Raw genomic sequence first — 123,141 nt, 5'->3', positions numbered from 1 at the left:
AAAACCTAAGGTTTGTAGCTTGCTGTGTGCTTAAGCATCGGAGCTTAAAAACCACCAGAGACCTCAACTATGTAAAATAAGATTGTTTTAAAACTATATAAATCAAGACTGTTCTGCAGCAATGGAGATGAGTTAATGTTACAGTCAGTAGTTATGAACTGCCATACTGTAACTAAATTAGCATTCCATGAAAATAAAACTGGGAATATGTAACTTGTATGTTGTACATGTGCACGTTTAGTTTTTTTTCTGTACAGATGACTTTTTCACTGCAGCTGAATAGGCAAAAAAAAAAGCCCCAAACAAAACACCAAGTGTTCTGGAAGTCATAGCGTTATATTCCTTTTAAGTGCATGCTACCTTCATGCATTTCTGGTGTGCTTCCAACTCTGATCACTTAAGGAGAAGAAAGAATATAGTGCTTGGTGTTCTTTAAGCAGAAAAATTGAATACTAGGTACTTTAAGATAGACTAGTGCAGTAATCTCATGATAGTGCCCAGAAATAATGAGGTATTTGGCTCTTTATTAGTCATAACACTATATGTTGTTCAGCAAGACTTTTATTAGTTGCAGTAAAAGTGAACTGTTCGGTTCCTGCAGTGTTCTTAGCATTTTCCATGACCTGGTTTGGAATACAGAGGGATCACAGTGCACAAACTGGGAAATGAAACTAAGGAAATATATTTTTGGAACGCCTCTAACTGCAATCCACCTGCTTAATGGATATTCAGCTAGGAGAGAGTAGAAGTAAAAGCTTCAAGAATGTCAGCTTCTTAGCACTAAACATTCTGCTCTACAGCTCTTCCCCTATTGCAGTGTATTATTCGCTAAAGAAGCTGCTAACATTCCAAGGTATGCATACTCATGATTTAATTTAAATGAAATTACTTCAAGCTTAATTTTTTTTTGTCCATCACAGTAGATCCCTATTATTTCTAGATAAGCCTGCATTGTCATGGAATCATAGAATGGCCTGGGTTTAAAAGGACCTCAAAGACTGTCCAGCTTCAACCCCCCTGCTGTGGGCAGGGTCACCAGCCACTATACCAGGCTGCCCAGGGCCACGTACAGCACTGCCTTGAATGCCTCTGGGGATGGGGCATCCACAGCTTCTCTGGGCAGCCTGTTCCAGTGCAACACCACCCTCTGAGTAATATTTGTCTTTCCCAGTAAGGTTACTAGCATCGCTGGGAGCAGGTGTTGTTTTTTTTTTCCTCTTAATGCTGAAACTGCAATAAATATGCAAGAAGACAGCAGACTAACTCTAAAGTTAAGCAATTTCATAAGCTTCTTGTACACAAAAAGATAGAAACTCACAAGTTCACATTTCAGTTTAAGTTGTACTCAATCAGCACTGCTTCTGCACAAGCCAATGCACGTGAACATCACTTGAGAATCCTTTGCTTCACCTATCAGTACCACCACGCAAACTATTTTAAACAGATACAGTACTTTGAATGAATTTTCAAGAAAGTGTGTTATACCTCACAAAATGCAATTCAGTAAAATAAAAGTCTATGGCTAAGGTTGGAAGAAGTTTAGAACGAGGCCAATCGTTTAAAACTGAAGTCTCTTGGAAAGACAATTGGTTAATTTTTAGAGTACCGAGTACAAAAATGGGTTTCTGACTCTTCACACATCAGGAAGCCCAGCTATAAAGATTTCTCCTTTTACTGTTTTTTGCAGAGGAGGACCAAGGCATTATAGGTAGCATCATTTCACCTCTTAAGAGATTTATAAGTGAGAAATTCAGAAACCAATGACTGGCAGCAGAGGCAGGTGGGGGGTAGCAGAATCCATTTTCAGAGGAAGGATTGTATTCTGGGGAGTAAGAGGTTTGGTAAAGACTTGAGGTGACAATAAAATAACAAAGATACTGACCTTTTTAAGCAAGCACAATTAAGGAAAGACTGCGTGTGATCATAAGTTCACTGCACAAGGAAGCTACATGAAGTTCAACTTTACCTAGCACTGTCCAGGTACAAACAAGATACTATAGATAAATGTAGAGCAGTGGTGTTAACTCAGTCATACCACTGTGCTAATTGCCTCCATGAAATCAGGAGTAAGACGCACATATCCTGATTAACTAACAAGTATATCATGCTCTCACTTCACATTTGAAAATTACACACATTTTGAAATAAAAGGAAGACAGCTGACAAAAAAAAAGATAGGTACATTTCAAATACTGGTGCTGAAACTTTCAGAGAAAAGCTTTAGGCAAGGAGTTCAAGCAGTATGGCAGGGACTATAATTTCTATCAATTCGGATAGATTTTTCTCTTACCAGTTAGACTCCATTCCAGTTCAACGACTCCAGCTGCCTCTCAAAGTGCCAACACTGCCACCAGTCAACTGAGTCAGGTGCCACATTCAGCCACCATCATGCTGAAAGCGTTAACTCCTCACACACTACCATAATTCCTAACTGGTGCACCACTGATTGCATTAAAATAAGCAGCTGAACGGGATGAGAGGCTACTTTTCAAAACGTGAAACTTCTGCACAGATGAAGTCTGAGATTTTATGAAAACAGAAGCAGATCTGCTGCTTAAAACCATGGGGCTAAGATTCAATTTATACTGAGTAAAAAATTGCCACAAATTTATTTAGTATATCATTATGAACAAATGTTAATGCTGAACTACGCCAATTCCTAAAGACTTTAAATAGAGGGAAGGAAATGCCAAAGCAACAAAGCACTCAAAGCCAGCACTAGGGAATTCACATTAAGTCTTAGAAACTTTGTTCATTTCTTTCTCCCTTCCACCAAATCTTTAAGAGGTAACTCATCAAAACATCTGCTGCTCTCTTAGTTCTACATCACATGTATGGCTAAGAAAAACTTAGTGTCAGGTGCCTGTTTTTAACTTAGCAAGTCATCAACAATCATACACTTTTACAGACGATGACTTGCAGTATTTTGTTCTTAAGTAAAATTCAGGTGCAGGTATGCTGAGTTCTAAGATAATTCCATGCTCTGAGGGAAAAGTATTTACTGCTCAATTTCCCTTTCTATAATTCAGGGGAGGAAGTAGATCCAGAGAACAGTATCTTCAAACCATACATTCAAACTCACAGACAAGAAGTACAGGAGCAACAGGGAGGTGTGGAGAGCCGAAACAGGGGAAAAGGAAGAGCAATGCATTGCATCCTGCCAAAGGGCTGCCCCAGCAGTAAGGTAAATTGAACTAATCTGCCACACAGAGGCTCAGAAATTGCTGAGCTATTGGAACTTGCTGGCTGTGTCCCCTGTTCCAGAGGACTGTGCAGAGCGATGCTATGCTGCCCATATCAAGTCCATGCCTGCCAGAAATTTCCCATATGTCAGAGTAATTACATTATGCAGGGTAGCTATTTAGATATTCCACTGAGAAAACAGGAATACTTCTCATTACACCAGCAGTACGTGAATTGACTGATGAGCAGGTACCATGCTTTTTGCTGTTGTTTCTATGTATCTCTTTGTGGAAGTATTATTCTCTCCAGACACACTTAAGCATTCTGACCCCATGGGACTCATGCTACATTTATGGTGATTTAATTATCAGTGACAATCTAGCATCCTAGAAATAAAGAATTCAAGAGGCAAAATGTAAGTCAAGGGAAGAATTCATGCAGATGTTCAAACATAATTGCTTTTGTAAGTTTGTAAACAGAACTAGAAAATATCAGTTGAATTGTATACGATCTCTACTGTTGTCAAAGAGAAAGGTCATTAAGAAGACATCAGTCCATTGAAAGCAATACATTCTGATTCCTGCATCTCATCTGAGATGCAACCACTTAAATTAAGGAGCAAAAATTGACATTTGATTATACATGATGGAAAATACACTGATAACAGCAGAGTGGCAAAGACTTCCGCTACAGCAAACGAAGGACAAGCACAAACACGACAGCCATAGGCACAGAAATAAAGGAAAAGAGCTGCTTACCTTCAGAAGGCCTCAGGTAGACAAGGACCTCTAAGGAAGATACCCTTGTCTTGACTGCCAAACCTTAAATGAGGTCTGGGAAGGGGTGGATCCTGGCTCCAGTCCTTCTGGTCACTCACACACATTGAATACACCTGAGCTCCCCTGGCTTGGCCCTGCCTTCCCACCAGGTGCTCAATCACTGCTTCAAGCCATGACTTAACATTTCCATTACACTCTGTAAACAAGTGTGACTTCAGGAAAAAGTCTAGAGTCTTTTCTTTGTTTCTCACTTATTCCGCATATCACTCAGGGACACTTGCAGCTGTTCGTCCCCAGTGCCATCTTGTAAATATCACCACTCAGAAAATACAACTTTGTCAACCAAACTTCAAGTATTGAGGTGCTACTTCCCACTCATTTTGGAGCCTGCAATGCCATCATCAACATGGGTAAATAAAAAGTCTGAATACTACCTGTACTCACGAGAACTATCTCTACAGCAAACTGTGCAGAGAAGCATCGTGCCCAGCAGGCAAACTCACGGCTCATCCCTGCCTACCAGTGGTTGCCATTGAATGTAATGCTCGCCCCCTTGGGCTTCTTATCAGTTAAATTATCAGTTCACTTGTAAGCTGGAAAGCACAACGTGGCACAGAACTTCTTTCTCCGCTGTCCTTGTAAAAGCTACAAGAGTGGTCCACGTTTCAGGCTCTGCTCAGCTGGTACAGTCAGCAGTAGTTAATTACTGTTTCTAAAATGCAGAACTCTGCGTTCCTGCAGCTACAAGTTACATCACTCTTTGGCTGCGCCATGACGGCTCACATGGGTTTGCACAGGTCAGGGAGTGACGAGGAGCAAGAGACACGAGGCATGGTTGCCATCACCCCACTGTCCCGAGCTCAGTCCGCTTTCTCTCCCTCTCCACACGGGGCGCAGCCGCAGCTCCCAACGCCGCTCAAGAGCTTACTGGAGCTCCTTACCTCTGGGAACCTCCCACTTCAGCCTTCCCACCCGAACAGCAGCTAGCACGAAGCCCGAGCCGCGTACACCCGAAATAACAATAACCATAAAACGCCTCAACATAGCGAGCAGCGCCCGGTTCTCCCCAGTCCCCGCACCTCTCCGCTCGGGTCGGGCCGGCATGAGGGCGGCGGCCGTGAGGCGGCACGCGCGCGCCCCGCCAAACCTTCCGGAAGCCGCCGCCGCCGCCGCCTCATCGCAGCCCCGCGCGCCCGGGATTCCAAAGCGCAGCTCCGATGCTGAGGGAGCGCAGGGCGGCTTGAGCTGTTGATCCTCTCCTCACCGCCTCTGCTGCTTCTAGAGCACTCAGTGAGTGTGCTGCTGCTCTCTCACGCTAGGACTTGCATCTGTGGTTTATTCAGGACAATTAACGGCACTGGTAAATCAGACACCTTCACTGGTTTTGGTTTGGCGTTTAATCAGCGACAAAAGCTATTTACTGCCACATAAACTCTGCAGCAGACGTTATCCTTTAATTAATCCCTGCAGCTGACCAAGGCTGATGACGCAGCCTGTTTCTCACACCGAGCAGTTATGCTTAGGAGCGTTTACTGCTGTTTTCTCTTTCATTTTGTCTGTAGGCAGTTGTCAGCTGGCCCAGCCAGGCAGGGAGCAGTGGCTGAGCAGCGTGGCACGGCATTATCCACAGCTCAGAAATGGGAGATGAGTGAAAGTTAAACCCTAACCTGGCTGCGGTGAAAATGGGAAGGGCTGTGGTGGCTGCAGCACTGACCCTGCTACCGACTCATTAAAAGATTGGAGGCAGCTGCTGATGAGAGCATTTGAAGCTGTGGGCACAGATCTAGAACAGTAGATCTCCCCTGTGAAGGGTTCTGCCGAATGTGTGTTGTTGCTGAGACTTATACGTTGCACTTAGAGAAGTGCAGTGCAGCTGAGAAGCACCAAGCTCTCCCTCTGACTAGAACAATTCAATGCCTTACAGTACCCACTAGAATATTTTGTAACACGGATAGTTTTCTTACAGTGCTGACACAGACTTCTGCTCTTTCCCCATAGCCCAACCCGTTCCACCATCAGAATCCGACATCAATTTTAAAACATAGCAAAAAAGAAGCAAAATGAGTTCTCAAAAATTTCTCTGGCAATTTGAGGACTAGAAACATAGCTGGAAACGGAGGTACAGTGTGTAACAATGAAAATGTTAATGGAGAGCATTGTGGAGGAGATGGGTTGAGGAAGAAACAATCTCCTAAATATTTGGGAGTTGGCAGAGATGAGTTCTACCTCATTGCTTCTCATGGATGACTGATAAAAAATCTTGTGGAATTACTTGTTTGGAAATGTGATATCAAAAAAGTCACTTTTGTATACCTACCCAGCTTCAAAAAGCTGTTGGAGTCAGTCAGTTCTCTGTGGACCTAGAGCAAATGTTTCATCAGTTGTGGATTCTATTTTAGGAGGCATCTACCAGCATGGGGCACAGACTTTGTAGCTAAGGTAGTATAAATGTGTTAGAACACACAGAGTACAGGAAGGGAGTTGCTTCTAAATCTTGTTGCAACAAACTTCCAGTTCAGAAAAAAAGTTTCAAAAGTAAATTCTGAAAAACAAAGCAACAAAAGAACCTTATTGAGTTTGGGAAATGGGAAAACAAAAAGAGACAAGCAGAAAAAGATGATGTCTCTCGTTCCTTTGCTTCTAATTTTTTCTCATCCTTTGAGAAAACCTTGACCTTGCACTAATGGAAGCTCCCAGCTGCTAGGGAACTTACATCTCCCGTGGCAGGTTTTAATTGTGGTGAGACTAAAGAGCAGTTCCACTGCAGTGCCTCTTTCTCTGAGTTGGTAAGTGGTAGCACAGTAAGGACTCAAATTATAACATGTTGTGTTTTCAGAGATGTGTTGAAAATGCCAACCCAATAATTACATTTTCTAAAGTAGTCCATGTGTGCTGTGTTACTGCTGGAGGCATTCCACATTTACTAAACGATGGGTTCCTGCAGTCTGACTTTCTGACATAATTAGGAAAAAAGTGAACTAGGTGGATTCTGTTAAAATAAAACTGTGGAAGCTAGACAGGCCAAAACTTTGCCTCCCAAGAGGAGAAGCAGTCAGGTGATACAGCGATACAGTTTTCAGCTTTTTGTAATGAGAGTTAATGAGGAGAGTAGGAAAATGAATACAGGGCATGGGAAAAGCGGGTCTCTGCAGGGATGAGTCCTGCAATCATTCAGTTTCCTTGGTCCCAGGAACAAGCATACAGGTAGCTTTACTCAAAACAGTAGTGCCCTGCTGTGTGTCATCCGCAGCTTGTTAGAAGAAAAAGAATAATAAAAAACTTGAAGTGAGATTTCAGAATTCATTGGGAGTTAAGGCAGATAACCAGGTTACTCAGTTCTAATTCAGGATGCTGCTTGGTCCCTCACCAAGTGCAATGTTTTCTAGACACTTAGTTGTAATGTTCTTGTATGCCTCTTAACTTTTCCTTTCTGAGCAGTTTGGTACTTTCTCTCACCTGAGCTAAAGCTGGATTCATAAAAAAGCACTACTGTTATCATATGAACTGTAATATAAAATAATGCATATAATAACATATACAGCAATTACCTACCTACAGTTACTTTAAAAATCTCTTGATTTTTCTAATGGATAGAGAAACAATACAAACAGAAGGGCTATTGTTATCCCCAAATTACATCACTTGATTATATCACACTTCTTTTCATTCTAAATGGAGAATATCCCTATTATTTCATGAGCATGACGGCATCCTGCCTATAGTGTCAAAGAAATGATAATGCACACTTACGGACATTTAGCCTACTGGAGAGCAGCCTTATTAGCTCTTTTTTTAGAATAGAGCCAATTAAGAAAAGTAAATGCAGGTCTCTAAGTTGCATCCTTTATAGTTTAATTCATCGACTGCACTACTGAGAAAAGTTTGTTGTCATTTTTCAGATGGAGTGGTTGGATCAGAGCAACTTGAAGAACAGGAGCAATCCATCAGTGACCTCGTCGTATTGACCCTAGGGGAGATAAAAGGAAGCACGGAGCTACTTGAGCAGTCTTCTGCGTCGCTGGACCCACACCAGCCCCACTGCAAAACCTCGTGTGAGCTGCGAACTAAAGGTAAAGTCTCTTTCGAGTACTACCAGCAGGGGGGATTGTCTCCAGCAGCTCCAGTAGCAGCAGCGCGATGAAGGAGCGGACAAAGGGGATACTGTTATTCATGCTTTGTTTGGTACAAACAATGCATTTTAATCTGCCTGCCAGAAATCAAGCCCGATTGAGTCATAACTGTTGTGAGCTTGGCTGCCTGAATTGTTCCTCATGTCTGAGCTAGCCTTTTCTTCCTGTTCCTGCCAATCTGATTTGCAATCCAAAGGGATCTGTAGTGTTAACATAAGTACATTGAATAGGTTTTGACTAATTCAGTCTCGGCTGAAAATGAGTGTGTATGTAATGGGATATTTCTGAGAAGAACCCTCTTGTATTGTGCACTTCTGAGTACAAGGTTTGTTTGAATGCTTCCATAGTCTTTATTGAACATCATAGCCATGTCTTTGAAGCACTGATCTAATAAAATCTAATGCTGAGGATAGGGAGCCAGTTAAATGTGAAACAAACACAATCTCTGTAGCCAACCCAGTCCCTCCAACAAAGATCAGGCTTTCAACCTCAGTTCTTTAAACAGTGGGAAAGAACTAATATCTAAAAAGTCCTTGTAGTTGTCAAGTGTCAAAATTAATAGACACCAATAAATGTTTTCTATAGTGGAAACAGAGGAAGGAAACAATCATGTTGATTTAGCTTTTTTAAAAACAAACACTGATCCTGTATGATCTAAGACATACCGCTTTTATTTTCAGTCCTTTCATAGCTCTTCTGTGATATGTTTGTGTCATGGTTTTGTGGTTTTTGTTGTGTTGTTGATATTCCACATCATGACATCATGTGGTGTGTTGGGAGTTGAAGAGCTAATGCTCTTGGGCTAGTGGACAAAAATCTTTAGTACACAAAATCTGTGTGTTCTTGCAAAATTCACTTTTCTTTCTTCCAAAACATATCAGTGTAACTGAAACTCTTCTGGTTAATTGTGGGTGCAGCTTCTGCCTTGGTGATATGAAGTGAAAGTGTGCAATGGAGGTCTACAAGAGCACATGCTGTCTGGATTTTGGTACTGTTCAGGCAGATATTGTTTACTGTCCTGATCTGCTTTGATAGGACTGGCAATTTTTGGGTCTGCACAGAGGTAGTTTTAGGTGCCTGACTAGTTCAGTCACTCAGAGTTCAGGCAGCTTGAAGGTTATGCAGCAGCTGAGTAAGAATTTTCAGGAACAGTTTTGGATGTTAACTTTTAATTGTCCTTTTTTATTTTTTTTTCTATTTGGCCCTCAAGTGAAGTGTGATTAAGATGGTACTAAAAGTGTTCCACACCAACAGTTTTGCCTTCAAAGGCATTTGCAGCTGTGACCTCAGAAACTATCTCTGTTTCTCCTATTTCTCCTCTATTGACAGGAGGGGGAAATCATGTTCTTTCTGATCATAAATAGGATCGTGCCAGAAAAAAGTGTGCATGAAGTCTCTCTGCCTGCAGACTGTCTGCCTGATCTGCCAGCCCTGAATTTTCACCTACCCATTTGATTTGAAATGAGGCAGACAGGATTTTTCTCTGAAATAAGCAGCTGTATCAATGACTCTCTCCTCTAAGGGCCACAAATAGAAATGAAGGGCTAGTTCTCTGTGCCTCAGTGCTCAGCCCTGAATCATGTGGCAGGCACTTCAAGTGAGTAATACATGAGATATTCTTGGATGGGTGTCACTACATCAGCCAGGGGCAAATGAAAGGTTCAGCTGATAACAAACCAGAAGAATTCCCTTTAGTCTGAGTTAGATTTGGAGTCTGCTTGTATCATGGAAGTGTGTTCTGGAAGCATAGTCAGAGTTGTCCAGAAAATCTGGCCAGTTCCCTTTTTCTGCAAGTCATATTTGGCTTTGATGTGCTGCAGGTACACCTATGTAGTTCAGTGTTATTCATACCCTTTATGTCAAAGGCTTATTTTATGTCTGAATGGTCTTGATCTTTGTTCACCAGCAGAAATGTGGGTACATACTAGGTTGGTGATTGTTTGACCTAACTATGCCAGAGTAAGCCACTGATCCCAGTTTGGCAACGACTTCAGTGTGTGTATAATTTTAAGCACATAAGTAATTCCAGTCAGGCAGGCTTGTGTTTAAGTGTGTTGCTGACTGGGGGATTTCTAGCTCCTATAGCTGTTCAGGTCTTGGCTCCCAGAAGTCTTCCTCCAAATTTAACAGCATTTCTGCTTTAGACTCTTGTGGTAGAAAGGTGGAAGCCTGCTTTGCTGTGTCATCACAGGCAGAAGATCTGCTTCAGCTACCATCCTGTGAGGATCTATCACTTACTGCATAGATAATTTGATGGGGATAAACACACTAGAGGTAACTTTGAGAGGCTAAGCAGTACGTTTTGCTCAAGCTGAAACACAGGTCAATGTAGATAGTTGGCAGAAATTTTACAGAAGCTTTTCTAAAATTGAGTGCTTTTTTCCACAAAGTTCAGAAGCTGATGGAGCCCAAACTGGGCAATGCAGAGATGTGTTAGAAATGTAAGGGTCCTTTCTGACCCAAACCTTTCTATGATTCTAAATGGAATTGCATTGTACTGCACACTAACCTAGATGAGTGAGGGAGTTCCTCCCTTCCTTGGGGCAGTGATGCATCAGATCATTTATTTTTAATCGCTTGTGCTAGGAAATGTCTGCAGGCCATCTTCCACCCTGTCCTCGACTGTGGAAGAATCAGCCTTACTAGGGAGAAATCAATGCATTGTGGTGCAGGCCTTCCTCTGTATTTTAACGGTATCTGTCCCTTGAAGAACAGATTGTCCAGCCTGGCCCAGGTCACAATGAGAGAAAGGCAAAGCTAACAGTACGCTTGCTTTTCCTAGGAGGCTGTGCTTTCACTGTTTACCAAACAAAGGTGCATTACACAAACTTATTTACAACTTCATTAAATATATATTTCATTGCTTCTTGTTTTCAAAACGTGCTTTGTCTGTACCGTTGAGGTTTTGGGACATGAGCCCCCTTTCACAGCAGTCTTGTTTGGCTCTAGGTTTCTGAACAACAGACCCTGTGTACTGCTGGAAAGAAAGAAATTACATAAAGCTCTTATTTATCTTCTGGAACTTCTAATTTACTCCAGCATGATCCTTTTATGGGTCAAGTTGTTTCACAATTGACAAAACAGAATTTCTTCTGCATCCTGCTTAAGCATTTTAGACTGGTAAGTCTCTGAAGTGAGACGTGGAATTACAAGGGTCATTGGTTGATTGGTAGAGGCAACTCCAAGCACGTAAAGAATTGTGTGGGCCTTTCAGTTGTCTGTAACTGCACAAGGCAACTTCAAATCAGTGGTGACCTGCCTAGATAAGCTCCTTAGAGCCTCTGACACCATCCTGCTGCTACATGCTAGCCTGCTTTGTCACTTTTTCCTAGCTCTAGGCCATATTTTCAGCACTTCCTCAGGAAGCAGGAAAAGCCTCACATAGTTGGGGAACATTGACAGCTGCAGTAGGTCTTCTCTGTTAGAAAATCCACAGCTGCTCCCAGATGCAGTCCATGTATCTCTTGCAAAGCAGCAAGAAGCGGGGTGCAGTTTATGGCAAGTTTTCACGGCTTCTGTAGGATAAATGGGAGCGTGTAGCTCTGTGGGTTGCACCAGGCAATACAGCCTGATACTGCCCCCTTCTTTCCTCCAAGCTGTGCAGTCCTGCAGTTAAGTCTTCTGTTCACTCTTTAGAGTTAGATCAGGGTGATCTGAAGGGAGGTGTGAAAGGGTCTGTGGCATGGCTGGGACTCTGCTCATGGGGAGAGGTCAAACTGACAGGTGACACCAGTTGCCTTCTGATACCTCAGAAAGGAGATCATGTTCTTCAGATCCAGAAAGAAGTAGTGTCTTCGCTGATTGCCTTGTCCCATTGCCAGGGTGAAGCTATAACTAGTGAATGGTTTAGTAATAGGAGTTGCAGAAGGGCCCCAGGAGTCCAAGCAGGTGGTGCAGCTGGCAATGACAGGCTCAGTCTGAGAGAACAGTATGTGTGCTGGAGATAGCCAGGGAGAACTCCTTTTAGCAGGAGCTGGTAGGCTCGCTGTCACATGGGCAATGTCTCAGCAGTGCAGCCTGAGCTCTGGGACGAACTTTTTCCGAACTTGCAGATTGAAGCTGACTGTACAGCGCACTGACTGCCTTTCCTGGGTGTCAGATGTGTTTGTTTGACAAATGTTAAGTGTTGTCCACAATGGGGACAGCACTTCTTACAGCTCTGTTTCCCTCCAAATGGGAGAACAAAACCCTCCAGAATTCCTAATCTGACAATGCATTTGAGATTGGCACAAAAATTAGGCAAAGCTTCAGTTTGAGTACTTGATATGAAATGCTCTCTTCTTGTTAATGCTATTTCTGTTACACCCTTCCTTCAGAGGGTGATTTAAGAGGACTCCATGATAGAAAGGCACTGCTGCTTGCTGACTCTGCTGTAGCTTCTGCAGCATTATGAATCCAGCTTAATTCCCCTGAGAAAAGAACTGACACGACCAATCCCCATGAACTCTTTACACTTGACAGGAACACAAGTGGAGAGGTTGATCCATAATAGTTAGAAATTGGTATTAAAAGCAGGCAGGCTTAGCCCAAACTGTTTTGCTCAGAGGCTGTCACTGCAGCTTATAATATACAACTTAATTACTAGAGAACATCATTTCTGCAAGTGAAAGCAGTTTCCAGAGCAGAAAAGCTGCTATAAATATAGTTCTAAATTCCACTCAAATAAGGTTAGGGGTTGAAATAGTATTTAAAAGAGCAAAGGAGAAAGCCATGTAGTGATGTCCTATTTTTGGTATCACTCCTCAGTAGTAAGGCCATTGTCACCCACCTGATCTCGTGTGCCATCCAGAAACAAGAAGTAAGGAACAAGACCGACATGGTTTACTTTAAAGTTCTCTTTATGACAGGAATCACTGTTCAACTTCAGCAATGGCATCTTTGGTTCAGGGTGTATGGAATTAGGTTTCTATAAACAGTCCTTCTATATATCCTGGAATACCGTGTTCACAAACAACTAAACTGCAGGAAACTGATCTCTGCCCTTACTCCTAACTCTTTAAACTGGATACAGGCTGCATAGTGTAGCACAGGCTCATTGGGTGGTTGTGAATGGTGTGTGGGATTTATTTGTTTTTTATTTTTGGTCGTTTTGGCTACTTGGTCTATATTAAAATTTTTGTCATGATAGTAACTGAAGTAGTATTACTGATGGAATGTTAGCACTGAATTTTCCTGGTCCTGTAAGGATTTTTCCAGACAGTATATTCCTGTCAGTGTTTAAAAGGCATTTGGATAATGCACTTAGTAAAATTCTTTAACTTTTGGTTAGTCCTGAAGTGGTCAGGCAATTGGACTTGATTTTTGTAGGTCCCTTTCAAGTGAACTATTTCAGTTCATCTGGCCGATAACTGGGAAAATGTGTCCCAGCACAGCAACTGTGGACTTCTACTTAGTTTTAATCAGAGAGAGGAAGTTTGTCATTTTTATATTGTACGTGCTGTGGGAATAGTGCTTTCATCACTCAGCTATAAATTAATGGTCATTCTCTGCCTCTGAACTGTTAACAGAAAAGTACTGTGACATTCCAGGTCTGGATTTGCTTTTTTTGTCCTTTTTTGGGCCGTGTGTGTGTTTTGCATTATCATTTATTTCATATTTTACCTCACAGTATGAGGTTTCTTCAGCACTTCGAGGCCTTACTATGTGGCAGATCTTTTTTCAGTGCATATTGGAGTGTTTTGTTTCTGCTCCGGTCAAGCTACTTAGGATCTTTAAATAAAAGAACGTAATACTAAAGTTCTAGCAGATAAACAAATCAGTGAGAAGTGGGAAAAAAAATGGTCGAGGTTACAAAGCTGAATCCATGGAATTATGGAGCACTGTGAAGTTGAATGTGACCATGGCTAACTGTGGGCACCAGGGCATAATGCGTGGCCCTGAGTTTTAGGCACCTGTACAATAAATGTGGTGTGGAGGTACTCAAACAAAGCAGCTCAAGCAGTAGAAGGAAGATGCTTTAGCACTGCGGTTACTTTTCAGTGTAAATTATCACAAAGTTTTGTACTCTTGACAGTAGTGTTGATGTGTGCTGCTTGAGACTGAGGACAGCCTCTTGCTTTCAGCTGTTTCATTGTATTCAAACCAAGGTTCTCTGGGGGGAGAGGGTGAAGGAGCAGGAACAAGTCAGTAATTGAAAGGTTCAGACACTTGTGGGACAGAGGACCTCTTGGTTCTGATTTCTGCCCTATTTCTGAGATACACAATATCTGTTATAATGGCTATCAAATACTTCTACTTATTTCTGCCAGACTGATTTTTTTCTAGATAAATGTTGATTAAAATGGAGAAAAAATGGAGTACTTAACCTTTTCCCATTCCTCCTCACCTCAGTTTGCTAATATGCACCTGCAGGTCATTAGGTGCAATTGAATAAATGAACCAGCAGATAGAAGGCAACGATGTAGGCATTTCCTATGCTAGAACGTGTTTAGATAGACTGTAACATAAAATAACGAGAAGTAATGTTTTATCTAAAGCTGGAGTGGGTGGGAACAGAGTGGAAGGCAGAACATTTTCTGATGGTGTCCCACAGAAGTCTGCAAGACGTGTATCTTTGAACTGGTGGTAACAATAGTCTGTCCTTTTATTTTTACGGCCTTGGATATAACATTTGGATTAGCAAGTGATTCTCACTGATGGGTTCAGTGCATTATAGGCTGTCATGCTGGTTACGTGTTGCCAAGCTCGTTGCATGTTGTCAGTTGGTGTGGTTTATTATTGCCAGATGAACCTTGTGAAACTTTGCTTGCCTTGGGCAGATGAAAAACTGTTGCTGTAAGTGGAGATATTTCATCTGAACGGGCATAATTTGTGTATGCGCCTGGTGCTTGCAGCTCTGCCATATTCAGAGCAGAATTGCATGCTATAAGGGTTCTGCAAATAGCCAGTGGCATTTTTTATGAAAAAAGTTAAATGCAGTTACTTGTTTAAAATCCATTCTCCTAGGAGACAGTGCAGCAGCTGTTAGCTTTTGTGTTTATTTAGATCATGAGGAAAGCATATGGCTCGTAAGAGATAAGCTCTACCTTTTCTGCAGCTCTGAGCTTTTGCCTTGAGTCGAAAAAGTTTTACTGATTTAGCTTAGGAGCGTACCTAAACAGGCTTAACACACAAGCTTCAGTAGTCAGACAGGTAGTTACTTCAGTTTAAGCCTAGCAAAATTAACACATGTAAGCAAGAAGCAGAAGGGGTCATGCAGCCTTTTGTACTTTTGAAGTACACTGATTTAAATTAGTGAATTCCTTTTTTAGTATGAGCATTGCATTGTCTGAGTCAAACACCATCAACTGAAGAAGGAAAATTGACAGTATGAGTGCCTTACAAATAGCACAGGGTGCCATATTAGAATGCAGTAGTGAGGTACTGGGAGTTAGAAGTTCCAGAGAGGCTGCTGTGCTTCTTCTCATAGTAATTCCCTATAGTAGAGAATGGGAGTAGAACTGAGTTCAATTTTGTCCAGCTAGATTGGGAGTACACGGCTTTCATAGGAACTCTACAGCTATAGGCTACAACAGCTTAATGCACATTAACTGGAAGCTATTTTCCTTCTGAAATTTAACTCTGAAGTAATGATTTTTCATACGCTTTACTACTAGAATTCCTATTACAGACCGTTGCCTTGTAAAAGCACTTCTGGAAAGCAGTCAGTAGGCTGTTCTCCTTAGAGCTGTAGTCATTCACTGCCTGTTTCAAAACAAGTCATGGCCTGAACGTTGCTCTCCAGCATCTGAGCTTTCTGCTTTCACGTATGTAAGCTACTGCGTGTGGTAACGTTGGGATGAAACAACGTAACTCCAAGTCACAAGGCTCTGCACACAGTAATTGGTTGGTGCACACACCCTCATCAGCTTTTCATATACTTTCCAAATAGGCATTTAATTTCTAGCACTGGAGTTCAGCCTGTAATCGCTAGTGCTGATAGTTGCAGTGGGGTTCGTGAGCTGTGTTTTTGTACAGACACAAGAAGGAAGCAGTGATACAGAACACCGACTGCAATGTGGTGTCTCCCCTTGCCCCAGCATAGCAGAAGTCACGGTTTCTTCATGGAAGCATTGTGTGTTGCTCTGAACAGCTATATTGCTGAGTGTTCACTGTCTCCTATTCTTAGCATAGGAACCATTAGTGACCAATATTGTGGTGCTTTTTTCTCTCTGTTTTTTTAAATTGATTGGTCCAGGTTTTAGCTTGCAGGCATTGTTAAACTGCCAATTAGAAAGCACAACAGAGGTTAGCTGGCAATTGTTAAATGCAGGAAGAATAACTGAAGGCACTTGATACTGTTTTTGGTGGGAAAAACTATGCTCTCGGAAATACTTCTGTCGTATATGCTGTTGTATTTACCTTCAACTTAGCATAATAACCTCAGCTTAATAAATTCTTACAGATAGTTTTTCTATTGCAGAAGAAAATGTAAGTGGACAGTGTACTCAAAGCAATTGGAAAAGATGGCTTGTGTGCATAGGAGTACAGTGCATACGTGCTTAGCCTTATCTATACTAGGTAAAGTTGTATGATAGAGGATTTAGTGTTTGGCTTTTTTTTTTTTTGTGCATTCCCATGATGCATACCCCAAGATTTCCTTAGCATGTGCAAAGGATGACAAGTGTCAGTACTTCATACAACTATATTTAATAAGTTATTACAGAAAAAAATAAAGTCCAAACTACAAAGTTTAAGCAGTTGTAAGCAATAGCAGCATTAAGCTCCATGTTTAGTCACAGTACTGCAGTTCCATACAAGCATTAGTCCAAGCCAAAAAGGAAGAAGCCTTGTTAGAACTACTAGCAAAAACAATCTAAGAGAACATGTAATAAAAGATACAGTACATTTAAAATTAGTTGAAAAACAAGTACAGAGATTAGCTGTGAATGCGCTAAAAGTTATGTCCATTACTTTGACAGTAAAAGTACAAATATCTAATACTTTATACCCCAACAGAACTACATCCAGGAAAAAAAAATAAGAGAAATAAACAAAATGACCTCTTATTAGCACCCTGGTTTTTCACTTACTGCTAAACTTTTTCTCACTTATATTTGAGTGTACCAGAATTATGTGAGCAATGTGATTTCTGACCGGCTACCCATTTGGGGTACAGAGAGTAGTGTCACTAACATGAATATAAAATACTCCGTGGTATGACCGAACACTATAGCAGCAGAGATAAGAAGTTTGTTTCTTTGTTTGTTTTTAAAAAAAGAAAAGGAAAGAAAGGAAAAGAAAAAGGGTTTAGCTGACATCATACAAAGTAGCGTAAAAGCAACTACGTACAAACCAGATTAAACAAAAGAGACATTTCTACACATCTGTGACTAATCTTTCACTCATACCTTGCAAGTAGAGATGTCACAATACTGAAATATTAACATGGGAGCTTTTCCCAGTTAAGCGCCATTTTTTTTTCTTTTTTCTTTTTTTTTTTTTAACTACTCTAACAGTGAAATCAGCAAAGTTATTGGCTAACTGCATATTTGCAATACGATTTGTTTTAGCCCATGCCTTGCTAGCAGGCTATAAAATACAAGCACGTAGGCAGAAATATAAGCATAAACTTTGTACCACTTAGCAGGAATTATTCATTCCCTTTTCATTCCTTAATCTCCCTTGTTTTCAATTTGCATACATTCCAACCAGTAGTACCTAATTTGAGTCTAAATTTTACTTCACTATTTGATCTAGTCTATACATTACTTACAGAACTGAACTGAACACACAGAGGATGCACAGTAGACCAACTCTGAACACGTTTCGTTCCACAAGTTATGGATGAGCCACTCTAATACTAGCGTAAGGTACTCTGAAGGGCCATTGATAACTCGTTGAAGTAGTTGCTCTGTCCAGAGAAGGTCACTGTGTTCCCTGTTTACGCAACACCAGTTGTAGTCTGGATTGGTTTAGGTGACAGAACAGTCACTGGCATTGGGAAGGGGTTTCTCCTGGCTGCATAGGAAAACAAAGGTGATGTAAATGGAGGTGAGCTGACGGGTGTTTTGACGTTGCAGTTGGTATTGCCAGTACAAAAGACAAAAAAAGGATGAAGACACAGGAGAGTCAGAGAAGAACAGAGTAAGACAAAGAAGCTGAACTAACGTTCAGACATGGTGGCAATATGGGTTACTGCACCGCTACCAGGAAATGGACATACGTTATTCCGCATTAACTAGGCAGCTGCCAATGCTGCGCAGTAGCTTCGTTAGAAAATGTCGTGGGTACCTACAGTCTGCTCCATGCTGCCACTGCTAAATGTATGCAAGAAGGAAGTTGTACAGGAAAAGATCATTTTCATTAAAAAAACAACAAACAGGGTGGCAAAGGTACAATGAAGAATATATATATATTTAAGGAGATTCAGTCAAAGACTATTAAAAGAGCTTTAAAAAGTTAATGACAAGAAACGTAATGGAGCATTATGCTGAATGGGCAGGGTCAAAAACCCATCGTTTCAATAGGTTTAGTTAGCTGTAACGGCAGTCGTATTTAATCAACACTGGTGGTGTATAAATCTAGACAGCGAACTGGTACTGTGACATCCCTATGATCTCCCTAAATCATTTTGATAAAGGAAAAGGCTTTTCAAAGTATCACATTTTTTCTGCTTCATTCTGTCATTTTATTGCCCAATTCTTCGTTACAATTTTCCAATCACTTTACATAACCAACCGTTTCATCATTGCCACACTATTGTAAACCACATCAGCAAGTTAATACATAAAGCTTTGCATTTCAAAAAACTAGACACTTTAGTAACAATATTACAAAGATTTTAGCTTCAAAAATAACTGAAAATGAAAAAAATAAACTTTTAAAGAATTAGCATCATAAAATTAATTTATTCCAAGTAAAAATACAAAATAATATTAATGACATTGACCAGATATGAAAGTCTCTCCCAGAAACAACTATATTAATGGTTGAGAAAGCACTCCTTAAAGAAAATACGAAATAAAAATGAAAAATATGTAAATATGTTTAATTTTTTTCTTAGCAAAAAATCTTTCTAAAAATAACAATGAAAATTTGTCTCAGTACAAAGGCTACATTACTATTGAAAAAATACCAGCATGAAGAAAAGGTACATATTTGACAGTAGAAAAATGATTTTAGTGAATCACAATGTCTAAAGTCTGCAATGAAAATAAATCTGCAATAAAGATTTATGCCTTTTTTCTTTTCATTTTCTTTTTTTTTTTTTATACAAACAGTACAAACAGTATTGCACATAACAACAAATAGTCGAGGTTAGGTTAGCCTTCAAAAAAATCGACTAGTTCAAGTCTCACATCAGAAAAGGCCACAATAGGACCTGTTGTACCCAGGGGCTTCTTCGTCAAGTTGCAGTTCAGAACTCCGTATTTTAAAAAATAACTTTTTTTCTTTTGAAGGACCCTCTTTTAGTAATAACATATTAACAACTCAGGGGCACATTCATTTACAAAACAAAAGGGAGCATGTTATAATTTAATAAACTAAAAAAAGTTCTCTTTAAAAAAATACAAACAGAAGAACTCTCACAATTCTGGTCAGTCGTGCATAATCACACTTGATTATAAATATACAAATTAAGGGAAAATATTTTTTCCACCTTCTATTCACAACTTTCAGCACCAAATGGAGTTTGCTTACACCTGTTTTTTATGATAGTTTTGTTTTTAGTTTTAACCCAACGCTACGCTGTACTGTACATCTTCCAGCTTTTCTTTCTCTCACTCTTTCTCTCTCTCTCTCTCTCTCTCTCTCACACACACTCTCTGGGGGTATGCTTGTACATGAAAGAGGGGTATTTCTTCAAAAAGGTTTACTTCTTTCACATAATTAGGTAGATTTCTGTAGGTTAGCTATGATCTTTAATATTACAGTTATAAAGCTCTAACTTCTTCATTTTCAAAAAAACTCAAATAAGCATGAAAAAAATAAAGTTACCCATCTGTTAAATCATTTTTTCTTGCAGAATTAAATTAATATATATTTTTCTGAATAAACTTACTTAGAAAATATCATTTTCTTTCCTATATTTCAAAATTGAGGTATTGCAAAAGATCATGTCAGTCAGAAAGCATGCCTTTTTCTTTAAAAAAAAAAATCATCAGCCGACTGTTGAAAACTGTCTAGATACAAAAAGTAGTGCATAACAAAATGTCTTGTACAGATGAAAAAAACAGAAAAGACACCTGGGCTGGGAAAAGCAATATCACAAAAATGCCCAGAAGTAACCTCTAAAGGGATAATAATAATTAGCATTTGAAACCAGTAAAAAACTATTTTTTCTTTTTTTTTTTCTTCAAAAACAGAAAAGTTCCTTTCAAAGCCAATACTCGCAACTAAACATTGGGAAAAACAGCTCACTAAATTAGACACAAACAAGGACATCACGACAAACAAAACCCAGAACATTTAAATCTACTCTGCGGTGTCATATCCAGTCAGATTGTCCCCAGAACTGCAAAAACAAAGCAAAAAAAAAAAAAAAGGAAAAAAAAATAGTGTACACATTCTCACAATCATTAGTATACCATGTGTGTTTATATTATATGCTATCTGCAGCCCCATAGTTCATGCTAAAAAAATGTCCACTGTGTTAGCAGGTCTTAATTGTGTTCAAGCTTCACAGGATACATCCAGGGATTAGAGAGATAACGCCACATCCACAGAGCAGACATCTCGTGTTACTTTGATACGCAGACATTTCTTTAGCACCACTTCTTTTTCTAGCTTTCTTCAGTGTGCCTAGTTTATTAGTTTGACTACATCTAATTGGTAGTGTATGTACGCTAATATGAGCTCTTTGGTTTTCTGGGCAAAGTCTGCAACTACATAACTGATGCAAGCGTTAGGAGAGATTGTAACTAAGAGCTCATTTCTGTTTATGTACCTGCTATGAACTGTCAAGAGTGTGTTAATGTTGGATACAGAGGCTTTAACAGTTAAGTTTGATCACAGTACTAGACAGAATCACCTTACTATATAAAATAAATTGCACGATATATAACAGAGCACCGCAAAGTACTTCATCTACCATCCACAAATTTGTTTTAAGAATATCCTACAGCTAGTTTTTATATTTGTTGAAGTATAGGTCATTCTGTAATGGGCTGATCCTAATTTCAGAAGCATTACACTTACTGAGGCATGCCTTCCTCCAGTCAGTAATCAATTTTGTTTTTTTGTTACTCAGTATTTTGTCACCTAAGTAGACTCGTAATTTGTGCATTGTGGGCAGGTTTTATATTTATTAGACATATATAAAATTTATTGCATGCAGCAACCTGATTAAGTAAACATGCAGTCAAAAAATATTGACCTTCCTTGGAAGCTTTTCCGTAAGCTATACTGATCTCCTTTCAGCAGCCATCACTATTTTAATCACATATTCATTTTTTAATTGATACCCTAGCCTGAATAGAGTAGTATGGTATTAGTAATACCATTTTAATAGCAGCAAAAGCTATTGCAGCATACATTTACATAACACTAACAGACCTAACAAAAAAAAAACAAAAAACAAAAAACAAAAAAAAGAAAGAAAAAACCCTCAGCAAAACAAAAGAAAAAAAGTCTGATCCAGCTCATGAGGTATCATCCTTACAAGTCAAAAATGGAGAGCAACTAAAGGTTTATTTTCTTTAAGGGTTATTACTACTCTAAATGACCCAAACTAACGATTGCTGAATATCTGTTGAAGTTTTTGCTACATCTGCCACCTACTTGTGAATATTACCTTTGGTAAGTCATCTGCTAGGGGCAAGTCTAAATTTCTGAAAATAAGTGCATGCTCCAGTTTAAAAATAAAAATAACTATAATTATAATAAAAAAATCTTCATCACATACACATCAACCCAGTGAAGGCTGATGAGAATGGCAGTCTACGTAATGTCACTAGTGACAAGTCTTGTGTAGGAAATTAAGGTACCAAGCAGATGTTTGTGTGAATCAAAGTGCAAAATCAGTACAGTTACACTCTGCCGGTTTGTATTATACTGGACACTGAGTTCAGTAATGTGACTGTAAATAATAATAATAGTAATAAAAAGACCCATCTCTTCATTAAAGTCGAGGACGAATGCACAAATTTCCAGAACACTAAGCCCTGAGGCAGCGCTCTTTTTCTCTCGGTTTTATCTACTCCAGTACTTGTTGCTGGGGGAGGCCTGGGCTTCAGCTCCAGCGGAACGGCACGTGGCGGGGCCGGTCACCTCCCTCCTTTACCAGTGGTTTGTGGAACTCTCGCCCAGCACGAGAGTGTATGCTTGCCCAGCAGTATTCACAGTAATACTGCAAACAGGTAACATTGGCACAAAAGAACGGAGCAAATTTTCCACCACAGCGAGTGCCTTGGCATTCATCACACATCTGATCATCCAGCACGTATGGCTTCACTTCCACCTGCATCAAAAGAGAGAAATAACTGTAGGTAGATGGCGTAGTTTTGTTAAGGATGAGTAGGAGGAACAACATTTTAGTTCTTTTGACTCTGCTGAAGGTTTCCAACTGATGCTGGATTAGCCCAAAGGGCTCGGCTGTTAGATTTTCATACCAAGCAGATTATGTGTCAGAAAAATGTCACCGAGGAGCACAGTACTTAGAAAACTATTCAACATTTCTTAGAAAAGTACTAAGGTGAAAGTACGGCAACAACGGCACCACCAAGGGTTCTACAGCTAGGAAGCTTGCAGGTATGTGAATACAGCTGTTTCGAGGGCAGAGCAAGAGTGTGGCTCATTTGAGGGAAAGTGGATTACTGATTAAAACAAACCTGTACTTCTAAACTTCAGAGTTGAGAGTCTGATGAGCTTCAGAGGTGGTGGGTTTTTTTGTGGCTGTTGGCTGCTTTTTGTGAGCTGTGAAAATGCAGGACCAGACTAACAGATGAAGAAATGATTCACATTAAATCAAATTAAAGGCACTGGTGTTAAACACTCTGCCTTACGCTTGCAAAAATCACTGTCTACAACGTTAATTTAGCTCTAGCAATGTGGTAAGATTTCACAGTTGTTGTAACTGTGGCCTTGCAATCAATTACAAATAGGCTGGAGCAGCTGACTATTGTCCTGGTCTCAGCTGTAAACATCCAAGGACAGGATTTTGTTGCCATCTGTAAAGCACCTGTGCCAAACACAGCAGCACTTTGGTGCACATCTAGGCACTTGCTGTAATACTACTACAGGAGCTGACAGCATGCATGTTCTCTCCTGCTTCTGTTCCTCTGAATCGTGGCATTGAAATTTAAGTAACATTTAAATTGACTGTTCTTCCGGGGAAGTCAGTGGTTTGTGTGTGTGCAATTCTTATGTCTCTGTGATGCTATTTATAGAGTGCTTAAGTTCAGTTTGCTACATTACAAAAAAAAAAAGACTTAAAGATGAGATATGCATACTTAGTAAATGATTTTGCTGCAAACATCTGTTTATGGCATGGAAAGTCTGACTGCAGTAACTGCTCTTAAATGAATTCAACATTAGACACGGAACAAAGCAGTAAGTTGAAGAACAAGAAACTTGCACAAAAATACTTACGGTGGATTTTACTTCAGTTTGTCAAATGCTTCAAATGCTACTTGTTTGAAGTAAAGCTCGTACAGTGACATTTATTGCTTACGAAACTGATAGAACAGGGTTGTTTTTTTTTAATTACACTGTGCTACTGGAATGACACTGAAGATGTCTTCGTATCAGATACCCTGCCATTGTCTCAAATGAAATTGGAAGAAAGCAGGTCCAATGTCCAGCATATCTCTAGATCTCCACCTGCTCACATTTCCAAAATGTGAATTGTGAAGGTCCGAAATAGATTCTCTAACTTCTTTTCTTGTTTCAGTTACTAACAAAATAGTTTTAGGAATGGGTGGTGTACAATTCAGGGATTTCAGACTATTGGGTATAACAATCTGAGGACAGAATTAAATGAACTCATGCTTCTTTAAGCTCACAGATAAACCTATGTTAAAATCAGGTAAAAAGATAATGAAGTAAGCTTAAATTCTCAACCAACCATCTGGGGTCTGGTTCACAAAAGCAACTACTAACTAGCATCATTTGTGGATGTGTCCTTAAGCTTAGCAAGAAAACAGGGTTTTCAAGCACAAGTGATACATAAACCTCAAAGGGTTTAACCCTCCACAATTCATTTTGTTAGTCTCTCAGTAGAAACTATAAGAATTCAGTGAACAAAAGAGAATTAGGAACAGCCTCATCTTAGATAAAATCACAGTGTGCAGCAGCATCACAAAAATAGTTTGAGGAGACATAACTATGACCTCATCTAATCTGACAACAACAAAACAACAGCCCAGATTTTTAAAGAGAAAACTAAAACCAGCTTGGACAGTGTGCTGCAGAAATCTGCTTTTAACTACATACTGCATATAATGGACATACTCGATACCCATCAAGCTGACTCTTAACAAGCAATTCATAGTAGATTAGGTAGAAAAACAGCCATTCCTACTGTTACACATACCAGCACTGCATGCTATGCATGCTTTTGAATAACTTTAAACACTAAGGCCTCAAAAGCTTGGGTGTTATTTGTACATGTAACGAAGAGAAAAAAATGGAATGCCTGAAGATGTAAGATCTGGAAATTAAGTAATGTTTTCTTTTAACGTCTTCAACTCAGAATTTAGTAGAGACATTAATTTCATCCTCTACTTAGAAAACCCTTCAGGACCCATAGACTGAGGAGAAATAAAAAAAGCAGCAACAACCTCCTTTTTTTCCTCTCCCATTTACTCATCAAACATTTTTGGCATCTCATTTAGGTTAAATAATACCAAGATTTTGAGGTCATCATTATCTATTATTCCTATGACAATAACTGCACTTTGGGAATTTTAAAGCGAGACACACATTGTGGAGAGAAAAAGTTGCCTAACTGCAGAAACGTAACAAGTGATCCAAGTAGGCAGAAGCTATCTTGATAGCCAGAAATGAACTCTGCTTATGCGTAACAAAGAAACATCTACAGCTAGCGAAAGAAGGCGGGTTAATTCTACAGTGTTTGACCTTCAGAATTCAAAGCAAATAAAGCTGTTTTCTGGTTTCATTGTTAAAATCGTTACTTGAGATGTTTAAATCTTTCAGTATGCTCTAAATAACTCAAAATAATATGCTGAAGAACAGAAGTTAGTGTGCTCTATCACAGTATTCATGTAAGGATGCTTTTAATCTCTGTACAGTTTTATAAGTAACAATCATTTCATACCATCTTACTTACCCGTTTATCAATGTCATTGTGTTGGAGCTGGACAAAGCGAGCACTGATAGCAGCAATATAGCTCTGCTGATTAGAGAAAGCCACTCTGCCAGCACCTTTTGGGTACTTCAACTCTGGGTCTGTATCAATGCCGGCATAGCAGACACCTCCATATAAACGGTCCATAATCATTGCCAATTCAACTGCAAGAAGGCAATTAAAAATATGGATTCAACATAAATAACAGTTCTGTTTGGTTTGCAGGATAAAAAGTAGCGGTATTTGCCTTAGCATGCTCCTGTTCCGGAGTCTAAAATAGAGACCAAACCTACACGTTGGCTTTGAACAGCTCAAAATAAGCGTGTAGAAATTATAGTAAAACATAAAGGAAAAAAACTGACTAAAAATGAAACTTGCTGTGATTGAGCTGTGGTAAAAAACACACCTAGTTAGAGCAGGCATCAGTTCAACTTCTCTAGAATCTATCACATAGCAAACTGAAACTGTGGTAGTGGAGATTAAGTACCCAGGATTTATCCCAACTCCAACAAGGCTTACTAACACGAGTTCAAACATAAGGCCACTTGAATATTCTCCTTTATTCAGAATCTGTTATTTTAGCCTACACGATAGCAGTCTGGAAAGGCATGAAGGAAGCACTTTGTGTTTGAAACAAACTTTGGTGAAACACCAGAAGCCATGCTTAAGTTGCTTTTAGTTCTGTCAGTATAGATGAACATACATTATGTTCATGTTGATAATAGATCCAAGAAATCACCCTCAGTAATTTGCAAGTCTTCTGAATCAATTTTGTGCTTATCGTTTCGGGAAGTTCTTCAAATCTACTTAGGCTCTAAGTTTCTTGCATATGCATGGGAACTTAACTGGTTAATCTTACATCACCCAAATAAACTTTTTCTACTACTTTTCTATGGTAACATCAAAGCTGCTAGGGCTCAGGCCAGATTTAGTTCTGTAACCATTTAGTTTTTTAATGCATGCCAACATTTAGGGTGAATTTTCATCTATTTTTCTAGAATATTAACTTGATTTTGGGTCCTTTCAAAACAACTCAAAAAGAAGTTATAAACATCACTCAGAAGACAGCGCAAGTGTATGGATAAGGGGACATACAGAAAGAAGATGAAGAGCTGAAGGAAATGGAGAGGCATGTAAGCTGTGCAGAGACGTATGGTTGCTGAGCCAGTTTCCCTCTATAGGCTGAGAGGGAAACAAATTTAACAGACAAAGGACAAACCCTCACAAAGCAAGGCACTGGGACTGCCAGCTCAATGATTTTATAATGCCAATGTGTGAAAACCCTCTGGTAGCAAGTTACAATTTAGATATCTGAGGTGAAAATGAATGTTTAAATATTTTTTTCAAATTCTCACAACGCTTGTTAACTACACATAGAATAGGGCCAATGATTAAACTAAGTATGCTTAAATGTGCATTTATATAAGCCAGTGGCACATTAAGGGAAGAGCAAATGTTAATTTGGCCATTTGTAATAACCCATTTCACCAAACTAGACCAAACTCATACTCCAAACTGTAAAGGGAAACTATCTCCACAACACAGAGAATAAAATATTCCTTTGCTTTCCTGCTGTTGGTAACTTTTTTAGGTAATGATCTCAGAAAGTAACAGTCTGGAATAAACAAGAACTTTTTAAAACATTTCACATTATTCCAGCAAGTTACTCTTGCCATAAGACAAAGAATATACATGATTCCAGGAGGAGGAAACCATGCAGTGTTCAGACACCTTCCATGAAACACCTGAATGAGGCCTTGGAAGTTGCAAACGGGAAAAAATGGAAACAGAACGGCTGCATTGGAGAATGTAACACTCTGTTTTCAAATAAACAATCTATGAAAGGCCAAATGACATAGTTTTGTGAAGAGCTATAATTAGAACTGAGATGATGTTTAATTGTTAGCATTTACATAATTATCCTCTCTTAAAATTATGCCTTATTTTAAGAAGTTGAGGAAAATGGAAGGTGCCAAGAAACCTGGCTAGAAAAATCTTTCTGAGAGCAACGACTGAGGATCTTGCATAGTGCTTCCCAGAAGAATTATGGATAAGACTGGGCTTGGAAGAAAGGGAAAGCAAGGAGTTACAGTTGTAGGGGGCTAGAAAAGAGCTGCCAAAGGAAAACAAGGACTACCAAGAAACCTGGTTCCCAAGTCTTTCTTTGGGACAATTGAGAGTCCTTGTCTACCACACTTCTGGAGAACTATGTTTAGGATTAAGACGAAGAGTTGATGTGCAGTTGACTTGGAGGGAGGCTGAAAAGGGACTGCTAAAGGAAAGTGAGGGCTGCCAGAAGATCTAGAAACGTTTTGACTCTCTACGGCTTTGATTTTGTCAGTTGCTCAATGAAAATATAAAGGTTAGGAAGGCAAAGAAAAAAAAAAAAGAGAATGTAGTGCTGTGAGCTGTACTAAAAAGACATCCTTCAGAACAAAGTGGGGGTTCGGATTATCAGTATTTCCCCTGGCCTAGGGCTTGGGAGCCTTAGCTCCCCAGCCTTAGCCTTGGGAGTCTATGGCTGTGGAAAAAAGGAGTGGGTCTGGAAAGCGGCCTTCAGTACAGCATGAGACTACAAGAGAACAGGACAGGGAGAAATCTTTCTTCTGAACAAATGCTGAGGCCTTATCTATAGCTCCACAGGAAAGTTAGAGTTAGGGTCAGAAAGAAGAAGAAATTATAGAGCTGGAATGCGTCTGAAAAGGAGCTTGGAGACGTTTGTGTTCCAAAAAAGGGTGGGGAAACTCATTTGCATCTCAGCAAGAAAATCAAGGATAGGATTAAGATGGTGTATATATACAGGAAAAAAAATAATCCAATTTCGGTATATCATGCAAATTTGAGGAAAACTGTTTCTATTTATTAGCCAAATTAGTAGGAGATAAAAAAATCAGGTTTTATATGTTGTGGACAAGAAGAAGCTGACTGAATTAGGAGGTGAGCTATGATCTTGAGAAAATACAGGGTATATTTCCTGCTCTTTTATATTTACTGTACATCTTTTCTTCTTTTAATGTTTTCCACTTAATCTGAAAACTCTATTACATGTCCAGCATTTTCCTTTCACTCACCAGCTCGGAGGGGCCGTGGAACTCCTCCAACAAAAATAGTTTTTCTTGGGTCCAAAGGCTGAGACCCATCCATCACAAAGTCACTGTCGCTTAAGTTCCAAGGTCGAATTTGCACCTGTAAAGGGAATTAGAGATTATTTTTAGTAGAGAAAGTTGACAACTCCAAATAAACAAAGAATTACTAAATCGTACTCTAGTTAATATAATTTTAACTTAGCAAAAGCAGTGAATCAGTGGCACAAGCACCAAAATTTCAAGAACACAGCTTAAGTGTTTGAGAGGAGGAGGACAATTATTAATTTCTCACCTCTAGAGGCCAGGCTTGAGTTAAATTCTTCATCATTGCAAACTCCTACCTCATTAGTTCCCTGCCCCCAACTGGCATTTATAACAAGCAGTCTGTGAAAGGGCTTCCAGAACATTTCATCACCTGTGTATAACTGCAGATGGAGTTTGGACTTCACATACAAGGAAACAGACTTTTTTAAGCACTGATAAATGGGAACAGATTAATTTCTGTGCTTGAATACAAAGAGAGTTTATTTTAAAAATGCAGTTGCTCACTTCTGTTAATCAGCAAGCAACACAGGTGAGAAGTCTTCAAACTATGCAGAAAGAAACCGCTCACAAGTGATTGGGACAAAGCTGTTTATATCTGCTTGTTCTTAAATTACATACACACACTGCTGTAATATGAGATTGCTCATTTATCTGTGTAAGCTTTTTAATAGCGTTTTAAGAAGGCAGCATATTTTTTATCTAATTCTATTTATTTGTAGTTTCCATATAATCTGCATGTATCCAGTGCCTCGAAAAAGACTGTGGCTTTGACCAGTAATAGCAGTGTTAATAGAAATGAGGTACTGTATGTCCTGCCATAGCTTTCTGCATTACTTGTGTTTACCCTTCAGTTTATATATGGTAAATCAGAGCTACCTAATATAGATAATATAGATATAACTTCTTGGTTATTGCATCCAGGGCAAATAATAATTAAGAAACATAATGGATTACAGGGGATATTTCAAACTACCTGGTTCCTCACGGAGGGATAGAAAAGGGGGTAGTTAAATTTTTCATTTCACTGTAAGGGTTTTTATTTTTTCTTTCAACTATAGAGGGAGAAACGCTGCATCTAATTCTTTTGTAACTAGCATGGTAAAAAAACACACATTCCTGTGAGACACCAGAACACCAGATACAAAAGTTAATAGAACGTGACATTCATCAGAAAGAGCCAAATGTTAAAACCATGTTACGCAGATACAGAACAGCAGCTCAATGCAACATCAAGGGCAGCAGCAGGAAACAGACATCAATTAACGATAAGTATTTATTTCTTTATTTAACTGAAAGGAGTAACAGCAGATGGGCTCACGGCCAGCATAGGTGTCAGGGCATAAGCTACTTACTGGTTTATCCTTAATGGTGGGACTTGACACACACAGGTAAAGTTTCCCATCTTCTTCCAGGCAGGCATCTATCAGAGCCTGCACGGAGCTTTCTTCCTGGAACAGCAGAAAGGCATAACCTTGGAAAGGATAAAGGTGGAAGAAAAGGAACAGATTAACTTACAGAACTTTTCATTTATTAATTATTTTTAAACAGCCCGCAAAAAGAATAAAATACATGAATAGCAAGTAACTCAGAGTTCTTAGTTAATTTCTAAGCAAAATCACCTCTGCTGTACTGTCAGTTGAGATTTTAAATCGCTTCTCCGGAACACATTTTTACGTCTTCGTGTTTTAAAACTGCAAAGTCTGAAGTTATGAAACACTGAGAACATTCAAAAACAGTCATTGCAAAGGAAGGTTATCACCCAAGGCAAGATTAGTGCTTACCTTTACAGATCACAAATATGCTGTTAATAAGACACTGTGACACACGGAGTCAAAAGTTAACTTTAGTGGAGTACATCGAGAAATAAGAACAATGTCACAAAGTACAAAGTAAATTTTTAAATAGCTGCTTGTTTAAACTCTGCAAGGATTGAAATGTTTCTATGTGCACGTACTTAATCTGGAAAACAAGAAGCAAAGCTTACTTGAAAACAACAACCCAGAGTGAAAAAAAACCAAACGCATTTGTTGTGTTTTATTACGAGTCAAAAGACTCGCTGTGTTACATTAAATGCAACAGTTCAAAAGGAAGAAGAAATTCCAGTCAAAATTACTCCACGCGATTCCAAATTCTAGGACTTGAAATTAGACAGTAAAACTAAGTGTGCGTGGCATTCAGCGCTCTTCTGCATGCAGCTACCTTCAGATAAAAAAATAAAGCTTTCTTCAGTTTCAAAGATTTGACCCAAGCAATGTTTTGCCACATCAGAAGGGAACTAACACAGCACATGCTACAAGCAAAACCATCTGAAGACTGGCAGCCAGGCTGCATACAGCTGCCCATTGAAAAGGCTTTTCTAATGTGCACGCTCTTGTTTTAATCAGCACAAATTGTTTTCATCACTGAACGTGAACATGTTGATTTTGACCTTTATAATTTGGCACCCGCATGTCTGACAGGCTACCTCTGCAAAAGATCTGCAGCAATTAGAAGCAGCTGGAGTTTAAGGAAAGACCGCAAGACCTTCTCTGCCTGAGAGACATCTAAGCACCCACCCAGTGGTACTCCACATTTACATTATGACAACTTCTGGTACAGCATTACACAGCCTATTTGCTACTAAAATAGTTGCAACTTACCCTAATTCTGCAGTATTGAGTGACTATTATTTGGTACATCTTTTGAAATATATACCACACAACTTTGATTTATTTGAAAAATGAATAAGACGCTGCAAAAGTGTTTTTCTCTGTAGAGCATCATCTGCCAAATCACCTCCTTCCCTATCGTCTCTCACTCTATGTGACTTCTGTATGAGTGGTTTCAGAGGCATAAAAGAAAAGCACTAGCAGCAGAACTTTGCGTATTTCAGACTTTTATGATCTTAAACCAGCAAAGTGTCTGAAGTTTCTTTAGCATGAAGTCAAAGTCAAAATTGGTAAAAGTGTTTTTTGGCTTAATCACTTTGCAAAAATGTGGAAAACAGCTTCAGACACTTCTTTCTCCTGTGGGACTTTTCCAAGGTTTTCTGGGTCATAGGAAAAGGTTACACCAGCAGTAGCTGGAAATGACCGTCATTTCTTTGGATACACATTGCACGATCATAAAAATCATGAGCTAGATGAAATTAATCAAGTTTTGGCTGCTTGACTACACAGACAGTCCAAATTAGTAGAAATTCTGTTTCCTAACCTGAGGCCAGCACCAGCTGTGAACTTCAGGATGTTAACAATTCGTGTTTCTGGACCTCTGTGACAGGAACACGTTGGCCTGCAAAGGCATCTCTGTAGGCAATCTGAAGTCAGTCAGGCAAGGAGAGCACAGCACTGTTTGGTTAATCTAGTGAGGCAAGCAGGTTGGACTAGCAAAGTACATACAGTGTTCAGCTTTACTTCAGAATTTGGTGATTGCACATCTGTTCCATTATCCAACGATTTTCCACACTCAGGATTAACAGAGGTTACAGAGATATTAAGAGTAACTAATATGGGCAAGAAGGATACCTGTCAAAACTGGAAGTATTTTTACTTTTCTATAAGTGTGCAATGACTGCGTCTCCACCGTACCACTCCCTGCATCTGACTCTTCACAGAAGCACACGCGTGCTTCCCTGGATGTAGGGAACATCTGAAGTGAACTGTGTAGCACAAGATGCACTCTAAACTCAGAACGCTTCATAAAACAATGAACTGGAAAAATACTCCTGCCCAAACTGATGCTGCAAAAGAATTCCTTCCTACCTGATAGACTTTAACAACAGTGAGGTTTTTTGCATAGGAAGAAAACGGCATTTTCAGTAACTTCCGTTGTAAGAGAGCAGCAATCTAATCTGTAACTTTGCAAATTAAATTAATATTCTAATTCAATATCTGTGCCTATTCTCTACCATATAAAAGTAGCTTCAAATAGATGTAATTTTTTCACAGAAGATAAATAGCACTTCAATTTTTTTTTCTGAATTAAAAAAAAAATAATTGTATTTAAATTGTACTCCAGTTGTATATACCGGAACTGTTGAATACACTTAAAAGCCCACAGTAAAGGAATATTAAGGATCAGTATGAACTAAATCACTGTATCAGTTAACGTGATGATAGAGGGTCATTGCTGAAAGTCACCACTAGAAATCTCACTAGAGGATGCTTTGAGCACGAATAAAACACAGTGCTAAATCCGAAGATGAAAGGACTATTAAAAATGAAACTCATTTTGGAAAAATAAAAATCCAAGGTGTTAAAAACCCACAGACTTTCTTTTAAACACTGCAGTGACATGACTGGATTTTCAAGACGACATCAAAGGCTTTAAATACTTAAGAAACCTTAAAATAGAAATGACTGTAATATCACTTAGCTACTGCAGAAGAGTGAAATTATGTATTAGTCAGGGCTGCAAAGATTTCTTTTAGGCAGTCTAATTTTAAACAGAAGTGTATGACGCTGTCAGCTGATTCTTTTCTCTAAAAAAGCAGAAGGTACATGTGCACCGTTCAGCACTGTACAGCTACACTGCTACTGGGTTTACAGTGGTTGTTTTTTTTCCATGAGTACTAGACTAAGTCTGAGTAATCTGATAAGCAAGGCATTCTCCATACACCACATTACAGTTGGGGTTTGGAGTCCTTTTTGTTTGCTTTTAATTAAAGTTATGTTCTCCATGTCCTCAGTTCCACAGCTGTTAAAAATAACTGAACGCTGAATCTATGTAGTAATTAAATGAAGGTTACATATCTAAATGGAAGACAAGATGCATATCGAGACAAGTCAACACAGCAAGCAGATCACATGGAAGGGTTTAATGAAAACAGATTCTGGATCAGAAGCCTCTGTGAAATGAACTGTGTATGTCTTCATCATTCTGATTTTACTATTAAATAGTCCACGTCACAGAGATTACTGACAGCAGAAGGTAAACATTTCACCTTCACTGCTAGTGATATTATCATACCCCAAATAGAAGAATTAGTCATTTCCTACATTATTGTAACTATTATGGGAAGTGTTTCCCCAAATCTCCTCCACATCTGCAATATGAATTAAAAAACAAAAAAAACCAAAACACAAAACCCCACAACCTGCACTGCAGCGCGTCCACTTGCTCCACGAGGACAAGGGAGAGGAGCCCCTGTGTTTCCTCCTCACTGCTGAATGGAGAGGACAGTATTTCAATAGCGACGCAGTGAATAAACACAGGTAGAGATTTACAGAGTCCATTCATCTCTGAAACGCATCAAGAAGCAGAAAGGATCTGCTGGTGGTCATCACTGCCTGCAGTTTCTCTACAGTTTATGGAAAACCATTATTACCCAGATAGCATCTCCATTTTCCCTGTAGTACAGATGCTTCTCCTCGCATTTTCTGAAGAAAAAGAAATTTGAAATGCATCCTTTAAAAAACAAAATCCACTAAACTCCTGGAGAGTATTCCAAAATGGAACTGAAGCCGTCCTTCTATGTGCCATTTTACTTCTACACTGTGTAAAGCATTGCAAGAGCAAATTTGTACGGTTGTCTCTTCTTTCAAAGGTCACCACCATTTTAAAACTTCAGATTTCAGAAAGCATAGCAGCTCTAAATCAGAATCGAAGGGTATGGAAAAAGGCTCTAGCACACAATTGGCTTTATTATAGTTATGATAGTAGTTACATGAATTAATTATATGGCAGACTAAATTTTTGATGAGGCAAGAGCTATCTCTGTGCAGTTGACTGGGCCGGCAGCATGAAGCAGCAGGCATCTGCATTCATCAACACAGAAAAAGCACAACTAAATTCAGAAGTGAATTTGTCAATTTCAGTTTCCAGAGGTGGTATTAAACCACAGCTGCTCTTGGTGAAGCAGTTCTTTTTCATCTCGCACAGGGCTCAGGTCTGTGCTGCTGCTTTAACTCTGAGCAGATGGCTGAAACCAGTCTCCAAGTCTGAAGGAAAGCACGGTTATTCCTGTTTGTCAGTAAGCCAATTTCAGGTTCTACTCTGAGCAATATTAATATATTTATCTAGAATTTTTCTTTAAGTCATATTCTGCTTGATTTCACTTTCCATTCCTTATCTCAGCAGGAGGTAAAATAAACTGATGACCTGCAACTTTCATGGCAGAAGACAGAGTCCCAAAAATCTAGACTGCTTTTTAGCTGGAGCCACTTATTTGTAGTTAGAAAAAAAAAAAACCTGGATTTTATAACAGTATCTTTTAAATTATATGGTTCTCTTAAGTTAGTTTATTTTTTAAGAAAAAAGGGAACTTGCTACAGCTATGAAGCACAATATACTGAGAAGTGCTATAAAGAGCTTCTCTGAAAGATCTTCAAACCAAAAGATGTAACATGACGTCACTGACACAGACCAAGATGCCAGCAAGATGTTCCTCCATCCGTGTGAGTCCAGCAGTCCTGCGTGCTCACACTTAGCTTGCACTTCACCACGACTTTGTAACTGTCTATAGAGGTACTGAAATTGCAAGACACTTTTTAAGACAGAATGCAAATGCTCGGCTTGATAGTTCAGAGGTGGGTGAAGCCAAGAAAGGCAACTGTTCAGACAGGCTATGTTCTCCATCCTTTACATTAAGGAATTTACCCTAAGAACAATATCTTTCATCCCTCCAACAGGAACATTCCTTAGGAAGCCAAAATCCTAGAGAAGTGCTACTGCTGTCTCACAGGGTCACTCCACACTACTGACTCTAGTCCAGATAGAACTGCTAGTCATTGGTCATCCAAAGGGAAAAAACATTACTACTGGTTAAGAATTTTCCTAACAAGCTTCTTGTAATTAAAACCACTGACTGTTCATGTCTGAAAACCATCCCTTCTGCTTCTGTTTTTCTGCACGCACACAGAACTGGCACCGTCATTTATCCACGAGGATGAGCTACGGGAAAAAATACCTGCAAAATCATAGTACTGCACTTGAGCCTTTGATGGTTTAAGGGCTTCACGTGGAATTTACTGCAAGAATTCTTCCTCGATCTGCTATCCAGATGGTTTCAGCTGTGGCATCTGCAAATCATTTGAAAACACCAAAGCTACAGATCTGGGGAGTGGTGCAAATGGACAACATAAAGGAGACTGTGCACGTACAGTGTATCAAACAGTCAGAGCAACTAATCTGCAGAGAAAAAGAGAAAAGTCACCACAGTTCAAATTCAGAGAATATTTTAGATCGTTTTATATTCCGCATCCCTCCAGTTTATAGCACTTACACATTTTTAGCAGTATTTGAGGAGACCATGCAGATTAATTCAGCACTTCGCCAAAAAGCTACTGAAAGAAAAATGTTTCCTTTTCTGTCACATCAGCAAGCAAAGAGGAATAACTCTTTGAGACCGGATAAAACAGCGTAAAGAATCAAGCAGTGCCAACTTCGAGTAAGAAGCATCTCTTCCTTGCAGCATTCAGAACATACTCTGTATGTTGGCATTCTCACTGATCTAATCTTACACATTTTGTGAAATTAGTGTTTTCAGACGGTTCTTTTTGTTTCAGTTTTACAGCTTAGCTAAAACAAAGAATTTATAAACATCAGAATTGCAATTAATTGGTATTCCAGTTCTTTCCAAACAAGTTACGCTGTCTGCAGTTTCCCATAACAAAAACTTTTCCGTTGCTGACACTTCAGCACTAGGTTTAATCATAAGAAGTCAGTTCGTCAATTTCTGCTGCAGTGAGTTGCCGGTTAATGACTGGTTTGGACGTGCACTCGCATGTGGTTGTTTCCAAGCTGTAGCTGCTCAAGGCTGACATCTCCATTGGCTGTACAGAAGAGATGCAGCTTGAGGACCTTAATGACAGGAAGTTTTCCAGAACTCATCTAGTCACACTGGCTGAACAAATTTCTCTCTCAAAGTTTCTACTCAGCAAGCACTTATCTGGGAGATCAGAATGGTATATCTTATAAAGAAATATCATAGGATGTACCAAAGCCTCTAAACCACTATGATTTCCACTTCAGTCCATGAAAACTGTGCACCCTGCGTTGTGATGTAGCACAGCAGTGTTTATACTGCAATGGTGTTACACACGTCACAGATCCCAAATCTAGGGCCATACTGCCACCAAACACAGCAGTGAGACATCTGAGAGAACAGCTCATGGCTCCTGAAGCCAGAAGGAAGCAGATGCACTCCCAAGCACCGTTTTCCAACACCCAATGAATTCCTATTTCCAGCCTTAACCTCTGACTTGGGAGAATAAAAGTAGGGGTCGTTACCTTTGAAAAATTGTTGATGCATGTTTTCAGATGATACAGAACTGATTTTAAATTACCGTATGATTTCCGTAGGGGTGGAATAGTGCTCATCAGTGCAGTGATTCTAAGAATAGGAGAGTATAGATACACTGCTGAGAGGAGTTTATAAGGCAGCACAGATCTGTAATTCATGAAACCATCGCAACTTACCAGGGGGTGCAGGAGGAGTAAAAATTATTTTTAGATGAGTAAACACACCGCAGTGCTCACAGTACAGAACCCCCTCCCCAGTGATCCCCTTCAACTTTCCTCAATAATTTGAAAGAAGGATTTGATGATCCCTATATTATTAGCAAAACAGAAGACACAGCTCAAGCAATTAGCAAAGCACAAACTCCTATTTATCAAGACCTCAATATCACTATTCAAAGAAACTGGTTTTATTCTGGAGCCCATAACACCAATTAACCCAATATGTTCCCATGCATAAAACAACAGAAAAGGCAGAAAAATAGAATTTGGATTTTATAGGAAAAAACAACTACTTTATGAAAGAAAGCAAAGCATCAGTAAGATTGGTGTGGTTTCAGAAGCAGTTTAAGAGAATCAGAGAAATACTTAGCTGCTTTCATTTGACAAACACAGGCTGGTGCTTTCTTAGGGTTAAGTAAGACTTACACTCCTATACTTTAATATGTCCACACTGCAAATAATACTTTCATCTTTCTCCATTCAGTTATTGCTGCCTTAAATCTTTTTAGTGCTTTAATCCTGGAAGGCTTTCAAGTAACAGCTAGAAAACCCTCCAAAGCCCCACATCCAGTGTCCCTTAGCGATCTAAAAGTTTGTTGGATCCAAAATCTATTTTTGACAACAAGTATGTATGTTCTAAAGAAGGATCAATGGTTATTTCTGGGACACTTCAATTAAGAAGGGCTTTACTGACCTTTGCTTTAGATAAAAATAAAGGTTGTGTGTCAATGTCAAATGCCTCTCCTCCCTCGTTACATCATTTATGCTGGGAAAGGTTGAGATCTGGTGTTCTGCACACACGCTGTCATGCAGTTGGCACAACAGTAACATTTACACACAAAAATATTTGGAAAAATAATAGCAACTTTACACATTAAGTGTTACAAACGTACATGTTTTCTGCTTTGAAAACTATTCAAAGTGAGAAAGGGAAATACCACCTTTTGAACTATTTCAGGAGAGAATACAAACTTCAGACTCGATCTGTATTGGCAGCTTTTATGGCTAAGTCTTTGCTAACACGATTTTTTTTATGGCTAAGTCTTTGCTAAGTCATCTTTCATTGTAAGTATGTATGAAAGAATAAGGGGCACATTTCTAGCAAAAATATTTATTCCAAACTCTTCATAACCTGCTTTCTACAATTCATGGAGGTGACACTGAAAGCAATTACAATTGCACACTGAATATTTACTGTGAATCCTTCAGTACTGTCACTGTCCTCTGTGAGCAGCATGCATATCTAGCCAAGCTGCACAATGTAACCCAATTACACTGATGCTTTCTTCCTAGGAATTTGAAGGAGAAAATACACTACAAGTAGCACTAATTTTTAAAATATTATTGGGCCTTTGACTTGACTTTGTTTAATAAACGTAACACGAAGAAAGTAGTGTTTAGGGTGTGTACAGAAAAAAACTGAATCTCAACTATACCATTTCCTCTCAGGGGAATTTTAGACATCTTCACTCTCTCCTGCAGTTTTCTTTCCAAGTTATTTCCACACTGAAATACGTTGTACATTGGTTTCCTGGTAGAGTACATGCTGGTGGTTTTAGGTTGGAGAACAGAGCTGCTTGACTACTACTGCAACCAGAGCCTGCCTCAGACCAATCAGATAAGAAGAAATTCACATGAGAGAGATTTTGGCTAGATACTGTGACCAGGCAGTCACTCAAAGAGAATCACTAACATTTTCTTTCCTATTTGGACCATGAAGTGATAATAAGAACTCAATTTTCAGTCTGCTTTGGAATCTTTTAGCCATTATCCAATGCAAAATTTCAGTATAAACAGTAGCTACATAAAATTACTTAGTATAACTTAATTTTATTAATATATTTAAAAATTAAATAGATATTTATCTGTAAGAGAATTCACAATCAGAACTCATTTTCTTCCCCATACCAACACTTTGTAGTTGCTACAAATAGTGAAAGTACGAAAATATAGGCCAGCCCTCCTGAGCAAGCCACGTGACAGGTAAGCTACTCAGCAGCTCAGTTTGACATGAACAGTATAATATACAGAGATGCTGATTTAAGTATACCATACATCACAGTAATATATATCATCCACAGAAATGACAGAGCGCACACTCCTAAGAGCGTACAACTCAGGGCTCCTATTTAGGAGACTGTGAAGTCAGTCTTCAAGCTCTACGTGCTTGTTTCACAAAACACAAAGCTTTCTCCTGAAGAAGATCTGTATCTCCTCTCCACCTTTGTCTTGTCCCTGAAATGGACAGGTAACGACTCATCTGCAGCTATTAAGAAGGTAAATAGAATATTTTTAGTATAATCTTTATGGGCAGCTCTCTTGTTATTAGCTGCCCAATATATTCAAAAACTGAAGTCAGAGTTAGTTACCTCTATTATCAACAGAAAAGAGAATGCCCAAAATATAACCTTGAAAACTCTAAAGATACGTTAAGATACTAAGCTGAATTCTGAATTGGGCTGCAGTTCTAAAAGAAACAGCATTTGGTGTTGAAGGCAACAGGAAAGCTGGGAGAGACTAATCCTGCACAGCCACCGCAGATGGGATTTGCCCTGCCTAGGTTTGATTGCTCAAAAATAACTGTATTTTGCCTCATCAGAATCTTGTTTACTCTTGGAAAAACAAACTGCGACTGGCATTGCTCTAGGGACAGACATTCTCTTACGTGAAGCAGCTTCTTGAATTTTCTCTGAGACGACTGCTGTGCCAGTTAGCAGACAAATATTTTACAACCATTATCGCTTCACCACCAAGACTCATCAAGCACGAGATAGGAAACAGCATGAAGATCTTTACAAAGGAAGGCTTAAAGAAAATTAACTGAAAATCTAAGAGCAACTCCTACGCTAAAAACAGCCTTACATGCAGTTAATATGTACTGCATGTTGCTGCCGCACACTTTGTGAACTGCATTGCTTTCGGATCACGCTTTCCAGCTGTGGGAAGGCACGGGGCCTCCAAATTACATACACAGCCTGAGAGATCAGTGGTTAAAGAAGTGACCTTGTGCACTTCCAATGTGGAAGCACACACACAGTTTGAAAAGAACTTTCATTGCTATTTGCCATACAACGCGTTTCTGGATAAGGAACTTAAGTTTCCATTCCAGAAAATACTACGATCTCCAGCTTCTGTTAGTAAGATATGAAAGCTGGACGGGCATTCTGTGCTGTACTTCAATAATATGACAATAGATTGTTTAGACCAAGATGACTAAAAAACAATAAATGACAGAATGATTGGGTTGGAAGGCATCCAGTTCCGAGCCCCTGCTGCTGGCTGTGTGCCACCCACCAGATCAGGGCACAGGGCCACAGCCCAGCAGCCACGAGCACCGCCAGGGATGGGGCAGCCGCAGCTTCTCTGAAATGCTGAAACTACTTTCTGTACAATAGACGACCGTACTCGGACGAACCAGATGCCAATTTGTGAGTCTACTTGATGAAGTTGAAATTCTGGCACCATACTTTATCCTTGTGACTATTCATTGCTGCTGCTCCTGCAGAAACTACCATCTATGCTGCACTGGCAATGGAATTAACCACACAAAGGGACCTCAGTCACACAGCAAAGGTCAGACGACTGCCAGTGAGTGTCCTGAACTAGTGTACCTTACAGATCATCAGGAATGCTCATACAGTCTCCCACACCAGCAGTTTTAAATGAAAGCAATCAATTCCTAATGTGTCTTAATGCCACTTTATATATAGTATTCTTGCTGCCATCTTGCTCATCCCTGTGTGCCCTGTGAGCAGCAGGTACAAGCTGTCTATTTTTAACCAAATAAAGAACTGAACAGAGAAAACACAAGAGGATCAGACTGTCGTACCATGTCTTAATTGACCTAAAACCAATGCATTCCTCCAATCCAGACACATCCTGCTGTCAGCTCTGTCCCACCTCATTTTCTTGCTCTATAATATTCTTTCCTCTTAAATGGAAAGAAACAAATTTTGGTATAATTTTTGTTGTTGTGAAATGTCACCGTTATCACAAAGGAAAAAAAAACAGTAAAAGCTCTTTTTGTTAAAAAAATTCTCTTAAAGCTAGCAATTTGTTAAAAAAAAAACCAAAAACAAAGGGAAAATGTTTTTGGAACACTTGACACCATCTGTTTAATAAAAGAAGCAGGAAAAAAATTGACTGTAGTTAGCATAACCATTGCTTGACTCAGCAGACCAGCAAACGAATTGGAAAGCCTTCACATTTTAATCAAATACAAATTGAATTACCTGGATTTTGCCAGAGTGAAATAAGCTGTCATGGTAATGTGTAACTGCATTTGATAACTTACTTTGTACATATTTAATTATTTCTCAACATCTCATAGGTATTCAGAAAATACTTAATCACATGCCACACTTAGTTCCCAAAACTCTGTGGTGAAAGCCAAGTAAACACATTAGGAACTGGGCATCTGCTTACTGAGACCAGCACTTGGCATTTATAAACTTTGCCAGTTCTGTTACTAACTCATCCAAGCAGATGCCAAAGGAAATCATCCAAAGACTTTTCAGGCAGCAGTAATGAATTGGCCTCATTCAGAAGCAAAGCATTAAAGTCACCTCATGTATGACACCAACATAAGAACACAGTGCTAAGCTTTACAATGCACTGCAGAGGTAAAAAGAAACGTTGAGGAAATAATACAGATGCTCAGAACTAGAAATAGCAGCCTCTTATCCACATTGTCAGCTGTTAGCAGCATCTCTTGCCCGAGTGCAATAATCTACACTTTCAGTGACAAAACAGCTGGGTGCCACCAGTGTTCTCTCTGCAGGCTGAATACTGAGCTTGCTATGGCTTCCTTTAAGGGCTGTTCGATCCACCAGATAATTCTGGTTTTGTTATGGTAATAACCAAAATTTAACCATTGATCAAGCCAGATCTCTTTCTCAAACACCTGTTCACTGTGTCATCACGTCAGGCAAGATTCAATATGGGTAACAAAGACCTAGAATACCTGCAAAACCATGAAAACCTGCATGATATGTACACAGCGTGCCCCAGGAGCATGATAAGCACATCCCTGTTGATCTGTAGTCCCCCCCGGTCCAAAACCACATTAATAAGCTTTGTGTAACTCACCGTGCTGGAGACTGCAGTTCAGTGTATGCCTCACAAAACTGATCTATTTCCATCAGGTCCAGCACCTGCTTGATATGCTTAAGCAAAGACAGTGACTGTACAGGGCCAGCAGCATCACCCTGCTCTGGATGCCAAATCCAGGAACACATTTTTTGTTCAAGCTCAGCACTGTGGGAATGTTTGTGTACCTCAGTTAGCCCTGAAAGCAGCTTATGTGACAATGCACCTAAGCTAATGAACCACACCAGTTAATAAATTAGCTAATATGGCTTGCCAGATCAAGACTGACCGCACATCTAAGGTCTGACTTACCCACCAAACTAACCAGATAAAGCTCCAGATAAAGAGAGGAGGGGAAAAAAAGGTCATTAGACTGTAGTTTTATTTTAATCTTTCAGATTTCATGCCAGATCAGCTTAGTCATGGCTAATAGCTCCTGCAGCCTTTTGTTCCAAGTCCTAAGGATATCAAGATAGTGCTCCTAATATAAAGCAACTGTATGGAATTCATCTGTTGCATCAAATGTTGTAAACATTTCACAGATACACTCCATTATGAATAAGGCATAGCATTTTTCTTGAAGAATCAACGTAGATGCTGAAAGTCTGTATCAGTATGCTCAGGACTGTAAGAGTGACATCACCTGCACGTACCTGAAGGCAGAAATCCCCCATGAAACTGCCCCAGTGTAAAACTCAGCTGACTATGCTGACCCAATGGGATGATATCTGCTCCAAGCCTGAATGCTTATCAAAGCAAACAAAAAACAGCTTTTGTTCTAAGTCTAGGCATAGTCCTTGGCCTGACCTACAGAAATAAGGGGGTAATAAAAAAGCCTACCCATCAAAAGGCCACTGAAGTCCATCTGGAGGAGACAGCCTATTTTCAGAAAGAACAGGGTTCAGTGCTACTGCCAGACAGGCACTTTCAAATAGGTGGGAGAAGCCTCGGAGATCAGTCTTAATAATGTGTGAACAAAGATTAGCATCCACATCACCCCACTGCATTCCCACAGTACAGTGTTCTTGCTCTCCTCTGAGACTGGTAGCACACAACAGACATCCTCTGTAATTTAATTTCTCTGTCTTGTTTTGTTTTTTGTTTCTTTAAATTATTTTGGACAGATTTTTCATTTGAAATAGTAACACTGAAATTGTCAGACATTTTACAGGTTAGTAGTAATGTGACATGGAAGAAAAGATGTGGAAAAAAAGGGAGAAAACATCCTAAATAATGAGTATTTGACAGCTGAATGTCACTGAATGTTGTGCAAAAGCATAACCTCAAACATCTCTTTTCATTGCATTGCATTTTTTTTTAAATAAGTGCCTGATAATAAATGATAACAGCCTAAAATAAAACCAGTAAAAACAAGTAAATACTGTGGTTTTATTCTAAAGGAGCTTCTATGGAAAAACAGAAATAGAGGCATTTTATTGTGGTGCTTCTCTGAATGATTTCATAATAACCTTGCAAGAAAAGTATTCTTTATATATATCTAGATTGGATGCAGTATTTATCTAGAATAGATGCAAAAGATTAAAAGAAAAACCAAAAACAAACATAACGCGTTCAAACTTTGCCTTTGGACTCCTGGTCTTTTATGCAGACACTGCCTACGTGGAACCACAGTAAGTCATGTACGTTTGACCAACCAAACTCAATACAACTCTTATGAGAATCTCAAAGACAGGAATGCAGGATGTCTGATGCTGCAGTCCTGATTGATAACTAAGAAGTTAGTTATAAATAAATCTGGAACAGTTGGGATTGACTGCTGTTTAGCACTTTCAGACAGACATTCAGGGCAACTGGCATGGGCTTCGAAAGCTGTTTCCTATATTAGAATCATGACAAAAATAGTAGCCAGCCTGCATTCCTTTGTCTTCTGCTAAAATAGATTTTACTCAAAAACATTTTCACAAGTTTGGTGAGGCATAACTAGACCACTGTCAGATACAGAACAAACTCAACAATGGAAGTGCCATGTTGATCTGGCTTAAATAGTTACTGAATTAATGAGAACAAAAAGTATAGAGGAGAAGATCAAGAGATACTGGGGGAGAGGAAAAACCTTGTTTTATTACTGCTCTTTATACTTTAAAGTGAAAGTGCAAAAAAGTTGTGTAATTTATTTGTGTATTTATTAATTCAGGAACAGATGTTGCATATAAACTCCTGACAGCAAGGCTGAGTTGCAAGAATGGGAAAGGAAAGACAAAGCATGTATGTTTTGTTGTTCTGTTTAAAAGCAAGGGCCCCAAATGCTCTTTACAGAAGAAGCATTTGTCATAGAGCTGCCCTGCTTCCAGCACTCAAGCTTCCACATAAACTGTTACTTGTCTGTTACAGTGAAAACTGTATCTATCAAATATGTTGCAGGATTAGCTAGTTCAGTGAACTAGTAGCAGAAGTAGCAGCCCACTCTTCTGCCAAAATAACCAGCGGCCTTAATGAGCAGTCAAGAACTTTGAGGTCCAGTGAAAACAGAAAACCTTAAGGTATAGATCAGAAATTTTGTGCCTAGTTTTATGGTACAGTTTTCGACCGTGCACGAACTCCCAAACTATATGCAAGAGGCAAGAGTGACTGAGCAGAGACAATATGGCATAATATAAGATCACAGCAGAAGGTACAATCAGAGCAACGGAGGTTAACCAAGCAACTCTCCCAGACAGTTCCCCCCCCCCCCCCCCCCAAAAAAAAAAGTCAGTATAGTAATTTGCTGATGGGTGTGAAATAGCCCCACCTGCTTAACTCTAAGCCACTCTGAAACATATCGATTCCGGCCTAGAAGCTCTGTGGCCACAGTGCATGACACCTGTCCAAGCTGAACACTCCTCCTTGCAGAATTCACTGCTGCAGCTCAGCAACAGCAAACCAATATGCAAACCTTTTGGTTCTGAGCAGGATCACAGCTTCCTGGGTCAGCGCACAAAGTCGGTTCATGCATCTCTACAAAATACCATGCACACCATCCACTTCCTGGCCCTGAGAAATCTTGCACTGTTATTCTTAAGGTTTCAGCAATATGCAAACCACAACAGAATTAGGAATAGGAAATTGCAAAAGCTTTCCTTCTAAACTAAGCCTCGCATCAATTAAACACTGAATTAAAGACTCCGGGTTTGTTGAAGTACACACACAAGGCAACATTTCATTCACTGATTTGGTTTTTTTCCATCACGATAGCTGCTGAAAATACACTTGTTGAAAGAGCAAATTCATCATCGATAATCAAATCCTTTCTTTTTAAATGGATTGCCACACTGTAGACAATTTCCTTTTACCAGAACAGCCTGCATAAATATATTTTAAGCTAATTACCTTTAGGTGGAAAATATGACTTGCTTTCAGCTTTGTGAGGCCAGTCCACCACAAGAGGTCCAAACCTACGAAAGCTGGCAGTGATCTCATCTACAAAAAACAAACGAGGCACCTTAGAGAAAGTCTGAAGACTGACAATGGCAAGGTAAACATTTTTCAAAATATTTTAGAAGTCTGTTTTCTGTACCTATCAAGAACAACACAAGCTGCAATGTTGTATATTGATAATGCCTACATGTTCTTTCAGTTCTGTGATAATGCGTGGCTGCTTAAATAACGAATTTTGCCTTCCACTAATACAAGTTTGCAGTAGGATTAAAAGCAAACATGATCTATCAAAAGTGAATATGCTTCAGCTGTGGTCTCCATCTAATTATAGCCACAAAGCAGTGTCAGATGCAAACACGGGGACTGACGGAGAAGCTCCACGTCAGCATGGCCACTCCTTGTAGCATGATCCAGAAAGCAGGCTGCATCAGGACATGCAACTGTGGGGACTTCACCTCCACAGTTCCCTTGGAAAATTGGCTTTGAATCACCATGTTTTTGGTTTTTTTTAAAGCATCAGTTTAAAAACACCATAGAGCAAACACCTGGAGCCATCCTCAGAACAATCCTATAGGACAATTTTATTTAAAGAAAACTACTTTTCCCTCAAACTTAAGCTATTCATATATATATGAATATATAAATATATTCACACACACACACAAAACCCCATATATTTATCTTTTTATTGCAGTTATGCATTTTAAAGGAAGTAACACTTTAGAATTATATCTAGTGCAATGCTGGATTGATCAGAGCAACAGAAAAAAAATCTTGAAGAGAGAAGGTATGATTTTCCAATTCTTTGGTTGCTATTTGAGATGCATCCAGATTACCTGACCCGCATGAGCCACAGTACACAGAACACACAAATCACGAGCCAAAAGAAGAAGATGTTACTAGAGTTAGTCTCTCATGGATGAGAGTAATAGTTCCCAAGCAGCCACAGTTCTTTCTTCCATGTATTTGGACTCCTAAGTGTCCCAGCAGTGGTCACATCAGTTGTACCTGTTGCCATGCTGCTTGCATTTGGACACTCAGATGACCCAGCAGTCCCTGTATCAACAACCAGTGATGTGTTGTGGGAGATGCACTTGAGCTGTCTGTGAAGCACTTGTTGGCAACCTACCTTATTTTTATTTCTTTTAACTGACATTGCACTTAGTTTATTCTTTAGATTTAGTAGATGATGAGATTCAAAGATTCCTCCCTTACAAGGCATCCTCAAATACCCTGTGTATGCCAACTGAAGCTACACAGAGATGGATTCCTGCTATAATATGAAACATACACCCCAAATTGTAATGTTTTGCTGTGAGTCTGAATGTGCATGGAAACATACACATGGAGCTAATATGGACAGTGGAAAAAAAACCTGACCGTCCCTACTAAGCTGGTTACTATTGCAACCATATTAAATACTCTGCCTTGGTGAACTGAATGCTGCATATATGCTGGATAGGAACCCGATTTATTTTGATAAGTACTGCATTAGCAAAGCCCATAAATCAACCACTTCTATTGATGAGGGAAATTGTGCAAAGGATTGACAGTACCCACTGTGTTTTCTTTTTCTTTTGTTTTACATATGTGAGAGTACATGCTGCTGGTGCAGACTAAGAGACCTGATATTATGCAGGCATTTCTGTCTTCCTCTCCTCTAATATGCAGTACAAGAGAACATCAAGGAAATTCTCTGGTGTTGTGGGGCAAAGTGGGGAGGTTGTTTTAAATAACACCTGGAAAGATGCATTTGTTTCCATGACAAAATGACTTTTTCTAAGTAACGATATGAAAGCCAATTCCCATTACCTCACCAATGTAACTTATTGACAGTACCTTCATCAATGTCAGGAGGAAGACCTCCAACGAACACCTTTCTAGAATAGCGCTCCACTCTTTCACCATTCTGACAGCGTGTTGGAGAGCTGAGCCCCGATGACAAAGACTGATCCCCGTGACTGTCGTCTAGGAAGCCATCTTCAAAAGGAAAGAGTGAAGAGCGACCTGCAACAGATTTCATAGTATCTATAGTTAAAGCTATTTCCTGGACAATGAAATAATTCAGTAAAAATTTACAATTTCCTTTTCTGAAATAGTGTCTTGCTTTTAAGAGAATTTCTGTTAAGAAGTCCATCTAAGCAATCAGTTGTTCAGATGATGTTCATTAGTGTTGCTTCTATTTTTTCCATAACTATATTATTCTTAGAAGATAATACACTTAATTTAGTTTAAAGCAGAAACTCTTGTGAATGGCTAGCAAATGGAAACCAGCAAGTTGTCCGAGGAAACTGTGTCGTAGCTACAGAAAGAGCCTTTCAACACTTCAAACCAATCCTTATTGATTTAAAACTTTCGGAGCAGATCTCAAATAAATGACTTTAAAATGCAGATCACTCGAGTCATGGGCAGGATGGCCTTCTTCAGAATGTTTTACTGGCAAATGATCCTGACTGTAAGGACTGCATTGCTTCCTGCTTGAGTGAGTGTCTGAGCAGGAGACAAACAGCAAAATAAACACAGAAAAGCTCTGCGTAGTGCATATTAGGTGTGTAGGCAAAGCAAGCAGCTTAGATAACAAGATAAAAACCTTTAAAAGACTTATTAAATAAAACACAATCACTTGCACTCAAAAAAACCAACAAAAAAAAACATTAGCAATGGCAGTCTGTCAGATTGTTACTCAGTGTTAAAACACCTTCAGTAAATGAACAAACAGAAAGCAACATAAATGACTGCTATTCAGTTGTTTGATGGAAAGTAAATTATTTGTGATCACCTAACTCAAATAACTTGTTGCTATTACTAAAGCATACACGCCTTATCTTAAGAACAGATTTATTAACCCAGATAATAAAAGTAAAGGTCTTCAAAATTCATAAAGGGTGTACATAAGCAGCACAGCAGAACACAGCACCTTTAGATTTTCCTACACTTGAGTTGGAAAATAAATCCTGTAAAGTGGGATAAATGGGAACCTCACCTCAACTCTGAAGAAACTACTTGTCCCCTCATATCGTGTAGGATAGCTCCCAGGGACAGAACTAAAACTACTTGCTACAAACAGTTTATAGAGGGGTTAACTATAAGTATAAATAACAGGAAAAATAGCTAAATTACAAGATAATTGATCACATGGAATTGACCTCCAGCAAGACCCAAAGAAGAGGAAGCTATAACAGCACAGGGAAGTAAAGGGAGGAAAGACAGGGGCAAGGAGGAAAACAAAGACACGCAGATTGACGCTAGTCAGAAAAAAATGCATGCACTGAATGATCAGTAATAGAGCCTTGAACGGTAAAGGCTACATTACAAAAAGCAGCAGCAAACCTACATACAGGGAACAAGATAAGCAACCAACAGGAAAGACGTTCTGACTGACACAAAACACGAGCTTCATTTTTTTAATTAAACACTGGGTACCAGAAAAGACTTGGTTAAGAAGAATAGACAGAACATAAGCAAAGAACACAGAAACAAAAACCCACAGAAGTAAAAATCCTTCTGTGCTTTTAAACACCAACATAGAAACGGCAAATGCCACAATTGGAGAAGGATTTAGAGATGCTACTCTTAAAGTCTAGCACAGCTGGCTGTCAGAAATAGCAGCTTTAGAGCACGAGCCAGAAAGGACTTGATTGATAGATATTCTGGTAATGCATGAAGAGGTCGTGCTTTCTAGCAGAAGAGAGAGCACATGAATGAGAGTAGTAATAGGTAAGGAGAGTAAAAATGTGTAAGAATACAAATTATTAACAGGCTAAATAATATTTTATTTCCCCCCACAAACATACGTCTTTAAAAAAAAAGATAGAAGCTTATGTATCAAACAAATCGAGATTTAGCTGTTCAACTGAAATACAGGTCCATTGAGAAAGCTGAATGAGAGCTATTTCTGATGGAAATCCTACAAAACACACAGTGGCTTAGAAAGCAAGGTGTCCTCTCTGATGGTCAGATGCTCGACAGTTCATAGACACTATCCTGAGCATAAGCGAATATGAGAGATGATCTAAAGCTTTATTGTGAAGTATGCATTTAAATGTATGAAGTAAATGTTCCATATAACAAAATGCACAGAGGAAATGGAGTAGGGAACAATTGTTCATTGTCTCTTCCAAGTGAGGGGAAACAAAATACATTAAACACAATCAGAACGTGGTAAGACTCAAAGAAAGCCAAACTGTGGAACCCCTTACCACGGGCTTTTCAGAAAGCTAAAAAGTTCACATCGTTTCTGAAAGAGGAAATGAGCAAGAACAGTGGAAAAACCCATCTTGGAGCATTAGCTATTGAAACATCACATCAGAACACATCCAGGGCAAATCTCTGTAGAGTATCATGGGAAAGCATTACTGAATGCCCTGTTTCGATATGCCTGCAGCCCTTCCCTGGCACCTCTGAGTTGTCAAGGCAGGAGGAAAGACTTTCTATAGCTACTTTTACACTCATATCTGAAAACCTAAAAATATAAAATAATTTGAAAAGAAGATGATCTTGTTTTCAGGATGCACAACAACTCAACAACCTGAAGTACGATATCTACAAAGAACACACGTATATATATGCTCCTCTCAAATCACAAAGGAAACAGAGGATCAAGCTGATAGGTTACACCAACCTCCAGTATATTTCTGACAACACCCTTCCCACTAAAGATGCTTAGTCACAGTGACAAAGTGAAAGACTAATTAAAACACTCCAGTGTAATAAACATGAAATGAGTCCCTGCACAGACTTGCCTCTGAGTTCTCTGCATATTATTACTGCAGTGCAAATGATAAAAATAATAAATATGACAACATTTGATAAACACCATATTTTTTAAGTAGACAGCTGCAGAATTGCATGGTTCTTCAGGTTAAGAAAGCTCAAAACAACATTATGCAATTCAATGTAGTAAAGAAGCAGGCATATCACAGAAGTTAATATTGTATGAGTAGGGCATGCCACAAAATCCCTGACACTGATGACAAGAGACGCGCACACACACACCTACTAGTTACATAGAAAAGACAAATGCACACAGGTAACAATTATTATGGAGAGAAACATGCATTTTAGTCAAGCAAAACTATCCTGAAAGCCCAGCACATCCAGAACCTGCTTGCCTTGTTTTGTCATCACCACAACCTCTACAAAGAAGCCCACACTGAATTTTACAGCCTACTCTGAATGTACCACAATTGCAATCGTCACATCACTTACATTTTGTTCTACAAGTCAACACACGTCACAGGAAGTTAACAGTGCTCAGAAGATTTCCACCTCCCTTCCTACTTTGCTGCCATTTAATCAGTCTGGAAACACTTGGCACAATCCTATGTACACACGCATGCAGAGCGCACAATATTTTATACTCTACATACTTTCCAGTTTGTTTCAGTACCAGGAGAGCACCAAAGAGAATAATTAGCATGCTTTAGATATCTGTTAATGATAGACTATCCTCTGGGAGGAAATCTAAGTTTTATAAATACTATTCTCTGTTTACCAATAAATTAAAAGCTAAACACCATCAACTCTGAATCAAATGAGCTCAAATTTTATGTTAGAAACAGTATCAGTACAGCCTACAATATCAACTCACACAAGTGCAAACTACAAGTTACTTATGGCTATCAGATGGTTTGTACAACTAGGTTTGGCTCCAAATTTGATGCAAATTCTACACTACGAAAAGGAGGAGGCCTTCCAAGCAATGTCCCATGCACAGCTGCCACAGAACACACATTAAGAAGAGATAAAGTGAAATGTGATGCCAAAGTACCCCAAACAGATGGCACTGTCCAATTCTAGCTGTTAAACGCCACGAACTTCACCATTACTTTCTCAGATAAGAAGTCAGTATCAGCTACAGCGCAGTACATAAAAAATAAGGTCCATTAGTATCTTCCTCGGTGAGCAGCGTGTTTACTCTTGTCGACGTTCATTAATCTCTCACAATAAACTTAAACACAGCACTGTACAACATCCGTATAATGCTTTCAAACTGTTCTTACTTTTGTAACCATTGCTCAAATGATGAAATACGGTTAAAACATGCTCATATTTTATGGTCTATTTTTTTTTTCTTCCCTCAGTGTTCACCGCTGAGGACAGTTATTAGTATTGGTATTCACGATGTTCTACCTAAGGTAATCTGATGAAGTTCTCAAGTACAATCTTCAACAAAAGTTCCATCCAAGAAAAAAGTAAACTTGAAATAATTCTGTAAGATAGCGGAACATTAAACTTCTACCAAAAAAAAGTCTGAAAGCAATCTTCATTTCTTAAATTTCACACATTTAAAATCATAAATATGTGTTCAGATTCTTTTGCATGACATTTACCCATTCTCCAGTTCAGCAGTAACAGCAATGTTCTGAGTTACCTGCTCAAATCATCACTGCTTTAAGTCGACAGAAAAAAAGGAGATGTTTTGCAAATGAAGGATATCAAATGGATTTATAAGTAAAAACTGATCAACCATATAATGTTAAAATTGGTAACGTTATCTTATCATATGATAACTAAATATTTATATCTCCCACTATTCAGCAAACAAAACATTTAGTAAATACTGTTACCTCTTCTCCGCCCATAGCTCCTGGCTGCATGTAAACACAGAAGAAAATTGTCGGTACAGCTGTCATTAGATTTAGCTCCAAAAGCAAAGAAAACGTAGCTTCCAAGTCTTCTTTTCCCCTCCCACCATAAAGAAGGAAAAGGCATTCAAAAGTGTGCAAAATGAAATTCAGACAACCCAAGACAAGAGAAAAAGTTTGAAGATGACACAGCCAGGGAAAAAAAAAAGAAAAGAAAAACAAAAAACCCCATACGTGCTGTGCAAGTTTTCTACATGTCAGGATTAATAAAAAAATCAGGCACATCAGACTTACAGTACTATAGATGATTAATTTAGGACCATGATTTTAAGAAGTAATAAACATCATCAACAGTAATCCTAATTAAAATAATTAATTTTGCATTTCATTAATTAGCTTGTGGTCAACGTTTTCCACTTCTGTTTCAAGTTAAATAATTAGCCATCTGCAAATGCTAAAATCCTACCAAAACCATATGAACTCCATAGCCAGAACGTTCGGACTAATAAAAACAGATTGACAAAACATCTTCATAAGAACCAAAATGAATACAGCATTTCAGTGTGATGCGCATCAAGGCAAATCTACAGCGTTGTACAAGCACGGAAGCCACAGAGCTATGAACAAAAATAAAAAGCACTATATAAATGGAAATGCAAAAAGGATCATTTTTTGAATTGAACTTCTAGAATACCAGAAAATAACCTGAAAAACAATGCCTTCCATAAATGGAAATGAATGCAACAAAATATATGCAGTCTTCTAAGGAAACCAAACATGCAGGCCATGGATCATATAAAGCTTTTTTCAACACAAAGTGAGTTTAGATAGTAGGTAGAAGAGTTGTTCTCGTCTCTCTTTTCAGTGAGAAACTGCCTGTATTCCTCCTCTCCCCCAACTCCATCTCTTGCTTCCACATTTAACACAATGCCTTCAGGTCCTGCCTTACAGGCCCAGGTTTTAGGAGTGATTCTTTTAGCTCTCCCAACACCCCTTTAGCCCCCATCATATCAAGCCTCCTCTCCCACCTTCTACATGCCAAGTATCTCCTACCTTCCCATTCTTCCCATATGTATATTTCCATCCACAAACACATGACCTGAGATGTCCAACCACGCACTCAACTTTCCACACCTTCCTCCTGGCCCCCACTCTGCTGAGTGGGCCCACAGCTGTCACCCCATGCATCCCAGGGCCCTGCCAGTGAAGTCTTCCACAAGCAGTTACTGCCTCAAGCCCTGAAGAAATGCAGCCTTGGAAAATACACAACTGCTTCATCTCTCCTCACCGTCCCAGCACTTAGGTGTCAGAAAAGCAATTACTCGACTGTTTCATTAGAGGAACCGCATAATAATAATCATTTGAGGCCTGTAATGAAGAAGAGTTTCAAAATTGCTTTTTCCAGGAAAAGCCGAGTTACTCAGCCAGGCAACTTAGGGATGTCAACACATCCATTCCTTTTTCATTTACACAGGATGCAAAATAAGGATGTGTAATTGAAGACAATTTAAAAATATCAATTTTGGTTATAACCAAGTTCAGAGCACAATAGAATTAACAGAAGTAATGGTTCATAGGATGAGTTTCATAACACCTCTGGTTTGAGTAAATATTTTGGAAAATAAAATTTAGAAGTTAATCTTGAATGAAGATATTTGGGAGCTAATAAGAAACCACTGTTGGTATTAAGAACGCCTTTGCAAAATGAGATGAAGAGCCACAGAACTCTGGAGACAATGTGGTTTGCATGGTGCATGACAAACTGAAGCACATCCACAGATGGCCCTCAAGGACTGAGCAAAAGGCAGTGACCCAAGAGCCCCTGCCTACAGCCTGGGGAAGGCAGCAGGCTGGACATCCACAGCACAGTAAGGTTGGCAAGAGAAGAAAAGGGACAAGGATGAGGGAAGTTACCGTGTTTAAAATTATTCTTGCTCATTTAACATTCATTCTGAAAACCAAGAACATAACCAACAGGACATTTCATACCACATACCAACAAGAAAACCCCCCTCACTCTTCTGTTCACTTCTTATGCTGGGAATAAGTTAGGGTTTGTCCTGTTGTTTACCTTGGAAGGTTCCAATATAAAAAAGGACACTGTGTATTTTTGTGTGATAAAAGCAAGTCATGTAAACAAATACCAGAATTGCACAAATGGTTTCTGAGAATTATTTTTAGTAAGGCAGGTGTTCTGCAATTCATTTGTGAGATGAAACCAAGAGAGAAAGCTATAGAAAATAAAGGATTGACTAAACCATTCTCATCGACTACTCATTACCTGGTGCACATTAGAGCACCAACAAAAATCACACAGCTCAGCTAGAACACCTATGAGAGCTGACATGCAATGCCCTACGAGCCAAGATCATCGATGCACCCAGATGAGCATTCTGTTTTCCACAGTGACACTACAAAGAGTGCATTAGACCAGCCACTGTATATTCTTCTCTTGTTTCATTGGCATTCAAAGCAAACAAGTTACAAAGGTTTTGAGGCACCCTCCTGCCTGCTTCTAATACCTTCTTAGAAGTACTTTGTTTACCATTTCTCTAATGCCTTTTTGAACCTGTTGATATTATCTGCTTCCCAAAGTTTCCGTGGCAGCAAGTTCCAGCAATACAGCAGCACTGTTTGTGGGTTTTGAATGAACCTACTAGAAGTTTTACCAAGTGTGCTAGCCCTAGTCCTGTAGGACATGACGAATGGCACTTCTACGTTCCCCTTATCTGCCACCTTTGTGATTTTTGTAAGGCTCTGTTGCATTCACCCTCCACACTCCCCTAACCAAACTCAAGTGTTTCAGCCTCTTCAGCCTCTTGGTAATTCAGTACAGCCACAGCAGAGACAGACTGTAAGAAAGAATTGTTCTAAGATACACAGAATATTATATTCTAATAGTTAGCAATTGAGTTAACATGAAATAAGGAAGGAGCACAGTTAACAAGAACCAAATAAATAAAAATCTAACCTCTCAAAAGGAATAAAGAAAACAGAAACAGAAGTGAAACCGATGTTCATTATTAGGCTAATTAACATTACCCAAAAGAGTAGGGAAGGTTTCCAAAACCCAAAGATACATGCTCTTACTGTTTTAATTTATTCCCATGTATGAGAGAAACATTAAGAATTTTACATGAAAAAATATTCATGCATTTGGGTTCTTAACTATTTACCACTGTGGTCTCAAATCACACTGCTAACTGATCTTGACCTACCCTTATGATGATGGTACTAGGCACTAGCCACAGCACAATTCAGCTGTACAATACCAGAAAAAAATCATCAGCACCTGGTGAAAATAAACACCAGTGATGTCTGTGTGGAAGTTCAACCTAGAAACATGTACCATTTGACCTGATTCAATTAAATGCTGACATAATACATCAGTACACAAAGACAACACTAACTTACATTTCAATATCCCTATGAACCAAGCCTTTAAAGTTAATAAAGGCTGGCAAAACCAGAACACCTTCCTTGACTAATATCTGTTATTTCCAGACATCATGAAATCATGAGCTTCAAATGTTGGAGAGGACATTCAGCTACAAGTTCAATTCCTATGACTTAGGAACTGATATTTACTAGTAACATGTTTATGTCACCATCTCTATCATAACAAAATTGTCCCAATAAAAACTAAATTAGTTTTTCACCTACATCAAGCAGATTAAAAGCATTCAGCAGCTTCATTATGGCCATATTAACAACGGGTGAGAAAGAGCCTTCTGGAGAACCTTTTCAAATGCATCAAAACCTCACTAAAAAAACTGGTAACTTAAACCTACAGGCAAGACAAAGTACTTCCAGTAGGCTCATAGAAGAGATAGTCTTGCCAAATCAATTTGTCAGCTTGTCTTTTAAATCAGCAATATAAAACTGACAAGCTGTGAAAGATCTTTTTCACAGATTTCAACAGAGGCTCACCACAAATTCTGCATTTCTTTTTAAAAAATTCTTTAAGTCAGTTTATTTGCTATAACATACATAACATTTATTTACATGTATTCTGACTTTTAAAGTGTCTACTATTCACCAACCTGTCTCAAATTACCACTGTGAAAAAAAAAATCATCATTGCAATTCCAACAAGACAAGCTAGAAGTTTCCATTGTTCACTTAGTCAATCCACCCTGTTCTGTCTGAATGCTGAAGGTTATTCAATAAACTGTAGTTAACACGTGAAAAAACAAATCTCTGAATAAGAGCTAGGCAAGGCAGGTTCTACTGAAAAACTGAGTTTCTGTACAGATGGAAGCCTATGAAAGCTCTCAGCTAAAGCTGAAACATTGAGTAACTTAAATTGAAGCAATCAAAGAAATAATATTATATACACAGAAATGTAGTTTAGAATTACTTCAACATTTTTAAGACCTAAAATAGGGGTCGAGATTGACAAGAAAATTTTGCATATAAGATGAGGCCAATGTTTAATGAAAACAGCATTAATTTAGTGAATATAAAATACTATGCATTGATGACATGTCCAGATTTTAACTACATAAGCAGCAAGCTGACAAACGAACACCATCTGACAAAACTCAGTTAAGTATGTGCACAAAAGTATGGAAAAATAAGAACTATATTTGAGATCAAACTATTCAACTGTGTTCACTGTATTAACTGTTGGCTTCCTTGCCATACATTTCTACTGTGCTTCATATGCTTACAAAGAAAGTTTTCTATATATTAAACTGTCATTCTCAGACTACTCTCCCCATTTTTTCAGGGGTAGTATTTAAAATTATTTTTACTTCTGCATGTTTCATTGTTGAAGAGCTGAATGATGACCAGCTTCTTTAAGAAAACAATTCTTTTTTCTACTTTCTTTGGCTGTAAAAGCTGTTCAAAAAGAACAAGATCTCCATCTTCCACTCCTTTTAAGGAGATCTTTGAAAGAAAAAAATACGGTGCAAGTAATTAAGATTTTGGAATTGAGATGAACTTTTATTCACTTGAGAGTGGTTCAAAAGATAGTTCTTAGTTTCCACTGATAGAGAGCTGGATGTGCAGACTGGTGTTGTGACAGTATAGTGGTATGACAGTCCCTTCTGGTCCACTTCTTTCCAATGACACACTGCAAATGATTGTTACAACAATCTCTCTGCTAAAGTGTATTAGCATATACATGCCATTAAATCCCACCTTCAGAATCACACAGTCCATATACAAGCTGAATTCAGGTAAAGCCCACACACTGGATCTCAAATACTTGATCAGAAATGAACTGCATTTGATACTTAAAACTTATTGTGGCAGAAAAAACCTACTGTTTAAACAGTTTAGGTCTTTCTTCCTCAAGCACAGTTAGTAGACAGGCATGTGTGCAGGAGAGAAGACTTCTATTTTCACTTCTTTGTTTTCATTTCAAAAGTAAACTAATGATAAAGTTCACATTTCTAACAGCCAAGCTGATGGAAACTTCCTTCACATTGCTTAAAATTCACCAAACAGAGTTCTGGACTGCAGCCTTCTATCACCATATATAATGCTTATGAAAAAACTTGTCAATTCTTGATCATAAAATGCTGCAGAAACAGATGGCACTCGCCCAAAATAGAGAGGATCACACAATTGAAAGAAAACCTCACACCGGTGAGGTTTAGATGCAAGAAAAGAGTGAGAAAAAATAAGAAGGTAGTACAGAGCTAGCAAGTGGAAGTAAAAGGAAAAAAGGAAAGAAACCTTCCTCTGTTACAAAGATATTTTGGCAATCACTGGTATGCGATAGTGCTCTTAGCAAATCTCAAATGAGATCCCAGAAAATGCAGATATATATAAAAAACAGAAGGGAAGGGAATAAAAAAATGCCTTCTCTCTCCCTGCCTTTTTTCTCTTTTTTTTTTTTTTAATTAAAGAAGTATAGCATGAACTTTGATACATATAGAACTAGTCTTTCTTACAGCCTCTAGGGCAGCATCAAACCTAACTGTTTGTACAGCTGATTCTGAAAACCGTACCAAGGTTATGTGTAAAGTGACAGTCACACACTCTGGGAATCACAGCACTGCTGCCTGTGCTGTGTCACACTTTCCATCATTCATTTTCCCCTCCCATTAAATCAATTCTGATCTCTTATATTAATCAGGTTTGTAAAACCAGACCTGATGTAGCTCTCTCAGTGTCTTTTGTTCCATCTTATTTCTCATATGCTAATGAGTCAGTAATTGGTTGCAGCTTGATGTGGCAATCAGGCTTGAGGTCAGAGAATTCCAATAGACATCAAATTATCAGGACAGCCTGATGCCTCATAGAAGTTAGCTACATATTTTCCAAGAATATTATCACTACCAAAAATGTATACATATTACCAAGTAAACTGTCAACTAAAGATTTTGCAAGAGAAAAATAAATAAACTTCCTATTCAGAAGAGTTCATTTCAAGGTGTATGTATGTCACTGACACAGCAAGTTTGTTATATCTAAACACGACATGCTGGAATGCAGTACATCAGAACACACAAAAAGCAAAACAATAGCTCTTAAGGAGACAAGACAATTGTGAAAAGACACCAGAAGCATGAAAATAGATTGCTTAACTCCCATTGTCTGTCATGGATTGAAGATTTCCCCCCCCCAAAATTATTATTCATCCTAATAAATCAAAAACTCTGTACATACACCTAAAAATATGCCCTAAAAACTCACCTAAATCTATTTTGTAACTCTTTTATTAGAGACAAATAGAACTAAAGGACAGTAAAGAAAAGACAGTCAGATCACAAGTAAACAGTACCAGACCTCACAGACGATGCATTTTTAGATGAGACAAGAATGAACAGTGGTACCAGATGGAACATTTGAAGCCCAGCAGCAGTCCCTGCGCATAGGAGCTTTAGGAGAAACAAAATCCCAGCACTTCAGAGATGAGTTTGTTTATTTATTGAGGGAATGAGTGGTAGGGTGTTGGCTGCTTCTCAGGTTGATGGGCTTTGGTTTGTTTTTTGTTGTTTGTTTGTTTTTCAATTACCTTTAGTCTAAATTCATTTTACAAAGGTAGCTTTGTATCTCAGCAATACAGTATTTCTTTAATGAAGACAAGGAGTTAAAGAATGCACACAGCTCCTTTTTTCACCTTGTCTACTTCCCTCCCGCTGAACTTCCTTGTCTTTCCAGAGCTCACAAGGAGCACTAAGGACAGCTCACACCCTACTGACAGGTAACTCTGTCCCTTTGCTGACTGTTCAGTCCAAGTACAGCTAAAATCAAAAGGAGCACGTGTTAATTCCAAAGAACGCCCAATCCCAGTGTTCCCATTAGAGCAATGGCTGCAGAAAGGTATGACTGAAAACAGGATGAATACCAGCAAGAGAAGGGGACAGAGGACACCTTTCTGTTCATTTTGGCCAAGCAGATTAATTTACCTTCAATTCTTACTTTGCACTATTAAGATAATTTTTAACTAGGATTGCAAATATCTAATAAGAAGTATCAAGGTCGTATCAAGTAGTTGCTTTCTCTAAGTTCAGATGTGTATTTATTCAAATAAGATCAGTAATTTCATTTATGCTCCATTTCCCCTAGAAATTACACTATCGATTGTATTTAAGAAAGTGCTGTAGATGAAAGTTCATAGACGTTCTTCTACTGAGTGTTTAGCTCAGGATCAATAACATTATTAGAAAATTAATGAACAGATTGAAGAAATAATTTCAATTCAACTGTTTGAAAGTAACCATACACTAGTAAACAAAAACACTCTTTGTTGCAGTAGTAGTAAGGGACAGAGTGATGTAATATTTGCAAAGACAATCTGATTTGAAATCAGTAAGTTATCTGAGGAGATAGCATATAAAAAGCAGCTTTTCCCCTTTGTATAATGTTCCCAAATCTAAACATTTTCATCTCACTTTTCCTGAAGTCTTTAGGATTATGCTCAGATCTGTCCAAATATGTGAACAGCACATTCCTCCATGAAAGTCTGACTTCCATTAAGAGCATCACGCACCTCTGCCCTGTACCCATGTACAACTTGTCTGCATACAAGCCATTAATGTCAGTAAATTCATAGTAATTATGTACTTACAAGAAATCCTTCTATCCAAGCAATTTTATTATTTCAGAACAAGATGCTTCAAGATGACAATTTATTTTGCACAGGGATGAGCAACTTTGTGGCAATATGCTCTGTACTAAGCCCTGATAACTAAGGGGCTGAGATTTTAAGGTCCTTTAAGCAGCAAGTTGCACATTACCTCAAACCAAACAGCCTCCTTCAACAATGACATGCAGAAGCGTAATCAGTAGCTAAGAATTGCTATAAAGGATGGGAAGAAGGTAAAGAGGTATCCACGCCTTAAAATACCCAATGCACTGTAAGGGAGAGGAGAATTTTGCACTGCTGTTGGCACGAGCCTAAGTTGGCATCCAGCTTCAGAAATATTGTGGGCAGACATTAGAAGTTTTATTTATATTACACTATATGATTTTTACAGTTTACAATTTAAAGAAGTTATGCAAGATGCTAAATTTCCTGGAATAAAACATTTCAAGATTTATTTTTTTTAAATCCAGATCAATATTCTTCCAGCAGAGGAAGGCAAATTTCTTCTTGGTCTAACTTTTCTTAGCTTATTTCCCCATGGCAAAGATAATGGATCACACAGGGGTTAAGTAGTTCTAAATTTCTTAGTTTTAGTGCATAGAAAAGAAGAGTAAAATCACAAACAGAATTTTTAAGCTTATGTACTTGAAAATCTGATTTTATTCTCAACTGTCCAAAGATTAAAGAACAAAAATAAATAGGTTTCACAGCTTCTGCACTCTCAGTAAGGCCAAAAACAGTGCTTTGTATGGCATTTTCCATACATGTTTTTCAAAAATCCCAGCTCTACAAGAAATGCTTCCGTGTGTTACACAGCAAACACGTTTGGTTTTGGTTTTAAAATGAAAGTAACTCAAAATTCAATCGCAGCCTCCCACCTTCACAATTATATTACTATTGCAATTGGCAACTGAAATGCCCTCATTAGAACAAATGCATTCTGAGACCACAGTTCCTGTCAAAACAACACTGGGATGTATAGGACTTGCACCCACACACAGCCAGCTTTCCCCTTCAGTCATATCCTTAATTATGTGAAGCATTTCTCCCAGTTAATTACTTGATTTCTTGTAATATGTGCCCGTACCAAAATGAGGCATATATTCTAACTGAGACTAGAGAAACTAGCAAAAGAACATCTCATCCTTAAATATGTAGAACTAAATGTGAACACAAGTAGACTTACAGATTCTGAAGGCTGTCACTCTAGTGAGTCAAAAGCTTAAAACACTTGCCCTTTTTCTGTTACAAATTTTCCATTATTCACATAATTATTATTAATATATGCAAAGACTAAAAATCTGCAGCTGTCAATATTACACTATATGATTTTTACAGACAGCAAAAAAGCAGAAAGAAAAAATTAGTAAATTAATCCTAATGCCCATCACTAATACAACATCCTAAGCAAAAGTATTACTTTCCAAGAAGTTTAATGACCATTTCTGTGGATGTGTTTGTTGCAGATTTCCATATATGACAAAAATTTCCCATACAATGTATCTTGCATTCAGGCTACAGATATTTAGCTGTGACAGCTACTGTACACAATAAAAGTAAGAGAGAATATTCAACATAGCAATATTAGATTTTACATATTATGTACTTACTGTTAAGGGCCATAATATTATCTGTTCCTGGATGATGGAAGTTTATTCCCATACGCCCTGTAATATAAATAAAAGCTATTTTTAATGTTTTATTTAAAAACTGAATACAATTTATTAAAAAGAAAAATTGCTGAAAGGGGGTGAACATTCAGGGTAGCCAAAGCCTCCATCTAGTGCAGATAACCCCTCAAGAATGCAATTTTAGGATATTTAACTCAGTAGTACCATCAATGTCATGTTCTTAAAATACAGAGAACTCACAGAGCAGCAAGATAAGTATTTCTTTAACACACTCCTTTATTGGTACTAAGTAAGGATTATATTTACTCTTTCAAAATAAGGTCTCAATGCTCAGCCTTCTACTTGGTGCAGTTTATTACAGGCTTCAAATGAGAAAAGCATTATGTAAACACTCATCAGTAAGACTAAACCACAGTTTTCCATACTACCTATGATACCAGGAGCAGATCACTGGGGCTACGAGTGCTTATGCTGCAATCTGGTATTGCTCACTGTATAAGATAGGATGCTGTGTTGGATAAAGCTTTGTTCTGGTGGAGTACAGAAACTCACCTGTACTTTGAAAAACATTTATTTTTGACCCATAACATGGGGCCATGACATAAGCAGACTCATCATGAAATTCAAATGTACTCTGCTGGTGACAGTCCCAGAAGATAGAGAGAGGCAAAATAGCACTAATTTTAACAGTTTAAAGATCAGCTTAAGAAGATTTTCTTTGACTATAGGAACGGGATGGGATACAATTCAGATATTTATTTTGTTTTAGAGGAGAATTAGCTCACAAAAATCTATTCTTACTATCAAAGAAAGAACATTAATCAAATTAGCTCATTTAAGTAGTACTAGAAACTAAGTCTAATCTTAATTGAGCTGAAGCATTAAAAACATACCCTGAAGAAACTTCGTAACAGAACCCTCCCCAAATAAAACAAAAATATAACTGATTTAGTCAATGGTTGGAATAGGATTTAAAAGGTTATTGCTGTCATTTAAAAAATATTTCCATTATAGACATCAGTTACCTAGAAGCATTGCAATCCATTTTACATACTCTGTGTATCTTTACATTTGTGGTTATGTTTAGGAAGGCTTACATTTAGTCACTAGATTGGCACTCAAATATGAGAGTTTAAAACCTAACTAAAGCACCAATACAAACCAGGAAGTTCCTCTAGTGCAAACTGTTCTACTACAAAACCAAGTTCTAACAAATACACTTTGACAAAACAGAGCTAAGGCCAATCTTCTCCAACATTTTTAGCTCATATCAGTATGTTAATGCCTTCTATTTCAAGTCACATAGACTGCTGTGTTGTAATTAATACTCTTTCTGGACAGATGTAACACAAAGTTTCAGTTCAGTTCTGAAACTAGAGTCACAAGCAGTTTAAGAAAATAAATCTTCTTCATGTTATCCTTTTCTTGTTCTTTCACAAAAAAAAGTCCTGCTCAATAAAAGCATAGTGAAGGAAATGGCACCTGCAGAAAGGAGTGGGAGAAAAGGGAGGAAAATAAAATTCCTGTTTTCCTTTCCAGCTCCTTGAGCAAAGCTTCTTAAAGAGGCCTTCATTAACTACTTCAGATTTTCTCATTACAGACCTAATCTTCTATAGTTCACAATATATTTTCACATTAATCTGGCACTGCAGAAACATTAAAGCTGCTGCTAGTTCAGTTAGTATAAGCTCGTGCTAAAATACTTCAGAAATCTTGCTAGAGTAATTCCTTTTGCTAAACAGCATACTGAATGAGCATAAGGTTAGAAGTATATTTTTATTAAGAGAAAAGGTGTACATAATGATCTACACTTTTTAATTAGGACTTGTAATGAAATAAAGAGGACTGCTATTAAAAAAAAAAAAAGGGAGTAGAATTTAAATGCATAACGCTCTCAATCTTCCCTTGCTGAAGCTGAAATTCTGCTGTTTTCCCAGCTTCAGAAATAGGATCGTATCTGTGACATCTGGGCTTGGTTTTTTCTTCCCTCCAGGCAGTCACTGGACCAGGTGCTGCTTGCATGACATTTTGTCACCTGCCCTTGGCCTGCTATTTTTAAACTGTTCTTGTCAGCTATCTTTTAGGAGGAGCAGAAAATACAGAGCAGCACAAGCAGAAGGGCATGTTCACATACTGAGCTAAGCAATAGCGGGGATAATTCTGTGCATCTTCAAAGGACCCCTAGTACAAATGTACAGAGACGTATTAATGGAACACTGTCCAAACTCGCGTGTATTAAAACCATTCAGAATGGACTGGCAGTGCACCAATCGTAAGAGAAACAGTAACTGCTATATACATGGCCTTTCATACTAATGATACACTTTTAACACCCGACTGTCTGAAGCAAAGAAGTCACGTGCAGATTACAAAATTGCATAATTATCCAAAGAACTAGAAGAGAGCACTAAAGGTGCAACAGAACTGAAATGCAATTAGAAACACACTCTCAAAGAAATATTTGGGTTAAACATAGAAATCACTATTAGGAAACAGACAATTTCAGGAAAGCACATCTACACTATCTGCACTTAGTTTCTAAGTCTATATAAGCACACATCTCCAATGTTACTTTCCATAATAAGCATTTGGATAAAATTTTTTCTTTTCAAGAATCTGAAGCAAAATAAACAGAAATGCAGAGAAGACAGAGCACAGAAGGTAGGGACTCCAGCAGTTCACTGAAGTCAAAAATAGGAGACCTTTCCATAACAACTACCCTACTGCTGGTACTCAGTGTACACCTGCCATTTTCAATTTGCCTGTCTTGGTTTCATAGATATCTGCTTAATATATATTCAATTACTTACTTTTATATCTGCACTTCCTATTACTGCAGTTAAATTTCAGTAACAATCACTCTTACATATAAGCCCTTTGAATTAAAAAATATTTTAAAATATATATTAATGATAATTGAGTCCAGTTGTAGTAATAGTACAGAAGTTGTTGACTTCTTGCTCTTTCAACATTTTGGAGCATAAATAAGATCTTAACCATTCTTTTATCTCAGGCTAGTATTTTTTGCATGTCATCTATGTCAATAAATTCCTTTAATTCTTGTTCCTGGCAGCATTCAGAAAGACTTTTCTGGCTGCACTTCTTAAGTTTTCTGCTGCATGTCCAATATGCTTACTATGGCAGAGAGCCCAAATCCTTTCTCAGAGCACATCTCAATAACACGCATTTGTCTTTTCTGTATTATGCAGGAAATAAGAAGATGCCACATCTATGGTAGACAAAACTACTGCATATCAAACATTTACATTCAATATCTTATTATTTTAATGCATTAGTTTTCAAAAGCATTTCAGAACTGTCTATGCTTCCAGTCAATTTAGAATGATCACCTTAAACATGTAGATACGCATTCATTGAAGAACAACTTAATTCTAGATAAGGAAATGTATTAAAGCTGGTGAGTACAACTGCTGCCTCTCCATTTTTAAAAATAATTTCTTTTAAGTGTTCCAAATTAATTTCATTGCAGAAGTGCCAAAGTCATGCTTTGTTTGCCTTCATTTACTCAGACTTAAGTACATGAGCTTCAGATTCTGTAGTTAACTTGTTCCTCCACTACTCTTCTATAAGCATTATTTTGATAATTTCCTATATAGGGGATGCAATAATGCTGTGTCACATAAATGATCCAGATCTAACTTATTAAATCTTCTGCTCACAACTTCAATAATTTTTGTATATTTTTGTATATAATGTCTTCCCTGACATTTAACTTCATCCCATTCTCTTCAGAAAAGCATGATGTTGAAACAATTCCAAAATCTTTCCAATAATTTGAAGAAGTATAACTTTCAGAAACACGTAATACATTTTTTGTTACCTAGACAGCTCAGAATTACATTAACAGTTTTGAGAAAGAATATTGCTCCACAAGTAATAAACATGGATATCAAGCATGGTGTTTACCACTATTATTTCTTTTTGTTTGTTTGTTTTTTTGCAGTGTCCATAGACAAGTTTGCCTACAGAAGTTTCCTTACTCTCAACTCTAAAATCCACTACACTTAGTCAGGCAAGCTCATGAGCATGATCTTTACAACTATGTGTAAATCTGATCTTCGATTCCATCATTTTATTCTTTTTCTGAGTCTGAAATAAACACCAGTGATTAAGAAGTTTCATATCTGTAAGTATTTAACTTCCTAAATTGCATTCATTTTCTCTTCCAAAGTGGTTATGGGTTTTTTTTTTTGCTTTTTTTTTAGTTTTTAAATCCTAATTGGATGTGCACATTGACTTGGTGATGAATTAAGATCACGGTTATCTACTTTCATCATTTTGATATTATAGACAACATTCCAAGAAGCAATGTTTACAGCTAGTTACTAGTTATGCATTGAGTACGACTTCTTGCTCTGTTACACCTCATGTTTTTTGCCAAGATCAGCCACTTACACAAAATTCAACAACTGGTACTTGGCATGAGATTTGTTAACAAATAGCAAAGGCTTTTAACTGGTTCTGAACTCTCTGACATCAAGAACTTCTTCTTAAGATCGCTGTTGATATCAGTCACAAGTTTTGACTACAGACTCCAGTGGGAATGTCAAAGGATGAGGTTAAAGGTCAACTACCTTAATAATACCTCTTTTATTGTTTTAATCTCTTCTATCATACGATTTCAAAGTTGGTGCCAAGATAAGGCTTTACAGAACTGCAGTAGTTATTTGAAAGGACAGAAAGCAAGTAGGGTAGAGCAAAGTTTAGACAAAGAAGTTCAAAAATCAAAGTAAGATCAATATTCCATAAAACAGCTGAAAAAATATTACACCACTGAATGCACATGGATCGAAGTAATTTCCAGCATGTACACACACAACTGGCTTAACCATGAATCACAGAAGTCCAAGAAGAGTCAAATGTGTAAGTGTATATGCAAGAGCATAAATCTGGGTAGACTTCAGACCATTCACTCCCTTCTCCACTCCAAACTATAGACACCTGACACAGCCAGAACAATTTTTAAAGCATTAACTATGTAAGCAAGGGTCTGAACAGAGAGCTGTAAGGATAACTCCATGAAGAAGATTCAGGGGTTTGGTTGTTAGTTTTGCTTTTGCTTTGTAAAGTCTGTCTACAGTTTGTTCACATCCATAATTATAAATACCCACTTGAGAATTAGAGATCCTTTAAACATTAACATATGCAGCAAAACAAGAATACTACTGTTCACCAGAACAAAAAAGAAAAAAAAATTACTGTGTTCACACACAGTATAATTTTCGTGTATAAATACATAGTGTAGCAATGCGAACAGAAGTGTCTAATTAACAGCTATGAATCAGGAACAAAGCTTGCTATACAGCTATCAGTAGTAAAACTTGCTGATACTATCTTCCTACCACTGACTGTCACACACATAGCATCAGAAGAGATATCTGTAAAATAAAACAATGTATACACAACAATGAAATGCACTCTTCCTAAGTGAAAAACACTAAGGTCAGCGGTGCAAACAAACACTGTTAGTTTGAAAACATCTATTGAACATGAAAGGAAACCTGACTTTACCTATGAGGAACAGACAAGGACAAGTACACATATACACCCATTCTACCCATAGCTCAAGAAGTGCACTCAAAAATTGGAATTCTTACTGAGCATCCTACTGGGAATAAAACCAACCACCTTACAAACAGCAGTCTATATTAAAACATATAAAATACTCAAAAAAGTAGAGAAGTGGAGAAATAAACGAAAGAGGAGAAATGTTTTATGAGAAATGTTTTATATTCTCAAAGTACAACATAAAAATGGAATTAAAGGGAAGAAAAATAAATGTATATCTGTATCACCAGTTCTATTAACAAACTAAAGGGGACAACATCCTCAGTCCTGCCCAAACCAGATTCAGCAGGTCAATGACAAGGACGTGCTGGATTCCAGCAGCAAATAAAGACGCATGGTTAGATTATGGAATCACTGAAGTAAGCACTAAGAAATATGTAGCCTTTAATAGTCATATTCTGTCCTGAAACAAAGATTAAAGAGGATTTTCTTGAATAAGCAGTGATTAAAAGCCAAAAGAAACACAGTATGTTTCCTTTAAAAGGATTAGCTTAGGTGGCCTAATTTTACACGTAAATAGATGTGCAAACATCTGTCTGCTAATTCTGGCTTTCATGTTCATTGACAGAAAGGTGCTCGATGAGCATCAAGAATTTAAGAAAGGCTATTACACTGCACTTTTTCTATATAAAAAAAAAAGTGTTGCAAAAAGCTCTGACTGAATGGCACCACTTCCAGGACTGAGATGACAACATCTGTTCTATTTGCATGACCTTTGTGTTCAGCTGCTAACTGCAAACACAAATATGATCATTCACCTTCACTTTTCTCAGGTCATGTGGCAAACTTACTGCTTTGCTTAAAGAAAGCTTATAAATAATTAGAGCAGAACAAGATCTGTTGGCATGCACTCCAGTTAACTGAAGATTGAGATGGAAAAGTAAATGCCCATTCTATATGTATAACGGTATTCTCTAGCTCGCACATACTCTTAAAATACTGTTTTCAAATTCATTAACAATAATATCACTGAGTTAAAGGTAAGCAGAAATATCAAATTTTACTTCGCTTTCATATTACCTGGTATTCTTTTTAGAATGATTAACAGGTAGCAACTTCAGTTTTCTCTTGTGCAAATGTATGGCTACCATTAAATGCTGACAATCAAGATGAAGTGTTTCAGCATAGATGCTACCTCTGCCTCTGAACTACAGTATATTTGCATATACAACATCAAACAATCACAGAAGAACAAATGCTACAATAGCCAGGAAGCTGTCCGTGCTAACGAAACAATATCACATAACTAGCATGTATTTTATTATACATCCTTCTGCAATTTGATATTCAGTAAAAATAGTTTCAATAAAGCCTGCTATGGAAATTCTGCTTGTACATGTGTTCTCTCCAAATACTCATACTTGAAGATATCTCACATTGTTACTTAATAAAACCCTCCAAATTTTTGCTTACTTGGAGATCTGCACATTGAAAAATCTGTCCCATTGAAAAGGAAAAAAAGACAGATATTACAGTTATTCCACCATATCCGTAAACATTAAAAAGAAATGCTTCTTACAGCTGTGATGTCCCTCCTCAATTTCATATTTTGATTCAGCTTCACGATCTGTGGGAGCACACGTGCATAACATATGAACTAACACAGATGAAATATTTTAATTATTTAAAAATGGAACAAAGGCAGCTGCTAGTTACTACTGATCAAAATATATTTAATAGACCAGAATGTCTGTGTTGCAATGCAGTAGTCTGACACAGATAAACATATTGCAACAGTGACATATTACACCATAGGAGACACTTTGATGTAAGAAAGAAGTGTTTTAGCCACTATTAAGTAGCAACTTCTTATATTCTGATAATTCCTTTTTGCTCTACAGTATTAGGTAGAAGCAGGATATATATACCAACAGGTTATGTATTATTGCAAATACGTTGTTCCTTCGTAAAAAATAAAAGCCTCTCCTCTGTGTTTCCATAGAGTATGACATATTTTATTGATAGCTCAGAAAAACAAATAAGCAGCTCAGAAAAAACATCTCACAATACTGCTCACTTCTGCCATATAGGCTGGGTCATGACTGACACAAAGCCAGATGTCCTTGGTCATATGCAGTAATGTATCTTTAACAGAGGAACCTTATCTGTCCTTTTGCTGTACTTTTTATCTCATTTTCCCTTCATTTTTGCAATAAGAAAAGGATTTTTCAAGTGTAGATGGAAAGAGAAAATAAGAAGTTGAATACTGTTCTGACAGCAGGGAAAGCAGGTAAGGAAGTCTACCTGAGTGTCTTGGGAGAGGAAGAAAATGCAACTTCTTTTTAGAGAGTTTGCAGTCTTTACACAGCTCCCAGACTATGAGAGGACCCTAGAGCAGCGTACTCCTGTGTGGCAGGAAAAGCTAGGGGGTGAGGGTAGAAGAATCAGTTTCAGACAGAAAAACAGCAAGAGCTGATGCTGGAAACCTGCCAAGACTGGGCTCAAGATAAATTGCAACATAGAAGGATAAGCTGTTAATTTATCTAAGTCCAGAAACCTCTAAATTAGATATCAAATCTCTCTTACAGAATGAAACACCCAAAGAGAACTAAGTGATCCTAGCTGGAGAGGACCAAGCAAGCCTGCCAATCAGATTGAATTTGTACTCTGTCAAGTAATTCAATATTGTGAGGCCAAGGATCACTTCATTTCTGCTGCACTAAAATCCTTCAGTATTTCTCTTATTCCACAGTTGAAACAACACTAAAAAAAAGCCACCAAATCACATGCCCTCATATGCCAAGTGCATCTTGCTTTGAGAAAAATGACCTGCTTCAGTGACCTTGAAATAAACTGTTGACTTTAATGTCCTACATTAAAAAAATCTGAGCATATACACCTTAAATTCAACAAAGCTTCCACTACTATAAATAAGAGGACAGACTTCCTTTCACACTCCTGAACTTCTCCCTTACCTGTGCTGAACAAAGTGGAGCACGCAGTACTGTACTGATCTGCCCAGAAATAACAAGAGATGAGAACAACCTCAGTCTGCTCTTCAGCCCTGTTAACTCTCCCATCAGCATTCTGATCAAAAGCCCTTATTATGTAACAATTGTTTTTCGGTTCATGTGTCTGTTACGGTGCTGGGAAGGGAGGGTGAGGGCACATTTGCGAAGAGGGGCTGTGATCTAAGCAATGCTTAAAACTTCAGCTAAATCACAGGCAATATTCTGCTTATTAATAAATACTATAGAGAATACTTTTATAAATAGATATTTGTTGACAGCAGCAGACTGGAATGATCCTGAAATAGCTGCACTGACTTTTTAACATGCACTGAAGGTTCTAAGACTGCATAGCTTTTGCTAGAATGAAACCTTCCAATGTTTTCCAAGGCAGAGGCTTTTGCTATTTATCATCTCATCTCTTCCATTTAAAAACTTTAAGAGTAAATATTAAAACTAATAAGGACAACTGACTTTTAAGCCCTGTTAGCTAAAATTGATGAGAAAACAAAGCTCATTTACCAAAATATGAACAATTAAAGAATTCATCTGAGAGAAGGATCTCTAATTATTTCCCAGTTTGTTTTAAACTGTTTGTGGTTCTGTTTTTTGTTTTTGTTTTTTTGTGACTGCTTTGCATTCTACACACAAAAAAAACACTGTGAAACCTACGAAAGGACACAGTCACAGATCTTATAGGAAGGGAAGATTTCAACGGAAAAACACAATTTATTATGAAAGACAAAAGGCAAAGCAAAGAAGAATTAGCTCTGAGAGCTGATTACTAAGATTCCAGAGGTAGCGGTTTTAATTTAGCGAAGAATCATCCACATAGTAATGCCTATGAGGAACTGAAAATTCAAGCTTAATTACATAAACAGAATATTCAGAAAGCTTAGAGGTGAAAACAAACAAAAATGGGGTAATGGGTGGTGAAATGAGCAAATGCAAGCAAAGTTGATCTCTTACTTTCTCAAACTAAAATGTGCTGATAATGTTAAGTGGGAGAGCCAGAGGAGAGTGGGATATATAAGAATAAAGCCAAGGTGAAGTGAAATTTGAGGGAGGCACAGAGAAGGGAGGTTGAAAACACTGTCTGTGGAGAAGGAGAAATTTGGAAATACAGGGGAAGAGTCAAGGAAGAGTCAACCAATTTTTACTGAAAAGGCAGCAATGAAAATTCAGTAGGAGAATAAACCAAGGAATAGATCAAAGTCTGCAGGTTTATTTGTTTTTGCTTTTTGTGTCTAAACAAAAAGGAATCAGTTAAAGTAGTACTGCAGAGCTACTTAACACAGGGGAAGAAAACACTTCTGGGAGAGTAGAATGACCACGTCCTGAAACAGCCACTCTTACAATATTGCCAATTGTGCTGCACAGTGTGAGAACTGGAGCAGAGGGAAGTGCATGCAAGGTCAAGCCGAGGCTGGAGGTTAGCAAAGTTATTCCTGTACTTGGAGGGAGGAAGAAAAGAAAGCAAGGGTAAGAATTAACTACATCAATGGAAAAACAACAGCTGGGCAGAGATGGAATCACAGATCTAATAGTAAACAAGAATTCTCCAGAAGTTACTGGCCTGGAAGAGCACTAAGTAACAAGGCAAGAAAGGCTGAGCAGGTGAATATGTCAGGAAGCTGAATATGTCAGGAAGACATTCAGTAAGTGACAGAAACCCTTCATAGAGGAAAGGTAAAAGTCCTATTGGCAAATAGAACAGTTCAACTAAAGCTTTACAATTAATATTCAAGTCCTTTGTTTTATGCTTTTTGTTTTTGGTGGGAAAACTGTTCCTATTGCTTTCAAGTACCTCATGAAACTGAACAGCCTCCTGTACAAGTCAACACCTCACAGAGGTGAAAACATGATCTATTTATTTATTTGTAAAACGATTATTTTCTTGGAAAGAAAGAAGATGCTTAATAAAGCCAAGAATCTCATGTTATCTCATGCACTGAAGCATCAACAAAACACCAACACTTACAAGAACTATCTCAGCTTTGTGGTAGATTGAGTCAACAAGGCTGGATATTTGTACCCAACATTGTTATTTTATTGTCTAATATTCTTATCTAGAAATGTTTTTAAAACTGCTGTTAAGGGACAACAATAAAGTATAAAATCATAGAAGAGCAGCCTGGCATGAAGTCTTTTTTCTAGAGTAATACAATTTCTAATAGATTTTTTCATTGTCAGGATCATACAGAAATTCAGCCTTTAAAAAAGTGAGTTTCAATGTATATATTTAAATATATATTAAATTTAAAAAACACAGTGTTTAGCTAGAGTATAATCAAACTAATAGCATACAAATCTATTTCATAGTAATGTTGTTGCTGAGAACAACTCAATCTCATTTTAAAACGTACCTGGAAAATACCAATTGTGGAATGTGTATACAGCAGATATCTCAACCTTTTCTTTTTTTTTTAAATACGTTTCAAATTAACACTTATGTTTGAGGAATACAATCAGAATAGAGATGTGACTATTTCATGCCATTTTAGACAGCTCAGTAATAGTTAAAGACAGAAGTATAAAGGCCATAGCACAGAATAATTGAGGAAAGCACAGGTTAAAAGAGCTGAGACTACATAACTGAGTTTGGAATGGTTGAAGTAATTGTTACATCAGAAGAGTATGTATATGCATGTGAAAAGTTATATTAAATTTCTTCTCTATCAGTTCCAGCATCTTAAAGTTTGGGAATTGTTTCTAGCTCAATACACCCTAGCACATAGCTTACTATTAGCTTCAGCCTTCAAAGGAAGGAAATTTGCAGCTTGTGATCAAGAATGTACACCTGTTTTGAAACGTAACCAATGAGAGATGAAGACAACTGTGACAGACAATTAGGATTCACTGAAATGCTTCTACAACCTTTCACTATTCTATATCAGCTAAACACTAGAAATAATTTCATCTCCACTGCTGCACCTGGTAGAGCAAATACAGTTCAGTAGCATAAATAATCAACATTTCTTAATGCTTAACAATGCCTAACACTTATTGGCACCTTCTAGTGTTCTGAAATCCAAACCAAGATACCTTTTTTAAAATCATCCTTAAATAATATTAGAGAGTAAGCTTGATACAGCGGCATTTTCAGATCCCTGTATATTAGTTGATGATCTGTAAACAACAGTGATATTAACATAATTGGACTCCGGTTGCACTACTCATCTTGTGAATTGAACAGTGCGATTTGGTGTGCACAAAGTTTCAGAAATGACAGTTTTTAGATAATATTATGATTGTGCACTTATACCAAGTGAGCACACATTTCTCCTCATCTTCCTACAATAATTACCCTAAGATGGGAAACAGAAATATTACATAGCTGACAGCTCATTAATTAGCAAAGTTTATAGCAATACTGAAAAGCTGATATTTGTTTAAAAACCAAGCAAGCACGGACATATGAATATTCCTAACCTGTAAAATGATTCCTCCACATTATATCAGCGAAACTCATTGGTGGGCCACTGGGAGGGTAGTGTTTACCTTTCAGAGGCTCATGATCAGTCCTTATCATATCCATTAAGGAATTTTCCAAAGAGTGCAAGTTAAAAGTGTCATAGGGCCTATTCCGGTCCTAGAAGGGAATAAAAAATAAAAAATAAAAAAGAGGAAAGACTGTTACAGACTAATCATTTTCTAACACAGGCTCATTTCTTATTTTAGAGACTTCCAAATGCAGTTCTACTTTTTTTCTTGATACATTCTTTTTATATTACAAAGGAAATTTATAAAGATAAGCCTCTACAGCTGTTAAAATTATACACTTTATTTTTAACTATTGCTTTCAACAGCATAGATTGAGTAGTTTTGCAATATTTCTGAAAATACAAACATGAAAAATAGTTAACTGCAAATATTAATATTTAAGTAAGTTAGAAATACAGATATGTTAATGTATCTACTGGAGAAGTGAAATTATTTCAGAGTTCAGAGAAATCTGTTTTTCAGCTTTGTCACCTGCCCTCTGTCACAGTGCTTCCATAACACAGACCAGAAGCAAGCAATCCTCAACAAACCAGCAGGCATATCTGTCCCAGAAAGTACAAAGATATTGTTCAAATATCTAACACAAATCTCACTGGTTTAAATAGAGTGCACTAGAAACAAGTCAAAACAAAATACAAGATAGGATATGCCACACTTTCAGAATAGGTTACTGAAAAACTCGAGTTTGTATTGTTTTTTTTTGTTGTTTTGCTGCAGTTCATCTGTTTTCACATAATTAAATAAAAGAATAAAAAAACTACAATGGTTCTGTAAAAATAACCACTTTCAAAGTTCATGAAAAATTTTGTGGAGGTTTACTGATCTCTGGTTCACTGATGTCTGGAGTGCTGAATGCAGTGGGACAGCATAACAAAATGGCCTATCCTCCCATTGTAGTCAGATCGTTTTTAGAAAACATTAGTTTTCTTAATTTCATCACTACCACTTAAAAAGGCAAACCAGAAGTATGTAAAAGATTGCAGATAATTTACAGCATTTTTAGTTCACAATGTTGTGCTAAAATTAAAAAAGTCTATTGTGCAGACTGAAACCTTCAGTATCATGTTTATACTCCCAAAATTCCCAGAAGAGTGTTTTTCACATGCTGGTTGAAATAAGATAATACTCTTGCTTGGGAAAATAAAAATTAAAATCCTTAGACCAGAAGCAGCAGTGTCCGAAGGCCTTTGACAACTGCTTAGAAAACCAGCTTCTGCATGTTATTTAAAAATGAACTTGTTTACCTTCCCAAAAGGATCTATACACGCTTGTGAACACATAGCATAAGAGAGAAAATTTATGCACAGGAAATATAAAAGAGGTCTTGGTCGGGAAAAAGTGTTGTTCTCTTGGATATCTAACAAAATACTTTACTTTGGTATAAGGCAATCCAACATTCGGCAATATACAGTAGGTTAGAAAAATTTGTTTTATATCATATTTGAAAAGGCTATGGTACAGGAAAGATTTGTTAGAATGCAGAACCCTTCTGGCTTTAAAGGGAAATACAAAGCTACCATAAATGTTCAAGGTCAGACTACACCTACTTGGATCAGTTTAATCAAAATTCTTACCTAGACACTTTCCACTGTACAACAAACTAAATCAAGTTAAGGAAAGTCAGGCTTAACCACTTTTTATGAGTATGCTGTGATGTGTACTTAAGTATAATACATGGTCATTACAGATTTCGTAGAGTGGGTGATAAACCAATCAGAGCCAACAATCTAGCTGCTAGGGGCTGCTACCTTATTTCTAAGGACATTTAATTTCACTAGCAACCCAACTGTACTCAGCACATATTGTTTTATACATCCAGTAATTTCTTCCAAGAAGCCTTGTGTTCCTGCACACACAGAAGGGGTGATGTTTCCTTATTTCTCAGCAGGAGTGGCTTCTCTTGGTTTTGTGAATTGGTACCGTTCTGTCTCCCAGCTTTGCCTTTCACATCGTTTCATCAGACTGCCCGTGTGCTGCCAAACAATCCCAACAATGGAAACAATCCACAAAGGCCCCCAGCATCACATGAAAATGCTGCAAAGAGATTCTGGGACTAGGACCGTGACCAGAATATATGAGATTATATCAGAATATATGCTATAGAGTGATAAAACATAATAAAAAATTTGGAAAAGCATTTTGGAAATCCTGCAAGTCTGGAAGATCTGCCAGGGCCTATATGAGACAAATATCTAAACTTAAGACCTAAATCATGAATAAAAGAGATCTTCGACTACAAGGCACTACATTTAGCTAAAAAGCAATCACCAAAAGCTAGCAGAAAATCTAGACCAGCCTGCTAAAATTGGATTGTACTTTCGTTTTGTACAGACAGCAGCTCCTTCCCTGTTAGTTGCCAGTATATATGGTAGCATATTTCAGTTTTTAAAATGCTCTCATTGCAAGAATGGCTTAGTAATAAGAAGAACATCTGAAGAAGATATGGGTCCCAGAACTTCAAATCTCAGTTTGTCTGCTATCTGTAAGTTCATCCATTGAACAGGCTCCCTCAAAGTGTCTATGTTAAGCAAAGTATAAAATTATAAATGCACATGCAGGATCAAACTGTTGAAAGATCACAAAGCAAAACCGAATTGCTGGACTGTTAAATATCTTAAACATTCATTGAAAACATCACAAAATAGTGTCTATAAATTGCCTCTGTTAATTAAAACACAAACAGCAACTCTGACAAAAAATATTTGCAGTACTGCAACACTAAAATAAAATGGAAAAAATATCAAAAATTTGCATTTTACACTCTCCTGCACACGTATTACACTAGTCTTTAACTACACAACCACAGTAATTTTTCAGATGTCTCCAGTCACCATCCAACACATATAAAGAACCTCACCTAGGAATGAATCAGAACTGTGCTTTGAAGGAGTCTGTTTATCTCTAGGACTGATGCCTTGTTGTTTATTGCAGGCTGAGGTGTCATCTGTTTGACAGCAAGTTCCAGGATGGGAAAAGATGTTCTTAAAGGATACTTCAGTTATGAAGCAGAGATCATTTAGCAGTACCTAAAGTTCTCAGGAAGACGTAATTGACGTGCATGTACATCCTATCATTTGACATCAAAAGGAATTTTCCCTTTTGTCATACCCTGTAATATAGTGTGCTCTGTCTTGTTGACTTCTGACTCAGAGCAAAAGCATATAAAGGCAACACATACCCAGACTACTTCAGTCAAAAGAGGGCTTTACTGATGAAGAGGGGAAGGTTAAGGATGGCAAAAGAACACATCACCACATGGATAATGAGTACCTGCGTGACAGGTGTAAACAATCTTTGAATGACAGACCGCATGCATATGCTTACAACTCAGATGCTCTCAAAGAATTTTTTTGTCCAAATTTATCCAAGACACACTTGGAATTCTTAAGATAAACAATAATCATCGTCATTGTTTTACTAGGCACTTCTTACAACACTGCTGCAGTTGCTTTCATTGTGCAATAAGAATGTGCAACCCTAATTTAAAGTCTTCATTGGGCTGTCTAACAAAAACGCATATTTTAACTAACCCTTTGAAACTCCAACGATTATGGATGACAACGCCATGACCAGATCTACAGCTAGTGCCCCACGTGTTTTTAAATGGTCTCTCATAAAGCCTGGTTTCCTTTCAGCTTCAACAGGCAGCTCAAAGTAACCAGAAATAATGAACTAATAAAGGAAAATCAGTATAATCCATGACAGAAACAGAAGACACACGCTTTTGCTCCAGAAACTGAAGCTGCATCTTTTTCCATGGTCTCTGCACTGGGTTGTGGCAGAGAGGATACTTGACATTGGACTGATTGAACTACAGTCACAAAGAGTAAAGTTTTACCCTGAGAAGGCACGTCAGGAATCTGACACACGTTGCCCAAAACTAGCTACCATTCATAGTCAAAATCTTTAAACATTTATTCATGTGTTAAACTCACATCACCATGGTCATCTGCATTTGTGACACAAAATGCACACAGAGCTGTGAGATACAAGCCGTGTGCCTATTTTGCAGCTTGCAAGCAGCAAAACCTCAGGTACCTATAATCTTCCAGTGACATTTCCTTGTATTTATATATTTCAGGTCATCTACTAACTGCACGCCTGCTAAGTTTTCTATATTCTGAACAGTACTTCAGTTCCAGTAATTTATTTCAGTGTTCCACATTTTCCTGCTGCCCTAGATTTAGGCTGCCTGCACCAGCATGGCACAGCCTGACTGCCGAGCAGCAAGATGGCCTCTGCTCATCAAGCTGTTCACTGCTTCTAAGGGAATACCAAATGGCATCTAGGCTCAGAGAAGCCCGAGCAGTTTTTCAGCATGTAGATTAGAAGAAAGAGATGAGATACTGGAGAATGGCTAAAATTCTTACGGCTTAAATAACTTTTCCTATCAGTGCAAATGTCTTCACCATCGTCATTGCTACGTTTTATCCTCCTGTGCCTATGCTTAGCCAAGTTTGGATTTGGCTGTGCAACATTTCTAAGCACTGCCAACTAAAGCTGAAGTCAATGGAAGCACAGCTTTGAATAAATACAGTGTAAAATGCCAGCACTGTCTCAAACTGGGCTCACTCTATTCTAGCACCTGCAGGAGCAGTTATTGCTAAGAACACAAGGAAAACAAGTTTGTCTCACTTCAGCATCTCAATCCAAAAAAAAAAAAAAAAAAGCAGAAAAAAGCCAGCACTATGAAGTTTGGCTTGGGATGTGCTCAATCTGCTACAACAGTGCACATGAGTGACTACATCTAGCAAGCTCTGAACACTTGCTGAGCAATTGCAGGTTCCTAACAGCTTCCTTTGATGCAATCCCACATGCACCTGCCACAGACTTAATATACAGATATACTCTTCAACAGAAGTGAAATGTGAGGAATATGGCCATGCAGCAAGGTAAAATGATCACTTTGCAAAAGAACTGAAAAAACTGTAAATAGCAAGTGTTACTTCCTTTGCAGCTTGGCACTGGAATCTTGCCAATAGCAACATGACTGACAACACAGATGTGGTCAGAACTAGCACAACCAGATATTTCAGTAATATTTTCCTTATACTGGATTTCATAAAAATATTAAGTAAAATGAAACAAATAAAGAGGGATAAAATGTAGGCAGGAGGGGAAAACAGGGTAAGTTTGTGAACGCCCATGGTATAGAACAGCATAATAATGGCAGTGCTAATGGTACTACTTCTTAATGGACTTTTATTTTAATTCCACATTCTTTCTTGAACTTTCCAGTTAATTTTGGATAGTATTAAACTAAACTAAGATTTATTATGTTCTTTCCCTGGAAAAAAAAAAAAATTAATAGTGGAATGTTTTCTTGTGTTATCATTGTTCTTAGAATGCCCACAGAAGAAACACATCACCTTGTCATCTCTTTTTCTCTTTCCCCCACAAACTATAACACATTTTCCTTCCCTACATGTTCAGAAGCTCACTGGGAAAAATGTTAATTTTTTTGCCCTATTTTTTTCTAGCTTTTCCAAGAATACTTTAAGAAAAAGGAGGCTACTTAAAAGAAAACAATATAAAAATATCTAATCATATATAGATCAAGGAAACATGTTTGCCATTTGAGCAATGACATCTTGGACCTCTAGTTAAGAGCATTTAATCATCTTTTCTGTACTATATAACTGTTACAGGTAACATGCATGCAAGAATTCAGATGAAATCCAAAAACCTTGAGAACTTGACCAACTCAAGTAGCTTTTCAGAAAAAGATAAACGTTGTATGCAAATGTACCCCTCTTACAGATGCTAAGCCCTGAAATGTTACAAGGAAACTAAAATCTCGCAGTGTATTGTTGGCAATTTGCATTTCCAAATGAACCAAAAAGCACAGATAGGTAGAAACAGAAAAGGCTTTCTACAGAACCAGAAGAACTAATCCTAGTTATATTCTTCAGTTTAAAACTCACTTTGCATTGCAGTAAAGATGAAATTCTCTTTTTGTACACACTTGAACTACATAGAAAATGTTCAGGCTTTACAACCAAAAGACATGGCAATATGAAAAACAAAATACTCTGACAAGCTACTAAATATTCAGTATTTGCTTTTGAAATATGAGGAAGAATGTAATAGAATTTAACCAGTCTTTTTTAGAGGTGGTGGCGATAGGGCAGGCTGAGTCTGAGCAATTTATATTTTGCAATTATAGAGAACAGAGCAAAATATGGTGCAGCTGGATGCAAATGATCTCTTGTTCTATATTATACTGCTTGTTTCTTCTAGCTACTCAGCAGAGTTTTATTAAGCAATAATCTACTTACTGCGCTGTTTGAACAATAACAATCCTTTGCTGTTCCTCCAACACATATTTTGATGATATGCTAAGTACACTTCTTGCATCATCACTACCTCAAATTCAAAGACAATAAATCATTCAAATACTTAACCATGTAACCTAGTGCTCCAACTAGAAAACTGTTTATTACCAGCAAACAACAATATAATGCACTTAGTTTTCTCCAAACATATCCCTGTCTCCATTAAATAATGGCAAGTGGATAATGTGTTAAAAAAGAAATCCACTAATCAGACATTATTTTAATATCTCATTATGCCATTGTAAGGAGGAGTGATCTGTACACAACTGTCTGAGCACTCACTGACAGCCATTTATGTTTAGCCATATTTCTTTCCATGTGAAGTTTTAGATAAAAATCTGCTCATCAGTCCACTTTAAAATGCATCTCAAAAAGCTGATCTATCCACTTTCTATTATAGTCGCTGATTCCAGTAACAAATGATTGTAACTACTCCAAAATATGGGATTAAAATAGTTATGCCCAAGATGATCATCAATTCACAAAAACAAGCAATTGGAAAAAAGTGTCAGCAGTAGGACTTAAGGCCATTCATTATAACCTTGTTATCAAAGAAATATCATTCAAGTGGTACAGTGGTGGACTGTACAAGTCTTCAACCCCAATAAGTTACCTTTGTTTTTCTACCATTCTGTTGAGTAGAAGTATCACCGTGTTCCACACACAGCAAGGAAAGGTAAAGTTTGACCAACTTACTAAAATGAGCACAACTTAAGTGCAACCCTAAAAATCACAAGATCAAAGCACTACTAAGATGCAGACTGCAAATGGAGAAAGGAGCACAGGGGATGCTACACCATAAAAGGATCAAGTGAACATGCTGCACAGTCTGAACTGCATTATGTAAATGAGAGTAGACAAAGTATAAAGAAGCTCTCAAAAATTTTTACAAACTGAGGAGTCTACCCCACGTTGTTATAGGATAACAAGACAAGATGGGATAGAAAAGCATCTTTGCACAGTAAAGGAATCTAAAGGATTTCTCTAAAACATATGCCGGTTTTATTTTTCAGTAATCACTGACATGGGATTTATATTGCCAAGATTAAAAAAAATTAAAAAAGGAGAATATTACTGAAATGTTTACAATGTTTAAGCCTTGTGGCAAACAAAATATTGTCTCATATCTCATACTTACTGTGCTTTTAAAAAACAATGTGATTAAAATAATATCTAATCAGCATATTTCAAGACAGGCTCCCTGTTTCATGTCTGCCATGTTCAGAAGATAGCAAGCTCTTGAGTAAAACAACTTCTAAGTGCCAGAATTCTGGATAGATACTTCAACCAAAAAGGAATAAGTTATTTAATCTGCTCCTACAGGACAATATCTTCAACTACTTTTCTCTAAAAGAGGAATCTTTCCATTCCAATGCCAATGTAGTCCTCTTAAAAGGAGAAGAAAAAAAAGAAAAAAATGAAAAAAATCACAGTGGGAATACTTGTTCACTAAGAAAAGAAAAGTGAGGTCACTTACTGACAGGTCTAAAACAGTACACAAACACTCTCAATGAAAACCAGCACCAAAGAAGACAAGAAGGTGACCTTTTCAGTGTGATGTCACTTTGCATTCAGCAGGACTTAAACAAGATGCTTAACCTATTTGCTGCCATATCACTGAAACTGCTCACATGTAAGTGGTCTGTATCCTAACATTATATTGTTATAGCACTATTAACATGCATGACAAATTGTGGCACAAGAATTAAAAACCTACTTAAGAAGAGGTATGCACAGAAGTCCAGTAAGTCACGTTCTTCCTAATGAGGACTGAAAATAGTTTAGGCAGCAAATGTTCTCCATCCTGGGCCTTCATCCAGGATATAACCTATTGCAGAAGCCAAAGCTGTCACAGTCATCTTCTCATAAAAGGACCACAGGCTCTCTCCAACTGTGCACTTATTTCTAAACATGAGCTGAGGACTCCTATATAGCCACTGAAAAATGAGGCAATCCTTTTGCAACAGTGTCACTATGCTAAAAAAAAAAAAAATCATTTAAAAGCATTCAGTGTCAGCTATGTGATGAACTTCCAAGTTCTTGAAGGCTGTGTATAGGCAGGTGACAAATGCATTCAAATAACTGCTATACATTTGGATTTAACAAATTAAAATAATTCAGAATAATTGCATTTATATAAACCAATTCACCTAGAGACAGCAAGAGAAGAATAATTTTCTTATTTATTTTTGAGCTGAAACTGAGTCAGCACAGGGAAAATTTAGTTAAGATTGCTCCAGATGTCAAGAAGATTTTCAGACAGAAGCCATCCCGTTTGCAACAGAACTCATTTCTATTTTGTACAAGGTAATAAGGATTGACAGGCACCTTAGGAGATTTTGTTATAAGAAGAGAACCAGGATGTTCAGCCACTTAACCACACTCAGTTAGAAGTTCAGCATTAATAAGTCAAACAACAAATGTTTAGTACAGTCCAGCCACACAGATGAAGGAATTAAATAAAAATTATTAGGGGAATGAGGATAATGTGTACAACTGACTGGTTAAAAAAAAATGCAATGATGGAAGCAGGATATGAAACTGTAGAAGACAAATGCTCTTTCCAGTTTTTACACTTGAAATTCACAGATGTCTTTAAGAAAGAAAAAGTAGAGATAACAGCATCATACAGTAACTACATAATATTCTAGAGAATGATCTCTGGTTCCTGAAATAGTAGGATATGCCCTAGAAAGAGCTTGATGCAGTTGATACAAGGATTGCAATGTAGCACCTTACACACTGTTACAAGCAAAAGTAGCAGCATAAATGAAAGAAGTGGGAAACAGTGCAACTGGGGTTTGAGAAAGTAACGCCAGAAAAGGAGGAGAGTGATAGCACTGAACATATCATCTAAATAAGAGATACTAATGAATTTTCTTAATAAAAAAAACAAACCTCAAGACCAAATGTATCAACAGCACTAGTATTCAAGTAGGAGCACAGGAGCAATATTTACAATATATCATCGGTATACAGGAGACCAGCTCATCACACAGCACCAACTAATTGAATTTGAAGAACTGCAGCAAAACAGGGTGATATTTAATATCACTAACTACAAGGTCACAAGATCAAGGACTTAGTTTTCAGTATTAACTGAGACCTCAGCAACCAGAAAGGACACAAAGGCAAAAGAATTAATTAGCAAATTTCAGGACAGCTACAAACCACAAATATTAATGCAACTGTAAAAAGGTTAAAAATAAAAATAAACAGGCTGGATGAAAAATAGTACTTCTATGTTTGAATCTGTCTACATCTGTGTTCATATTTTATATATAATATAAATAATATCAGTGTATTATCATTGTACTCTATTATTCCCATTCACCCACATCTCTGACTGAGATGAGGAATAAGCCATGTTTTGAAACCATACCAGTTTGTTTTTTATATTTTAATAAGGTGAAATAGAAAGAACCTTTCCAAAAAAAAAAAAGTGTAAATTTTATTCCAGACCATTTTAAAGGAGCTATTGCAAATAGAACACAGGAAGTCACTTACTTCTGCCTTGCTTAACTAGAAAAAAAAAATGTTATATAAGTAATCTTCTATTTCTTTTTTGTGAAACCATGTCAGAAGAATGCGATCCTGTTTAGACAAGGCCAAGAACCTGTCTACAGAAGCTTTGAAAAAAGCATCAGTTTTAAGCTCTGCTGACAACTTCGGTTGATGCAGTTTCTCAGCTATCACAGGTATACTTTCATTTATTAGCAGACAAAAGCAGCAGGGATCACCAAGCTGAGGACCCTTCCTAATGCAGTGTGAAATCCAACCTAATGTTTGCAAGATTTCATTAACTGAAATACTCATTACAGAAAGTGAGGAGTTATACTGTCATCTTGGATAACCATATATGAAAGCACCACTTCTCATTTTGCATTATAAAAATCCTATTTGTTCTCACCCCTGAAGTTTGCTTCCTCCACCTTCCCATTGTGCTTTACTCTCCCTGCCACAGTTATCAACTACTTAAGACTTCATGAGCTTTAAGAAAAGCCCCTTCTGTTACTGGGAGATGTTTCACTGTTTTGAATTATGTCTTTTTTGAAAATGATAGAGGAAGAAACAAATGAGCCTAGAAAAAGTATACAAAAATGAGACTCTTTTAAAGCTAAAACAAATACACCAGACTATTACTGTGATCATTAATTTTAAGCTAAAAGGTATCTTTATAAATAGTTTAAAGGAAAGAAACTGTCAGCAACACAAAGCATACTATAAACACTTGACAGATTTGGTTATTATAGATCTTAATGGTTACTAAGCATATCAAAAGATGATATTATATTTGTTTACAAGCCATCTGTTAATGTGCTGGACCCTAATAATGAGATAATATATTAATCATTTATTAACCCTTTACAAACATGCAGCTGCTTAAAGGTCCTGTAGGAAACTGAAATAAAACTAGCTACCCACTGGTTCATTCCTTAATGCATTTAACAATCCTCCCTCACAAAATAAAATACTGTGTTACAGGACCCATCACAAATTAGCTTTGTTCTCAGTGGAGAACACTTTGTTGTGAGACCACAGTGAACACAAAAACATTAAACTTAATGTTTCTGAAGGATGAATGTTGGCTGATGGAAAGTCATAGATAGTCATGAGATGTTCTATCACATGCTCCTAATTTTCTACTGCATTTCCAACTGCTTCACACATGATCAACTTTAGATTCCTGCCTTTTAATTCTAGGTGTCTGTCTAAAACTAAGCAGATGCAATGACACCTGGACCTCAGTTGATACACAGTGATAATATACAAACAAGAACTGTTCACTGAATTCAAGAAGAGCTTGACACGCTTGTACATGTAACATGAAAATGTCACTTAGTATATGAAAAATGTTCCTTGAACTATAGCACAAATATTTGCTTAGAAAAATAAGGGTAAAATTTCCCAGTTATTTTTTGTGAACCTAACACTGCCACTTTAACACCTAATGGGATGACTGGATGATGACAGTCATGACAATGGAAGGCAGAAGATCTAATATTTAACAGAGCATCTTGCACTGCATTGCTTTTAGATACAGTAATTTAATGGAGCAATTTTGTTCCAATTCCTGTTCCTAAATTTAGTTCATCTACAAATACAGTGTAAATAAGCCAGGCAGTAATGATGAGGTAAAGTATCAATTCTGTATTTACAATTTCAGCTTCAAATCTCAAAACCAAGTCAAGCTCACTAGGCTGTCCCTCTTAATTCTTATGAGGCAGAAAACACATTATCATTCCAGACAACATTAAGCTCCCATAGAACAAGCAAAGATGATTCAGCTTGTGACTGCTGAAGATTAATGGGCCTTGCCCTGTAGCTTTAAGCTTCGACAGATTAAGCAGAACAGGGAAGGCCAACTCAAATGGGAAGCTTCAGTAAGAAAAAGGGGAAAAAAAAGCAGGAACAGAAAGCAGTAGAAGAAGGGAAGTCTGAAAGGAATGGAGTTGAACTGTTCAAGCCTGGATGAAACGAGAACAAGGAGTTATGCCCACAAAAATCACACTTTTACCCTAAGCCCTGACAGGAACCCCACACACTGAACATCTCTGAAACCCACTGACAAGTATGTACTCCCCATACACTATTTTCAATAACCCTGTTAATCCAAGCATGATCTATGGTGTTGATCAGAAGACTCCAATTTGGTTGGTGAATCATGTGAATATCATCATAAAATGGAAGACTGTCTGGTATTGTTTATACATTTTACACTGCTCTAGAAAACATAGGAGACTTTTGAATTTTGTAAAGCCATACAAAAAGGTAGCACAGAAGGAAGATTGCTCGGACAAATCAAATTGTACCAGTCTTCATGAATAATTAAGTATATGGTAAAAATCATTTTTCTGATACAACTTCAATTTCAGACAGTGGCCAGAACGGACCTCCACAGTGATTTAAGCTTGTCTACAGAAGCTCTAAGTTGTCACATGCAGAATTTGGAAGATGTACAGAGGACAGTTCAAGGAAAAGTGGATCTCATTTAAAGAGAGAAATTTTTTTTCTTCTTTTCTCTGATGAAGAGTTCTTAATTCCTGAATAATCACCCCATAACTTAAACTAGAACTGTTCACATGTGACAGTTTATTTTCTTCACTTCCTGGTGCTAGTCTGAGATTTACACAAGCAGAAAACAAAGGCAGTCAATGGATGTTCTGCTTTGAATAAAAAGCAACGTATGCTAAGTATTACAGAATAAAAGCTTTTTAGTGTTCTCAGATCGAACGTGAGAAGAAAATGATTTTCCCAAGCAGTGCCTTTTATGTACATCTTTAGAACGGAAATTACACCACCTCTTCTCCCAACACTAATGGAAAGAGGTCATCAGCATCTGTCTCAATACAGATAGTACACAGTGTTTCTCTTCTATAAGATTTAAGAATGACTGATTTTTTTTTTATCTGAGATTATTTTGAAAGGCATGCAATAAAAAGACAAAGTCATGTTGAATAATGAGGAAAGGGAAGGCATCAATTAGCTGTGTTTTACAAATTATACTGTTAGAAGAAAAGATAGAATTTTATAATTAAAGTTTATGAAAACAAAAACAAAGATACACAGGCACATCTTCTGCAGCATTTCACCACTTGGCTCTTTTAAATTCTGAAGTTTACAAGTAATAGTCAGAGGATGACGCAAATGAAGACCTATTTCTATAAACAAAAATAATACATTCATCCACCTCTAAACACCTGCTTATTAGTAACATGCACATGTAGTATTTTAATGACAACTGCTTAAAAGCAATGCTTCTGCACTTACATTTCTACTAAATGTAACAGGAGAACTAAACAAAGAAGGAATAATGAAAAAATATGGGACCCAAAATCTAGTTACAGAATGTAAAATATGCCATAATAGCCTAAAAACTGAAGAATTGAGACATTACACCAGTGTACTTGCCAGACAATTAGAATGAACTACTACACTTTCACCTGCATAAAACTATTTTTACACTAAGTATGAAAAGAAGCAAGTTATGTTAATAGCAGTTATACCTACTTTACCAATGCTGTTCCAAAGCAGATGTCATTGAATATTATCAGAGCTTGTTTTCTGAAGAAAATGAATTGTTTATACATACATAGACCCATACACATACACACGTATTTTATGTGTATTTACACACAAAATGCTAACATTACTAGGAATGAAAAATTTGCTTAAAGCTTTGAAGTATGCACTGCTTATTTCTCTCATACTATGTATTTCACTTACTCCTATTGCTGGCTGGAGGGAAAAAAAAAACTTTAAATATATGTAGACATTTAGGAAGCATCCATATAGAAAGAAAGTTTTAAGTCTACATAGTAGCAGGAGTCAAAAGGGAAATTTAGCTAACTTTATGCTGAGTCAACAGGAATTAGAAAATCCTGCTTCCTGCCCTTTCTGAAATTTAATTTCCATCACACCTTCCTGAACAGGTAGGCTGAGACAAGAAGTGGAAAAAAACTACTTTGGGTAGCAGATTGTGAAACCAAGCACCTAATTGGGCTTGCAATAGTCTAGAAAACTGATCATCCCTGAACATAGGCAGAAACTTCTGCCTACTATCGTTCCACTTCTATTCCACTTGAAGATTCTACACCCACATTTTTATATCCTCAATTTTCAGCTGGCAATTGCAAATAACAATTACACGTGAAAATCTTTTTAAACTGATTTCCACTGAGAGAGAGTTGAGAGACAGAGCAGGGGACATAGAAGAGAAAGAATACATTTTGCATGTGAAGTCTGGTAATTGCCACTACGCAAGCAGACTTCAGCAGATCTTTCTTAAATAACCTATTACAGGTTACAAAAGCAAAACAGCATGCTTATCAGGAGAAGAAAAAAATGAAATTTGTAAAGGCTTTTGCTTCCTTTCGGAGTTTATGCTACAATTTGGATTAACATTTTTATAAAGTTTCTATGATAATCATATTTGTACGTAGATAGTATTTCCAAATTCATAACATTATCTCAAGTGATCAATAGGAAAAAGAGAAACAAAAAGCTCAGAGAGCCTTAGGCTCTCTCCCACAGGTCAACACTGACTAGCTGTGGTATGATGCTTTTCTCTTCAGACTAATTTGAAAGTTTTGGAAAGCCCGTTATTCTACCCAGCCTAAGCAAAAATCAAATCTGCATGGTTTAAAATCACTAAATAACTTCAAATCAAGCAACGCTACCTTTTAGCTCCCTTTGATGTGCTTTATCCAGGAAGCACTTGAGGAATCGTAAGGAAATGAGAACTATTTTACCAAATGTGAAGAAATGGAAACGTTCATCATCCACACAACAATTTCCTCCTTGAAAAGCACCTAGGCAAGGAAAACATTCATTTTCCATATTTCTCTATCTAACATTCAATTCACAAAAGCCATCTTTAGTCAATAAATAAATAAACAAATCCAGGGTACAATCCAAGAAAGGAAATAGCAAAATAAACAGCATGCTCATCCACCTTCCCTTCTATCTTACCTCCCAGAGGCAGATAATTCCTTTAGCAAATCTTTAAGACAAAATTATTGATCCATTGTACTATATTAAGACCTACCACATCTTAGAGGAAGTTCTGCCTATCTATACACTTGCTGAGACCTTCATCTCCATACTGAACTTGCACCTTCACTCTACCATCGTTATCTTTGAGCGAGGGCTTAAATGTGACTCCACTGTTAACTTAAAATCAAGGCAATCAGTCATTAGTGCTCAAATCTTCACACTCTGAATATTAAACAGCAATGCATTTGTTATTCTGTACTGTGTCATTGTGGCTTAATTTACTTGAAAATGCAGATATTTAAAATTCAAACAAATATCCACCAAAAATTGTAATATAATTCACAATACTAAAGCTAGAATGTCATGTATCAGTTGTAAGTTTTATGCTGATAGATTGCTGAGATAGCTTAACATTTATTCTCACTCTTGATTATTCAGAATCAGGCTACTTTTGGTATTATTTATGTTCAGTGAAACAGTAATATCAGAAGCATGTCAGGAGGTGGGTGAAGGCAGGAGGAAAGTAGAAAATCCAACTAAGTTATTTCCACAACAACTATACCTCTGTGTTGGTTTTTTTTTGTTTGTTTTTCTTTTTGGTGTGCATGTGTGTGTGTTTGTTTGCCTGACAAAGTCACAGGCTATGAGTACTTCTCAATCATCAAATAAGAAAAATTTAATATTAGACTGCACTTTAAGAAAGTTTTCAAGATGGCAATGGAGCTCCTGTTATCAGTACAGCTACCTACTATACTGCCAAGAAGCCAGCACCCAGAGTGTCAAGTTTAGAACAGGGAAATAGTGTTCCAAAAAGTCTTCAGATAGACTTACTGCATGATATGCAATGTTTAGTTGAAAAAAAAAATCTAGACTTGAAGTCTTTACACTTATAAAATTGAGATAAATAAGATACTTTGTATTTTTTCCCCAGAAATAGACAACAATTACTCTGTGCATGAGTCTACTGTATGTACATATATGTATGTGTGTGCATATACATAATTTCTTTAGAATATAAACTTGCAGTGGAGTAGATAATGCTATGAATGAACTAACATGACAGGACTGAAGAACTTCAAATATTTAAAGAAAATAGGCTCTTAAAGAGCAGTCTATTCATCTTCAACTGAAGATCACATCAGAACTATCAACATTACACTGTGGCCGTTTCCTTGGTCTTCATTAAACAGCTATAGTGTGTTTACTACCACACACAATAAAGTACCTGAACCTGCTCATGTGTTACTAATTAATGTATCTATATTTAAATATACACATACTAACAACACATATTTCTGCATCTATATACATATTTATAATCAAACCAGCTTCATGTTTGGAATTTTATTTTGAGTAAAATAATTTTTTTTTATTTCTTTTTTAATTTACCTCATTATTTTCTCCATAAAAAATGAAGAAAAAAAAAAGCAAGAAAGCTAATTCTTATTCAAAATCTTTAATTCCTATTTCAAAAACAGAAAACAACTAGGTCAAGGAAGTTTTGTCATTATTATCTCTGATCCGTGGGTACTAACAGGCTCTGCCAAAGAAGGCCTGTTAAAATTATCATTATCCACAATAAATACCCCACTTTTTACTTTTGCTTAGGACATATTTATCAGTAAAGTTGTCAAGAATGACTTGATACATGCCAGAATCCTCAAAGCACTAAATTGCTATGCAGTTTTTAAAGTTACAGTTTGCCATTACGTATTTTTGATGCTTTCTAAAGAACATGATTGGGAAAGAAGTAGATCTAACAAAATTTGCATAACTTCTGAGAAATCTTTCACTTACTTGTTATAGTGTTATTGATCTATTAAAATCCCACATGGTAGACTTCTTTAATTAACATACTGGCCTCCAAGCATTTAATTTCTACTCTATCTTCTCAAAAGTAAAGATAATTTCTTATCCATTCATTCAAGGACCTATTTCAGGCACTATCAATCCTCCTAACTCGACAAGCTGTGTCACAATGTATTTTTGTAAGGAAAAAGACAAAATAAATATACTATTTACCTGAGAGAACTGAAGGAAAAGAGAGTTCTGGGAGCACCTCAGAAACATGAGATGACAATACTCTCTTCAAGCTCCACTGCTCTACTGTAAGAAGGAACTGAACGGCAGCCCTGGTCCTAGGAACAGTCAGTCAATGCCAACCTCAAACACCAGGAATGAGGATAACCTGGCATAACTGCAAATACTGCTGCTCATCACATGACAATCACAACAGAGGAATTCAGCCTGAACCACTCATAAGCTGAAGAACATTCAGAACAGATTGGCTGCATTTCTGTATTTCATATCTGGCCATATCTATTCCCGCAATCTTATCTCCAACTCTTATTTGCTACAGTACATCTCATTCCATACCAACTACTTTTTTTGTTCTCCTTTACAGCTATCAGCTTTGTATCTTCAGATTTTTTTAATACAATGCAATCCATTTTCCTCAGTAGGCATATTGAAACAGACTCCTTCAAAGCATTTTTAGTTGCCTATCAGCACTGGTCACGATTCAGATGCCAACAGTACTCCTCTGAACTGATACTTTATGTGCCCTCATATAATTCAGCACAAGTTCTCCAAGCAGCCACCTTATAGGCTTTGACATGCAAGGCACACTAATCTATTGCTCAAAATCAGGGATAAAGGCACCTACCATAGTGCTCTATATACACGTCCATTAAAGAACCATCAATTAATTCTATTTTTCTACAGAAACAAAGTATATCAGAAGCTGACACCAGCTATCTTCAAATATTACAAATTCATAATAACAAATCCAGACTGCAGAAATTTTATACACCAAATTTTTGATCATTAAAATCTGAATTGAAAAAAAAAGTATCATTGTTAATTCCAACAGTGAAAACATTAATTTCCTTTTTACTCAGAACACCTTGAGTTCCACTTGTTAATGATTAATTAATTCAAGATGAACTAAAAATGTAAAAAGATCATATAATGTCAACAAAAGATAAAATAATGGGTTTGTACAATGAAGTTACTAATTTTTACTAGCATGGGAAGTTTACTGAAAGATATTTCTGAAGCAAACTAAAAACAACAATAAAAACTTCAGTTATGAAGGGTGGCAGATGTACATGGACAAACCTGCCAGAATTACTTGATAGTGCTGACAAGCAGAACTTACTGTGTCAACATATTGCCCAATTTCTATGAGGAAAAACAAACAAATGCAACCAGACCCAGGCAGCAAATATTACACTCACATGAAACTCATTTTATCAATGTAAATTTGAGCTAAACAGTTGCTTCCTATCAGAAGTACATTTCAAGATTTCTTTGGCACTTTGGGAAGTGTAAGAGCAATTGGCATTAATGCAGATCACAATCTTAAATGCAAAGTTCAGCAGTTTGTATTAAAAAGAATGTACCATTAAAAAACAAACAAACAAAAACTAACAACCAAAAAACCACAAGCTTTCTGAGTCTCTGAAATCAGACTGGTCTTTCAGCTGGTACTGAAATCAGCCTAAGTATTTGATTTCAGTTGAACGAGAAAATACAAGATTACGTTCAGAAAGAAAACACATTTCCAAATTTATATACTGACTAATAGCTTACATTTTCAAAACCTTAACTTTAAAATCAAATGAACTATGAACTTTTCTTCAAAGCACTTATCTATTTTCTTCCCCCCAGTGATGACTAAATACCAGACACATACATTTGTGACTATTTCTAGTCACAATAATAAATACCACCTTAATGAATGCAGAACTTCACGTACCATGTTGACCAAAGCACAGGAATAAGATAATTTACTGTTGTTTTTCTATTAAATTAATTTTACCCAAGTTTATAATGTCTTAAATGGTGATAAATAAAAGAATACTTGTAAACTGAAACATCTGACACTCCTAACGTAACAACTGGTGCAATATCCACTAGCTTTTGTGCTAGAGTATTCTGTGCAACATAATAGCTTCACTAGGCATACTGTATCTGAAGTATAACCTTTCTCCACACTTCAGTGCTACAGAGACACTGCCCAGCAGTTTATCAGAACACACTCCGCCTTAATTTAGGGCAGCCAATAAAAAATTAGCAACTCTCCCTTTAAATAGAATGAAGCAGCAAAATGAAATATCAGGGCTGACTACAAGATACCCTCTTTGGATGGGGCTAGAAAGTGCAGAGGAATGCACATATCTTACTTCAGCAATGTCTTAAAGAACGAGTGGTGTTTGTTTGCTTTGTTTCTAACACTAAGTGTCAAGCTAGATGATAAGTCATGCAAAACTGATCTGTTACAAATGTTTGAGAGTTCATGGCTTACTGATAAAGGTAGTACCTTAAAAGAAAGCATACACAAATGATTTCACTGTATTCCAAAACAGGAAATTTGGATCTGAGACTAAAAAAGCTAGCCTGGCAGAAATCTGTGATTCACTTCACCTTGTATAGATAAAACAGCAAGTGCACGCTCTGCTTCCTTCAACTTAAAATGGATTTCACACCATGACAGGTTTCGTTCTGCATTAAAATTGCAAATCTTCAGTGTGGCCCAGTTTCAGCTGCAATTGATCTGCTTTGTCGTCATAGATTAAAAAAAAAACACACACACTGAAGGGCACTGCAGCTTTAAATATTTCAGAGCTATGTAGCTAGTAAATAGACTCCATTGCAATATGGCTCTGAAGGTCGTGTCCTATTGTCTCCTTTCTCAGCAAATATTTTGAACAGCATATATTAGTTTATTTTACACAATACCTCCCTGCCGTTTCTAAATCATGTCAGTTGTATTGGGCATTTCCTTACTGGAAAGGACAGATATGCCACTCTTTCCATACACACCCACACTGCCTCTAGATGTATTCAAACCATTCACCGTGAATGTAATAGCACAGGGTATATATCAGACATGCACAGCTTTTCCTATATATACATTATATGAACAGATCCCCCTGTTAAATGCCCCAGCATAAAGACAAGTAGTTATTTCAGTGGTGATAAAATAATCAACTGGATTTCAAGCCCAAAAGCATCTTTGGTTAAAATTAACATACCAGTTAGAATACTGAAGCAAGCAATTTTAATGTCTCCTGCTACTCTCATATGGGAGAACATGAAAAAACAAAAAAAAAAAAAGAGCACCGATAGAACACAGTCTGCCAAACCTGCTTCTCATGTAGAAAGGCTACTACCTTTCTAAAGCTATAAACAAACAGAAAAGGTAAAGCCCAGCCACATTTCAGAACAGATTATAACAACAATGAGACTGTTAACATCAAGCCAAAATTTGGAACTTCTGTGTACACACTCCCTGGACCGAGCTTATTTCTTTTATATGGGGTGACAGTGCAGACATGAAGTATGGAGATCCCTCTCAAGCAGAAGAGCATTGTGAAATATACCTCTGCAATAAAATACAGCTGCGTGACAGACGTCACCACGTAGAAGGCACATTTACCTGAAAAGGCAACAGATTGTTGCCATTGTCCGTCCTAAATGCGTTGTCTTCCATCCAGGATTTGGGGGTTAAGGGTGCAGCCCGTGGGAACTTCGGAGGGGCAATGACATTGCTGGAGAATGGTTTTTTGAGGGGTGAAATGGGATTGAGGGGGGAGGGTACGCCGACCCCCACTCCCACGCCGACCCCCACTCCAACTGCCCTTCGAGGGTCCCTACCAGCCTGCAGCCCACCCCAAGGGTTGGAAGGTGTACTCCAAGCTGCATTTTGATGGTTATTCCAGCTGGAGGAAGAAGAAGAGGATGCAGAGGAGGAAGACGGTTTGCTGGTCATGATGGGCTGATGGCTATAAGCAGCATTTCTCTGGGCAAAAGGTGCCTGATTGGGGCTCACAGGTGACCTCCGCTGCTGCTGCTGCTGAGCTTGCTGTTGCTGCTGCTGATGTTGGTGGTGTTGAGTCTGAGCTAGGCCAATTTGAGGAGAGAAAGTGCCACCAAATACAGGGTTGACATGATGTGGAAAATTCTGGAAAAGCATTGTTCCATTGACTGGAGTAATCCCTTGGAAAAAGCTATCATCCACCGTGTTTGTGGTCCCCGTCGACCAGGTGCTGCCGAAGGAGGGAGACAAGGAGGTGCCGGCTGCAGGTTCTTGTTGAGGCTGGTGAAAGCTCAAGCCAGGCAAAATGGGAGACTCCATCTGCATCTTCTCCTTGCTATTTTGGGAAGGAGCCGATGTGCCGATACTAGTCACTGAGCTGTTGTCTTCTGGCTTGGGCGTTTCTGACGATATGGGCGTAGAGGGGGCTTCTGCTGAGTTTGGATCTTGCTGTTGTTGCTGCTGCCGCTGCTGCTGGGGCTGGGCTTTGCTTTTGTCCATCAGTAAATCATCCTGCATGGTTTGCGCAGCTAAAACAGTAGGGGAAAAAACCACAAAAACAGATTATTAGCATTGTCATTCATAGCACAAACGAGGCTGCTTTAATCATTTGCCGGTCAGAAATCTCCTCCTATTAGTAGTGCTATATGCTACAGCAAGTTGCAAGGCAAACCCGTAATCTTCCCCCTCCCCCATTTAGGAGCATGTAAGCTTTGATCGTGCTAGATCGCCTTGAAAATATTTTTTAAGATGCTTCACCCTTTATGAAGTCTTGTTTCCCTTCAGTCTAAATGAGAGATGTGCTTATAGGGCAGAGATATACAGCAATTTCGCCACGTCTCTTTTCTCTTACACCGGAACTCAGAGCTCTCTCCCTGCAATAAGAAACTGATTCTGGTTCCTGTTTTTCCAAGCACCCTCCTCCTCCTCCACCTCCTCCCCCTGGCTATTTGCATACGTCAATAAATACTGCTGCGTCCTTCAGCAAGGTTAAAGAGACACCAGTCTCTACTCCTCTCCACCCCTTTTCCGACGAAGGCACCTTTAAAGGAGCCGATACCCATTTCCCCAGCGAGCAGCCAGGCTCTCCGGCCGGCACTGCTGGGGCCGCGGGGACGGGGAGCGACCCTGCAGCGGGTCCGGGGCGCGGCAGTGTCGGGCGCAGCGCTGCTTCGCCGCAAAGGCGTCCCGCTCTATTGACTTCACCAAAAATCGTCAGTAACTTGTTGGTAGGAAAATATAAGGCCGAAAGGAGCAGATCGGGGAGGTGCTACTCAGCTGTAATGCTCCTGATACTTTCACAGTGAAAAATTAAAATGAGACTAATCTGAATGTTTTAAATAGAGACACGGCACGTTTTAAGAGCCTTCTTTAGATGCACAAGACAAAGACTACCAATGGAATTAATTTGCTACATCGACGTGTATGCTTAAACTTTTAGAAACGAATGTACATAATATGGCCAAGTCTTATACCTGGTGGAAGGGGGGATTCATATAAAGGAGGGCAGGTAATGGAATTTGATCAATATTTCAAAACACAATACTACTGCACATGCAGACATCGTTGCATGGAACTAGAACAGGATCCTCCACATTTCACAGACGTCTAGTCAACTGAAGTGATTATTATAAATCACAAAAGCATTTTCAATGAGCCAAAAACCAGTTTCTCAATTAAAGTATGTCAAAGATGGTCATCACGGAATGCCTAATGGCATTTCTACTGAGCTAATCACAACAGCTTGGCCACATTCTTTTTAGGATTGCTGTTTCAATGCAACAAAGTTCAGCCAAAACAATTATCTGGTTAAGAAAAGCGACAAAGAGCAAAGCCAGTGACCCCTGACAACAGTTTTGAGACAGCCTATGCACATCTTTATTATTATTATTTTAATTTCTATATAGTAATTCATGAACTTTTCACCTCAAATGAATCTAAGGATATGTCTCTACTATTGGTTAAGTTACTTGGCTTGTTCCCCAGTATTTCTCTTCTCCATATGAAACAAATAGCAAGGGTTCACGCAATGGCTATGCTGTGAGACAACATTAGGGCAAGTTCCCAAAAACAGAGCAAACTATTGCATCCAGCCCGCAGCCCTGCTGCTGCCAATGGGGCAGGAGAAACCTGGAGACAGCTTAAAGCAGTGCTGCAGAAAAAACAGAACCCACCAAGCTCCATGTAGCTTTTCACATGCATTTACAGCAAAATCACCATTACTCCTAAGACTGCAGGAAATCATTTGATGATTCTACAGCAGAGAGGTAAAGGATAATCACTTATCCCTTCCCTAGTCCTCAACTATCAGTATAAAAGTGTATTTAGAGAGGGGAAAAAAAGGCAGCTGAAATGTTGCAATTCTGTCATAAATAAAGTATATTTAAATCACTTAGTCACTAGGTTATCTATAGTGACTCGCACGGCAGATACTTCACACACGTACCTTGACTTGGCTATTTGCTTTTGAACTTTATCCTAAAGACTGTAATCCACATTCATTTTCATATTGTTTCTTAAAGGTAAAATCACCACAATTCGACTCTCTTGTCAAGGTCAGGACCTACCTATAACAGCAAAGCCAGTCTGAATGGAAAAATACTGGATAAAAATAATTAAAAAAAAAAAAAAAAAAAAAAAGGAAAGGAAAGGAAAGGAAAGGCCACCCATGTCTAATTCTGGACTACCATACACAAGCAAATAATCAAAGGGTGCTATAAGTATTTGTGCAGATAATCCAGAACAGGAAATCTATATCCCCACAGCAATACCAGCTCTGCTTGCATGCAGTAACCCACGCAGCCAATGCAGAAATTCTTAAGGAACAGTTACCTTTGGATTTTCTGTATCTAATGCTCAACAAAACAGTGTGTTTATTTTCTTCTTTCGGGTTTGGTGTGTGACAAACAATCGGCCACTCTGGCAAGAGCACTTTGACAACTGGAAGCTCTCAGCGCATGCTCAGCCGCGGCATTCTGGGTTTTGCAGTCCGACGGGGGCGGACGGGCAGGGCCTGCAGCGGCGAGCGGACGGCTCAGCTCGGAGCCCACAGCGCTTGTGAAGGCAGAGCGTGCAGCTACACGGAGCAGCAATCGCCAGCCAAAGGAGTGCTTCTAGCATTCCCAAACTTTCTTTAAAACTCCCCGTTTGTGTATGTACAAGAAATTATTTACAAACTTGTATCAGCTATAAAAAGAAAGTCACAGCTGTTATAAAGGAGATCATGCCACACTGCTTAGCTGAGGAAACCACTAGGGAATCTTTTGTCACAAAACCATTTCTAAAAGCATTCTGACTCAAACACAAATAGGGCAAGTATGAGACTTCAAAACAAAAATCTGCACATGGCCTGTACTATCTGAATAACTTCCAAACTGCAAATTGTTTCTTCACTTCGCTACTGTCACAAGGTAAAAGCCTTCAAATAAGAAAAATAATAATAATACTACTCTGAAAAAAATAAACATTTTCCTGTTTACCATCACATTCACTCCATTCTGCAGCTCCTCATTTCAGCTACCTTCCTTCTACAACCACTATCCACAGATCTCCAACTTCTACTTCAATACACAGCCTGAAAGGCATGAGTCCCATGTTGATGGTATAGGTCAGATACAGTTCAGAATTTAGTCTGCAGGCACTTGTATTCCATCCAATGCTGATCTTTGAATTATTCTGTGTATTTGTTCTGGGTAATCAATAATATTGATAATTCTGGGAAAAGAATGCTAAGGCTTGTATGAAAAGCACATAGCAGAAATCTGAAGTGGGAAAATACCAGTGTTTTATAAAGTTTCAGGCTGTCTTTCTAAAGAATGAAATGTGCATAGCTTTATGGCCCAACTCTGAGAAAGATAAATTAGGGTAGTTGAAAGCAGCTTGTTCAACCACCCTTGTATTTGCTTTCTGCTGTCTATTTGTGTTGGACAGTGTATTCCACTTGCCTTGAATTAATGCTGTAATTAAGAGTCTCTGAACACTTGCTCTAACCTGTTTGTACTACTCTGAATCATTAAAGGCCAGGAAAATTGCTTTCTTACAGCAGCTGAAAATATCTCATTTGTTGAAAGCTCAGCTAGTACAGGGTTGGCTCTGATCACTCCACACTCTTCCTTTATGTCCCTTCCTGCTCCTTGGGTCATTGCTCTGCAGATGCTGTGAAGATCTATGTGGAAGGAGACAGAAGACAGCTTCACTTCATAGATCAAATATTAATGAGAGCAATCATAACAGCCACAAACAGAGAAGCACTACATAACCAAAGAAATTTAAGGTTTAATGGAAGCTTTTGATCCAGTAGCTCCTAGAAGGAAAACTTTTTTTTTCCCCCTACCAGCCAACTATTTTGTAATTGGAAGTTAAAAGATAATAACAACAGCTGTATCAGAACACAAAAGCTTCATTAATCTGATACCTTTATTGCTCGGCCTGGGCCAGCTCCAAAGAAACAAATGTAAGAAAGGCTCAAGTAAGCCTAGCTAACTCAGCTAAGATCGTACTGAACACAATTTTGTTTCACGAAATTCATTATAAAGTAACTTAAGCCTTCTAGAGCTAACAACTCATACTAGACTGTCAGAAAGTGAATATTCCAACTAACTTGAAGGTTAAAATGAAGTATGTTACTACAAAAACTGAGTTTTATTGTAGAAAGATTTTTTCCTCAGTTTACATTTGTTTCATTTGAGCTTAGTGGAGAGCTCCTTGTATTTAGAAAGATAGAATCAAGCAAATATAAAATATAGTGATCTTGCCATTTAGTTGGATATGCAGTTATCACAGCAGTTAAAATACAGAATCAACAAAAACCAATACTTTCATACTGAGAGATTACCTAGCTGTGTTAAAAATAGTGAATAATTCCAGCAGCTTCAATGTTGTAGATGAAAAGAACAGTATTAAAGTAGTACTGCTGAAATAGACAGGTAAATATTCAATATACCTCCATGCTATTCTAATGTTAATTGTTTATCCGTTTCTTTAATAAGTTTAATTAAATCTGTGCAAGTTTGTTATCATACAGTTTAATATTTTAAAATGTGACTTTCTGGCATAAATCTGAGATCTCTAACCTATATTACTTTTTGATAGTTTTCATCTAATTCTGTATTTGCCTCCAAGTGTGCGGTTTGATTTAATTCAAAATGGCTGCTAACAACAGTTGGCATCAATGAGGCTGAGTTCTGCCAAATCCCAAGAGGTAGCAGTCCTCGTCCTACACTTCGCATTGGCAAAAGGGAGTCCTCCTCTGGGAGTCCCCTCCAGGCTCAAATGCAGCTCCCGACAGGTGAAGGTGAGAGAGGACCAAACGAGTCAGCGCAACCATCACAGACAGAAGGAATGAACAAAGAGGACTCCATTAAGGGACGATATAGAAAATAATGATTTTAAAAAATGAAATAGCTGCAAGGGCCAACCTGAAGTTTGTATATATTGCCAATGTAATAAAAACAATAAGTAGAAAGAAAAGGAACAGTAAAGGGGAATAGGGAGAGTGAATGGAAGAAAGAGATTGTTGGGGAGAATAAAGAAAGCATTTTAATGGAGCAGCTGCATATCCAGTTCTGTCAGGGGGAAGTGATGAGGATGGAATGACAACTTTTGCTCTGTCAGGGAATAAGGAAGAGTTCTCTCAAATTTAGACACTCTTGGTTATTTTATGTATTTTAATTCCACACTGTGTTTCTAAGAGGACAAATAGAAATTCCATAACCTGAGCTGTCTAACAAAGCCTGGGAAATTGAGAAGACAAAACGGATTTTAGATTTGGGGTTTTCCAAGCTTCTTGTAAGATGTTAGGAAGTCTGTCATGTCTTTATATATTGCATGTTTCCAAGGAAATACAATGTACACACCTGCCAAGTGTTTACCACATACACAGTTTTCGACCCAATACACAGTTTTCAACCACTCTTGCCATCCTGCCCTCCCTGGCTGGGGGCAAAGCAACCTTCTTTGTGAGAGACTGCTCTGAAGCTTCATATAGTAGCCAGGTGATGATAGATTCCAGTTACATTTATTCAGGTAACTACTGCCCTCAGCCATTGCTGCTAATCACAACCTCATAGCCTTATCCTAAATGGTGGGCAACTATCTTATCCTCCCAACCCCAAAACAAAAACACAGAAATTGTACAAATACCAGAATCCTAGGAATAAAATAAGACTTCCTTACTTCTACTTCAGAATAAATATATAAAACCCAAGCATTTGGCTGGTCTATTTGATCACTACTTTGGCCAACAGACAGTGATTTATTCCAGATGAAGACCAGGAACCAGAGACTCTGGTATCTAATACTGCTCTAATATTTCACAAGCAGCTGTAATTGGGAAAGTGAGTATTATGCTCTCTTCCAGGAAGCCATGCTCACATGGTTTACTCAGGCCACTGTACACACAATACTTTTCAGTAGTGCAAGAAAAATTGAATTTACTATCCTAAGACAAAGTACCAAATAGATTTTCTTGGATAGTATGTCAGCACACTCCCTTCTTCCTACTTGCTTCTACAGATACTTTCTATAAGCAAAAAATACCTAAACATAACTGCTTTAGCACTCCTGATGATGATAGCGTTGGTAATCAGAAAACAGACAACACCCTCCTTATTCTATACATAGAACACAGCTTGCAAGTCTAAGTCCAGCTAATAAAGGATGAACGGGAAACAAGATCTGAGAAAAACAAAGCAATAGCAAAAACAGCATAATGTACAAAAAATTGGGTCTGACAGTGTAACCAGCTTATACACTTGTTTTATTCTATAATCTGAAAATGATGCAACACTACTTTTTTATGCACATTTTTCTCCTGCCACAGATTCAAAACCAGACTGATTTTCCCCTAGCTACAACAGCAGGGTCAAAAGACAAAGTACTTTCACTGCAGTCTCCTTCCTGTCCTACCTGATCTCTGCAGCTGTACAGAGCCAGCCGGCAAATTCTGCTCATCTCAAGCAAGAACTGATGAGCACTGAAGAAGGTGCACAGGTGCAGAGCTGGCCTGGAAAGCTGCTACCTCGCGCAGCAAATACAGTATAACAAAGCAAGATATAACTTACACAGGATTTAGAGGACTGGTTACATGCAGCAGAGCTGCAGTTATTAGATACACCGACACATCGATCAACACTTGAGAAGGAAGACTTAAAGCTGATCTTTACCAGCCCTCCTAGGAATCGGGAATGTAGTGTCTCTGCAAGGAGTGACACTGCCCTTCACGTGGGGAACATAAAAGACGCAGAATTTTTCATGTGTGCCAACGCACACACACTTGGGCTGACGAAGGAGTGGGAGAGGGCCCTGCGGAGCCAATAGCAACGTCTCCCTGCTGCTGTCTGCCCCTTCGTGCCATCGCGGCTTTTCAGATTCTAAAGTCCTATATCTTAGGCCGTGTATCGACTTCAGAGCATTCAGTGGATTTTAAAAGCACTTCGGGGCTTTTTCTCCACTTGTATAAGCTGCAGTGGAAGCGCTACCAGCGCCCACCAGCCCCCTTCCCCAAGCACACAGGGCCGCTCTCAGGGTTGCGGAGCTCTCCCCTCACACAAGAAAACAACGCGACCGCGGCCCCTCCCCCAACCCCGCGCGGGGCCGCCCTCCCCAGGGGCACAGGCTGCACCTGCCGGCCGGCGGCAGCTCCTCTGCAGCTCCCCGCCCTCAGCAGCGGCACCACCGTGCGGGACGGGCTGCGGAGCGTAACGGCCCCTGCCCGTGAGGGAGAGCGGAGGCGCGAGGGCCCTTCCCGCCGCTCTCCGCTCGACGACCCCGGGCCGGTGCGGAGCGCGCGGGGCGGGGCACGGCACGGTGCCGCCTCTCCCCCAGCAGAGCCTTGTACACGAGCGCGGCCCCTACCTGCCCCGCGCGTAGTGCTGGGCAGCGGTTAGAAGAGGAACGGCATAGGGAGGGGAGTGGACGGGGGGGAGTGTACCCCGCGGGACCTTTAAGCCCCCGGAGGCCGCAGGACTACACTTCCCGGCTGCCCCGGCTGCACCCTAGGCGCAGGCGCGGTGTGGAATAGGGCGGAGCGGATGTCGTGGTTGCGTTCGGCCTTTACCTCACAGAGGCGCCCCCGCCTCTCACCTCGGGCGCGCGGAGGCTCGGGTCGTGCGCGTGTCTTCTTGCGCGTGTCCCGCCCGCCGAGGGAGGTGTGTGGCGGGGGCGGCCCTGCTGCACGGCCCCGATTTCTCCCGGCTTGACGCGCCGCTCCCCCTGCGCTGGGCCCCTTTGTCGGGCTGCGGGCCCTTGGCTAGGCCCGCGCCTTCCACTGCTGGAGCCATGTCGGAGCAGACGGGCCTGGCCTTGCCGCAGACCATGGACAGGTACGAGAGGACCGGCTCTGGGAGGCCCAGTAGAGCGTCTGTGGGCTGGGCTCGCCGTGGCTTTTGTCTCTTGGGTGGACTGGGCCGCGTTAAGCTCGGCCGTGCATCAGTGTGCAGCGGTAGGTAACTCAGGCACGGGAAGCGTTTGGGGTGTTCCCGGAGGCCTTGAAAGGCGAGGTGAGTTTAGCCGGGCCTCGTGGGCTTTGTTGTTAGCTTTGTTGCCTTTGGAGAGACCTGTAGTTGCTTTTTGGTGTTGCTGTTAAAAAGTGCAACTTGTAAGCTGCTCTGATTTAAGTCTAGTGGAGAAAAGGCGTTCGCTCTTGTTACGCTTTCTTCCTCTGCTTACTTGTATTTGCATACGAAACACTTTCACCCTGTTCTGCTGAGGATTTGAGATTCCCACTGTACGCCGTTGAGTCATCCGGGAAGCTCTTGAGTCCTGCCCCTATAGGCAACGCAACAACAGCGGTGTTAGCGCCGGAGGCGTGACAGCCGGCTGTTTCCGAAGGTGGGAACCCATCAGAAATCTGTCCTCTACTGATTAACCCATCAAGCTTTCATCACAAAGAACAAAAAAGGAAAAAAAAAAAAAAAGAACTACCAAACCCTGATGCTCTGATGTTATTCTCCTTTTGTAAGGAAAAAGGATTGTACTGAAATATAGGCTGTCAGCAGGCAGGTGATGGCGAGACAAACTCTGGTTGGCAAGGGCAGAGCTTACACCACTTGAAAGGTGAGGATGAGGAATTCCAGTCGGATGCAGGAAAAGACTAAAAGTGAGTTGTTGGGGGACAGAGGAAGAGGGAAAGCTAGTTGTTGGTTTTTTAGAAAACCAGGAGAAGAGATGTTGTTAAGGAGCCTGAGAATCAGGAACTGGAAACATTTTTGCAAGAAGTAACAGATGGGGATAGTTTTTGTATGTTTGTTTTTAGAAGCACTGTTATACTTTCTGGGAATACAGAGAATAAAAAGGAAGTTGAATAGGAGGAAGATGGTAATAAACCTATTGTGTAGAAAGGAAGAACGAGGAAGATTAGGAAGAATGTTGCACACCTGAAACTAAGTTTCATCTTCATCCTGAACTTTGTCCTCTGATGATATGTAATGTTTCATTATTTTGGATGCCTAAGAAATCATTATATTCTGAGTGGCTGCCCTGCTGTCTGTGGCTGTTTTAACATAGTGTGAGGTCCTAATTCAGTGGGAAGTGTCTGAGGTGGTGTTTATCTGTGTTGCAAACAGTAAATTGATGTAATTAGATGACTGCCTAATAAAACTGAAGCTTTTCTTTTGTGCTTCATCAGCATTTGGGACTGTGACATGCTAAAATCTAGAATCTTTTGTCATGTCTTTGCAGTTGTTTTTTTTTTTTAAAGCTTACATTTTTAAAATGTCCTTCTTTTTTTCTTCTGTATTTCTTCTACCCTGGAAGAGACTTTAGGGTCTTCCCAGTATTAGTAAAGGTGCAAAGGTTACTAGTGTTCATGATAATATTACAATAAACTTTATGAAAAACTGTTAAAACCAAATGGTGTGTAGAAAGGAGTGAAGGAAGTCATGGAAGATTTAGGTGAGCGTTCAGTAGGAAGGAAATTGGTTACCTACCAGCCAGACCAGTTCGCTGTTGTTTAATTGGATATATGGATTCCCGGGGTTTGATGCACGTTTAATGTTCTTAGAAACTAGTTTCACAAAGCTGAAAGGATACATCTCTGGCCCTTTCCAAAGGCTTTTCCTAGTAAATTTGGAGTAAGAGTTGATCATCTAAAATAACTGGAAAATTCCTGGCTTGCTTAACAGTGAGGGCGATAGGGGAAAGGTTTGAAGTGCTTAGGAAGCATAGAAGAAGGTATGAAGAATGACTGCAGCTTTCATGCAAGCTTGTTGAACTCAGTATAGGAAGCTTTAGAAGCAGCATTATGGGAAACAATTAATGGAAATGGTAAGAAGGCACCAAGTATTTAGGGTTTGTATTTAATTCAGGGCTTATTACAATACAAGAAGAAAGATCTTGGAGTGAGACCTTAAAATGCAGTCAGTGTGAATGAGTCTTCTGTTGCATACTGGGGTTATGGAGTGTGATTACAGGAAACTCTACTGTTTGTTCATCTGGTGTTTCTCAAGATCATGCATAACTGCTTTCGTGTAGTATGTAGTGATGATCAAGACAAACATTGCAGTATTTCACATCAGGAGACATAACCTGTGAATGGCTCCTTTCTAGGGATTCGGAAGGGCAGAAGTGCCTTTTCTTCCATGCTGTTATCACTGCTGCTAATGACAGGTAGTTATTACACTGGGTAGCAGTAACAAGTGCGTATACAGAAGCTTTTGAGTAACTGTTAATGTATTATCATTTCACACAGAGCAGACACTGTTAAATCAAATTGAAATCTCACAGTGAAGGATGCAGATAATAGCTTTTCAGTGAATGAGGCATTCATTTGAGTGTAATACTTGTCATTGGGAGGGAAAAGTAGTTTTCTTTCTGATAAGTAGGTGGTATCACTGAGAATTTGTGAGAACGGTGATGTGCTATTTTATGAGTAATTTATTGCTGCAGATCTGAATGTATGCACTACTTTGTATGCAAGGGTGATAGTTCTAAAATCAAGTTCTTCAGTATGTATTTGTGAGTGACAACATCTGCAATAACGTGTAAATTTTTTGGGCTCATCTGTTATTTTTCCTGCATAATTTTAGTGTGGACCACATTTCTAGCAAATTATGCCTTTCTAATAAAAAGGGTAAATAGCTGTTGTGATATAATCAATTTCTTATGTGAAATTTCTAGCTAAGGACTTTATACTTAACTGAAATGAAAGGTTGCTACACCATAAATACAAGAGGCATGAGATGCAGTCATGACCATAAAGTGACACTACTTCCTGGAACTCTGTAGTCTGTGGCATGTAGGAGACTGACCTAGACCATTTATTCTTTTTGGCCTTAAAGTTGGGTTTTCCATCTCTTCGTCACTTTTTTCTTCTGGCTCCTGTTTAAATAACAGACCAGGGTAATAGTCTTAAAATAGTGACCTCCTGCATGCAGTCAACTCTGGAGCTTTATTTCTGGAAATATATATATATTTGAAGTACTGGTCTAAGTAATGAAATTTTATTATTTTTAATCAATTTATTTACATCAGTGCTTCTTCCAACTGAACACTTCTACTAAATGTTCTTCTAGCTGCCTTGCCAGGTGTTCTGGCTGCTTTGTGCATGCTTCAGACTTGTTCTTTCTGTGTAATGTTGGAAGATAAGCTGTTGAGCTTTGTCAGATTCTGATACTAGGTTTCATTAGTAACTTAATCTTTTAAGTATGTAGGTTGCTCAAAAAGTAATGCTTACTATTTATTTTCATGGAAACTAGAACACACACAAAGAGCACGAAAACACTATTTCATAGAGCAAATTGTCAGCTACAAAATGCTATTTTTCAGTGTAGTCACTCGCATCCTCTGTTTGGTCTCCATAAACGTTCAGCAAGTGGTGATGAATGACAGTGGGTGTGTGCTGCTGTTTCCAAATGGAGGAGTTCAGTGATACACCTTTGCACACACATCTCCATATGTGAGATGCTATTGTGTCAGACTGCCCCTCTGCTGCCATCTGTCACATGGCAGCAGTATGGAATGGAATTAGTGGGAAGGTTCAGCCTTTACTGCCATACCACCACCACCTGCCTTTGACTTCATTGGCCAATGTAATAAAATAGGAGGCATTACTTTCAGTGCAGCTGTCATAATTATTTCTTTCCTGTGTCATTTGCTTGTAAAATGTAGTTCTATAACTGTGGTTTTAGGCATAAATAATGAGTAAATTCACTTTCTGAAGTAATGTCTGTAGCTGCATCTCAACAGTTTGCTATTCAGTAGCTCTAAGTAACAGCTTTCCCATTGGTGCTAGGACTGCAGTTAGCACTGGCCTGTAATGCTGAGCCTTCCTACAAGAGGGCCTGACTGTGACTTGACAGAGTTGCTGTTAGAATACATACAGTAAAACTAATAATTATTCATCTTGCTGTGCGCTCTTTTTAACTGCGTTGGCTGAATCAGATGCTTTTTGAAGTGACAAGATTTAAAAAGCTATTAAACAGCTAATTCTTATAATGCAGTCAGTGACAAGCTGATATTGATAGCAAACATAGTGAAAATACTTGATTCGTTCAAAAATTGGAAGCTGTCATTTTTTTTTCTTGTTAGGTTTTTACTTTTGTGATAAACATTTCATTGGATAGCTTCCAATTCATATTTTGTGTTAATAATTTGGTCAATCAGATGTGTTAAAAAACAACCTAAAAAGCTAAATGCTTAGCCACACACTGGCTTTTTCTAGTGATGTCATTGCCTATTTTTACCTTAATGTGAGCCGTAATGCTAAAATGTGCTCTTCTTTTTAAGCTTTATTCTCTTGACTTCAGCAAGATTATCTACAGATTGCTCTTGCAGTTTGGTTATGTTCAGGCTTCAGAACGCTGATTTCTGTTTGTTTTGTGGTAGCGATTTGTTGCAGTTTTCTATCTGAAGACCACTTCTTCCTCTCCTCCAATATGAAAGGGCTGCTCTAAGAATAATGCCTCCTTGTTTTATCAGCAAAGATGAGTGAAAACTGATTGCAAACCTTTAGAAGGCCTTTGCCCACCTGTATAAAACTGTCAGGATGTTATTTGGAAGCTATTTTAACCTTGAGACTTTTGTATTATGTGTATAGATTTCCATTTTGGCGTCTGCTTTGATAAACTTGTGTGCAAACTTGAACATTTTAAACTTAATGACTGCCTAACAGCTTAGTTCTACCTGCAGACAGTAGACAATTTGCTCTCTTTTTTCAGGGTGAGGAAACTCCCAAGAAGCTGTTTATCATCTTTGGTACTGAAAAATCTTAGTACTGTATATACATTTTCAGGGCACTCAAACAGTATTTTCATCTGTTGCATCTAAAAAGCTGTACAAAAGACTGTATTGATAGCTTCTTAGATCTCCATAATAGTGCTTAGCTGTTTCCCTTGGCGTGGTGGCTGAAGTGAAAACTTGTGTCAACTAGTACAAATATACCAAGTAACTATTTTAATATGTATAATTTCAGGGAAAAAAACAAACCCAAAACCTACAACGTTAATTAATTTTAGAAGATCTTTAAAGTGCAAGTGGCAGTGAATACACCAAATGTTTATTGGTGCTTATGGTCCTGCTTTACTGTAGAGAGGACAGGGAGTTTCATGCATGAAAATACATAATAGAACTTCTGTTTTAAAGCTGTGATGTCTTTATGTAGTTTTCTGTTCTCCCCTCGCTTATTTTTCCTGTTAACAGATTCTTCCTCCTGGCATCTGAGTACTTTGTTTAGAAGTCAGTATTTTATGCTGGGCTAAAACATGCCGACATAAGGCTGCCTTCTGTGAAGGTTACTGTTAGGGAGGCCATGTGCTGAGTGCTTGTGATGGCTGTGCTGGTGAGTCATGCAGTCAGCTTGACAGCGCTGGGCTGTTACTTAATGTTATGATCAGACACCTTGGTGCTTGGTTTGCGTTTACTGAAGACTTCTCCAAATTTTCAATGCCTGCCAAATATAAGTATCTATTTGTGAGCCCATCACCTCCCCAAAATCTCTCTTCTTGGGGTTTAGAGTCTGTATTGAATTATTTTTTTGTGACTTTTTGATGCTTTGTTCTTAAATTTTTGTTATGAATATTAGGAAGGTATAAGATGACTGTGTCTTCTAGGTTTCTTTTGCTTGCTCTCTCACATACTGTAAATTCTATAATAAAAATAGAAGCTATAAACTGAGAATATAACTTGAGTAATAGCATCTATTATATAAGCTATTGAATTCCAAGCCATTTGCTTGGAGACATCCTGCCAATTTTTGCAGCTTTAGGACTCCATTTTTTATTTTATCTCTACTTTGTTTGGAAGAATGTAACAGGAAAAATTGCTTTAATCATGGAACTAAGAATGGAATGTGAACAGCCATAAGCTTGGTTTTTAACTGATAAAGTCATTGCTAATGTGTTTACTTTTAACTGTACTATGATTAAAGATTAAGTTTTATTTTTACATTAGCTGTGTGACGCTTTAAAATTGATGCAGGAGTTTGTGCTTGCATAATGCAGACTCTGTGAATGGGATCAGAGTTTGTACTTCTTATCTTTTATCCTTTGCTTGTCACAGTAGTGGTTTAATGTCAAGATGGCTACAATTTCAGGCATGTCAAAGTTCTGTTCTCTATTTATGTTGCTTCTGATATTTGTAACATCTACCACCTACTTTTTACGTGTACTACAAACACCAGTATTGGTATTCTTCTCATGCAGTTTCTCTTCTTTCTCCAGTGCAAATTAAACAGTTTTATATAGTTCAGTGCTTTTTAAAAAGAGAAATGACATGTTTTCATCTTATTCTTGAAACTGGCAGTTGTACTTAACACTCCAGTTTAAAACATCATATTAAGAATATCTTGATACCAGTCTTTGAGAATGCACAGATATGGCTAATGCTTGTCCTCTCTTATCTGTAGTAATTTAATGTTATAAGATGGAGAGCTAAATGAGTTATTTTCTGTGCATTGTTCTTGATTAAATGCTTTTTCATCAGCATTTTTATACACTGGCTTGGCTGAAGTGTTGTTACCCACTAACTGGAGAATGTATTGACTGAGCTGCTGAAAGCAGTGGTGCAGGTAATCTTTTTTTCTTCCTCTAAGTGTAGAATCCAGGTCATGATGACTGTGATCAAGAGTATAGTTGAAAGTGCTTTTCCCAGGAGGCTTCAAATGATTGAAGTTTGACAGATATATATGGTTTCTTGTTTTGCTATGCTTTTATTGTCTGGCAAGTAAATTTGGTGCATTGGAAACCATGGAAACAGTTGAAAATCAAAGTTTAGCACATAGTGAAGCATGTAATGTGTCCCTGGGGAGTAGGCATTGGTGTAAGAATTCAATACAGTAGATTGCAGATGAATTACAGGAAGAACGACTTTTAAATTTACTTTGAAGTCTTACTCTGTCTTCTGATACATCTGGCAGTGTTGCTAGAACAAAGTTTTTCAGCCTCATAATAATCCATCCTCCTTTAATGTCTTATTGGTGTAAAAATTGGGTAGTTCTGCCTGTCAGGAGTTGGGTGTTCTACCTTAATAGCAGGTCATGTTATCAGTTGGAGAAAACTGTGTGTGGTCCTCTTGCCATCTGGAGTTCTTGTAGTATCTTGAGCATGCTAGCTGCCTTTCTTTCTACGGGCAGAGTAAATATTAGTATACAAATCCTACCTCATCTAGCTTCTTACTAACTATATTATACATATACATACTTGTCATGCTGCTCAGCAGTTCAGCACTGAGAGAAGCTGAGGCTTTAAAGAATTTCATTTTCCTCATCCAAGCTTTCAGACATACTGCTCTATAATATTGCAACTATTGCCGGCAATCCGAACATGATTAAAATGTTTAAAGGAACATTCAAGAAGTATTTCTAAGTGACCTCTGAATCATAATTTGCTAGGTGTTCTGCTACTGTATTATTACAGTAGTACCATTACACAGCAGTGTTACATTACATATTACTGTTACTTTTTACTCAGCCTTCTTTTTTTTTTTTTTTTTTTTGAATTACATCCAACCCATATTTCAGCTTTGGAAGTAACTTGTGTGTAAGCTTTCTGATGTCACTCTTCACCCCCCCATTACTGGATTTATTCACTGTTTATTTCCTGTATCTGGTGGTAAGTTTTGCATTACTGCTCCATAGCAGTTGCTTAGTGTTTTAGATTGCTAGAGGTGTATGCTAAGCTGCTAAAAAGTAATGATGACAGCTTAATTTGTAAAAACGGGTAATGTTTCATTAATAAGATGCTTGTTCTCAGTAGTAGTTTTGCCTGATTTGTCCATTGCTTGGTTTCAAGAAGGCCCTGCTTTCCTTTTCCACTTCAGTTAAATAGATGTTTGTAACAGCAAAGTTCTTTGTGTATTTAGAGACCTGCAGCAAGGCTGCTGGACCTTGGTGATTACTCACATTTTCCTTTTGAGAAAGTGAAATAAGTATGGTAATAGCAAATTGAGCCCTTCTGAAGAGAATTGATTTGTGAACCCTTTATGGAAGGTGTATGCTTGAGTAACTGTTTGGTCTGTCCTGAATGAACAGTGGTTGTTATTATTACTTCAACAAGTAGTGTAAATTCTTCGATAAACTAGGCCCTAAAACCCAATGAGAACTTAAATGTACTTGAACGTATGATAACTAAATCTACTGGAGATTCCTTACTCCAAGTTAAATAGAAGCAAAGGCCATGAATACATGTAAGGCATGATTTGAGTGCAATAGGTGGTGGCTGGCAATCCAAGGTTTAATTTTATCCAAAAGCTATAAAGTTGCCAGCAGGATTTTGTGAACTGTCCTTTACTTGTATCTCTTTATATAGTTTGGTTAGCTCAGGAGTAAACTCCTTCTCTTTAATTGGAGCTATTATTCACAACACATAAATAAGCTGAACTAATGTTAATGGATAGGTCTCTGGTATGCTTTGTGGCTAGTTATTTTGTTTTGCTTTTGTGTGTTTCCCTGACTGCCTTTGGGTGTTAGTCATCTGTGAGCTTTTTTTTTTTTTTTTTTTTAACAAAATAAAAAAATATATAAAAAAGCTTCTTAAAGTGAGGTTTAAACAATGCCATCCTCTGGTCAGAGGAAGTCAGAGCTTTTCTATGGATGCTGCAATTGTCTGGCCATGTGTTTATGATTTTAATGAATTTTTATGAATTTAAAATTTCCTGGCTGGTTGTTTTTTTTTTTTTTTTTTTTTGACAAAAGCACTACTTTTGTAGTAAAGGCTTGACCAGGAATGGCAGGATATTAAGACATATTACCTTTAGGAACTTCCTTTTATTAGTTACTCTTAGTTTCAAGGGGGCAGCAAGCTTTCTACCTGAATGATCCCAGTTGGCACATAGCTGTTATGCCACACTGCCTTAAATAAGATTGGTTGAAGTCATGATGGAGCCTGTATAGCTGGTGTCATGCACTAGAGTAGCTTTGCACTGCTGCCTTGCTGGGCTCATTTTTTCAACTGTGAGAATTTTTGGAGTTTGATAGACAGAACTCAGGTTGAAAGTGAAAGCATTTTATTCTTAGAGAACTGGAAAATACTGGGGGAGATAGCAGGGCTCCATCTCTAATCCTGCTGCAATCTCAATTTGCAATCTCTAATCCTGCTGCAATCTCAATTTTTCCTTATTGAAAAATTTCCAATTTTTCAATAAGCAGCATCCACCATTCTGCTGGATAGGTCTCATGCATTCTGCTGCTGAAGTCTCCATGATGCTTCAGGCTTTGCAACTGAGAGCATCTCTTCTAACACTTGCTCTCCCCCAAGAAGCATGACATAAACTAGTGTATCTCATGCTAAGTGGCACTGCCTTCCTGATAGCATTTATCAGACACATAGGCCATACTTGCTTGTCTCTTGTGACCAGAGAATGGTTTTCCGTCACAAGATCTTTCTTGCTCCTGCTTTCTTCCTACTCAGGAGAAGGAAGTGCTTTGCAGAGTATTTGCAGTGTATTGTTTCACTGCTTCTTGAGAAAAGAGCTTACTGTGTTACTCTCCTGAAATGATTTGCAAAGCAGCTTGCCTGCATTGCGTGCTGCTGCATAACTTCCTTTAATTTTGGAATCTTGGTCTTTCCACTTATGTATAATTTTACAGTATGTAGAGCATAGTCGGTAGGTTTATTGATAGCTTATTGCTATTCATCAGTAATATTTTATCTGTCAGTATTGTCTATGCATTAAAAACTTAGAAGCTCATGAAAAGTAGCTTTACAAATAGTGGACTCTGGTTGTTCCTTTGGGACTTTGCCTTTTCATGGCCAGCTATTGGAGTGCTTTCAGTCACATCTTCCAGTGCATGCTTTCACCTGTTACTGCATTGGCTCATGAAGAGATTTCTTCTATTTTATGAAGAATCTTTAATGGGAGGAAAATGCTTTTTGGCTAATGGTTAAGTGCTAGGTCTTGCTAAAAGTTTTGCAAGAATTTTCTTCTCAGGGGTCTTCTGTTTGTACTTGAACTTCACGTGTGTATGCCACTGAACCAAAGGGGAGAATTTCATTCTCTTGAAGCACTGAATATGTGGAAACGAGCTATAAACAGCTGTGTTGTCCTAATCTCACAGATCACCTTCTATTAAGTGTTGTGAATGTCTGGTGGGCTTACTGGGCCTTGGAGATTTGTGAGAGCTCTTTACTGATGGTATACAACTAACGTACTTTTAAAATGCTGTTATTGCTTGTGTAGTGTTTCCTGCTTGAAAACAAAGCTTTATCATGACTAGTTCATCTCTCACAGACTGAGGTGATTTGATTTCAATAACTTTAATTGGGTCTCATCCTTCTTCTCATCTAATGCTGATTTGAGGAAAATAATATTTAAACAGAGTACAACCCATAATTCATCAGTGTGCCTGTTAGTGTGTCTGTTGTTATGGGAGGATCTCCCTGGTGCGTTGGTGCTATTGCTATAGGAGAGCAGCTTCCTTAGTGATGCCAGTTCATGGTTTGCAGAAGCTTCTTAAGCAAGCTATGGATTTCTGGATTAATTGTATAACGTTTTGAGTGTAGGCTCTCTGATCTTTATTACAGTTTTCTGTCTATCCACTTTGCTTTTTACATGTGTAGTTTCATGAAGGGAATTAATCTTTAGTAGGAAATAAAGTGGATGCAATTAGTTTTTATCTGAGTCAGAATAAATTTTTTTTTAGACTGGACAACTTCTAGGTACTGGGGACCTAAATCTAAAATGCATTGGTAATCTTATATTCAGAGTTGAAATGATACTGTTCTGCTTTTTGTGTGTTGTGGTGGTGCTCTTAATGGCTTTCTTATTCTTTTTAACACCACAGACGTATAGGAAAAATACATTAGTATTATTGATTTGGCTCTGTAGAAAAGTCATCAAGGAAAAAGGGATTCTGTTTCTATCAGAAACAATGCTTTGTTCCACCTTTTCTATTTCAGGTTATCTGAGTAGCAGCCTCATTCAGTAGTAAGAATCAAGGTCATATTTTATTCAGTACAAGAAAATGGAAAATGTGGCAAGAGCCAAGATGCTTGTTTTGAAATGGCTTTATTTAGCTCTTTCTGCTACAGATGCAGTCAATGGAAAGAAATAAAGCTAATGATAAAAACATGAGGAATTTGCAGGTCATTATTCATGACTTGTTAAAGGCTTAAGACTATAAAGGGTTTTGGTGTTGTTCTCATAAGTCTTTCAAGTTTTTCAGTTATGATCACCTAGCAAGAAATCAAATGAATCGGTTAAGGAAAAGGTGAAGGTTTTCCTATTAACAGAAGACTTGAACATAATTTAATCCACAGAGCATTCATGGACATATTCACTAGTTAAATATATTTGTCATTATTTGAATACGGTTTAGACTTCTTCGGTTTTGGCCTCACTGGCACCTATAAACCTAACTAGCTCTGTTGTGAAGTTCTTAACTGAAAAATAAAAGTATGAGTTATGAATGTAGACTTAATTGGGTGTGTGGAGTGAATGAGTGGAGCAAAGGACAAAACTGGAAGATGGACAGTGCTGTGAGTAGTATTGCATTGTTTGTTTTTACAGCAAATGTACAGGGGGTGACAGAAACAAGAGGGGGTGATGCAATAAAGGTGAGATACAATTAAGCAGTGAGATGTGGCAAAAATTCTTTGAAGGAGACCTGAGAGGAAGAAGGTCAACAACTGGTGACGAATTCTTCTCTCCTCTAGAGGAGGAGAGAGCAAAGTTTTGTTAACCCCCTTAACACATCCCTACATAAAAACTGTATGTTTTGTAGTTGTATGCATTTATCTAAAGGGTTTGTTATGCTGTATCAGCTGTGTTAAGTTTTTGTCATGTAAGAGGACTGGATTTATTTTCTCAGTTGAAACTACTGCATTGATTTTGTATTTTTCGTTAAAAAAAATAAAACGCTCGGTGTGGAGGGAGATAATTGATCATATAAATCAAATTATATGGATATCTCATGCATTTAATTATTAGGAGGCTGAACTACTGTTGCAGTGCTTTTTAACTAATTAATTAATGATCAAAAACAAATTCAGAATGTATTAAAAGTATCTGCTTAGCTGTCTGTAATATTATATTGTTAATGCTGCAGGACAAGACTGTGGTTAAAAAGAAAAGCCTATGTATTTGGTGATTAGGAATGAAGCAACAAGCATCATTTCTAGGTATACATTTTCTAAGAATATGAACAAAAGTTTAGCACGTGAAAGTAGCAAAAATATCTTTTTTTTTCTTCCTGTAATTACAGAAGCTGCTGGGTTTGTTTTGCCACCGATGAGGATGATCGGACAGCAGAGTGGGTGAGACCTTGCAGGTGCAGGGGCTCCACGAAGTGGGTGCATCAGACTTGTCTACAGCGCTGGGTGGATGAAAAGCAGAGAGGAAACAGTACTGCTAGAGTTGCTTGTCCTCAGTGCAATGCAGAATATTTAATAGTATTTCCAAAGCTTGGTAAGATGTGCATCATTTCAATCATAACATAATGGATTGTTTCTGTATATTGTTCCTAATTCTTTACTTTTTTTTTAATGCTTGGAGTCTCTATTTTATTGACAACTTTGAGCTGAAAAAATTAGGTGAAAGGAGATTTGAGTGATGATACATATTGCTAACGGGAGGAAAAGTAGCCAGTGTGCTGTCAGTTGAAGAAAATGTAAAACACCGTGATAACTTGTTAGTAAGTAATTGGTATATCAGTCCTTGAGTCAATTCTGCTGTAAGGTAGAAAGGAATCTTCTTTACCATGAAAAAGGCATTAAGTGTTGATAATTAGCATTACTTTTGTTGGGGGAGGGAGGAGGAGTTGATATCTGAATACTGAAGATATACCACAAAACTTGAAGGCTTTGGCAATGGACAAAAGTGCCTCTGGTTTGTTTAAAATGCATGCACAGGAGAGGAAAAAAAAAAAAGCATTTTCATTTTATCCTGCAATTTGTGGCATACTTTATTGGAATGCTAAAATGTATAAATATCAGTGTTCCTAGCTTCTGAAAAATCTAAAATTCTTGCATAAGACCGTTCACCTCTTGCGTGCAGGCATCTTGTGAAATCTTTTGATCTATTTTCTCTCACAATGCCAGTTTTTTTCATGGTAAGGATAAGGAGGCATAAAGTTTAATGTGTCTTGTGTAATTTTATACAAATCTAGCAGACCAAGAAAATGATTTGGGGTTCATCAAACTTCCATTATGACCTGAGGTCATAAAATATTACCATATTTTGTTATTTCATGTATATGTTGGTGATTTTTTCAATTTCCTACTTCCTTAATATAATCTTAAGAGATTTGTCTTGCCTTCCTTCTTCACTACTTTCACCCTAGATGGATAATTAAAGTTTACTGGAACTATTTTTTCTAATCTAAGCTCAAAATTCTGTACCTAATTCTGTAGCATGTTTCCTTTCATGATTGGGATCAGTGGGTGCAGTCTGTTAATATTTTATCTCAGACTTCTGCTGTTGCTGTACCATCATGCCAAGGTGTGTAAGGCAAGCCTCAGTGCTTTGTGTTACCCTTCAGGACTTGCAGATTATGATGGTTATGTGTGGTTTTGGGGGGGTTTGAATGTATCTTGCCTTTACCTCCTTCAAAAGAATGATGTAAATTTTCAAAATAGTCCACTAAACTTTCTCAGTGATTGTGGGAAGCTATCAAGATTTAGTGTATTTAGCACTTGCAGTTATGACCTTGTTGCTATTTCAAGATGCTTATCCCAGCCACCTTTTAAATATGCCCTGGAAAGTTAAACATAACTGTTAATACAGTTGAACTGGTTGTTCAACAAATGTATGTTTTGAGTGATACATTCCTTTAAAAAACGACTAAATTTGATACCTATTCAACAGTAAGTTGCTCAGCTTGAGAGTGTGAGTACATTAACTCTGTAACTTTGTCAGCTACTTAATGACTAATGCACATCAGTTGGTGTGTTTGAAGCAGGGTGCTGGTGTTTTTTATTGTGAAGAATGATGCTTAAGGTGCCCTTAAAATTAGAGCTTTTTACTAAAACAGCACATTCTGTACTACAAGATGCATGGGAAGGTAATTAACAGTATATTAGTAGGGTAAAACATGATGCTCTGCCAGAGCTGGACTAACAAGCTAATTAAGCAATGTACTGCCCAAGTTAGTTACACAGAATTGTCTACTAGACTGATACATAGCTTAGCCTTATTTACAGTTACTTATGACAAGTCTACGTGTAAATGAGGTGCTTAAATTGTGGATCTTCAGTATGATACGTGCACAAACACCAGTTAAAAGTTGCAATCCCTACATCAGGTCTCTGGGTGGTAATACCATACAAATGGTATTGAAAATATTGCTCTGTATTTGGGAGTGTTTTACAAGAATGTCAGTGTTGAGATAAATTACACCTAATTCACCTAGATGTTCCTGTTACTTGTTTTCGTTGGCTGGCTGGAGCTGACTAGAATTGGTGTTGGTATGGGGTGGTGGTGTTCTTTTATTTTTTTGAAAGCACACCCATTGTTCTCTTGCAGAGCCAACTAAATCATGAAATGGGAGTCACAATTTAGTCAGCAAGAGAAGTATGCAGAAAAGTAGTCCTCAACTATGTTTACGTTCTGACAACATGTAATATCCTGAAAAGCTTGTTGTAAAACACAAAACAAGACTGCTACTTTTCTGCTGATGTTTAGAAGTCTGGCAAACACAAATATAGCGTGGAATGTGGTCATGGTGATAGCTGCTTTTCAGTTTCCAGACTTTTCACCTTGTAGATTTTTGCTTTGCTGTTTCTCTTGCAGTCTTCAAAAGAAAAGATGTGACTATGCTCTGCTTATCGAAGGCTGCATAAGTACTTTGTTGCTCTGTGCAAGTCTTAAAAGTGGAGTTGTCAATGAACAATGAAACTGTGTATGGTCAACAGCACTAAAGATCAGCTTATGGAACATAATAACTAACTGGATTTTATCTTTCTGAAAAATAATGTAGACAAAAAAGTCACTAAGCTTATAAATGGTTTGTATAGCAGAACCGTTCTGATTCAACAGATGCAAAGGGACGTAGTCAACTACAGCAGTGTAAATTAGTGCTGTAAGGAGTATATTTCTCTCATGTTTCAATGGATGAAATAGTATGTAGAAGTTACTAGTTCAGCTCAGTAGCTTTTAAGCTGTATGTTCTTGTAAGCAGCATATGTAGGATGTCAAATTTGTATTTTGCTGAGTTCATGCTTTCCTGTCGGTAATAGGTGCTGAGAGCTTTCTTCAGTATGTTTGTCTGCATCTTGAAACCTTACTCTTCCTCTGTCATAGGTCCAGTTGTTTACGTTTTGGATCTTGCAGATCGACTGATCTCAAAGGCATGTCCATTTGCTGCAGCTGGAATAATGGTGGGCTCCATATACTGGACAGCAGTTACATATGGAGCTGTGACAGTGATGCAGGTACACATGTATTTCCTCTTCTAGATCTTACAGGCCTTGAAAGCAAGGCTTTTAAATAGGGCGTTAAAATTAATATATATGTAAAAATATATATTTAAGTAAGAATTTATATGTTTATATATAATTTATATATTTAATACAATATATAAATAAAGACTCCTTTCTTCACTCAGCTCAAAATGTGGTTTAGCTACTTTTATCACTTTCAGTGCAGTTAGCAAGTATATTCAAGGTGGGTTTATAGAAAGCTTTTCACTTTTCACAAAGCAGCCAGTCTGCATAAAGCCCATTCTGCCTGTATGAACTGTGTTCATGATCTACAGCTAAGAAAGCTCACTACTGTTGTTCCTGGCTGCCTTGCACATGATAGGCTGATGAACCCACTTCTGTTCTTAAGAAAAAGTGCCCTTAGCACAAGGCTATTGGTAATGGGTAGTGTAACTCCTAGTCTTGAGATTAGAGACTAATCTCTTCTTCATATGCAGAACAGTTTTGCTGGTTACATGGGGAATTTTTCAGTCCCAACTCCTTTCCTTATTACGTAAAGGAAAATGTGCATGTTCTGAAGGATACAATTCGTGGTTAAACAGCAAATGCAAACAACTTTAAATTAATAATACAATCTGAAGTAATCAAAATATGATAGCTGAAAAAACTGTCTCTACTTCAGCTTTTGTGGACTTGAAGTTTAACTACAAGAATAATGTTGGCAGATGCTGGGCTGTTAACTGTTGTTCACAACTATCAAGTTTTACCTACGAGGCTAAAGTTCATAGATTGTACAACTAGCAGGACATTTGTTACTATTTTAGTTGTTGATTCCTGTATCTATCCTATAGGCAATTCAGTTATACACAATACAGATGCATTTATTAATTCTGTGTTACGTTATAGAGTCGTAACTTATTTCACATGTAAAACCTGGTGCTCATCCACGTAGGTTATATGGAACTACTACTTCTCGAGCTGTGTGGTACTGCCCTGTGGTATTCTGCTTTTATACATTTTTGCTGCAAGTTCACATATGATAACCATTTTAACTTTTAACTTTTAACACCAAATGAGTTGGTGCAGTCTCCCTGGTACCAGTGTCACATGGCTGTATAAAAATGATATGACTTACAAGACTTCCTCCATTCACGTGGATGACTTTCCCAACTACAGGATGGTACATCTATGAATTTCCTCGTCCCATAGCTTGTTCTTGTAGCCCTTACGAGGGCACTGCACAAATCTGTAGGGATAAAACTGGAATTTAGTGAAATGTACTAGTCCTTATCGTTCTGAAAACTGCTACACTGAGCCTTTTTCTACAGTAACTTCTATAATATTTTATAGCTTCTTTAGGACTACATAACAAAATGGAAAACTAAACGCTCCCTTCTATCGTTGCTTTACTTTTCACTTGAGATTCTGGCCTTAAGAAGAGGCAAGCTTTGAGTCCAGTTAAGCAACTGCATGGTGACAACTTCACACCTATGTTGTTGCAGTACCTGGTTAAATCGTTGGTTTGAAGGATTGGCTTTTTTCCTCTGGTTTACATACAGTGTGATCTCTATTGCATAAAGGATTCCTAATTAAGATACTTCTAAGTAAAACTTCCTGAAACACAATTTATCATTTATAGAGTAAGATCTAAACAATTTGAGTATAGAACTAATTATTCAAAAATGTAAGTTTTTGTATGCGTTGTTGAAAGCTTTCTGTTCGCATACTTCAGATGTTAATGCTTTTACTCATGAATGCAGAAGGACATTAAACTTTTGCTGAGATGGTAAGGATTTGTGTTACAGGCCTCTGTTGTAAGGTTAATGGCATACACACTGGGGCAAGAAGCTCACTCACCTGAATTATGCTTGATAAACAACCAAGGATGCAAAAGGAAGACTGAGGACATTACTTGAAAGATTTTTGTCATCTTAGTGTGTGGACAGTCCCTCCCCAAAACAAGCCTTTAAAATTGTATTTCTTGTTTGTTTGTTTTGTCCACTATATACATATTTATCAGGTTGTGGGTCACAAAGAAGGTCTTGATGTTATGGAGAGAGCTGATCCTTTATTCCTTTTGATTGGACTTCCCACTATCCCAGTCATGCTAATACTGGGCAAGATGATTCGCTGGGAGGACTACGTGCTCAGACTGTGGCGCAAATATTCTAATAAGCTACAAATTTTGAACAGCATATTTCCAGGTAATGTGGATTGATTTGAAAAGGCAATACTGAGTTAGAGTTTCTCCATCTAGGAGACAGGGATGTGAGTTTTTACCATCTTTAAGTATGGCCGATTATACCTTCCCTCTACTATGTTTGTTTTATTTTAGTTGTGCTCATATGGTACCGAGTGGGGCAGGATGGGCAATAGGAGCAGGAGTATGGTTTCAGTTAAGGCCTTACTAATGAAAGAAGCTACTAAAAATAATGGTTCCTCATTTGAGAGTAAAAGTGAATATAGTCACTTAATTGAAATGGGATATCTGCTGAAAAGAGGGTGAGTTATCAAAGCAACTAAACTGAATATCTGTGCTGATGCACTGTAGATTTATAATGAAGCAGAGGAGGGCAGGACTTGTTCCTTCTGTGTTCTCTTTGAGGCAGTGACTACGTTATCTCTTCATCTCTCGTCCCTGTAGGCATTGGTTATCCTGTTCCTCGTATTCCAGCAGAGGCCAACCCTTTGGCTGATCATGTCTCTGCTACACGAATTCTATGTGGAGCTCTTGTTTTCCCTACTATTGCCACAATAGTTGGCAAGCTGATGTTCAGCAGCGTTAACTCAAATTTACAAAGGACAATCTTGGTGAGTTACTTTTATATTTGTTACGTAAATAGTTATATGGGATTGTAAAGTGCTGTGGGTTGGGGGAGGAAAACAAAAAGAAGAGTAAAGTGAGCTAGAAGTTGAGTGGCATTTGATTAACAGTAGAGGAGATTTTCTAAAGTTGTCTGTCTTGGCCATGGGCAAGCATCACGAGAGATGTTTTTTTGCCTGTGACTTTAAGTAATCTGGACAGGGCTAAAACCTATGTCTGGTATTGTGCTAGGCAGAGCTTAACAGTAGATGAGCAATCAGTATTTATCAACAAGCTCTGCAAGCAAGGACTAGGGTTTGTATTATCAACCTTTTCAGATTAGCTTCTGTTGACTCCTTGAAAGAATCAATTTATTGAAATAAGACTGATAAGATACATTTCATGCACCTTAAACGAAGGCATAAGAACAAATAGAGGAGAAAAACCTCCTTTGTGAATAACCTCTTAGGCTTGCAGCTTTTCAAGAGAAAGCAAATTGAGTTTCATGAACTGGCATCCCTCGTAGATCTGACTGTCATTTCAGTCTCTTTTTTTTTTTTTTTTCCTTTTCTAATGTGGAAGAAACAGTGGTGTTACAACTGTTCATGCAGACTAAAGGCTTCTTAGTCTTTCCCCTTAGAAGATTTGAGATGAAGACAGGGTAAAACTTCAAAAATAATAAATTGGTTTTATTTCACTTTATGCTTGTATTTTTAACGAGTGGCCTCTTCCACAGTCTGTTTATGGAATGGTGACAAATTTGTGCCACCTATAATTATTCAGAGAAGGGGAAAGAAGCAGACAAATTTTACTTAGTTATTGAAATATGTTCTAAAATATGTTCCATTATTCTATGTCGAACTCACAAGGAGATAAAAGTTTTCAAAAATATCTGTAGGTCTATCTTGTAATCCCTTACGTATAGTCTGAACCTCTGCAATACTGTATTGTGACAGAAAACTGTTACCATTTGGAGTTGTCCTAATTACTAACTTCAGAAGAAAAAGCTGTTTGATTAGAAAGTAAACCTTATTTAGCAAGAAACTTTTACAAAGAACACGTGCAATGATGTGATGCTGAACTTTACAGGCTTTCAAAATCTCTTTTTATTTCAGGGTGGAATTGCTTTTGTTGCTATAAAAGGAGCTTTTAAGGTTTACTTCAAACAACAGCAGTATTTGCGCCAAGCTTACCGCAAAATTTTAAATTATCTTGAGCAAGAAGGTGCATAAGGCTGTGATCATCTGATGTCATACAGTCTCACCTAGCAGGTTTCCATGTTGTATTGGTTCCTTCATTATTGCACATAACTGTGATAAGTTGCTGCTCCTGTTTTTTTCTTCAAATGTAATAAAGCACTGTCTCATGGCAGGGTTTATCCTTTCAGTAATCACTGAACCTAAGAATGTGACTTGCTTTGGGGTATTTCTTTTGAGCACCAGGCTTTAGAATTACTTTCTTTGAGCCAATTTGCTGAATGGATGAAAAAAAATAGCACCAACTACACAACAAAAACGCTTTAAATTGTGTAGTTAATATAGGCCACGTCCAGATGCTTTTTCTGATATTACTTTCATATCCAGGCTGTCATCCATTTCAGTGTTACACACAATGAAGGTGTTTGGGGTTTTTTTGTTTGAGAAAGGAAATGAGTCACTACTAAGGAAAAGTAATTGTGGGATATCAGGCAATAAGGATTTTCTTGTTTCTTTGCTGGTGTGGAACAGGGAATGCACAATTGTCAGCGGTTTGTGGGACAGTTTGACCCAATACCGTGACAATTGAGGCAGGGGACCCACGGGCCCACACCGTGGGGAAGGGGAAAGGGAAAAGGAGAAGGGAGATGGGCCTAGGAACAAAACAGCGGCAACGATCTGAGGAGGAAAGCTAACTTACTAAATAAGATATCAGAAAGCAAAATAACACAATATAATACAATATAATTGGAATTGAGGCTAACGAATCAAATAAAATGAGCAAGAGAGTGTGTCCGATAAACCGAAGGCCTTACGCTAACGCTGAAGGCGGACGGCTGCAACAAACACCCACTGCTGAGCTCCATCCCGAGGGAAGAGAGAGTCCCGTGACCGCAGACAGTTTTTATCTTTCCCTCTGAGCAGAAACACATAAAAATGCAAAGCATCGCAAAGTCCTCTGGGGAACGCAGTTCTTCTCTTCAGAGACAGTTACACCCAGAACTATCGATGGTCCACGGAGCTGGAGCATTAACTCTTTAACTCCG

The 123,141-nt window shown here is 38.1% G+C and overlaps 2 protein-coding genes across 4 annotated transcripts; one reads left to right on the top strand and one right to left on the bottom strand.

The window, feature by feature from the left end:
* Positions 1–20,163: 20,163 nt before the first annotated feature.
* Positions 20,164–97,217, bottom strand: CPEB3 (cytoplasmic polyadenylation element binding protein 3). 3 transcript variants are annotated; one of them, XM_065746730.1, is made up of 10 exons: positions 97,143–97,217; positions 93,933–94,840; positions 73,587–73,746; positions 61,597–61,653; positions 47,192–47,359; positions 45,305–45,394; positions 29,803–29,921; positions 28,391–28,505; positions 25,302–25,483; positions 20,164–22,472 (listed from the first exon to the last, which is right to left on the bottom strand). In XM_065746730.1, exons 2-10 carry the CDS (start codon positions 94,827–94,829, stop codon positions 22,245–22,247), a joined length of 2,016 nt encoding a protein of 671 aa, XP_065602802.1. In that variant the 5' UTR covers positions 94,830–94,840; positions 97,143–97,217; the 3' UTR covers positions 20,164–22,244. The 3 variants fall into 3 exon arrangements, with proteins under 3 accessions (XP_065602802.1, XP_065602801.1, XP_065602803.1); XM_065746729.1 differs by lacking the exon at positions 97,143–97,217 and adding an exon at positions 95,070–95,158; XM_065746731.1 differs by lacking the exon at positions 97,143–97,217 and adding an exon at positions 95,070–95,158 and having other exon boundaries at positions 73,656–73,746.
* Positions 97,218–102,422: 5,205 nt separating this feature from the next.
* MARCHF5 (membrane associated ring-CH-type finger 5) lies at positions 102,423–122,289 on the top strand. The gene is made up of 6 exons (XM_065746742.1): positions 102,423–102,631; positions 114,943–115,145; positions 117,978–118,108; positions 120,117–120,300; positions 120,741–120,907; positions 122,015–122,289. Exons 1-6 carry the CDS (start codon positions 102,588–102,590, stop codon positions 122,129–122,131), a joined length of 846 nt encoding a protein of 281 aa, XP_065602814.1. The 5' UTR covers positions 102,423–102,587; the 3' UTR covers positions 122,132–122,289.
* Positions 122,290–123,141: the final 852 nt, after the last annotated feature.

Source organism: Cyrtonyx montezumae, unplaced genomic scaffold (assembly GCF_038088225.1).
Source record: "Cyrtonyx montezumae isolate F1298 unplaced genomic scaffold, pur_monq_1.0 scaffold_4, whole genome shotgun sequence".
Classification (NCBI taxonomy): Eukaryota; Metazoa; Chordata; class Aves; order Galliformes; family Odontophoridae; genus Cyrtonyx; species Cyrtonyx montezumae.
The sequence above is the reverse complement of the archived record's forward strand: the minus strand, read 5'-3'. Positions and strand labels throughout refer to the sequence as shown.

Bases quoted from the DNA above. Each gene is read 5' to 3' on its own strand.
- MARCHF5 (XM_065746742.1), top strand. From the start codon at position 102,588: ATGTCGGAGCAGACGGGCCTGGCCTTGCCGCAGACCATGGACAG. The intron at 118,109-120,116 runs GTACACATGTAT...CATATTTATCAG, and splicing joins GAGCTGTGACAGTGATGCAG to GTTGTGGGTCACAAAGAAGG. The intron at 120,301-120,740 runs GTAATGTGGATT...TCGTCCCTGTAG, and splicing joins TTTGAACAGCATATTTCCAG to GCATTGGTTATCCTGTTCCT.
- CPEB3 (XM_065746730.1), bottom strand. From the start codon at position 94,829: ATGCAGGATGATTTACTGATGGACAAAAGCAAAGCCCAGCCCCAGCAG. The intron at 47,360-61,596 runs GTAAGTACATAA...AATCTGTTGCAG, and splicing joins TAATATTATGGCCCTTAACA to GTCGCTCTTCACTCTTTCCT. The intron at 28,506-29,802 runs GTAAGTAGCTTA...TTCCCTTTACAG, and splicing joins CCACCATTAAGGATAAACCA to GTGCAAATTCGACCTTGGAA.